We start from the raw sequence: 130,046 nt of genomic DNA, 5'->3' as shown, positions 1-130,046 counted from the left end.
CAGCATCTCTCTATCGGATGTCCCTCAATCCTGGAAACATTCCCTCGTACACCCCATCCACAAAACCGGTGATCCTTCAGATCCGTCAAATTTCCGGCCAATCTCTATCGTTCCCATTATATCCAAAATTGTAGAGAAAGCCGTACATCAACAGCTCTACAGTTACCTATCCAACAACCATCTCCTCTCCCCCACTCAGCACGGTTTTCGGCCTCGTCACTCGACTGAAACCGCGCTGATATCCATATCCGATCACATCCTATCCGCTACCGACCGTGGAGAGCTATCCCTTCTCTGCCTGCTGGATTTGAGCAAATGTTTTGATGTGATAGACCACGATAAATTATTGACTAAATTGCAGCTTCATGGTATTGATACAGCTTGGTTTTCGGCATATCTTCACGGCAACACCCAAAGTGTCAGCCTCACTGACGCTCTGGGTGGAAGAACTACTTCATCTCCGCTCCCCAACAGCATCGGTGTTTTCCAAGGCTCCGCCCTCGGCCCTCTTCTCTATTGCATTTTTGCCAACGACCTTAGCTTGTTCGCCGAGGATGCAGTCGTAGTTGAATATGCAGACGACACCCAAATTTTGGTCAGTGGAAAAAAGTCAGAAATTCATAACGTAGTATACCGGATGGAACAGACGCTAGCTTCTCTTGACCTCTGGTTCCGTGCCAACGGCTTAAAAGTCAATGCCGGGAAAACTCAGCTGATACTGCTGGGAAGCGCTCAAAATTTGCGCAATGCCCCAAATGTTACGGTAAAATTTCGTCATCACGTTATCATTTCCGTTTCGGAAGCACAAAATCTTGGCCTGACGTTCGATCGCAACCTCACCTGGAACTCTCACGTCTCTGCCGTCACCCGGCGCTGTTTCGGCATTCTCAGTGGCCTATCACATCTCAGGGGGCGCCTGCCTCCGTCAGTCATCTCCGTGCTGGTCAACGCCTTGGTTCTCTTGCAGCTTCGATACTGTATCACTGTCTATGGCAACGGTTCGAAGAACCTTGCACTCATTCAGAAGACTCTAAATTATGGGGCAAAAATCATTTACGGACGCAAAAAGTATGATCACGTGTCGGACCTGCTTGAGAGGCTGCGTTGGCTCAGCGCGAAAAACCTTGTGGTGCATGGCACACTGTGCATGGTGCACAAACTGCTGCGCTTCGGTGAGCCCGAGGTGTTAGCCGCCGGTTTGTCAACCGTGGCTGCCGCTAGGAGCTCACTAGGAGCGCAAGCTAGGGTGACCCGACAGGACCACTCACTATATGTGCTCCGATCTAGAACCGAAGCAGGCAAGAGGCGCTTCATCAGCCGTGGTCCGGTTCTTTACAACCGCCTGTCACCTGATTTGCTCGGGCTCCCGGTGCCTGTTTTTAAGCACCGCCTCAGGCGGCTGCTGACGGATCCAACCTGACTGAGTTGAGCCAGGGGGCGTCGAAGTCCAGTTCCTACCAACCTGGCACTCCCATGCCTACGTCACCACGAGGACGCCCGAGGGCATTTACATGTTGAAGATAGGGAAATTGCCATAGTTTAGAGCCGCCTGAAGGGCAGCCTTGAGATAAATGATCATGTAAATGTGTGCTACTATGATCATCATCATGTTATTTATCCAAATCCAGGGCCAATTAATGGATAACTTGTCACGTTTTCCAGTAGTGATGCGCTAACTTTCGTGGTTCTTGCAGCCAATAAGGGTGTTTCATAGTGTGATTCAGCCGCATTATCGACCTTAATGCCATAAACCGCCACGGAAAATACGATTTGCAGCTTCCTGGCGTGATAGCTGCCAGTAGGGCTCCGGAGTCATGAAGTCGGTCGGAATTGACAGTTCTGACCTGAGTCGTCGAGTCAGAGTCAGAGTCGATTTTAAAAGCTGGAATCTGAGTCAGTCACCGAAATTCGATCCCCTCCGCAGACCTTTCAGGGTTCCGTAGTCGGAGTTGTAGTCGGTCGGAGTCGACAGTTCTGACCTGAGTCGTCGAGTCAGAGTCAGAGTCGATTTTTAAAGCTGGAGTCTGAGTCAGTCACCGAAATTCGATCCCCTCCGCAGACCTTTCAGGGTTCCGTAGTCGGAGTTGTAGTCGATCGGAGTCGACAGTTCTGACCGGAGTCAGAGTCAGAGTCGATTTTGAAAGCCAGAGTCGGAGTCGGAGTCACCAAAAATCCATTGGCTCCGCAGACCTGCTAGGGCTGTGAAGTGTGGAGTCGGAGTCGGTCAGAGCCGACATTTGAAATCAAAGTCAGTTGATTTTTGAAAGTCTGAGTCAGAGTCGGAGTCATCAAGAAACCCATTGACGATCCGCAGTACCATGCAGTAAGGGCGCTGCCGATCGATGCCCTGAATTGCCTATGAATTGAATGAATAGATGACAATTAATTAGGTAGGTACCTTCTATTATTCATCCCCTGCCACTTGGAGGACTTACTTTCAATAGAAAAAAACGCATTATTGTTTGTTTGTTTATTTATTGACTTTTTAAGTATTTTATAGGGATACAGACACAAAACACAATGATAGCACCTCGCTGGTGCAAATCATTGCTAGATAGATGTTGAAATGTGTTGCCATTGAAGAATCTACTGATTTTCCTGGCGGCTCTCATTTTCAAGTAACTACTGGTCTTGTAAGATCTCTTGATTGCTCACCGTCTGGCGTCTTTCAAGGTTTTCTGAAAGCTAATCAAACGTTACCATGGCTGCTCTTGATTGCATGGCGCTTGCTGGTTCTGGGTTCTTAATTGGTGGTTCTTGCGTCTGATCCTGTTGCTTCATGTTCCATCACATCACATTAAACTTCTAATCTAATGGAACAGCCACTTTTACCTTTTATTTCACTATCAGTCGACTTGCATTTACCCCTGGCCTGCTCGCCCTTTTATTTCCACGCTAGAATCTACCAATTATTGAAAAAGCCTCGGATGAAGAAGCAAGAAAAGTATGTCAAGTTAAATAATTGAGACGGTCCTAGAACACCAGAAAAAAAAAAAATCCAAAAGCCTGTCCATCTCACTTCCCTCATTTCATAACAAAAACCAGGCAGCAAAACATGCGAAAGAGTCCTTAGCAACGCCCTAGCAACGTATTTGTCTGAAGTGCGCGATATGTCACATCTGGAAAATTTAGTAGGTACTTGATTATTCAACTAGAGTTGGACTATATAAGCTAGGCTTTTATATAAAAAATAAGTATTAGCTTATTGAATTTATAGCAACTGGTCGCTTAGCTTCGTAATAATGATTGACTACAGAAAAAGCTTGTTTGCGACATATTTGTAAAGAAACAGCGGAAATAGCTTCGACTCGTGCGCTTTTCTAGTACATTTTTGCTAGAAAACTTCGTCCAACCTTATGTTTTAGGGCCTTGGGTTGAGCTAACCATCTGGTGTGTATGTGTGCTGGTATTGTCTGTATCTATGTTTCTTGTATTATCTTGACTATGATGTATGCGAGTGTGATTGTGATGCTTGTCTCTCTTTATCTTGACTTTGAAACCACCGTTTTAATTTTTGACGAGAGGATGTAATAGCCGCTTTTAGTGGATTTCCTTAATACACGTCTGAGTCTGAGTCTGAGTCTTCAGTGTGGGGTCGTCACAGTCGGGTGTGGGACCCTTAGAGTTGCTGGCTCGAACCCTTCACAGGCCGACAGGGGCTCTCAGAGACCGACAAGGGGCTCTCAAGAGGTCTGCGGTGCCTTCCGGAGCCCTGTGGAGTCCTTAGAGCGCCCAGCAAGGTGCACTCAAACGCCAGTGGGGCCCTCAGAGTCGTCGGTGTGGGGCCCTCAGAGTCGTCGGTGTGGGGCCCTCAAAAGTCACCGGTGAGTGGCCGTCCGATGCGCAGGTCCCGTCTGAGGCCGTCAGAGGCTCCAGCGTTGAGCCCTCAGAGCCGCCGATATATGGCCTTAAGAAGCACTGGTTTCGGGACCTCATTCAGGGGCAGATTTGTATACGACTCAATCAATAGCAATCAATTCAATCACGATAAATTTGGGAAACCAATCAAATCAATCAAGTCAGAGCAGTTTTCGGGAATTGATTCAATCGACTCAAACGCGACAATGAAAGGAATCAATCAACTCAATCATAGATAACAGTAGAGTAGAACTACTGTTATCTATGTTCTACTGTTATCTATGACTCAATCAAACGACTCAAACCAAGATAAACATTAGGTTTTTTGCCCCACCAACTTGGAAAAGTGTCCATAGCAGTCTGGTGTACCTACCTACCTACCTACCTACCTACAGAAGAAACATAAAAATATTGTCATTTAAAATTATAAATTGCCATGCCATTCAAAGTTTCTATGTAATAAGGAAGGATACCTAGTGATGGACAGGTGGATCATGATATTGAGTTTCACCTAAAAGTTGTCAATTTAATTTTGGCCATATTCCAACTCAATTTACACTAAATATCAGATATTGCAGTTGAAAGTTAGCTGCTCGGATTTTGGCAGTGTTCGTGATTTGGCCATTTACCCTACACCATGTCTATTTTAATGGATAATATGCATCAATAACATATTAACCATAGGGAAATAGAAATAATAAATATCTTACCTGCATGTGACGGTTTCGGTTAGACAGAGACTGACGGGCAGCCTGAAAAAATCTTTCCACACAATGTGCATTTGAGAAGTGGGATGTTGTCAGATTGGGAAGGAAGAGATTTGAAGTATTTAGCGGTCCACGACTCTGGACGTGGCATGTCAATGTTAGGTACCTATGTGAAGAATTCAAAACATTTTATTGCAATACAATTTGAAACTGTTAGGACTGGGGGATAGGGATGAGGATTAAAAATATATTTAAAAGGAAATGGAGAGGACAGGGACTCTGGAACCACAGGATAAGATAAGGACAAAGGAAGCAGGAACAAAGAAAATTAAAACGCGAAGACGGCACGGTGCGACTGCGAATAAAAGAAAACGTTTTGCCAATAAGTATGCTAAGCTTTTATAAATCCTTATTCTACGTGTTTTGATTTTTTTTGGTAAGATGACGTCATTGATTATCATGTACTATGGTAGATCATCATAAAATAAATCGGTTGTACAACACCAATTTCGTTTTAATTATTATTTCATTTGAAATAAAACCACTTAATAATATTCGGTAAAATATTTTAAGGAAAATGAAATATATTAAATATGTTATGCTTAGGCTCTCAGGAGAAAAGGATCAACAAACGTTCTGCTGCAATTTAAACAACGCAGCAAATTAGCTATTAATTGGTATACGTAAACGTAATTAGCGAGACGAAAACGGCGCTTTTGTTTCAGTTATTTTTGTAGGGGTTTCAGATATTTATAGAGTTCAGTGGGTTGTTTCTGAGGAGATGTGGAGGACGCCGGTGAAAACAGGGCGCCGGAGGGCAAATTAGTCACGTGACATTTGGAACTTCTCCCCCTTTGTGGGCCTTCTAAAAGCTAAATGTCACGTGTGAATTTCACGAACCTTGATCAAATCGCCCCAGGCGCCCTGTTTTCACCGTCGTCCGATGTGGAGATGTGAATTATTAATTAATCACACTTTATTAGTATATAGGGCCTTGCACTTTATCATCTGGATTAAAAAAAAAAAACGTTTCCTGCTGAGTGCAGAAAGGTAGGTAGGTGCATCGCCAGGTTCTATCACCAGGATTGGAGCAGTTATGAGTTATTGCAGTTGAAAGTCAAAGTTGGCTGTTCATGTTTAGGCCCTGTTCTTTATTTGGCCATCTACCCCATATTGCAGTTGTGATGACAATTGACAAGCAGTTTTCAGTGTAGTTTTGTGATCTTTGATGTCATCAATTGGTGTCATTATTTTTCATCAACTAAAACTTATTTGAACTTTCCATTCAATCGACTCAATCATACGAGTCACTCTAATTTTCGGGAATCAAATCAGTCAACCAGTCGCTAAAGTCAAACGAGTCAGTCAACCAGTCATCTCGAAAAGTCAATCGACTCAACCCAATCAACTCAAAATACGTGTTGAAACAAATCAATCAATTCAATCGACTTGATTGGTATACAACCCTGTTCAGGGGTGCCGGTTGCACTCAGAGGTGACAGTGTGGGGCTCTCAGCTAGGCACCGGTGTGGGGCCTTCACAACCGCCGGTGAGGGCCCTCGCAGGCGCCGTTGTGGGGGCCTTCAACCATGGGTCATCGCAGGCGTGTGTGGAACCCTTAGAAGCTGCTGGTCCCTGATATGCCGGTAAGGGCCCTCAGAGGCCGGCAAGTAGCCCTCAGAGGTCGCCAATAGGCCCTGAGAAGCCGGCAAGGGCCATCAAAGGCCGGCAAGGGACACTAAAAAGCCGGTGTGGGGCTCTTATAGAGAGAAGTGTGGCTCTTCGGAGCACATAAGATGTTCTTCCGAGCCCTGTGGAGCCCTTCTGAATCGAAAGATGCCAGCGGGGACCCTCAGCCGCCAATTGGCGTCGCAAGGCCCCTCGGGCCCGAGGCCCCCTAATCCGATAGGAGCACGTGCCCCCTGCCCCCCGGGTGCAGATTGTAGCGTTCTGTTATTGTCGGGTTCTGTTAGTGTTCCGTTATTGGTGCCTGTCGGCCCAGTGTGGCCTGACCGTGCCCGGGGGCGATATGAGCGCGATCCCACTGACCCGGTCTGAGAGAATAAACCAGTCGGGCCCGAGCCGAGCCAGCGTGTGGAGTGCGTGCGGGAGCGAAGCGGAACATCACATTGGCGACGAGGCTTCGGACTCAGCCTCAGCAAGTATGGTGCATGGTGATCTGGGAACGTTCTCAGTTGATAAGGAGCCAATCGTAAGTTACTTGGACAGATTTGGATTTTACTGTGTTGCCAACGGAGTAACGGGAGAGGAGCAGAGGAAAGCTGTTTTTCTGTCGATCATTGGCCATGAAACGTACGATAAGCTCCGTGATCTACTACATCCTGTATCGGTGCAGGCTGCCTCATTATCAGAGATAACAGAGAAACTCAGAACATTTCTCACCGCAGCATGTGGAGATTGCAGAGAGGTACAAATTTTTCAAGTGTGTGCAACAACCAGGCCAGAGTGTTATAGATTACATGGCACAACTCAGGAGCAAGGCGAAAGATTGTAATTTTGGACTTTATCTGGAAACGGCACTCCGGGACCAGCTAGTCTGTGGTTTAAGCAATGAGAAATGTCAGCAGGATTTGCTTAGCAGGGCCGACCTCACCTTGACAACAGCTGTTCAGCATGCACGTGCTTCCGAGACGATTCTTCGGGAAGCCGGCTGTTTCGGCGAGGCTTCGGCGTCTGACGGCACCGGCGCCGTGCACCGCGCTTCGACGGGGAGCGGAATGAGTGGCGTCAGACATCGGCCCGCTCCAGGAGGTAGGAGCACCAATGCGGCCCCGAGATCAGCTTCGGTCAACAGTTCAGGCAAGTCCGCGGAGGAGTGCTGGAGATGCGGCAATAACCATCTCGGCGAGTGCCGTTTTCGTACTTATCGCTGCCGGGTTTGTCATCAGATAGGACATCTCGCCCGTAAATGCCGCCTGTCTGGCGGTTCTAGGGTGCATTTGCAGGATGCGGGAGCCGCTGACCGGGGACAAGGAGGTCGGGAAGAGGAGCAGGACATCAGCTACACGAACGTCGCCGACCAAGGTCTACCAGTATACATCGTGAACCGTGGCCAGGTCAGTCCGCCCCCCATCTGGTGCCCCGTCAGCATCGGAGGGCTAACCGTTAACATGGAATTGGACACCGGGGCGGGGGTTACGTTAATAGATGAATTAACGTATAAGCGGATGCGTGACCGCCCCAAGCTGACTGTGTGTCCCGTCAAACTGCGATCGTACACTGGGGAGCTGATTCCCGTGCTGGGCGAGTTTGTCACTGACGTCGTCTACCATGGTGCTTCTCACAATCTCACAGCCGGCTGCCGGTGATCGTCGTGAAGGGGTCGGCTCCATGTCTGCTGGGACGCAACTGGCTCGAGCGGATGAAGATCTGCTGGTCTGAAGTCCACAGATGCAGCCTGTCTTCGTCGCCATTGCAGCGACTCAAACGCAAGTACCCGACAGTGTTTAGCTCAGAGCTGGGTAAACTGAAAAATGTTAAAGTAAAGCTGGACATTGATGCAAACGTACCGCCAAAGTTTTGTAAAGCTCGTTCACTGCCGTTTGCTTACAAAGACAAGGTTGAAGCTCAGCTAGATGCTGACATTAAAAATGGAGTGTTGGTGCCCGTTCGTGACTCTCAGTGGGCCGCACCGATAGTGCCCGTGGTTCGTGCAGACGGTAAAATACGCGTCTGCGCTAACTTCAAGTGCACTGCTAATCGTGCTGTTCGGCTGGATAGATATCCTCTGCCCCGGATGGAAGATATGCTGGTAAAAATCGGGGCCAAACAAGTGTGGTCGAAAATTGATCTCGCGTCTGCGTACCAGCAATTAGAGATTCATGAGGACAGCCGTGAAATACTCACGATCAACACATCTCGTGGCCTTTTACAATACACTCGGCTTCCTTACGGGATTTCCTGCGCGGTGGGGGTTTTCCAACGAGAAATTGAGCGCATCTTGAGTGGCATTCCCAACTTGGTTGTCTACTTAGATGATGCTCTGATCGGCAGTAGCACGGAGGAGGAGCACTGGAACGTCTTGGAGCAGGTCTTCAGCCGTCTAGAAGCTGCCGGACTGAGGGTTCGAGAGAGCAAGTGTGAACTGTTCACCAGCAGCGTCCAGTACCTCGGTCACCGGATCAGCGGTCAAGGAATTCAACCACTTCTTGACAAGGTAAAGGCCATATCGGCTGCGCCTGCTCCGACGAACGCCACAGAGTTAAAGGCTTTTGTGGGGCTAGTTACTTACTACTCGAGGTTCATTGCGCACAGAGCTGAAATAATGTCCCCGCTGTATGATCTGCTTAGAAAAGACGCCGATTGGGTGTGGGGTCCTGAACATGACGCCAGTTTCAAGTCAGTCAAGAAACAACTTACGGACTCTGCCCTGCTGGTTCACTACGATCCACGCAAGCAGTTGGTTCTCACTTGTGACGCTTCAAGTAAGGGGATTTCTGCTATTTTGGCTCACCTGGAAGACGACGGGGTGGAAAGGCCGATTTCGTTCGCATCACGCAGACTATCACCGTCTGAAGCAAAGTACAGTCAAATAGAGCGAGAGGGTTTGGCTGTAATATTGGGCGTAACTCGACATCATCAGTACCTCTGTGGGCTTGCTAAGCCTTTCTTGTTAGTCACGGATCACAAGCCACTCATTAAGCTGTTCGGTGAGCACGAGTCGTTACCTGAAATGGCGTCCGCCCGAATTCGTCGCTGGGCTCTGAAGCTATCCAACTACAACTATCGTATTCAGTTTAAAGGCACGCATGAAATCGCTAATGCCGACTGTCTGAGTCGACTACCGTGTCCTGACGAGACTGTTCCCCGCCAGGAGGAGCTGGTTCTGCTGACCGAGCAGTGCATCCTGAACGCCGAGGCGGTGGCTGCGGAGACACGCAGAGATCCGGTCCTGTCGCAGGTTCTGCGCCTGGTGCAGCACGGCGGCTGGCCGGTGGAGTCTCCCGACTGGCTGAAGCCGTACGCAGCGCGTCGTCATGAGTTGTCCCAGACGGCGGGGGTACTTTTATGGGGGCATCGTGTTGTTATTCCCACAGTCGCCAGGAAGCGAGTTCTTGGAGAGCTCCATGTCGGCCACCCCGGCATCGTGAAGACAAAGGCTCTGGCTCGCAGCATAGTGTGGTGGCCGAAGATTGACGAGGACATCTCGACGGTCGTCCGCAGCTGTGCTCCGTGCCAGGAGAGTAGAGGAGCGCCGCCTCACTGTGAGTTGCACCAGTGGCCGTGGACCGGCAGGCCGTGGTCGAGAATTCACATCGATTTTGCAGAGCCGAAAAAAGGCAAATACGTTCTCGTGGTTATCGATAGTATGTCTAAATGGATTGAGGCTGAGGTAATGTACAGCACAGCCGCTCAGCCCACAATAGCGAAACTGCGCGCATTGTTCGCGAGGCACGGCCTGCCCGATGTTTGCTGTTCGGACAACCAGTCTACGTTTACTGGTGCCGACTTCCAAGATTTCATGAGAGAAAATGGCATTGTTCACATGACCATTGCTCCCCGTCACAGCAGAGGAAATGGGCTGGCGGAGAGGGCCGTCAAAGAGGTGAAACTGGCGCTGCAAAGGGAGGAAAAAGGGGGCAAATCATGGGAACATTGTCTAAGTCAATGGCTGTTTCGCTATCGCACAACGCCCCATTCAACTACATCAGTGTCGCCAGCTGAGTTAATGGTTGGACGCAAATTAAAGACCAGGCTTGACCTGCTGTACCCAAATCTCCACAGCACCGTTTTGAAAAGTCAGAATCGTCAGAAGCGCGACTTCGACAGAACTGCGACTGCTAGGCGTTTTGAGATCGGAGACCTGGTTTGTTTTACGAGGGTGAAGGGTCGAAGTCGGCTGCTAAGCATGGTGAGCGGATTTTATCAGATGCCGGTTCACTATGACCTTTGCAGGGCATATTTTAACAAATTTTTACTGCGTCCCAAAGTTGAGCAGAGGGCACGTGCTACCACTAAGGGCACTGGGCAAGGAACAGAGTAGGGCACTGAGGAGGGCAGAAAGTAGGGCACGGCAGGTTTCAGGGCATGGCACAGGACATTTTAGAGGGAAGGGTACAGTTCAGGGCACACAGCAGGGCACAAGTCAGGGAACCGGACAGGGCACAGGGCAGGGACGCAGTGGGTCAAATCAGCAGGGGCTATGTCCCAAGGCGAGGGGGTTGCGTCCCAGAATGGGACGCAGTAAGTGCCTTAAAATATGCCCTGGACCTTTGTCCTGGTCCTGGTACCCTGACGCACTCTTGGAGAGCCGAATCACAGCAAAATTCCATCCACGACTGTATCTACACGTATACGGCTTACGCTTTTCTGAAAACGTCTGCGTTTGGCCTTCTACGGGCCCGGCCGGCCGGCCGGCCGGCCCCGATTGGCGGTCCACCAGTGACGTCACCGGTAGTGTTAAGCTGATTGGCGAATAATACATGGGAAGAACCGGGACGACATCCCCTGGCAGTGGGGTTAAGACATATAGGCCGTTTTCACGACGGAACTTTCGCAATGGAACCTATTTGATACCTTGAGGCCTTAACATCCCCCCAACTGAAATAGTTTATGTTCAAAATAATTTTAGAAGTCTAAATCCGGGCATTTTTTTCCCTCAAATCAATTTTTTATTTACAAACAGCAATTTTCGGTGCTAGTTGCCCAACTTTCGACTATGAGGGAGCAAATCAGTCTGGCAACTAGATGCCCGGCTTCCGTTTCACCGGCCCGACGCTGCGCGCGCCCTGGTGGTGACCAGGCGCCACAAATCCGCCGCCGCCTTAGCAGTGACATTGACTTCCGTCTTCCGCCGTCTGCTGCGGTTCCAAAGTCAAGCCAGCGTGGAATTGGGAGAGCTCGGTCAGCCATAGACGCGTTTACATAAGGTTTGTTGCAAGTTTATATCTCCGTCCGTGATGTTGCAAAAGATGCCAATGGTGCTGAACAATTTACAAAATGATCCCCTCTAAATATCTGAAGACCACTGCATCGAAGTTATCGCCAAATTAACGAGCTAGAGTCTCGTCAAATATGCTATGTAAACCGGGTTCATGGTGGTGCACGGGCGCAACAAATCCGCCGCCGCCTTAGCAGTGACATTGACTTCCGCCGTCTGCTGCGGCTCCAAAGCCAAGCCAGCGCTCGGTCACCCGCAGCTGGCAGCTCAGTATATTTTTTATCATTGAACTAGCATTATATACATAGATATGCTTATTTCATAAACGTGCTTACGCTTTAGGCTTACGTGAGTAGTAAACCCTTAGATAAAATAAATTAATGTAATATTTAGTAGAAAAACAGCAAAGTAACGTGCCACTTTTTCGAGAGGTAGTAGAAGACCTACTACAAAGATCTCCTAAAATTCCTGAGGCATCAAAGGAAACTACTAAAATTCCTGAGGTATCATACAGGGTGTTTCACTAAAAGTGTCAAAAAGTAAAAGGTCATAATGCACATACCCAGTAAACATGACGACGTCGGCCCGACGTCGGGCCGAGGCTCGGCCCGACGTCGGCCAAACGTCGGTCCAACCTCGGCCCGACATCGGCTGGACGTCGGATATGCCCGCATGTTCCGACGTCCAGCCGAAGTCCAGCCGACGTCGGGCCGAGATCGTTTGCCGAGGTTGACGAGATCGTTTGTCGTTGGACCGACGGGGCCGACGTCGGCATGTTTATTGGGACAACGCGCCAAAAGTATCAACCGGCGGCGGGATTCGAGCCCCCCAGTCGCCGACGTCGGCATGTTTACTGGGACAACACGCCAAAAGCATCAGCCGGCGATGGGATTCGAACCCCGTGTCATACGAACGCGAGGTAAGTGCGCTAACCACTACACCACGCATCCAGCTAACGAATTTGGTTTGTTTTGTTGGGTTATGCCCTTTCGGTCTGACAAGACCATTTCAGAGCCGGAAGGATCATAGGATGGAGACATTGGTCTTCTTGGCGAGCACCCTGGGTCCAGTTCATAAAGAGTCCCTGGTCCCATTGCTGTTACGTGACACTTATTGGAAAGGGCGACCCCACAATGGATTCATATAGCCACTCTTACACACCTGCACCAACGTTTCCCAAAGTGTCCCTTTAATAAGTGGCACTTTGGCAAAGTTTGCCGACTGGCCTTTCTATATGAACTGGGCCCGGCCCTGGTGAGTTGCCGGGGCTGAGCCTGACCAAAGGATAGGCCGAGCAGTCCCCAAGCACTCACCGCACCCGGCTACGGGCGAGCTCGGCTTACGGGCAATCCCAAATGGGATAAAGTTTCCCGTCCAGTCCGGATCAGGGGGTTGCGGCGTGGAGGAAGATTTGAGTTTCCTGAGGATATTTTGAATACAGAATCTCTTTATGAAACATGAAACATGTATTTTATATTATTTTAACGGTCAAAACAGCGGCCGATGTCGGTCCGACGTCGGCCCGACGTCGGCTGGACTTCAGCAATTTATCTCGGTCCGACGTCGGCCCGACGTCGGCTGGGCCTCGGCTGGACGTCGGAACATGCGGGCATATCCGACATCCAGCCGACGTCGTGCCGAGGTTGGACCGACGTCGGACCGACGTCGGCATGCCGATGCCGAGTTGCCGACGTCACCCCGACGTCGGCCGACGTCGGGCCGACGTCGGCATGTTTACTGGGTAATAACAATGTTTTCTACGGAAATTTGCATACCATTTCATCCGCAATTGTTGGACATTTGAATATATAAAAACGATAGCACCGTCACTCAAACCTATTCCACGGACCACATATCCGCCCCTTCTTTTGATGCACCGTTTCGGCACGTGTCCGGAGGTGCCTCACAGCCCGTTTTCATCTTCAGCGTCCAGACTGTCGGCAAAGCCTTGAATGGTGCTCTTCAGCTCCCGAAGTGATGCGACTTGAGTCTTCCTCAGCTCTGCGAGAGCTACTGACCAAAACCAGAAGTAAAACGGTGACAGATCGGGGCTTTGCGCTGGCCAGAGGCGGGCGGCGAGGCAGCTGATTTTTCGGTGCAGGAACTTCTAATCCAGCCAGTTCCTGGTGGTTACAGCCATTATAGTGGCTGTTTTTGATAACTTGTAAGGCCTTGGCTATTTCTGATGTTGAAATTAGCTTCTTGTTATCTTCAAAGACCCTCAAAAAGACCCTGACCCTTTCAACGGTTTCCGCCGAGAGGTGGGGGACCCCGTCTTTTTTGGACTGCGACCGGCATCGAAGGAACCCTTTTAAACCTCTCAAGAAGCCCTTTGAACCTTTTATAATCTGGAACGTAGCGAGGTGAGAGAATAAAACGTTTCCTGAAAAGTCGGCATACGGTTTCAATGTTTCTGATGGCACCAAATGTAAGTGTAATTTACCCTTCCTGTTGCGGTGTAAATAACCTGTTCTTGATCTGCATAAGGAAAAAAACGACTAGTAACTTTGGCCTCCTGCCCTCGCTCCGTATGAGTGTAAAATATATCTTAAATGGACAAAGCATAAATGTCCAAAAATTTGCAACCAAGCCACGTGCGCAACCACGTGATTTGCATATTTTATATAACTTTAATAGGCATTTACTTTTTGACACTTTTAGTGAAACACCCTGTAGGACCAGACAGGCATCTATTAGGTACCCGCTATTCCGTCGTGAAAACGGCTATAGGGTATCAATCAGGTTGGTCACGTTATGTTGACCTTGCATAAAGAATACCGATTGTCGAATTATCTGGAATGTGATGTTACAGCAACGATTTGTTTTCATATTTATATTGTTATGTTGGTTTTGTCCTAATACTTACGTTTGTGTTCTGTTTGCACTTTGCTGCGCTGCAATGCTGATTCTTGTAGTACAAGATAACGTTGGACGGTGTGACGTCTTGAGATTTTAGCCAAGGGCGGATCTAGGGGGTCGTTTTGGGGGGGGTCACCAGTCGGCCGACATACCAGGTCTGGTGAATGAATTCTGACGACCGGGGGGGGGGGGTGGTAGGGAGCGAGTATGTCGAGATCAAAAAATGACATTTGATCTTCGTCGTTTATAAGATGAAGTTTTATCGTAAGTCACTCGGCTCAGTAGTTTTAGTTAGTGAAACCCACCTATATAGGAGCGTCGCCACGGATTTTTTACTGGGGGGGGGGGAGGCGGGTCGACCGACTTAAAAACCCAGAAGTAGATATAGTTACCTCACTTTTAGCCTAATGCATTAGTAAATAGTAGCATACAGTCACGATCTCTCTTATTGACCTGTGTATGAATCGGCGGCGCGAAGCGCCGCAAAAATTTGCAAAAAAAAAGTTGTCAAAACACAGCTCTAAAACACAAATATTACAACCTTTTTAGCATGCTAGTACAAGCCGGAGTTCCTTCACAGTACACATATGAATTCCGATTCAATTTGACACGGTTGGTGTTATTACAGTCACTGTTATTTCTCTCTTATTGATTGGTGTATAAATCGGCGGCGCGAAGCGCCGAGAAAATTTGCAAAAGAATGTGTCGAAACACAGCTCCAAAACACAAATTTTACCACCCTTTTAGCATTGCAGTACAAGCCGGAGTTCCTTTACAGCACACATATGAATTCTGATTCAATTTGACACGGTTGGTTTAGGTAATTACAGTCAAGATTTCGTATTGACCTGTACGTATGTACATAAATCGGCGGCGCGAAGCGCCGCGAAAAATTTGCAAAAACATTTGTCAAAACACAGAGGGGGCCTCCTCTCTACAGAGGACCACCGATCTCTACTGCGGGCCTCCTCTTTTCACAGGGCCTCTTAACTACAGAAGCTACAGGGCCTCCTCTCTACAGAGGGCTTCCTCTCTACTGAGGGTCTCTCCCTTTAAGAGGGCCTCCTTTACAGAGGGCCTCCTCTCTTCAAAGAGCCAGAGGACCTCATCTCTGCAAAGGGCCTCCTCTCTTCAGAGGGCCTCTTCTCTACAGAGGGCCTCCTTTCTTCAGAGGGCCTCTTCTCTACAGCGGGTCTCCACTCTTCAGAGGGCCTTCTGCATTCAGGCGGTCTCCTTTCCACAGAGGGCCTCCTCTCTACACAGGGCCTCCTCTCTACATAGAGCCTTCTCTCTACAGCAGGTCTCCTCTCTACAGAGGGCCTCCTCTTTAAAGGGGTCTCCTCTCTACAGGGGGCCTCCTCTCTACTGAGGGCCTCCTTTCTACAGAGGACCTCCTCTACAGAGGGCCTCCTACCTACTGAGGAGTCAGAGGGGCCCTAGCGGTCAGACACAGACACTAGCGGTTATTCACTGGAGGCCCCAGGAAGTAAGAAGGGCCCTAGCTGTCAGGCTGGTCAGAGGGCCCTGAATGTCCTGACGTGATTTTTGGGATTCCCGTGAATTTCTTTCGCCTCAGACGTGATTTTGACCTGCCAGGGCCCAGGGGCACTAAAAATAAAACAAACAAAATAAAAAATGAAAATAGGACATCACCAAAATTAAGTGACCGAAATCCGTTGAGTTTTTAATTTTGCGTATAGGTAGGGGCACCACGAATTAAATTCATGACCATCCCCTTGGAGTTTTCCTGGATCATCCCCTGGTGCTCGCACGGTTGAGACAAAAACGAGTAAGATTCTGGTCTTCAATACGCCTTTTCACGCAACACGATCCAGAAAAACAAAGGTATTAGCTCAGAAGTGTTTGACAGGTGATTTTGAGCATGCAAGACGGCGTCTATAGCGCATTTAGGTCTTCGGCTTTTGGGGGGGGTCAAATGACCCTCTCAGACCTTTTGGGGGGGGTCATGACCCCGTGGACCCCCCCCAGGATCCGCCAGTGATTTTAGCTGACGTATCTAGCATACGGATTACGAGCATACCTATGTAGATATACAAATAACAAAGTCATATGTTAATATACGTATCGCTACTTGGCCCAGGAGCCGAGTTAGAGGGGGAGGGGCAGGGCCTCGGCTAAGTAATTTTGACTACTGGGGCAAAAGTGTGTTAGCCGGCGCCCTGCTGGGGGAGGGGGTGTTTGAACATCCCCTCTCATTGCTAGTTTGCTCGCGGATATCTCAAAAACGGCGGAGCGTCGCCGTTTTCGGCACACCTTATCATCAACCAATGCTACACATTACCAATAAATGGTACCAACTACCAACAATGCTACACATCTTGTAAAAATTTCAGACCAAGGTCATTCAAGGCCAGGTCACTACAAGTGACCTCACCTCATAAAATGTTTCGGTGTATGCCATAGCTACACCGAGTGACCGATCGCTTTGACACTTTCAGCAATTGATACGGGCAAGAGCATGTACAAAATTCTCGGAATTTTCATATCGGTGGCCTAAGAACATGGGTCAATTTTGCGATCTCTCTAGGTATTTAAGTCAATGGGAGACAATTTCAAACCGCCTCTTTTGGACGAAAGTCATTCTAAACACTCTCAAGCATTGAATTACAAGTAGGTTTGACACACTGAACATGAAAATGGCACCCGTGACCCCTGTTTATACCCCTGAGGTCATCTCAGCCTCTCAGGTCACGAATGGTATCTAACAGTTTTTCGCGACTAACTTTTGAAAGAGGCATGCTAGAGCGACCCGCGATGAAAACGCCTTATGTGTTCAGCTCGACGATACGGATCCACTGATATGTAACATAACAATTTCTGGTTAGATCATGACCTTCACCTGAGGTCAAATTTTCAAGTTGACTTTTCATGTAAAATTAGAGTTCATTCGATGCGTCTTGACGAGAGGAACACGATGTCAGTAAAAGAAAGCTCGTGCAAGACTTGAGTCAAAAGTTATTGCAGGAAAAACTGTTCCCGAAAAATCGTCTTTTTTGGAAATTTTTGCCCCCTGCAGGCAAAACCGTTGACGTAAGTCAAATCTGAGAGAAATACTCAGAAAGAACACTAATATGGCTATCAAATGCGCTTTTCCGCGGCGCTGTAGCTCTGTTGGTTCCCGAGTTATGATCCGGCATCCTGCAAATTGTCGATATTCGACCTGAAAATCGGCGAAATTTGGTCTTCAATGATGACCCCCATGACATGAACTACGACCTGACCAAAACAGTTGCGGAAGTAATTTCCTCATTATTTTTGACGCTCTTTCGAACGAAGGGCAGCTTATGGATTATGGGGATTGGGGATGCAAAAAGATATGTTTGCCAATGCACGCCTATGTTTTCTTATGAAAATTGAGGGTGCACCTGCACACCATGCACCCCCTCTTCCTCCGCCTCTGATTTCTTGCCACCCTTGCCACAAACGTCTTCAACTGCTCCCGAGTGAAAGAATGTACCTACGTTAATATTGAGATATTCTCATTTTGTGGAGGTTGGGCAAAACCTAACCACTACTGGGGCATTCCTTGACTGTAGTTAACATGTTAGCCGAGGCCCTGGGGAGGGGTGTTGTTCAAACACCCACTCCCCCTAGCAGGGCGTGGAAATCCTAGGATCGCGGGTTAACCCGCGCCCCGTGGGGGGGGGGGGGCGAAACGGCCCCCCTGTCCTTTTCCGTCGATATCTCCTAAACGGCTAGACATATCGCCACCAAACTTTCAGGACCTCTCTGGGCATCAATTTTACACATTGTGACCAAAAAATTTTCTAGAGGCTATGATAGGTCGGCCACAAATGACGTCAGAATGACGTTATGTTCTGCCATTTTCGACCGAAAAAGACCTTCGCGAGAAGAGCTGTCAGGCCTACCTAGGTACAGCTTTGAAGATACAGAAAAATGATCAAGACATAAAAGGTGTAGAATTCACAGGGCTACAAAACTGCTATCTCGGATTTTTGAATTTTTGAGTTTTGACCCCAAAAAGTCAGAAAAGCATTTTTTATATATTAGGGGAAGTTGGGGCAATGCCGGAGTTGGGGCAAAGCCGAAATTCGAGATATTTCGAAAACCGTAAGACATGGATGCCACCTGTCAGTGATGCTCTGAAGCTTAAGGGACTACAATTATCGCATGTTTGTTACGACTTACGAGTCGTCATTCGGAATACTTCGGCTGTGAGGGCGCCAAGAGCGTTTTCAAGGTAAGCGTTCCTTGTACTACATGCGCCTTTGAAGCTGCATTTCTTTTTTTTATTCAGGGCTCCCTCCAACGGGCTCATATACTCCCATTTACAGGAGGGCTCCTCCTCCCGGCCCTCTCCCCCACCCCCCAGGCTACGGCTGAAGTGGGAGCCTACCCCACACCTGGTGACACAGCCGGGGACGACGCCCGCGGAACGGGTGGAACCGGGAATCGAACCCGAATCCGGCACCGCCCGCGCCGCGGGTCGACGCCTTAACCGACTGCGCCACCAAGCCGCACTGCGCCACCTTACTCATTATGCTACCGTTTGTCTGGCCAATTCGGTCAAGTAATCTTCAGCATGTCTTTGCGTAACTCGTAAGTGTGCTGCCTATTTGAAATTTATATGGCACGTTGAAAAGTTATGGGCCTGCAAATGAAAGTATGGCTGGCTGGGGTAGTGCCGAAAACGTGCAATTACGCACGTTAAAGCACGCTACGTGGACTTTACTGCTGTAGAATAGCAACGCGAATTTTTAGTCACACAAATTACACTTTCAACCGACACAACAGCCTGTTACCTATAAGGAATTATTTACCTGGCATTTTCTTATTACCTATATCACACAATTATAACTTCCAGTGTGCACCAAGCGTCCTCAAGCTCTTAAAACGCGTGTCAGCTTTGATAAATTCTGGATAAAGTTTGAGATAAAGTGGCAAAACATCAATGTCGGCATTCCCCGTAGATCATTTCTCCCATTTTCGGCTTTCCCCGCAGTCCGGGGCAACGCCGAAAAAGTCACTTCTTTGATATTTTTAGTTTGTGCGCTTAACGGTAGGGGAGAGTGGGGTGGGTTGTATCAGTTTTTACTCCGAGACCCATAACCTCGTAACTATCCGTGATAAACTCATTTTTTTCCATACTATCTCCTTCCTTGATTCTTCTGCTTTTTTTGTGCAAAGTAACTTTTCCGCTACCTCTACCAGTTTTTTTTCTACGGTCTGCCGAATAGAACAATGTTTTTGATACAACTTGCCCCATGGCTTGGGTGAGTTGTATCACATAGTGGGGTAATTTGTATCGCTATTTCACGTTTCAGGGAGTGTGCTTGCTACTGGTTTTAAACATAACAACAACATTAAATGGGGTTAATACAATGTATATGCTCAAAGGCTTCACTTTTATTAGACCAAACTTAGGTCAATCCGAACGAAACATCGAAACGAACGAAACATCAAGACGCAAAAGTGGCCCGTTAAGAGCAAAGAAGCCAACACATTGTGCCGAAATGGAACGAGTAGGTATTGACTAGCTACCTACAAACGCGAGCCAGGGCTTAGCTTTCGCGATCAAAAGCAACATACCCATACATACATACATACATACATACATACATCACATGTTACAACATACCCCACCCGGCTCTGATACAACATGTACCTCGCCGCCATCTTGGAAAAAACATCCTCGTGCTCAAAAACAGCGGAAAGCTGGAGAAATCCATTTTCACTCACGCAGCCTTAGAACCTATACCCTCACCACCGCTACGGAGATCTTTCAAATTCGTGCACATCTAAATGCCCAAAACACACATTTTCTTGCGGCTTATTTTTTAGAATGACATTAAAAAAAAAACATAAAATCGGCTCTCACCTCGAGACGCGTCCACCCAGCCACACGACAGAACAGGGAAAGATGGCACCCGGAAAACCTCGTCGGCTGGTCGTGTCACGAGCGCCATCCATTGGATAAGTTTGACACAATTAGCCCTGATACAACTTGGACATGATACAACTCTCCCCGCTCTCCCCTATGCGAATTCATCAAATGCGCCTGGTATGTTTGAGAGGCAAAAGACTGGCCTCTCGAATGACGCCAACAAGAATAGCTTATGTTGTCTACCTTGCGTGCTACGGGCGTCAGAAAAAAGTATTCGGCGTTTCCCCAACTTCCCCTAGCCAAAAATCCAAAAAGTTTTTTGAGTTTCGAAAAAATCGGAATATATGTGATAGTAGGTACCAACCGTCTTCTATCTACATACCAAATTTCAGATTGATATCTCGTTTTTTGGCCAAGTTAGGGCGAAAAAACTGTTCGAAAATGATGACGTCAAATTTTCAATTTTTGGCAATTCTAGACCACGTAGGGCAAAACAAAGACCACCATTAGACTCCCAGTGACGAGCTGCATCGAATCAATACCCGTTTTATGCAAAACTTGACCTGACATTGACCTGACCTTCACCAAAACGTGACCTACGCTGGCCCCAAAGGCTGCCTGACCCACATAATCGCATTTTTCATGTAAAATGGACCATAAAACATGTATCACACGACACTCTCATATTGTGACCCCCCAGTGACCTGACCTCTGTGACCTGACCTGGTATCAGTGACCTCGGATAGCAAAGTAGGTATGTGTTTGACGAACAATATACCATCGATGGTTTTCAATAACTTACCAATTTACTCGACTTTACAACACATTTCTTGAAATGCCTGTGAACGGTGAAAATCCGACCTTTGACCTGACCTGTGACGTCATCGGTTTGACCTAGGTCAATGAAATTTGGTCACAAGGTAGTTCCCCGGTGGGGCTATCGAACGCCGTTTGAATTTTGAAAATCGGCCGGTAAATTTCCGAGATCTTAGGGGGGCCGAAACGTCCCCCCCCCTACGGGTGGTAGGGTCCGCCGATAGCCCTACGGGGCGCGGGTTAATATGTATCCGATAGGTGAAAAGAGCGCTGAGCTGCCAGCACTGTCCACTGTGTGCCTTCTGTCTCCGGCAGCCGGCACGCCGGAAACTGGACCTGCTCGGTGGCGAATGTGTACGGCCGCGACGCGATGACGGTGCGCGTGCTGGTGCAGCGTCCGGCGCGCGCCGCGGCGCCCGCCGTGCTCGGCGTCGGCCGCCACTGGGTGCGGCTCGGCTGGAGTCTGCTGGACACGGGCGCAGCGCCGCTGTTCGGTGAGCGCGCGGACCCCGCCAATAGGGAGCACTGCTGTATATACCTACATACCCGCCGAGAGGTTCAGTCCTTGAGGGAAAGAATTAAACCCCGAACGCTGTCAACATATGATAAAAAGTGCTGCTATCCTTTTTAGGGCGACGGGAGGTGTTTGGAAGTAACTACATATTTTATCGATATCAAAGATCTGCTGCCAGTTATCGAATCTCGAACAACAGACTATTCGAGTCTTCTTCCCTCCCTCAGAAACTCTATTCCTGCATCGGTCCCACTCGGAGCACCGAATGGGACTGATGGGAGAAGCGTCTTCCTCCACGGAGTGTCAGAATGTGATGTCACAGCAAATCAGCATAGTTGCACATCGGGTGCCGATGTGTCACGTCGGTGTCTGTGACCGCCGCGTCTGTGGCGCGCTGTGACTCTGCATTGTGCGCCGTTGCAGCGCTGCACGTGCGATACGGAGAGCGGTCCGGGCGGGCGCGGCGTCTGTCCGTCTATCACCTGCGGCCAGAGGTGACCGTCGACCAGCTGAGCTGCGGCACAGAATACGCGCTGTCGGTGGCCGCCGAGAACCGCCTGGGCACCGGCCCGTTCAGCGAGACCATCCACATCGCCACCGAGGGCGGCAGTGAGTGAGGACACGCTGCTGTCGCCGCCGGGAGCTGTCCCGAGTCACACACGGACTGTGGCTGTACCGTCACACTCGGATTGTGCCTGCAGTCACACACAGATTGTGACGCACAGATGCAGTGTGCTGTCACACACTGCCCCGCTGCCTCCCCCTCCCTCCTCCGGCCTCAGATAGAAGTTCCGCCTGTTCCCCAGAGCCGGACCCGCTGCCCCCGGCCCCAGACTGAAGTAGCGGTCCGTCCGTTCCTCAGAGCCGGGCCCGCTACCGGCGGACGCGCTCTCGGCCAACGCCAGCTGCATCCTGGTACGGCTGCACGACTGGCCGGCCGAGTGCTCCGTCCGCCGGTTCGAGGCGCGCCTGCGGCCGGCCGGCGGCGGCGCGCGCTGGCGGCGCGAGGGCCCGTTCCCGGCCGACCTGGACGTGGCCGAGCTGTGCGGTCTGCTGCCGGCCACCGTCTACAAGCTGGTGGTGAGCGCCCACAGCGCGGCCGGCACCACAGAGTCCACCGCCCGGCTGGCCACGCACGCCTCAGACGGAGGTGAGCCCGCGGCCGCGGTCAGAGGGCGCAGCTTCCCGGTCCGGGCCGAGCACGGGCCGGCACAGAGGAGCGAAACCGGCGGCGCACCGCCCCGGGACGTGGGAACTGCTTGTTACTGGAGGCACGAACCACCTATAAACCACCTACGTATGCGCAATATGATAACCACCGAACGCAACTTATCTGCACACAATACATGCTACCTGTGTATGTGTACAATGTATGCTGCCTGTTGAGTATTTCCAGTAACCATTCGCTTCCCCTTTTCAGCAACGATATCTCAGCTGCTGCCGCCAGAGAAGTCGGTCGACGTAGAGTCGCCGCTGCTCGGGCACCCTCACGTGATCGCGCTCATCTGCTCGTCTGTGGTGTGCGCAGTGTGTCTCGTCATCTGCCTGACCGTGCTCGTCAGGAGGCGGTGACGCCGGGGCTCAGAGCCAGGAGCGTGACCTGTCGGAGGGGTTACCTGTGACCTCCCACCGGGGAGGGTCAGCTACCACCGGGGAGTGTCAGCTGTGACTGAGGAGGATCAGCTGTCACTGGGGAGGATAAGATGTCACCGGGGAGGATCAGCTGTCACCGGGGAGTGTTAGCTGCCACCGGGTAGTGTCAGCTGTGACTGAGGAGGATCAGCTGTCACTGGGGAGGATAAGATGTCACCGGGGAGGATCAGCTGTCACCGGAGAGTGTTAGCTGCCACCGGGGAGGGTCGGCTGTCACCGGGGAGTGTTAGCTGCCACTGGGGAGGATCAGCTGTCACTGGGGAGGATAAGCTGTTACCGGGGGGATCAGCTGTCACCGGGGGATCAGCTGTCACCGGGGAGGATCAGCTGTCACCGAGGAGTGTTAGCTGTCACTGGAGAAGATCAGCTGTCACCAGGGAGTGTTAGCTGCCACCGGGGAGGATCAGCTGTCACCGGGGAGTGTTAGCTGCCACCGGGCAGTGTTAGCTGCCACCGGGGAGGATAAGCTGTCGCTGGGGAGGGTCGGTTGTTACTGGGAAGGATCAGCTGTCACCGGGGAGTGTTAGCTGCCACCGGGGAGGGTCGGCTGTCACCGGGGAGGATCAGCTGCCACCGGGGAGTGTCAGCTGTCACTGGGGAGTGTCAGCTGTCACCGGGGAGTGTTAGCTGCCACCGGGGAGAGTCGGCTGTCACCGGGGAGTGTTAGCTGCCACTGGGGAGGATCAGCTGTCACTGGGGAGGATAAGCTGTCACCGGGGGGATCAGCTGTCACCGGGGGATCAGCTGTCACCGGGGAGGATCAGCTGTCACCGAGGAGTGTTAGCTGTCACCGGGGAGGGTCGGCTGTCACTGAGGAGGGTCGGCTGTCACTGGGGAGGATCAGCTGTCACTGGAAAAGATCAGCTGTCACTGGGGAGGATAAGCTGTCACCGGGGAGTGTTAGCTGCCACCGGGGAAGATCAGCTGTCACTGGGGAGGATAAGATGTCACCGGGGAGGATCAGCTGTCACCGGGGAGTGTTAGCTGTCACCGGGGAGGGTCAGCTGTCACTGGGGAGGATCAGCTGTCACCGGGGAGTGTTAGCTGCCACCGGGGAGGGTCGGCTGTCACTGGGGAGGGTCAGCTGTCACTGGGGATGATCAGCTGTCACTGGGGATGATCAGCTGTCACTGGGGAGGATCAGCTGTCACCGGGGAGTGTTTGCTGCCACCGGGGAGGATCAGCTGTCACCGGGGAGTGTTAGCTGCCACCGGGGAGGATCAGCTGTCCCTGGGGAGGGTCAGCTGTCACTGGGGATGATCAGCTGTCACTGGGGAGGATCAGCTGTCACCGGGGAGGATCAGCTGTCACCGGGGAGGATCAGCTGTCACCGAGGAGTGTTAGCTATCACCGGGGAGGGTCGGTTGTCACTGGGGAGGGTCGGTTGTTACTGGGAAGGATCAGCTGTCACCGGGGAGTGTTAGCTGCCACCGGGGAGGGTCGGCTGTCACCGGGGAGGATCAGCTGCCACCGGGGAGTGTCAGCTGTCACCGGGGAGTGTCAGCTGTCACCGGGGAGTGTTAGCTGCCACTGGAGAGTGTCGCGACCAAGATTCTTACAGATAGTCGCGACAATGCCCGGCAGAGGCGAAACCTGAGTTATCGGGCGTAGGATCAATTCACTGCCGCCGCGGAGGGGAATAATGTCGCTCTCTGACGGAAATGCCGTGCGCCGCCGCTCCCGCCATGGTAATATTGTGCTCCGCCGCTCTTCTGGGAGGGACACTGTCCGTGATGGGCGGGGGACTCTGCGGACCGCGTCCCGCCGCTCCCCGTGCTGGGAGCCGAGGCAGCCAGCCGGTCTGTGGTGGGAGGCGAATCTACCCGCCGGCCTGTGGTGGAAGCGGTGACAGTCTGCCGCTCCCCGCGGTAGGAGAGACTTACCGCTTCTCCCCATGCAGTGGTGGAAGGGCCAGGGGTGACAGTCGGCCGTTCCGAGGTAAAAGGGGAGACAGTCCGCCGCTCCCCGTTGTGGGAGGGGAGGTGTGTAGTGTGTACGGTCAGATTCGCTGTGCCCCTGAGGCCCGCCGTATGTACTAGTGTCTAGTGATTCGTGACAGGTCTGCGGCGGCGGACATTACGAGTGCTAGTAGATGAGCCAATGGAATGTGTTATGCCCCTCTGAGGAAATGGCAGATTTCGAGGAAAGTATCACTCAGAAAATTCCAGGCACTACGGTAAACTGTGTTATCTTACGCCCACGAGTACAGTCGTGTACAGGTTGATGGTCCGCTACTCTTTATCCACCGGGTTCCTATGGCTCAGCGTTGGCAGCAGCCGCCTGGTACCGGTAGGCTGTGCCGCATGACCCGAGAGTAAAGCGGCACAGCCTACCCACACTGTATGACACCGGCTCGGGTCGCCTGGTAGAGCGATTTGACCGGACGCTGCGTTACACCGGCTGGGGGAAGGGGGGGGGGGGTAAGGGTCAGGCCTGTCTATTTGGCTCGGCTCGGTGGATGAGGCGGGCTGGAGTGTGGTGTGGGGCGGGGGGGATGTGGGGAGGGAGTGAGCGGACCTGGGGCTGGGTGTGTGTGGTCACTTGTCGCATAGAACCGATCGTAATCCACCCTCCAAAAATTCGCTTTAGATATATTCACAAAACCCAGGGGGTTCAAACACCCATCTCCCAAGTGGGATGCGGTAGGACAGGTAAGGGTCCATACGGACTCCTCATGAATTGCATCAAAGAAAGAAAACAGACTTGTCACCAAATAATCTTTCTGAAAAGTGGACTAAGCGCATAGCCTCTGACACAGAAATAAACATCAAGCACGCGAAGCGTCTCGAACCGGGCCTCTCACTACCGGTCAGTTTGACAGTCTAGCACTCCTACGCTGAGCTATACCGGATGGTGGCCACGACCGGGGCAAAGTCTGGCCGGGCGGGCGGCGGTGCCGGGAGGTCGGCGGCAAAGTCAATGAATGTTTTTGTGGTTTCGGGTGCCGGTTGCTCTAGCTTGGTGGAATGATGGTGGATCATTGGCAAGACTTTCAACGTGGAGTCCCGGTTCGAGCCTCATCGGGGCTCCGGCTACTTTTCCGAGTTAGGATCTGGTTTGATTTTAGTGGTTGCGAGCCATTTATATGGGTTTATATCTACATGTCGATTGTCGATTGATTGATTGATTCATTCGTTCATTTAATACATGTCGACATTTAGCATACGAATTGACATCCAGGATCAATCCGATCAATCTACCATTTTCATAAGCGTATTGCCTAAATATCATGCATATATGCGGCACAAGACCTATGGTTGCCTCGATACCGTGCCAAATCACGTTTTGCATAATGCACATGTAAATTAGATTCGCTGGGTGTTCCGTGCATTGTGCTTAGCAAAAACAGGAATGTAATTGTTAAGCGACGCAAAATGTGCAAGGCAGCAACTAGCAAGTGACCACACACACCCGCCCAGCCCCCATGGTCCACCAACACGCCCCACACCACTCCCCAGCCCACGCCAACCACCGAGACGAGCCCCTCCCCCCGCGATGGTCTGACGCGACAGCTGGTCTACAAAGCGCTCCACCCGGCGACCCGAGCCGATGTCAAACGGCGTGGGTAGACTGTGCCGCTTCACTCTCGGGTCATGCGGCACAGCCTACCGGTACCAGGCGGCTGCTGCCAATGCTGAGCGCATAGGAACCCGGTGGATAAAGAGTAGGGGACCATCAACCTGTACACGACTGTACAATGTATAGAAAGACGTAAATGTAAACGAGTACAACTATAATGTTAACGATGTGCCGTGTAATAAACGATAGCATTGTGATGGCTGTTCACTGCTCGCATTAGATGGCAATGACTGTTGTATTACACTAACTAATACCAGCGCGACGATCCAAGGTGTCGAGGTGGGAATATGACCGCACCGCCGCCCGAGCCAGGAGGCACACAAAGTAATTTTGGGCACACCTTACCCGGAATCAGGGCACCCATGCCTCTGGATTGTTCCATTTTTACGGAATGGCAGTTTCAAGTTTCGAACCTGCCGCGAAAATGTTTCACATGTGGGATACTCGCCATATGGTAATGTGTGTGCTCATCTTGTGAGCAAGCGTGTTTGCGAGCGTAAACTTCTAGCTTTGTAAACTTCGCCAAAGGGCACACTTCTTCCAAAGAAATATGAAATTCGTATAGTATTACAACTGATTGGCGCAATAACAAGGTCCAGTTCCATATCACAGTAATTGATCGTCGACCCTACCGAAACCGTAACGTCGGCCCCGAGAAACCCTGGACAAGGTCCACCCGCTCCACTTCGCTCGCCTGTCGGTGGCAGAGGAGCCGCGGCCGGCGGTCACGGGCTCAGCTCCTGTCGGTGTCGGCCTCACGGCGCTCCTCAGCGCCGCCGAGGGCGTCCAGCGCGGCGCGAGCGTTGCGGTAGAGCGGCCGCAGCTCGGGACGCTCGCCGGCACCGTCCACCACGTGCCGCAGCAGCAGCCACACGCTGTCTCCGTCGGCGGCGGCCACGGTGGTCAGCAGGTGAAGAGCGGCGCGCTGCAGCTCCGCCGGCTGCCGGCCGCTCAGGTACGGCCGCGCCGCGCGCAGCAGCGCGCCCACCTCCAGCGGGTCCAGCCGCAGTCGCACGGCCACGTCGCCCAGCAGCTGCAGGCTGGACAGCTGCAGCTTCCTCGCCTGCGTGTGCGCGTAGCTGGCGGCCGGCCGCTGGGCGGCGCTGGTGGCCGCCTGCGCCTCCAGCCACGCCTGCAGCGGACCGAGCGGCCCGCCCGACACCCGGCGCCGCAGGAAGTCGCCAGCGCCGGCGACCAGCGCGTGCAGCGCCTGCAGGGCGTGCCGCAGCAGCAGCGGGTCGGCGGCGCGGCAGCAGCGCAGCAGCGGCTGCCAGCAGCGCGCCGCCAGCGGCAGCAGCTCGTCCTGCCAGCCGGCCAGCAGCTGCGCGCCCCCGGACAATGTCCTCAGCACGTCCACCTGCACAGCGATTACGTCACAGTCTAGGAAGTGGACGCTCTGCAGCACCACGTCGCGCACCAGTCGTACGTGCAGCGGCGGCTCGGCGGCGCTCTCCGGCTCCGGCTCCGCCGCTGGCGCCGGCTCCGAGTCCCGCTCGTCCCGGTAACGCTGAAAGCCCTCGGCGGGGTCCTCTGTGCTCTGGTCGGCTGCCGCCCGCGCCAGCTCGGCCCGCTGCCGCTGCAGGCGAGCGTGGTGCGCCAGCAGCCGCTCGGCCGGCGGCACCGGCGGCGGCTCGCAGGCCGCGGCGCCCGGCGGGAACCAGGCCAGCACGGCGTCCACAGTGGCGCGCAGCGCCGATAGGCAGGCGGCGCCGCACCGCTCGTAGTCGTCATCCAGCGCGCGCATCACGGCCCGCACCGTCTCCTCCAGGTGCGGCAGCGCCTCCGGGCCGGAGAAGCGCATCAGAGCGGCGGCCAGCAGCGGCGCCGCCTGGCGGCCGCGCCGCTCGGCCAGCCGCCGGCGCACGTGCACGGCCAGCCGGCGCACGTTGTCGGCCAGCAGCGCCGGCACGCCGCGCTCTCCAGCCATGGCCGCCAGCGTGGCGCGCGCCGCCTCGGAGACCATCGGCTCGCCGCCGCCGGCCGCCTCCAGGACCGGACACAGCGCCAGCACGGCCAGCGCCGCGTGCCGGCCGCCGGTGACGCGCGCCACGTGTGCCAGCGCCTCCAGGCCCAGACAGCGGCTCAGAGGCGGCTGGTCGGGATCCAGCAGCGCCAGCAGCGGCTCCAGCTCCAGCTGCTCCAGCAGGCCGAGCTGAGGGCTGGCACCGCGCGCCGCCAGCAGCGCCGGCTCCTGGCCGAGCAGCACCTGGCTCCAGAGGACGCGCTCCTCGGCGCCGCCCGTGTCCAGCAGCTCCAGCAGGGTGGCCACGTCGCCGTGGCACCCCAGCAGCCGGCACGACGAGCAGATGCGCCGCCAGATCTCCTCGTCGTCAAAGTGTCGGAAGCGTTTGAAGTCGGGCATGCGGCGGGGGTCCGCGTGCGGCACCACAGTGGCCATGTAGGGCACGAGCGGCGCGTCGGTGCGCAGCTCGACCAGCTGCACCAGGCAGCCGAGCAGGCGGCGCACGTGGCCGGCCGAGCCGGTCAGCTGTCTGACCCGCGGCCCCAGCAGATCCAGGTAGCCCTCCAGCAGCGACAGCTGCACCAGCGAGGCCGGCACCTCGTGGCGGCGCACCACCGACGGCAGCCGAGTCGTCAGCGCGTAGAACTCGTCCTCGACCAGTTCCAGCAGCGGCCGGGTCATGTGGGCCTGCAGCCGCGACAGGGCGGCGGCCGCCTCGGCGCGCTCCTCGGCCAGCGGATCGCTGCTGCCCAGTATCATCAGCTCCAGCAGCGGGCAGGCGCAGCTGGCCAGCGAGACGGCGCATTCCGTCAGCAGGCCCTCTGCCAGCCAGCGCACGGCGCGCCGCACACTCGGCTGGTGGTGGTGCGTCAGCGGCAGCAGCGAGCGCACCATCGGCTCCAGCCGCGCGGCCGTCGAGCGCAGCCAGGCGTCCGTGCGCGCCAGACTGGGCAGCCGCTGGTCCGCGTCCGGCGCAGGAGGCTGCTTGGCGTCTGCCGCCAGCGCGGCGTCAGACAGCACGTGGCGCACGAGGGCGGCCCAGACGCGCACGGCGCCGGCCACCACCCGGTGGCCCTGCTTCGGGTCGCCCGTGAAGACAGCGTGCAGCGCGCTCAGCACGCCCGGCAGCAGGGCGACGAACACGCGGCTGGAGCGGCGGCGCGCGGCGGCCGGCAGCCGCGGCCGCTCGGCGCCGGCGCAGGCCAGCAGGCCGTCCAGGGCGGCCAGCCGCAGCGGCCGGCTGCGCTCCGAGCGGACGGCGGCCGTCAGCTGGAAGACGGCGTGGCCCAGCGGCAGCCGGCCGCGCTCCGAGTAGACGGCGTCCAGCGCCGGGCCGGCGCAGCTCAGCAGCAGCGCCGTGCCGCAGCGTGCCGCCGCCAGCCGCAGCTCCTCGCTGGACGCCGGCCGCCCGCAGCCGCCGCCCAGCAGCACAAACAGGCGCGGCAGCAGGTCGGCGGCCAGGCCGGCACTGCTGGTACTGGTGCGGCCCAGCACGTCGGTCATCAGCTGCAGCGCCGCGATGGTCAGCTTCTCCTCCCTGCCGCGCAGCCGCAGCACAGTGTCCGCCGGAAACAGGATGTACTCCTGCAGCGCCTGGAGGGAGCCCACATCGTGCAGGTTCCGCTGGACGATGGCGCTCAGGTGCTCAACATTCTTCACTGTTGGCTCATCAATGATGCTGATGCACACTGGCTGAATTTGATGAAAGAGTGGACAGTCCTCCGGGTTCTGCTTCATTGCTCAAATCTATAACAAGGCATATGATATGTCAGTCATGGCAGCTCCCCAATCATCATAAAACACACCTGCAGTCACCAAGCAACGAAAATTCATAGTTCTAGAAATGACAATGGAGCTATACAATACATAGATGCTGAGCTGTCTGCTCCTTTGATTCCATTGGCCCTGATTCTACTCATGAATGCCATTGGCCCCACACTGCATGCTGTTAGGTCTGGTAGCTGTCATCTGTTTGCTGTAATTTTCTGTCCCCTCTAGCCCTATTGGTGGAATGCCAATCTCCAAGCACAATGAATGTGAGACCTCTTCATGTTTAGACTGATGTAAGGTCTTTTCATTTCATTTTCAATGCATGTCCCTTACACCAGGATTGAAACTTAAGTGGTGATGGTCACCACTCTCAGACAAGCAACAGATCCACCAAACATGATTGCCTTCTTTTCTTAGATTGCAAATGGAGACAGGCATGCAGGCATGCAGCTTATCAAATCTTGATATGATAGGGCCTATGATTAGAGCCCTTGTTATACGCAAACTGAAAAGTGTGGCACCCTGTACTGGATCTTCTCAGACTGTGGGTATGCACAAAAGTATGTACTGGACCTGTTCAGACAAACAGATGTGCTCACTGCACAGTGAACCTGGCACTGGATCAGACTGAAAAATGTGTACATTATAGTGCAATAAACCTAAGAGAATGGATTTAAGGCACAGCTGCAGTTGACACCAAGTGCCTTCACAGTCCTCAAATAGGAAATCCAAGAACAACTTTTCACACACATTTTCTCCAAAACCATACCTTTCCAGCACGCATGCGCATAATGATATAGATGCCCTAGCTCTGTTCTTTCCTAGGTTTGTTAGAATATAATTATGTGAATTCCACCAATGAGAAGCCAAGAGTTGCTAGCAGACTGGCAGCAAAGTTATGGAAAAAAACAATACTAAATGATGTAGAAACATGGTGTCAAAACCATCTTAACCTGTCAAGTAGTTACCTACTTGGGCTAAGTAACTGGTGTTGCCCTTGATCTCCCACTTCTCCTAGGCCCAATATGAAAGGCACCCGTTGGCCGTTACGAACCTACCTAGCCATAATTGGATTGACACAAACGTATCAATATGATGGAGGTCAGGGTCTGTGCAACAAGCTCTACTTGTGAACACTGAATGTAGTTAACCATTCATACATTCATACTAAGCTCACTTAAAAATGAAAAAAAAAACTTATAAAACTTGCCTGATCAGTCGGAACTGTTGACTCCGCCAACTGGCAGGGCCGTACAGAAAAACCACCGTTAATTTCAAATATGTATTGACATTGAAATTTTATCAATTCAATAAGTAATAGAAATGGATGCTGATCTACTCCATATTTTATTGTCGGGAAATCACCATCCCTGCTAAGCAGTAATCATCCAAGTAATCATCCACCTTTTTTTGGGCTCTGGTATTAACTGGATAATTCGCCAGCTGACGCCGTATGGTGGCGCTAGTGGAGCAGCACCATATGACGTCAGCAGAAAACACCGTGAGCAGCTATGAAATGGGAGCGAGCACCACGGAAATATCGAAAAGTGATGGACATGTACTGACTTTGGTCATTCAAGTACCACCAACACCATACAAAAACCATATAATATCATCAAGACTGATTCTGGAATCGATTCGTTCGGGTATTTAAAACACATCAAAAATGTTTGTTACCAAATTCTGAAACAGTATAAGGATATTCTTGTTCCTTACTTTTACCTTGTGGAGTACTTTTACAATACCTTTTACTTGCTTTCTAGTACGCCCATCACTATCTGAAAATCTGGATTGCAACGCTGTAGGAAAACTTTTTTTCATTTGTCATTTCTTCCACTTTTGAGCAGTGATAATTCATTTGGTTTTATACATTAAATAATAAAGACGGCTTCTAACTTTTTAGGGATCTGCGGTGGCCCAGAGAGCAAGATCAGATATTTCCTAGAAACTTGAGGCCACTATTTTCTTATATGCTAGATAATATACAAATATTGACATGTAAAGAATGATACGGGTGTATAATTCTGCAGAAATATACATTCAAAGTATTCAACATTTTTCATGAACCTTTTTAAAATCTTCCATAATGACTTCTTTCAATACAAGGTGGAAGCAATTTCAGTTAACAATAAAGCAGCACAAAGCAGTTCCTACCTTGAGCTGCGATGATCCATAACCAATCGGCACCTGCAATTTGATCTTCGAGATGTACCCTGCCTCTATTCCCTGACTTTCCCTTTTCGTTGTACCGGGTGAAGTGAATATTCTGTGAATATTCTTCTGACAGTCAGTTTTTAGTCCTACATTATGTTGTCAATCAGATTTAATTGGTTCAAAAACCGTCGTAGTCCGTCTCATTCGCAGTCTACATCTCCACATGCGCACCCATACATGCTCAAAATTTTCACTACGTATGTACTATGTACCCTGCAGCGTACCCTGATGAAAAATGTTTTGTTGAAATCAGAGACACTTCCCAAGGTAGGCCATAGTCCATGCCCCATGGCCATATATTTAAGTCAAAACAGATGAAACAGATAAACACAATTCTAATCATCAAGTCGACCAGCATCGACAATCTGCACATAAGTTCTAAACCTATTGCAAGACTACTTTGTATTCAAGCTTTGTATTGCAGAAGGGTGGAAGCTGCATGGAATTATGCGGCCGACAATTTCAGCGTGCATCCACGCTCGAAAGAGCAGGGTTAATTGTAACAATACCATAACAATAACGTAATTGTAGGTGTTGTGATTCGGTTGCCGCTTGTCTGTGCTGGCCATTGCGCGGGCGGTCCAGCGACGGAACTCGGCTTCGCCGCCGTGGCGCGCTGGCAGTTGCTTCTTCTTCTTCTGCATCCCACCGCCAACCCGCTCGGGGGGGGGGGGGGGCGGCGGCGCAGGCGGGTTGAGCGGCGGCTCGGTCCGCCCAACATCCTCGATGAAGGTGACGACCTTCGTCGCCGGGCCGCCGAGGACGTCGACCAGGCGAGGGTCGACACCCCAGCGGCGGCGGCGGGCCGCCTCATAGGCCGGACAATCGGTCAGTAGGTGCGCCGCGCTGTCGGGCTCCCCGCACGCGGGGCATTCGTCGTCGGCTGCCAGGCCAATCTTGTGGAGCGTGTCACGGGTCAGCGGTGATGTGCCGGTCCTCAGCTGGGACAGCGTCACCGACCCCCAGCGCGCCAGGGAGTCGTGGCCAGGCGTGGGGTCCGGGTGCGGGTGGGCAGCGGTTGTCCTCTGTCGCGACAGCTCCCGGACATGGCGCGTGACGGCGGCCTGCGCAGTGCGCACTCGACAGGTCGATCGGTGCGCTGTCTTGGTCGCCCGCCGTGGCCTCGCCAGCCAGGCGGTCGGCGGTTTCGTTGCCGTCCAGCCCGGCGTGGCCTGGCACCCACTGGAGCACCGTCTCGGTGCCGTTCTCGGCGAGGGTGCTCAGCAGCCTCCAGACCTCGGCGGCCAGGGCCATGGTCTGGTTAGCTGGGCCGCGGCCGAGTAGTTGGAGCCCAGACCTTGAGTCGGTGAGGAGGCGGACCGACTTGGTCGATGCCAACTCCCCGTCCTCCAGGCCGGCCACAGCCGCGAACGCCTCGCGCATGGCGGTCAGTTCTGCTCTTAGGCTGGAGCAGACCGCCCCTGCAGGAGCGCGCACGGTCTCTTCTCTGTTGAGGTGGTGGAACTGGATCAGCGCGCCTGCGCCGCCCTGTTCCGTCCTGCCGCGAGCCGAGCCGTCCGACCAGATAGTGACGTCCGGGTGCGGGAGGTCTGCAATGGCTCGCAGGGCAGCTTCCCTGCAGACTGCAGGCGGGTCCGACTGGCGGGTGGCCACGGGCAGGTCCACCCTGAAGGTGATGCCGCCGCGGTGGCCCAGCCATGGCGGGTCGCAGCTGTAGAACACCGAACCTGTAACACAATAGAATTGCAATTGTAACAAAGACCTGCATGGTCAGCACACATCTGCAGTGACTGTCATCCCAAGTTGGTATGAGTTGGAACAAAGTTGGGTCATGGTAGCAGACGTAGCACAAGCTGTCGTGATATGCCATACCGTAGGACTAGGTCGTAGGTTGTAAATTTTAGGTATGAGGCTATAGGTTGTAGGTCAGGTTAGGTAAGGTTTGGTTAGAAAGACCCATTCTCGTCATCGTGCATAGGGCAGCTTGTGCTACGTCTACCTTACCAATACCCAATTGAATTCCCAAAATTGATGGCAAACAGGCTTTTTGTATAACAAGTGTGGTTAATTGTTCTAATCCTCGCTGCAATGTGAGGGTAACTGCTTTTCTACAATCACAATATTTGAATTCATATAGGTAGGTGTTTACATGTTCAGAAAATGGTACAAAATATGACACAATTATAGCTGCAACTGGATAGTGGATACCAACCTCAACTGAAAATTTCTGCAGCCTTATAACCTAACACATGACTTAATTGCCAAAATGAATCCCTTAGTACAATAGCTTGACTCTAAAATAACAGAACTTTTGCATGCAGACCCTGGAAACTGGAGGGTTTATGAAAAGTAACAAAAATAAACATTCACTAATATCAATATTTTGTTATAAATTTCATATGTAGCATAAGCGCCAATACTGCCTTCATTTACAATTTTGCTACTGTTTTCCACTCACAAACGCTGCCCTCCGTGGACAGCAGCAGCAGCAGTGAAACGTCACCCGTGGTGTGACATCATCACCCATGACGTAATGGAAATCCAGTTGTTACCAAGGCCCCTTTTTTTACCTTTAGTGTTTTGATCGGTTCATTTTTGTAAACACCACGCCACAAATGTATTTGGGGCTGCTGAAATGGGAAAGAATCGTAAAAACACTGCAAGAACGCTACCTTTCTGAAATTACGTCATGAAGGAAAAAAATTGGAAGTGTCGTTCGAAAGAAGCATCATTTTGCTTCAACGAAATGTAATGTTACTAAAACAAATTCAATTTTATACTAGACAGCCTAATTTTGTCGGCCATGTTCTAGAAGTGCAACGCTTTTTGCAAATAGATTAGCATGGCTTGTCAGCTGGTTGGTCACGTCTTGGTCACGTCCAACGAGACGTCTATAACTCATTTGGGAAATATTTTAGCCTTTATATGAAACATCAAGTATGCAAAGACTGAAATGTAAGCAAGTTTAGATAAATTTCATAATTTTCTCCTATGCATGGCAACACTTTGACAGAAAGCTGCAATAATGGCTGGAGAAATAAAACTTGCAGTCAATTAGACCTTCAAAAATTTAGCTTTTTCCTGTTCATGAAACGGCTGTAATCAGCAAAGCATCTGATACCTACATTTTCCGGTAGCTCATTGGCGTATATCAGTTCGCATCTTGGATTTGATTGGAGAATCAGCTTAATCCACCTAGCGGGCACTGAAGGAAAATAGTTTCTGAACAGGACTGAAAACCGTGGTTTCCTTTCTTCACAGACCTACAAATTCATTCGATTCAATTTGTGTGTTGGAAAGATGGCGGGCCTCTGCCGAGTTGCTGGAGTTCTTCTGGGAAAGGGTCTCTCCCCGATATCGGTGAGTGACTTGATTTGATGTAAATCACTTTATTGAATCAGTTCCTTCATATAAAATTGCACCGATAATGCTACGCCAGTCCCGTGTACTCTGCTCGCCTTCGCTCTTGCCCATTACGTAACCTCGTGGATTATGAACATGTTATGTAATGGAGAGGCGACTCTGTACATTGTCTACTTGTGAGCTATTTCGCCTTGTGTACTGATGTAGATCATGTTTTTATCAAGACCAGCATATAAAAATTGATGCCTTTATCTGTTATAGGTAATGTAGGTAGGTACCTGACTTCTGTTTTGTACCTATGTGTTAGTGTTAATCGAATCAGGTATTGTTAAGGTTAATTCTAGAAGGTACTCAATGTATTGGATGGTATTAAGCATTAACTGTATGCTCACTGTTTTGAAAATAATAAATATAGCTTAAACTGATGAATTTATTAAAGAAAACATTCCTTCTTCAGCTTTAATTTTAAAAACATATTGATATGATGTTACTCATTAATGTTACTTGTCCGTGAAATCCTCCTTTTGTTCCATTATACGTTCAAATTTGAATGAAAACACCGTTTTGACTATAGCCATCTATTGATCTAGAAAGTGTCCATGTGATCATGTACCCTAAAAAGGTATGCTGTAAGCAAAGATGCAAAACCCAACTTAATCTAACATAATGTAAACCAACCTTGCTTAACCCAAACCTGCTTCAGGTGGTGGTTAAGCATAACTTACAAATATTGTGTTTCCAAGATATAGTAAGTTTCAATGTGTTGTGTCACTTTATGCTTAGACGCATGTGTTCTTTCCTTTTGTCTTTATTTTGTGAATTCCTGCAATTGTTGGAGAGAACTGAAGGCTTTTATAGCCTATTCATTTGCTTATTTAGGTTAAATATTTTTCAAGACATTAAGATATTAGTAATTTAATCATTCTCCTTATTCTAGTAGGTACCTCTTTCTCCACCTTGTTGTGATGAATGCTAACATTTGTGCTTGTGTTGATGCATCATTTAATGTTAAACTTGTACCTACATAGTAGAAGCTCACCAATTATCATTGATGACTCTAGAAAACTATAATTTAGTTAGAAAATCACTTAATAGCAAAACATTGCTGATATGAATACTAATAGTAGTCCAAACACCACTACACAAATACATTCTTGAAATGCCTATTGTTTGCTAACATTTGTCAACCTGATTTTGATTCACTGGTGATAAGCTGCACTACAAATACTTTAAGGTAGCAACTGAGCATGTTTTTTTCTTCGGTATGAAGCAGACATGCTGCTCCATTTTGATGTTTAATTTTGAATGCTCATCTTTTTTAGGGTTATTCCAGACCTTTAAACAATATGAACTGAAGGAAAGCTCATGCTCATGATATCTACCTACCTAACTCTGAGGAATTCAGTAAATTAGATAGTTCAAAAATACACTTCATCTTACTGTGCTTGTGAGAATGTGCTAACTTCATCAGTATGACTCTCCTGCATCCTAGTAATAAACACAACACATGCTGTGAAAATTTCTGCCACCATTGGAAATAAAAGTGAAGTTGACTTAGTAAGGAGGTCAGTGAAAAAAACCTTTGATTGTCTCTACTCTCTCATAGAAGCTTACTAGGCAATAGGGGTGAAATACATAACAGAGTAAAAACATATGATGCACAGGGAAACCACCGTCTTAAATACAGCAGGTTAGTACTTTTGGGAAGCCTAGAATTTATATCTGGCTGCAAAAGAGACAGTCTAGTAGAGTGACAGATACTTTCCAGTTTTCATTAATAGGCACAATTATAATATTTTATCAAAAGGAATGAAACAGCTAGGTCCTGTTGAATGGCTGACAGTATGGCAGGCCGTTTGACTGCCATTGACCAGGGATCATCAGGGCTGCAATGTTGACAGAAACCACACTGATTTAGGCTGAGACTCAGTTGGTGAATACACCAGGCCCCGACTCAGCTGACTGCTGGTACCAAAGGTAGTTGATGTTTCACGAATCTATGTATGTGTATGTGCCAGGCTGTGCCTGGTCTCTCTGACCCACGCCGGTGTTGCAGGGGTCCCTGGCTGGCCGGGCGGTGGCAGCGCCAAGAAGCTTCCACTTCACGATCGAGGGCCGCCAGACCAGCGGCAATGTGTCGCGCTCAGCTCAGGTGAGGGCCGGCGCCGCGCTGCCGGCCGCAGACGGTCTGGCTACGCCGCTCCCGCGGTAGGGAATGCTCCCGTGGCAGGGAATGTGCCGATCCAGGCGCCGCTGTGAGTGATAGTCAGTCAGTTCCTCTGAATCTGCTGCTGCGCGGGCTGGGCCCGCTGACGGCTGTCGCCCTGCTGTGCTGTACATACGCCGGTCTCAGCCGGTAGGTGTCTGTGTGTCGGGCAGATCTCGCCGTGTTGTGCTGTGCTGTGTTGTGCTGTACTGTGCTGTGCGCCCTGCTCAGCCGGTGGGTGTCTGTGTATGTCCGGCAGTGCCGTGCCGTGCTGTGATGTACTTTGCTGTGCTGTGATGTGATGTGCGCCCTGCTCAGCCGGTGGGTGTCTGTGTATGTCCGGCAGATCTCGCCGTGCTGTACTGTGCTGTGCTGTACTGTGCTGTGCTGTGATGTGATGTGCGCCCTGCTCAGCCGGTCGGTGTCTCTGTGTGTGTCCGGCAGATCTCGCGCGACTACCCGGTGGTGGACCACACGTACGACGCCGTGGTGGTGGGCGCCGGCGGCGCCGGGCTGCGCGCTGCCTTCGGACTCGTCGAGGAGGGCTTCCGCACGGCCGTCATCACCAAACTGTTCCCGACCCGGTCGCACACGGTGGCCGCTCAGGGCGGCATCAACGCCGCGCTGGGCAACATGGAGGATGACAACTGGCAGTGGCACATGTGAGTCCCCGGTGGCGTGGGGTTCCGGGCAGTGGCACATGTGAGTCCACGGTGGCGTGGGGTTCAGGGCAGTGGCACATGTGAGTCCCCGGTGGCGTGGGGTTCCGGGCAGTGGCACATGTGAGTCCCCGGTGGCGTGGGGTTCAGGGTCTGCTGGGACGATACAGGGAGGGGTGATAGGTACAGACCCTCCCTGGGACGATAGGGAGCAGGGAGCGACGCTAGGTCAGTCAGTGCTCTGTGGTTGCCAATTAGGAGTGTGTGGGTGCCAGTTAGGGTTATGTGGGTGTCGGTTGAGAGTACGGAGAGGTGTAGCTACGACTGTCCCAGGTCACCCATCGCTCCAACCAGTCCCAGGTCAATGACTGTGCTGTGACCCTTGACCTGGGGTCGCTGACGTTGCGGCGCCGCTGGCCGCAGGTACGACACGGTGAAGGGCTCCGACTGGCTGGGCGACCAGGACGCCATCCACTACATGACCCGCGAGGCGCCCAAGGCCGTCATCGAGCTGGAGCACTACGGCATGCCCTTCAGCCGCACCAACGAGGGCAAAATCTACCAGCGCGCCTTCGGCGGACAGTCGCTCAAGTTCGGAAAGGTGCGCCCCCGCCAAACCGCCGCTGGGCTGTGAGCTGTTTGCTACGTTCATATTGGTATCATCATTTTGGTATTTTGAGTCCGATAGTGATTTGCTTCGTCAGTGTAAGTCCAATGTTGCTCCAACATGCGCTTATGGATCATCTAGCATATGACGTTATCCGATAACCGGATCACGATCATTTGTTTACCACACGCCAAATCCAAAATGAACCGGGTTTCCATTCCAAACAGTATCATATAATGAAATTCCGCTGGTCTTCCCGGTTGCGTTTCGCTAGCATCAATCGACCTAAACATCGGCACTGGCCTCAGAATAATTAGCTCATGCGCTCATGGATAGCCTGGTTATCTATATTCGTGCCTTGCGTGACATTTCACGGTGCCAGCTCGGTCTGTGGGCGAGTGGCGGGCCCTGTTGGTGACCTCTGTCGGCGATTAGATGCCCGTGATCAGCTGACTGTGTGCCGGCGTCCACAGGGCGGCCAGGCACACCGCTGCTGCTGCGTGGCCGACCGGACGGGCCACTCGCTGCTGCACACCCTGTACGGCCAGTCGCTGCGCTACGACTGCAACTACTTCATCGAGTACTTCGCGCTCGACCTGCTGATGGAGGACGGCGAGTGCCGCGGCGTCATCGCGCTCTGCCTCGAGGACGGCTCGCTGCACCGGTTCCGCGCCAAGAACACGGTCAGTCGACGGCAGAGGCCGGCCCGGGGAGAGTACAGAGACTGATAGCGAGATTCCAGTGTAATATCTACCCTCTGCAGCCCGTCGACTCCATGGCCATTATGGCACCCACTGTAGGATCCCCGACCATTCAGGCCCAGGGTAGCATCCAGCTTGAGGTCGCTTCTACCTTTTTGATCGTTCTTATTGCTTATGTGATGCTTCATATTTATTTGATTATTTTGAGCTCTGTCTTTTTTTTTGCCGGCCAGTGTTTTGGAAGAGTTCTCCAGTTCATTTCGATATCATTCTTCAAAGTGGCTGTGTTTGAGGCTGTGCATATGACTGTCACGGTTTAAGCGCTTTTTTAGAGTCGTTACCTACAATACGATCCTCACGTCAGTGACGGTATGCCGGCTGGTATGTTGTCTGACTGGTACGGGCGCGCGCGGTCAGGTGCTGGCCACCGGCGGCTACGGACGCGCCTACTTCTCGTGTACCAGCGCGCACACGTCGACCGGCGACGGCTCTGCCATGGTCACCCGCGCCGGCCTGGCCAACCAGGACATGGAGTTTGTCCAGTTTCACCCCACTGGTGAGTTGTCGGGACCGAGAGACGGGAGAGTGTGCCCGGCTCCTGAAGGGAGTCTCAGCCGATACTCGAGCCGATGTAATGGAACCAGACTGGAATAGTTAGATCACCCGGCTGTCGAGTGTTACCCCACCCAGTCCTATAACGGTGCCACACAGACGGATCGGACGGTATTAAACGGAGACATGGGCAGGCACGAGCCGGCGCTCGGCGAATCACTGCTGTCACTCCGTCGGTGACACCTCCCGTCCCCCAGGCGACCTGTCAGTGACCCCACCCCGTCCGTCGGTGACCGCCCCCCCCCCTCCCCCGTCAGGTATTTACGGCGCCGGCTGCCTGATCACTGAGGGCTGCCGCGGCGAGGGCGGCTACCTCATCAACTCGGAGGGCGAGCGCTTCATGGAGCGCTACGCGCCCGTCGCCAAGGACCTGGCCTCGCGCGACGTCGTCTCGCGCAGCATGACCATCGAGATCCGCGAGGGCAGGTGAGGGCTGCGGCGGACCGGGCGGCCGACGGGGTCTGCCGGCGCGGGCAGACAGTCGGGGTGTGGGGGCCGGGGCCAGTGACGCGGCAGGCGCGCGGGCGCTGGCATCTGTCTCCTGGCGATGTTATGTAACGATACTTGGTCACTACAAAAACAAGCTGTCACCCAGTTTTTGTGGGGATGGGAGAGCTGGGAATGATACCTCTGCCAAATATGACGTGGTTCATCAGCGGGTAGTAGCGTCGTATCATGTACTGTTAAGTTCAAACCCCGAAACTGATCCCTGTTCGGAGTGAAGTGTGTCAATGGGCGCCTGTGTGACGGCTGTGCTGTGCGCGGCGGGCGGCAGGGGCGTGGGTCCGGAGAAGGACCACGTGTACCTGCAGCTGCACCACCTGCCGCCCGACCAGCTGGCCGCCCGGCTGCCCGGCATCTCCGAGACGGCCATGATCTTCGCCGGCGTGGACGTGACGCGCGAGCCGATCCCCGTGCTGCCGACGGTGCACTATAACATGGGCGGTGTGCCGACCAACTTCCGAGGACAGGTGAGCCGGCCCTGGACCGACTGTGGGGGACAGGTGAGCCGCAGTGGGGTCGACTGTCGGGGACAGGTGAGCCGCAGTGGGGTCGACTGTCGGGGACAGGTGAGCCGCAGTGGGGCCGACTGTCTGGGACAGGACGTGAGCCGCAGTGGGGCCGGCTGTCGGGGACAGGTGAGCCGCAATAGGACCGGCTATTTGCGGTCATGTGCCATTGAGCCGTCACCGGTGAGCGGCGGTCGCAGCTGGGACCGCGAGCAGGCCTCTGCCTGCCAGTGACCGTACTCTCGCCGGGCTGAACCGTGCTCCCGCCGCCTCTGACCGCCGTGTGTGACCGCTCCCCCCCCCCCCCCCCGCTCGTCCAGGTGATCCAGCACGTGAACGGCGAGGACCAGGTGGTGCCGGGCCTGTTCGCCGCCGGAGAGGCCGGCTGCGCCTCCGTGCACGGCGCCAACCGGCTGGGCGCCAACTCGCTGCTGGACCTGGTGGTGTTCGGCCGCGCCTGCGCGCACGCCATCGCCGCCGACCACCGGCCCGGCGACGCCATCGGGCCCGTCAGTGAGGTGAGCGCGTGCCGCCGGGCCCCGCCGGCCCCCGCGGCCGCCCTCCCCAGCCGCCGGTATTTATAGGCGGGCGCCGTTGGACGTGTGCCCGCCGCCCGCGCGCCCAGCTGTTACACAACCGGCTGGCGGCGGTCGATCGGCGCCGCCCGCCCCGTTACGTAACGGACAAGGTCGCCGTCACCGGGGCGTGTGTTGCCCGTCTCAGCTGCGGGCGCGTTATGCGCTGATAAGCGCGATCAAAAGCCGATTTGTTTATTTATGCAATGTCGTTATTAATATTTTAACATGGCCCACGGTTTTCATTTTGCGATTATTTAGTCGAAACGGGATCATCGATTTTGACGATAGCGGGTTTCACTGCCAAGTTTTTGTTGTCCAGCTGGGCGATTTGTGCCTGCCATGTATAATGTAGAGTGGTAGACCTACCTACCCCGCTAGTGTCCTTGACAATCGGCTGGATCGTGATTCCGGTGGGGCAATCCCCGCTGCCTCAGTACCGGATCCTACTGCCTCAGTACCGGATCCTACTGCCTCAGTACCGTCCCGCTGCCTCAGTACAATCCCACTGTCTCAGTACCGTCCCACTGCCTCAGTACCTTCCCACTGCCTCAGTACCGTCCCGCTGCCTCAGTACTGTCCCACTGCCTCAGTACCGTCCCACTGCCTCGGTATGATCCCACCCTTCAGTACGATGCTACTGTCTCATTACGATCCCACTGTGTTAGTTCCAACTCCCTCAGTACGATCCCACTGAACCAGTACCGTCTCACTGTTTCAGTAGGTACGATCTCGCTCCTTCAGGTGTTTCTAGCTCTCGCGTCTGGCTCTGTCCCACCTCCTGACCTGTTCAGCTGTCTCTGATGACCGGGTACGTCAGCCTCAGCACTCAGCAGCTATGTGTGTGTACCGTCCGTCGCGCAGCCGACCCCGCCGTCCTCCTTGCTAACCCCCGTGTCTCTCCGTGTGTGGGTGTGGGGACGACTCGCCGGCCAGAACGCCGGCGAGTCGTCTGTATCGCTGCTCTGACCCCGTGTCTCTATGTGTGTGTGCGGTCAGAACGCCGGCGAGTTGTCCTTACCGCCTCTCTGACCCCCGTGTCTCTGTGTGCGGTCAGAACGCCGGCGAGTCGTCGGTGGCCAACCTGGACACACTGCGCCACGCCGACGGCACCACGCCCACGGCCAACCTGCGCATGCAGATGCAGAAGACGATGCAGAACCACGCGGCCGTGTTCCGCACCGGCGAGGTGCTCCAGGAGGGCTGCAACAAGATGGCCGAGGTGTACGAGAACATGGAGGATCTCAAGGTGGGTGTGCCGCGCACGGGCGGACGCCGGGGGACGGCGGGCTGACGGGCGGCGCGGGCCGACGAACGGACAGGCGGGGTAGGCTGCTGCAGCGGCGGGACGGGCCGCCGGAGGTAACGGCTGGCGTCCCTTCGAACTGGACGCCAATGCGTGTCAACTAGCGGTGCTTGTAACACATCTGACCGCGCGGTGCCGTCCGCAGCTGTCGGACCGCGGCCTGGTCTGGAACACGGACCTGGTCGAGACGCTGGAGCTGCAGAACTGCATGCTGAACGCCATGCAGACCATCTTCTCGGCCGAAGCGCGCAAGGAGTCTCGCGGCGCTCACGCGCGCGAGGACTTCCAGCACCGTATCGACGAGCTGGACTACAGCAAGCCGCTGGAGGGCCAGCAGGAGGTGCCGCTGGAGCAGCACTGGAGGAAGCACACGCTCAGCAAGGTGGACATCGCCACCGGAGAGGTGGGTGACCGGGCGACGACCGGGGCAGCACGGTGCTGAACAAACTCTCTGGGCCATTCACACTCCAGCAACTAAAGGATATTTTGGATCTTTTTATCTTCCTATCCCCACGACCCTAGTTTTTTGCTTTTGAATCAGAATGGCATAGATCTTGATGACTTATTCTATGAGTGAATAATGGTCAAGTTACGGCGAATAAGCCACAATATCAGCTCTGGGATCGCCGTTGGGATTCGTTCCCGTCCAGTTATCAAATCATGCTGAATACAATACATCAGTTCAATAGCCATTTAGATTCCCCATCGAATTGGACATATCTATGACTTCCCGTCATTACATAGCATTGATAAGCATGGCGTCCGGATGTTATATTATCTGCAGTGTGACAATGGGCGCTGTCTGACCGCTGCAGTGTGACAATGGGCGCTGTCTGACCGCTGCAGTGTGACAATGGACGCTGTCTGACCGCTGCAGTGTGACAATGGGCGCTGTCTGACCGCTGCAGTGTGACAATGGGCGCTGTCTGACCGCTGCAGTGTGACAATGGGCGCTGTCTGACCGCTGCAGTGTGACAATGGGCGCTGTCTGACCGCTGCAGTGTGACAATGGGCGCTGTCTGACCGCTGCAGTGTGACAATGGGCGCTGTCTGACCGCTGCAGTGTGACAATGGGCGCTGTCTGACCGCTGCAGTGTGACCATGGGCGCTGTCTGACCGCTGCAGTGTGACAATGGACGCTGTCTGACCGCTGCAGTGTGACAATTGGCGCTGTCTGACCGCTGCAGTGTGACAATGGGTGCTGTCTGACCGCTGCAGTGTGACAATGGACGCTGTTTGACCGCTGCAGTGTGACAATGGGCGCTGTTTGACCGGGCGACATACCCGCCCGCTGGTGAGCGCTGCTGACGGCGTGCTCTGTTCCAGGTGGAGCTGACGTACCGGCCCGTCATCGACCACACGCTGGACGACCGGGAGTGCGCCACCGTGCCGCCGGCCATCCGCTCCTACTAGACGTACGCCTGCCGCGCGGCCGACCGGCCCGGTCTGCCGCACAGGCCGGGCGGCGGCGCACCGACGGCGCCGGTATTTATGTCAGAGACCATATTGATGTGTTGCGTGTGTAAATAGATGACGTCTGTGAAGTTGGGTGAGTGAAAGTGCGATGTGGCTGTTCAGTTGAGACGACTGGCTGGCGCCCAGTCGCACACACGGTGGTATGGCACTTCAGTAGCGACGTTATGGGCTCATTTCAGGTGTGATGTGATATTGTAGATCGGTGAATACATGCTTTAATGCCATCCAACCACACTCGCTGTTTGGTCGGAGCCGACCTTCCCCTCGAACATCGGCGGGTTCTTTATGAGTGTGTGATTACCGGTAAGGGTGCGGTAGGGGACAGGATAGATTGGTGGGACTATTGACGGGAGGCTGATTTGGATATCGGTGGCTGGGTGAAGACAACGGATGACGGGGCGATGCTGTTGAGGGCATGGGAATCTGCTGTCGGATTCTCGTCGTACGTACCAGCACGTACCATCGTAACTACCCGGTAGTCCTGACTGGGTCCCGCCATCCCCGGAAGTTCTTGCATTATGTAGGTACAGCCAGGTAGTGGCGCAGGCGCAACTCAGGCCGGTACCTGTTTGTATAGGTATACATCTCGGGCTGGCCAAACTAGAATCCTTAACCAAATTTTTAGATGTCTGTTTTCTTTTCTTGGGTTTGGTTCTTTTCGTAAAATGAGGCCATTTGAGACTTGCAATGACATTAGGGTAAGGGTAAATCTGGGCGGCCGGCGTGGTACACTCGGGGGCAGATTGATGTTCCACCACTCCCTACCCATCGGGCTCCCATGGCTCAGCACCATGGCTGCTGCCAGTGTTACCTGCCCTCAGCACTGCTCAGCACTGCCTGTCAGTGCCAGTGCCGCCAGTGCTGCCACTGGCAGCAGCCAGTGATGAGCCATGGGAGCCCGATAGGTAGGGAGTGGTGGAACATCAAACTGCCCCCGAGTGTACCCTGCCAGGGCTAAGCATGTTTCGAGGGACAGGCTACCCAGAAGACCCAGCCTCGCGTGAGCAGCTACCTGCAGCCAACGGGTTTTGGCGCTCGGTTCTCATAGTGTGAAAAAAAATGCCGAGTTTGCTTGCTAGGAGTTCCGCAAAAATAAAGCACGCCGCCGAGGCCATGCTCTCATTGGAGCTGCTGGATGAGAGTCATTAATTCAATCAATGTGAGTCAGATGTTAGCGACCGCAGAGCCCGAACAGAGCCGGATTTTACTGGGGCGTGGAGCCTGAGGGAGAAGAATTTGTGCGTCCCGAGGATAGATAAGAGTGGCTGCAGCCTGCAAGAATACCAAAACATCGTCTTTCATGTCATCTTCATAAAAAGAACTGAGGTAAAATAATTCTCAAATTATACAGGATTTTTTAAAAGGAAAATGGCATATTGCAACCATTTTCAGTGCAACTTTCAGTAAGAAAATGCTAAGGCCATTTGTAAACCGTAAAGGTGGAGGCAGACTTAGGCAGGCAGACCATATTTTAAATTGATCTTTTCACCTAACTACATCACTTAAATCATGCTCAGAAAACACAATGCAAAAAAAACATAGTTACCTAGCATACGGTGAAATAAAATCACATTTTTCATGACTACAGCATACCGATAAATGCGTTGTCGCTTTCATCTATCAAATTTGCAGTAAAATAAGCTGCGCCATTATCTGACGTACGCGCGCAGAAAATGCCTACCAAAGCAAAGCGGCAAAATTCAATTTTGATTTCAAAACAAACCGGTGACCTGCCGTGTTCGGAGTGTGCGATAATTCAGTTTATTTCGAAATTCTATACCTACCACGCGATTTGATGAGAGTCACTTGGTGAGTTAATTATTTGAGTCTTTTTTCAATCTGTCTTCGCCTGATGTGCTCTACCATCACTGCCTGTTGTGTGACAGACTGGAAAACATCCATACAATCCATGTCCATACACTACGCCGGACGCCCGTGAGACCCCAAGCGATTTTGCGCTGAAATTTTGCATGATTTGCACTGAAAATTGAAAACAAGGCCTACACTCACTCGGTGCACGATGCACCGGTGGCTGTAAATCAAAATCGCAGAGTTACAATGCATGGTCAAACAGTGATTGGCAAATATGGTGGATTGAAAGACCCGCCTACACTGTGGACTGGAGGACCTGCCAATAAATGTAAGCAGCACCGTGGTTTTAAAATGCCATTATTTTTATTATTTTGTTAATCGTTTTTCCAATTTTGGTTAACATTATTTTAAAATTAAATATATTTTTTATTGTTGGTAATTAAATTAAATCTTTAAAATTTTCTTTCAAAACACCGATCCATTTATAGAATGGCTAGCTGATTGTGACGCCCAGAACATGCAGAAAAGTCTTTTTCCTATCGTCACTTTTGAGTGGACTTGACGAATTTATTCAAATTGAGTTAATTCGTTGTGGAAAATCAGTAGGCAGAACTATGGTCATGGACTCATGAGTACCCAAATATAGGAACGTTCCCATTTTTGGGAACGGAGTTCCCAAATATGGGAACGGGCGTTCCCATTTATGGGAACGGGCGTTCCCATTTATGGGAACGGAAGGTAATTTTTCGGCCGTTCGCCCACTAAAACTCATTAGTGCATCACGTCTCAAAAAAGTGCACGCTAATTTAAGTATCTACTAAGTCTCTATAAAATTATCTTTAATCTGACCGTTGCACAAGGAAATTGACCGTCGAATGATATTTTCAAGGATTTTTTGAAATGACGGGATGGTGAAAACATGGGTTATACTACATTTAACTTGCAATTTTAAGGAAAATGAAGCGTTTTTTACATTTTGAGGTCAATTATAATAATTTTCGCCTGGTTATGAAGTTTCATACTAGCGACACCAGATGCTGACATATGCAAGCGAACACGCGGACAGTCCCGAGGAAATATTGGTGACATTTGGTGTCGGGGCGCACGACCGCATGGAACATCAGTGATTTTACCGAACTACTGTTGTAAACTCAGTTTCAGTGGTTTAAAATTATTCAGCTGTATTATATCATCCCAGATAGACATATTTTATCTGGATGCTAGCTGTTTAGAGTTGTTTTATAAGGAGCGTCATGAGCGTGGTTTTTGTCTTCCGTGTTTCTAAGCGTGATCGTTTTGGGGGAATTTCTCTTATATAGGTCGCTCTGTGTGGCTTATTTATAATTTTTATGCTGACTTCGATCATTCCTCGTGCCCATCCTACCAGGCCTTTTGCCACTTACACTCATCAAGAAAGGAAAAAACTAGATTTTCATTGGGACTAGGTGTTTTGAGGGTGTAACATATTCAGCGTTCCCATTTTTGGATACTTCCTTGTGCTCGTCAACTATCGGTGATAAACAGACAGGTGCTTGACATGTCTCCACCCTCGGCGCGGACGGTGGATATAGGTATGGAAGACCTTGTTGAACATTGCTGAGCGTGGTGAATTACGTAATCCTGCAGAGGGGGGCGTGCCCGCTGCGAGATCGACGGGAATAAAAGCGCAGAAGACCGGGCGAAACATGCGACGGTCTTGCCGGAAAGGTCATCTGATGATTGTTGCGTTAACAATAATTTGCGGCGTTGGACGTGATGCTTGTTAATGAAAAGAGCCCCTGAAAGGCGTCGATGAAATCGTTCCCAATTTTGGGTACGCCGTTCCCATAATAAGGAACGCTTGCAGCGCCAGTGTACGAGAGCGTTCCCAAATTTGGGCTCGCGGCCCGGATGATGGACTGCTTTAGAAATAGGGGAACGATTTGAAACTACGATGGGCCTTACAATATCAAACTCTTTCCCAACAATATTGAGACAAATATCAGGTGGTTCACGATCGTTTTATATTTTTTGGACGTCATTTAACGGTTCTTTTTCTTGTTTTAAATAATGCCTACATGGCGTTCCCATATTTGGGTTTATCGTTCCCAAACATGGGAACGAAAATGCGTTCCCGAAAATGGGTACGCTTGACCATAGTTCCGCCTACTGAAATGGAAGCCTTTTCTCTCCGATAAGTGGATGCGATACCACAAGTACTGGCACATTATACCATTTTTCACTCATAGTAGCGAGGGTTGCATTTATGCCCATATACAGTCAGCAAAAGTATTTATTGACCGATCAATTGCTGGATCTTCGCTTCGTAGTTTCCCCAACTGAGCTGGCGCCGTATGGTGGCGTTAGCAGAGCATGTTATGTATCAATGCCAGATACAAATAACTTAATATCTATCTTTTAATTTTTTGAGTGGCATTCTATGTTTTCATGTCCACCGCCTACCGTGTATATCAATAAATAACGTTATCGTACGTCGCCACTCGCCAGCTGGCCAGACAGCTGATTTTATCCAGTTGTTAGTAAGGCCCCAAAATATTTTGTTCTTTACAAATTTTTACTCAGGCACCTGAAATCTTCTAAATTGTCTAGCCTTTGTGATAAAACTGCTATTATTACACCTAAAATACACTGAAATAGCAGAGTAACAAAATTTATCAGCTTTCACATTTCGTAGGCCAAACTGATTTTACTGTTGCTTGTTGTAAAAGCTGGCTGGTTCTCTGGAACGATTTTATTCTCCGGAATGATCAAAAGCAACAATTCCAACATTGTGTGCACATCTACCGATCACATCTACCGTCTACCGATCAAGGCTATATCAACCAGACAGATCGTCCCGGGCCCTTGGACGCTCTCCCATGTTTGGGCGTCTGAATAAGCTTTTTCTTTCCACGGAAACCCAATACATCAATACTCAATAAGCTTAGCGCGCTAGCGTCGTGTCGTGAAACAAGGCGGGAAAGTTTCGGGGTCACAAAATCGCGGGAGCGGTGTGTTTGAGGCGGGCGGGAGTCAGCGACGGCCGGGCAGCGAGGGCCGCTTGTCTGCTCACTGCTGGCACGCCGCGGAGTGGAGACAGCCGATTCGGTGCACGTGCTGGACCTAGCGGCCTCAGGGGCCTGCCCCCATCTGCCGGTGCACCGAAACGGCGTCCTCTCGGTCCTCCGCGGGGTTAGGGAGCGGCGGCGTGCTCCCGAAGAGCGGCTTGAATAGTGACTCAGACCAGTTGTCGCGCCGTCGATGCGAGGCCGCACAATGAACCGCCCTGATCAGCGAGCGGGTGGTTGAGGGCAGGGTGGCCGCTTGGTTTGCCAGGTCGTCCGCGCTCTCATTCCCTCGATACCGCAGTGGGCAGGGAGAGGGACCCACTGCACTATTACCTACTTAACGACGCTCGGCGATGTTCAACAAGGTCTTCTATACCTATCTCCACGCTGAGGGTTGAGGCCTCACCTAGGTAGCCGCTCCGTTGTCACCTAGATGGCCGCTCCATTATTCTGAAACCAGTTTTTCGATTTTACCTAGATAGGTAGTTTGGTGCAAAAGGCCTCAGGTCAGGGAACCGGACAGGGCACAGGGCAGGGACGCAGTGGGTCAAATCAGCAGGGGCTACGTCCCAAGGCGAGGGGGCTGCGTCCCAAAATGGGACGCAGTAAGTGCCTTAAAATATGCACTGACACTCACAAACACTGAAATACAAGCAACTTTGTCACACTGAACATGAAAGTGGTGTCCGTGATCCCTGTTTATGCCCCTGAGGTCATCTCAGGTCATGAATGGTATCCATCAGTTTTCGCGAATAACTTTTGATAGAGGCACGCTAGAGCGATGAAAACGCCTTAGATGTGTTCAGCTCGACGATACGGATCGACTGATATGCAACATGACCATTAAGGATCAGGTCATGACCTTGACCTGAGGTCAAATTTTCAAGTTGACCTTTCACGGCCAATTATAGTTTATCCGATGCGTCTTGACGAGAGGAACACGATGCCGGTAACAGCAAGCTCTTGCAAGGCTTGGGTCAGAAGAAATTGCAGAAGAAAACTCCGAAAAAATCGGCTATTTTGGCAGTGTTTGCCCCCGCAGGCAAAACCGTTGACCCTAGGTCATATTTGAAAGGGACGCTATTTAATTGCGTCCCAGAAAAGCTATTTCTGGCACCTAAAAGCTGACTCGCCCCAAAATTGGTCCGCAGCACCTATTTGGTGGATACCAGCACCAATCATGGAAAATGACCTTAATTAGCTGTTTCTGGCACCTATTCATCGGTACGCCTTACTCTTTTTCCTGAATCTGGCACCTAAATGCTGAGCGTAGCACCAATCTAGTAGAAAAATGAACTACTGGCTGGTAGAATCATGTTGTTCTGGTATAATGACCCCTGGAGTCTAGCCTAAAGGTTGCCAGTGCAGCTACACTCTAAGACAGCCCCTAGTGATCTCAGCATTGTATATGACGTTTAAGTAAGCAAATAATATTAATTTGTTTGAAAAAACAATGTCATTTAAATATTAAAAGTATTTATTTGTAATGCTTAAAGGGAAACATTTTTGTGAGTAATTGTCTCGATTTTGACCATTAAAACGGGTATTGTATTTTTGACGTCATCAAATAGCTCCAAAAAAGAAATGTAATGTTTTCATTCCGTTCAAGGCCGCTGAAGAAACGCGGGATCTTGCGTGGGACATTGCAGGGACATTTACCGGGGTTACATGAGCAAGTAAATGCGTATCAGGAACGGATTTTCCTATTCGCTCACCATTGTAGTCCGTTTGTAATGCGTATTAACTCTGCTCATGTAACCCCGAGCATTGTCCGTTGTTTGCCGCGCAGAGTTGTGCCGTGGTTGTGCCTTTTTCATCCGTTTCTTACGTATGGCATATGTGTGCATGAAGCTTTGATTTTGTTTTTGGTTATTGTGTGGCCGGTCAGTCAAACGCCCCTGTAGAAACCGGATGCTGCCTTTGATCGAGATGGAGTCAGACGATGATTGCAGAAAGCTAATAATATTGAAAAGAGGGCCGGTTGCGTGGCATGTCTGTTCAGAGTTGACATTTTGCTTTACTCCAGTTTATGACCTGAGAGCCTGGCTGGAAGTGACGGATCCAAACTTTTCACGTTAAAATGGCTGAGGGTGCAATAATCTCTAGTCTCTACATAGCGGGCTGGTATAGGAGCGTCTTGCTACGCTGCACCATAGCTGGCTAGTGATTCTCTGTTGGCTAGAAATGGCATTAATCATTATCTCCACTGGCGAAAATGGCACTTGACATCACCGAATGCAACGTTCATGTTGTTAGGATACGTAAAATCAGGAAGATTACGCGAATTAGGTAGGCAAACGTGGAATAAAATAGGTGCTGGATGTTTTGGTTTTGGTGCTGAATCAGCAAACAGCAAATACGGAGTTCAACTAGACGATCTGGCAACTTTAGGCTGTGTGGAAGCAATTAGGTGCCAGATTCAGATATTAGGGTCGAATAAGCATTTTGGGGCTGATCAGCAATTAGGTGCCAGAAACAGCTTTTTAGGGACCAGAAACAAATATTCCCCATTTGAAAGCATTGCTCAGAAAGAGCGTTAATAGGGCTATCGAATGCGCTTTTCCGCGGCGCTGTAGCTCTATTGGTTCCCGAGTTATGCGTTGGCTTCTGGGAAATTGTCCACATTCGACCTGAAAATCGGCGAAATTTTGCCTTCCATGACCTCTGGTGACCTGACCTTTGACCTGACAAAAAGGAACGTAAGTATTTTCATTATTTTTAGCGCTCTTTCGAACGCCGCCTATCACTACGTGACCCAGGAGCCGAGTTAGAAGGGGGGGGGGGGGGGGTCAAGCATACCTCCCAGTAGGGCGTGGAAATCCAGAACCCCCAGCGGGGCGCGGGCTAAAGGATAACCGCGGTGATGACCATGCTCTTGACCCTTACCTGCCAATGGACACATTTCCTATTGTGGGAATCTACTTCTCCAGTGAGGTTACATTGCTTAGTAAAATAATCTATTCTTGACATTGCCTACTTTCACTTTGATATGTTAATATGATTTTTTTTATCATCACTTATTTTGTCACAGGTGCTGCACTGCTGGATGAAGATGGAAGGGAGCACAGTCACTCAGCCAGCATGTGGTATGTACCAACCAAACTGGCATGCAATCACTGAGCTTCAGAGGCGTGTTTATGTGTTGGCCGTATTTGCAACAGACATGTGCATGGATCCGAGTGCTGGATCTACGATCTCAGTGGATATCGCAGTAATCCACAGACTAGGATCCATGATCCCACCGGATCCGGCGTGAAAAATTTATCCTGGATCTATGATCTCATAGGATCTGACGATAAATCAAGAACGTGGATCTGTGATCTGAGTAGATCCCGCCACGCAAACATTTGGAACTAGGTTTACAAGTGTTTCTAAGCCAATTAGTGCCACAAAGCTATGGAGTATGACGTGCAATCACATAAAATTACTAAAACAGAATGTTTGTGAGCTGCAACAAGTGATTTTTTTCTGTGTTGACGAAAATAAGCAACGACTATGATCTCAATGGATCCCAAGCTAAAAATTAGACTCGGATCTATGATCCCTACGGATCTCTCGACAAATCAAAGAGCTGGATCTATGATCCCGTCGGATCCTAGATCAGGATCCGTGGGATCAGATCCCAGATCCATTTTCTCGGATCCATGCACATTGCACAATGCACATGTCATATTTGCAATATTGCAAATTCTGAGACAACTGGGCCTGGCCATTGCCAGCAGCAGCGGGGTGGTCGGCTTATTGCCAGTAACGGTGGTGTACAGTGTCCCAGGATTGGCTGAATATTTGTTCCGTCACATGCTATTATGCTCAATTCTTAGCCCGCGCAGAGGAGTGTTTGGACATCCCCCTGCGATTTTCCCCAGATAACTCAGACAGCTGCGCTCCCGCCACTGTTTTTGGTACACCTATGCATGCATCTTTTCCGCACATGTGAAAATTTCTGACCCAGATCGCTCAAGGTGAAGCCACCAGGTCACATCAAGTGACTGATATTGGTGATCTAAGGTCAGATCAATTTTGCGACCTCTCCATTATATAAGTCAATGGGAGAATTGAAAGGTTCCTCTTGTGAACGAACGTCATTCTAAAAACTCTCAAACACTGAATTACAATTTAACATGACACACTGAACCGGAAAATGGCACCCGTGACCCCTCCTTATGTCCCTGAGGTCATCTCGGGTCATGACTGGTAGGCATCTAACTGTTTTTCGCATATACGTAACTCTTGATAGTTGATAGTAACTTTTGATATAGGTACGTAACTCTTAATAACTCTAGTTTTTTGCATCCACGTAACTCTTGATAGAGGCATGCTAGAGCGATGAAAACGCCTTAGATGTGTTCAGTTCGACGATACGGATTGATTGATACCCGAGATGATCTTTTTCGGTCCGGTCATGACCTTGACCTGAGTTCAAATGGCCAAGCTGACCTTTCAAGGTCAAATAATAGTTTATTCGATGCGTCTTGACGAGAGAAACACGATACCGTTAAAAGAAACTCGTGCAAGGTTCAACCCGCGCCCCGCAGCCCCGTTTCCGTTGATATCTCCTAAACGACTGCAGATGTCGTCACCAAACTTTCAGGACCCCTCCGGGCATCAATTTTACGCAAAGTGACCAATTTTTTCCAGAGGCAATGATAGGAATGATGACGTCAGAATGACGTCAGAATGACGTCAGAATGACGTCATGTTCTGCCATTTTCTACCCAAAAAAAGTTTCGCGGGAAGAGCTGCCTGGCCCACAGCTGTGAAGATAGAGAAAAATGTTCATGACATAAAAGGTGTAGAATAAACCGGGCTATAAAATGCTATCTCGGATTTTTGAAATTTTTGGATTTTGAGCCAAAATAATCAAAAAAGTACCTATTGTTGGATGTATTTGCCGAAAAATCCAAAAAGTTGTTCGAATTTCGGGAAAAACTCTTAAGTCGTAAGATATATGTGATAGTCCCTACCATTTTCTATCCACATAGGTACCAAATTTGAGATTTATACCTCTATTTTTAGCCAAGTTATAGCGAGAACACTTCAAAATTGATGACGTCAAATTTTCCAGCTTAATTTTTTTAGCAATTCTAGACCACATGGCGTAAAACAAAGACCACCATTAGACTCCCCGTGGCGAGCTGCATTGAATCGGTACCCATTTCATGCAGAAATATCAACTTTGAAATTTGACCTAATTTGACCTGACTTCCACCTGACCTTCACCAGAACATAACCTAAACTGGCCTCAAATGTTGCCTGACCCACATAATCGCATTTGTCAAGTAAAATGGACCCTAAAACGTGTATCACACGACACTTCCGTATTGTGACCTGCAGTGACCTGACATCTGTGTCCTGTGACCTGACCTGTTATCATTGACCTCAAATAGCAAAATATGTGTTTTACGGACAATTCTTCCATCGATGATTTTCAATAGCATGCCTTTTACTCGATTTTACAACACATTTTCTGAAATGCCTGTAAATGGTGAAAATTCGACATTTGACCTGACCTGTGACGTCATCGGTTGGAATGAGGTAAATGAAAATTGGGTCACAAGGTAGTTCCGTGGTAGGGCTATCCAACGCCGTTTGAATTTTGAAAATCGGCCGGTAACTTTCCTAGATCTAAGAGGGGGGTGCCGAAACGCCCCCCCCCCCTAGCCATACGGGGCGCGAGTTAAGGCAGAAGCTATTGCAGAAAAAAAAACTTCCGCAAAAATGGTCTATTTTGGCCGTTTTAGCCCCCTCCAGGCAATACCGTTGACCGTAGGTCAGACCTGATATAAACATTCAGAAAGACCGTGAATAGGGCTATGGAATGCGCTTTTCCGGGGCGCTGCAGCTCTATTGGTTTCCGAGTTATGTGCCGGTTTGTTGAAAATTGGCGACATTGGACATGAAAATTGGCGAAATTTGGCCTTCAGTGACCTCTGGTGACCTAACTATAAAAAAGACAAAAAGTAATTTCGTCATGTTTTTTGACGCTCTTTCGGGCGCTGACTAACCCGTAGGTATTAGCGTGGCCCAGGAGTAGCAAAAAAAGTGAATGCCTCATTTTCCGTAAAAACAACATTCTATCAGGAAAGGAGCAGCTTTATTAATTGTGTCAGCTTATGAGACCTGACCAGTGACTACCGTAAGCATTAATCACATTCAGAAATGTAATGGAGTTTTATGCTCTACTAAAAAGTTGCAGATTCCAAAATGTGTAAAGGTCCGTTCCTGCCACGATGTCTCTTGATCGGCTCCGGTTGCTTAGCGCTGCCTAACTTGGAGCTCAAGTTTGCGTGATAAAAGTAAGCGATAAATTAAATGGCACTGTTCAGGATCTACCCAGCAGTCGGCGCGGACACATCTCAGCTTCACCACAGAGTCGCGACACCTCTGAGTGCGTGTATTGTACGGGCGCCTCCTATATCCGGTAACCGGCCGATGGTCGTGACAACAGCGGCGCGCGACGCCGCTCGGGAGACGGTATGAACATGCTATGGAGAAGAGTACAAGAGTATCATGGCTGCTGGGCGGTGGCCCGTCGCCGCGGGTCGGCGATACACACGACCTCGTCTCTCGGGTCCTGTATTGCTCACGGGATGATTAAGCCGCTGCAGCGGCAGGCGCGGTGTCACACGTGGACCACTAGCGCTCCCTGTCCGCCACTGCGTGACCTCCAGCGGCGGCGGCCTAGCGGGCGGCCTTGACCACGCTGCCGCCGGGGATGTTGTCCAGCACGAGCTGCTCCATGTCGAGCTCCTGCAGCTGGCTGCCGATCACCCACATCAGCGGCCGCTCGATGGCGTCGATCACGATGTTCTTGAAGAGGTTGGGGAAGCTGTTGACGCCCAGCTCGAAGGCGTAGTCGAGGCTGCCGGCGCCCTCGGAGCGCAGCGTCAGCGTGCCCAGGTCGATGTCCAGGTCCTCGATGCGCGGCTTCTGCGAGAGGTTGAGCGGCTGCGCCAGCCGGGCCCGCAGCTTCAGGCTGTCCACGCTGAACCGGATGAAGCCGTTACGCTCCAGGAATCCGAAGGCGCTCACCCGCCAGTGGTACCTGCAGCCAAGGGCGGCGTCAGCGATCCTATTTCACTCTTGTACAATATATTGTCATGTATGCACGCTGCCTCGTTACAGGCGGTCTCTCCGTCTCTCGTCGTTATAAGTCAGTTCTTACCCCTGCGGTCAGTTCTTAATTCTCCCCCATTCCCCCACACCAACCCGGTCGTAGCCCCCTGGTCGCACTGACCTGCCGGTGATGCGCTGCGTGCCCAGCGCCACGGTGGTTTTGGCCGTGTACTCCTGCATGCCGACGGAGATCTCGCCGGTCCGGTGAACGGTGCTCAGTCCCGTCAGAGAGCCCTCGGTCAGCGTGATCTGCGCGCCCACCGGGCGACACTCGTCAGTGACGCCCCACACTCGGAGCAGGGGTGGAGACGAAACCCCAGCCGCCCCGACTCGAACAGTCGACGGTCACTGACTCATCGGCCCGTGATATTAGATCGCGATGTTAGCTGGCTGAACCATTATGATGCTAATATCTCAACCTAAGCCGGCGACGAAAGTCCGACAACCAACTCGGTCACTGCCACTCGAGACATACCTGCACTCCCATGGAGTTTGACCTCTCGACAGAGGGCAGCTCGAGCGGGTCGTAGCCCTCGTCGCGGATCATCTTGCGCACCTGGAGGACGGCCACGTCGAGCACGGGGATGGAGTCGGAGAAGAGGATCTCCTCGTTCAGAGCTCTGGGAAGCAGAGGGCCCCGGGCCGGTCAGCGCATGGTCGTGGAGCACGGGCGTGCTCGCCAGTGACGGTGTTCTGATTGATGCTCACTGCTCAAGAATTGTTTTATGTAAACTTATTTGAAATTCCCTTGTATATTCCTCAGCAAGGAGTTACGTTCTTCAGAAATGTCAATAGGAGATATGTCCTTTTTAGGGCAACATGATTGGTGCGTTATATTTGTCCATTGTTGTCAATTGCTTATGAGTTATGCCTATGTGAACTTTAAAAAATTATGATTATTCGATAAATGATTCTGTCCGGCGTCCGCGGGGCACACCTAAGCTGCTCGTTGACGTTCTTGGCCAGCGCTTCGTTGACCTTGTCCAGAGTGAGCGGCTTGATGGCGTCGAAGAGGAAGGTGCCCATCATGTTGACGGCGCCCTGGATGATGTAGCCCAGGCCGCCCAGGTTGTGGAAGACCACGTCGATGTCGCCGAAGCCGACGTCCGTGGTGACATCGTTGAGCTGTGGAGAGGGGTTCAGTGTGAGAGACCGGGTACTGGATCCGAGCGTCACTGTACCCTACAGCGCCAACAGCGGCCCGCAGCGGCGTGGAGAGGCGAGTGAGGATTGCCTGGCTAAAGATGGTCATGTCGAGTTACCTGGACGGTGCCGTTGGTGCTGACTTCCAGGATGCCCTTGCCCTCGGCTTTGATGTCCTCCAGGGTGATGTTGAAGTCGCCGTTGTAGTTGGACCAGAAGTAGTACAGCTTGTACTTTCCCAGCGCGGTCAGCGACTTGAAGAAAATCTCGTATCGGAACTGAAACGACAGGCAACTTACTTTAGTACTAGTGCTTTTACGCATTTTCGGGCTCCCATCTGCACAGGCGATAATAGTTTTGCCAACGGGTGGGTAATGGAGGCAAGACAGCAGCAAACATTGTGCATTCCTGTTGACACGTGACGGGCCGCCGGTCGGCCGACTCTGGGGCACCCACCTCCTGCGCGGAGAGGTCGACCTTGACGTCGCGCAGTTCGAAGTACTTGAGTCCGGTGAGGATCATGTCCTGCAGGTTGACGTCTGCGCCGGCCACTGTCTGGTCGATCTTGGCTGGCACCGACAGTGGGTCGGGGACCAGAGAGCCTGCCGAACACACAGTGGGTCAGGAAAGAGCTACCCTGCCGGACCCAGTGGGTCGGGGACCAGCGAGCCTGCCGGACACCCAGTGGGTCAGGAAGGAGCTACCCTGCCGGACCCAGCGTGTCAGGAAGGAGCTACCCTGCCGGACACACAGCGGGGTCAGGAAGGAGCTACCCTGCCGGACTCGGCGGGTCGGGGACCAGCGAGCCTGCCGGACACACGTCGGTGTCATGAAGGAGCTGTCTTACCGGACACGGCGAGGTTAGGGTTCAGGAACCACACAGCGGGTCATCGGCGGGCCAGCCGCCCTGTCGGCCACCAGGTCCTTGACGTCTGGCTAGCAATTTACTGGGGTATCACCCTCTGACTTCTAATCAGCAGATCACCGGCCTGTGATCACCAGCGGACGGATACTCTCATTGCCCGCATGGGTTGGACCCGGTCTCCCGTGAACCCCGGGATCTGTGCTCACAGCCTCACCTGGCAGACCCCGCGGGTCGTCCTTCTTAAAGTGCCCGATGACCTCTCTGATGACATCCTCCACTTTGATTTCGGCCTCTCGCCGTATTCTGGACGCATCCTCTTCCTTTGTGGGAGTGACTGAAAGCGCCAGACCGGACAGTACGTCAGCTGTTATTGCTTTAGCTGCTGTCTTCTACTAATTTCATCATATTAAAAATTTACATCAAAATGTATTTGCATCAATTAATATTTCACCGCTTTGTTGAAAAACTAAAGCATCAAAGTAAGAAGCGGAGCAGCTGTTGGACCTCTGACCGCATACAGGCACAGACGTATGCCAGACAGCCCGGCCGGCGATGCGGCGGACTCACAGGAGAGCTCGAAGCTGTTGAGCTCCGTCATCTCGGCGAGCCACTCGGGCAGGAAGGGCATGCCGCTGCTGAGGGCGAGCAGGCAGCAGCCGAGCAGCGCCGGCGCCAGCAGGCGCGCCATGGTGCCGCCGTCGGTCACTCGCCGTCACACCTGCGGCAGACGGGAGCACCGGGAGGGTCAGCGAGGGCTGAGCGTCACCGCGGGCTGTATTCGACTGTGTCAGACGCTGAGGTCAGGTCAGATAATGACGGCCTCTGGTCAGCGCCAGCCGCCCTGCATCCTGTCACCGCGAGTCTTGGGTCGATTGTCTGGTACCCGACCCAGGGCCCTGGGTATGTGCCTACTGGTTGTCTTTGTGCGCCGTGTCCTGCTCTGTTCCAGTGCTCGTTGTTCGCTGGTCCAGCGGTCAGTGGTCAGCGTCCGCTGGTCCGGTGGTCAGTGGTCGGTGTCCGCTGGTCCACTAATCAGTGTCCGCTGGTCCGGTAGTTAGTGCTCTGTGCCCGCTGGTCCAGTGTTCTGTGCCCGCTGGTCCGTTAGTCCGTGTTCGCTGATCCAGTGGTCAGTGGTCGGTGTCCGCTGGTCTGGTGGTCAGTGGTCGGTGCCCGCTGTTCAGTGTTCCAGTGCTCGGTGTCTGCGTCTCTCCACGTGATGACCTCGCTCCAGTGTAAACAGAGCGGCCGCTGCGCCAGTCTCTGCTGGGGTCTGTGTTCCGCGCGCGCAGGGCGCCGCGCCGGCAGGTCAACGTTGGACCGATCAGGACGCGACACGGTCGGGGGAGGGACCCAGAGCACAACCGGGGAGCCATGCGCCGCACGGTGACGGGCAGATGTTTCCTTTTTTCTGCTGCGCTCTGATGCATGCCATCTAGAGCAGAGCCGTTTGCTACGCAGTTCCGTGAGAGTCGCCTGTAAATTGCGCCGTATTGTGGCGGCTGGTATCGGCTGCCGCGGGGCCAGGCGTACCCAGACAACCTTGTCCCCCCTCCCTGCCCTCTGACGTGACCCCCGATCGCCGGCCACTGAGATCGAAGCGCGGCCCTCTTGACCCCTCACTGGCCATTGGCGCCCGCGCTCGGCCGAGGGGGAGGAGCTCCCGACTCCGGCGACCCCTGACCCGTACCGGGGGGCCGGGCCGCGCCGCCCCCTCCGACCAGCGTCTTTGTGGGCCTCGGAGTCCGTCTGAGTGTTTGTTTGACTCCACGGCGCCACGTGGTGTCCCTGCGCCGTCAGCGCGGCGGACCTCAGCTATGACCTGCGAGAACTGCTTGTGGCGCGAAACTCCCAGAAACATCTGGTTCATACATTTAACAAAGGGTGTTCCGGATATTGCTGTAACAATAAATTGTTTGAGAATATACGGAGTCTTGTCCGTCTCTCCAAGATTATCATGCATTTTTTATTTTTCCTCTTTTATAACAGAAAAGACTTTTAAATTGAAGATGTTTTGCCATTTCTCGAGATGGACGGAAGCTGCTGAAGTGCCACATGGTGGATAGGTAGCGGAACACGCAGTTATCGTGCGCAAGGGACCTGGACTATGTGTGTACATAAAGCTGGCCGTCCAATGAGGTCGTTGACCCGCCTCGGTCTCTGGGTCCCATTTTAGATACGGAGCGGGCGGTACATGCTCGTACACTGGTCACCGGTCGCCTCTCGGCGTTTTAGGACAATCCTGGTGACCGGATGGTAACAGCGTGACGCGGCGCCCGAGACAGACGGTCGGCTCGATAGCGCCTCTCCACGGGCACCTGCTCGTGACGCTTCAGCTCAAATGTCAAGAAGACTGACAATGTTTCCGTTAGAAGGCACAGTTTGAGTCTCCTTGGCCCCTGCTAGTCCGTTCCTTAAGTTTTATACGCTTCCTTCGTTTATTAAGTCTTCAAAACATTTCAAAGCTTTCTGGCATTTCTTAATTGTTCGGTGGTGCGAATTTAGTTTATGTTTTCTCTTGATAATTATCCATGGACCACTATATCCATAGACTACTAGATATATAGTGGTCTATGTCTTATCATATATCATACTAGAACGCCGTAATTCCCACAGAGCATTAATTCCTAAAATCCTTCGTTTTTTTTTTATTCCTGTTACCAGACCGAACTCCGTCATTGACACGGAGGCCATGACGTCTGTCTGGCTGCGAATCTGCGTTTTGTTTACCGACACTGGAATGTCAGCTTCAAACAGCCGACTGTCAGCTGTGAGATGAAAAACATCTCACGCTGTCCAGACGGCGAGTGAAAACATCTGAGGCTGTCCAGTGTCCAGTGAGGAGCTGGACCATCGGAATGGCCCAGTCACAGTGAGCCTTCAACTGGACCAATAGAATTGCCCAATGCGCAGCAAGTGTATACCTATTGTGGCCAATGAAACGGCTCCCGCTCGGTGCACAGCCAGGGATCAGTTTGGTCTCTACTTTGAATTATCTGGGACCGCCTATGACCGCGACCCCCGACTCCGACCCGAGGGTCCCAGGGCCGACTCCGACCCCAGGGTCGGGTTCGGGGGTCTTGTACGTATACAAGTCCGAGACACTCTTACGCTCCGGTAGGGTCTTTGTGAAGGCAGGTCACCAGCCTTATCACGGTGGCGCGCAGCCTTTGTGATGCGCTGGTTCGCTGGGCTTTCAACGAGCAACTGGGCCGGTGCTCTCAGGGCGCTTAGATCAATCATTTTATTACTCCTACGTATGGTTCGAAAGGAGCACACTGGTGCTCACGCAATCTTGTTGTTTTAATTTTCCACTTCATTTTGTTGTACATATGAGATGTAAGAATGTAAGAAAATTCACAATTCTTCTTGGAATTCGTCAGACATTCCATGTCATGTCATTCTGTGTCATGTCATGTGTGTCGCCGTGTCATTTGTAACCGGTCAGTCATATGCGTCATAAACCGCCCATTGCCTTATGCCACACTTATAATGTCATCACGAATGCCGTCAGTCAGGCCAATAAGCGGAGGTGTCCGGCTGCAGGGGATAGACTGGCGCCGCTCTGCGCTCCCTATCCGTCGGTACTCACGTGTTCTCCCTCACGGCCCTCCTGGGAGCAGTCGGGTCGGCGGGCTCTCCGGCACGTTCGGCGTCTCTCCCTGCGTCACCTCCGTCCGGCCGGCGGTCGCTCTTTGTCTCGCGGCGCCCTCTGTCACCTGCCTGGGCTGCCTCTCTGTGACAGTAGACCTCTCGCTGGTGGTGCCCTGCCTTCGGTCCGCTCGGTGTGGTCCACCGGGTCGGTCGGTGGCCGGAATTCACTGCCCGCCCTGCGTCGTGCCCTGCGTCGTGCCCTGCGCCGTGCCCGCGGCTACACTGCTGCTGCGGTCGACCAGCGCCGCTGTCTGCCGGTCGCCGGGGCCAGCTCGCGCCCGCCGCCCGCCGCCCGCCGGGCCGGGCCGACCAAAGGTCCCCGTGACGTGTCTGTCGCCGCCTGTTTATCAGGGAGCGGGGGACGCGCTGACCCGGCCGCACGACGACCTCGCGCGCCGAGGACGACCTGCCGGTCTCCCTGAGCTCAGAAATCCACCCGATCTCGGCAAAAGAACTGCGAGGTAACAGTAACCAATCTAAAACCTGGCATTTTGTTCCGCATTGCTGTGCTGATGAAACGTTTGAACATTATCTTTAGCTGAAAAATTCATGCATTTTTATCATACCTTTCTTGAGGAATTCAAAACAGATTATTTCCGCACGCGGCACGTTGACATGCATTAGTCATATTATTGGCTAATCGCCTATCAAATATCGGGTTCAGATGACGTTTCTAGCGCTTTATCACTTGCGTTTCATTTCATCAGTAGATCTACGGGCTCGATCAAGCGGTTCAGATATTGATAGTCTGCGGCGACAACTTATCGAGGCCGCCTCGCTCGATCAAGAGGCAATGCTGTTTGGCTTTGTGGTGTTATCTCGCACCGGACTACCGCTCAGGGTTCAGGCTGCCGCGGCCGGGACAGAGTCCGTACTCCGTCCCGCGGACCATGCCGGTACGTCAGGGTCCGTCCCGCCGGTACGTCAGGGTCCGTCCCGCCGGTACCCCAGAATGTGGCCCGTCCTTACCCAAGGACGGACGGGACAGGCGATAGGGTCCGTCTGCAGTCTGTCCCCCCGGTACCTCAGGGTCCGTCCCCCGGTACACCAGGGTCCGTCCTGTGGACCATGCCGGTACCCCAGGGTCCGTCCCGCCGGCATCCCTTACCCAAGGACGGACGGGACAGGGTCCGTCTGTGGTCCGTTCCGCCGGGACCTCACGGTCCGACGGACGGGGCAGTCTGTCTGTTTCGGACCATGCCGGTACTTCGGGGTCCATCCCGCCGGTACATCAGGCTCCGTAACACCAGTAACTGGGTCCGTAACGCCAGTACCTGGGCCCTTTCTTGGCCCGCCCGCCGGGACCGCGTCACTGCCACTGCGGTACACGTCCCTGTTGTGTGGCAGGGCGTGTTCCGCTGCCACTGCCTCTGGCGCCAGCTGAGGAGATGTCCCTCGGTGTGCAGTAGCTGTCCGAGTAGGTGCGCGTTGGTGGCCAGCTGTGCCGGGGAGCCGTGGCTGCGGACGGCCAGTGCAGGGTCCACACTCCTCACACTGCCCTGTCTGGGTGAGATGGTGAGCTGACATCCAGTGCAGGGTCCGGCCGGTCTCTGAGGCCGCGCTGACCCGGTGCCCGGTCTGTGCCAGTTCGGGGCCTCCGGACGCCGGACGGTCGGGACACAGAGGACCGTGACGTTACGTTGACATCAGTGACATTGTTTACCCGGCGTGAGAGGTAACGCAGCGACGACTGGACCGCAGAGCTCTGCCACCCGTACTGCAAAAGCATTCATTCTGGCTGCAACAAAAACCCCTGGCTGTGGCTGCAGTAAAACATCACTTCATTATATGCTGCAAAATATCACTCCCGAGAGATTGATGAATGAGTTACACATCATGATTAGATTCCTGCCGGAGAGCAAAATGATATTCCCCTTCATGCGATTCATTCTTGCTAACACGGTCGAAAATGGCTTTTATAGTCTCGAATCACATTATCATGCTAAGCTCTACGGTCGAGCACCGCGAAATACATACAATGCCTACTTATACTACTTATAGATGTATGCAGTATGTGTCAGTGTATGCTAATATGTAATGTGTAGGACGTAGGTACCTATATCAGGGTGTGGTATTCAACCCACATATCAGTTGACTTCAAGCCTCGATCTATCGATCGTTAAAGCAACATGACGTTTAATGAGGCATCGTGTCTTACAAAAGTTCCATCTGCCTTATTTTGATAATGACCTGTGGTCGAAATCATCAATAATTAGTTCATCCTCATATCATGTGGTATTTCATTGTAAGGAGGCCATTCAAAAAGCGTTTTTCTCATGCAACTAGTCAGTGGCGGCGGAAGGTAATTTTGGATGGGGGTGCAAAGTTTTCTCGAGGGGCCCCTCTGGAAGTTTGAGCCCCCCTTCATTTTTTTAGTGATTATTATTGATTTATGGAAAACGAAGATTTTGGAAAACTATCCCCATACACACAAGTTCTGCAAAATGTTTGAAATTGCAGTGTACGAGGGGGTATCGAAAAGTTCTGATCATCACCACGAATGAGATGTGATAGAAATTGGATTTTTTTACATGATGTTCATTACTCCTTTACAAGTCACCACACACGACCGCAAACTTATTGCATCGTTTCTTGAGCTGCCTCAGGCGGTCATTGTAGGACCTTCGCACTGTCCCGTAAATCACTGCTCCATCTCATCAAAGACGTCATTTCTGTCCTTAAATCACCGGCCATACTGTGGATTCTTCTTCTCCCGTAACAATCAAGAGTCAGTTAATACCCGGTCAGGCGAATTTCTTAGATGCGGTAGGATTTAATGTCCACATCATGTTCTTTCTTCAATCGCAGCTCAGGACGAATGGGCGGGAGCGCTGTCGATGCGGATAAAGCATCTTTCTTGGGCTTTTTTTGCGGCGATTCTGCTTGCGGCCATCTCGCAACTTCTTCAAAAGTGTGCAGTGGTGCTTGCTTATCATTATCCGACCATCATCAAGACAGTCGGTAATGACTATCCTACGCCAGATCCAGAACACTGATAGCATTGACCTTCCATATCGGCTTCTGCATCTTCGCCTTTTAACCCGCGCCCTGCTGGGGGGGGGGGGTGTTTGAACACCCCCCCTAAGGTTTTTCGCGAATATCTCAAAAACGGCGGCGCGGAGCGCCGCCGTTTTTGGTATACCTTATCATACATCAATTCTACACATGTTGTAAAAATTTCAGACCAAGGTCGTTCAAGGTCAGGTCACCAGGTCACTTGAGGTGACCTCACCTCATAAAAAGTTTCAATGTCTGTCATAGCTACACCGAGTGACCGATTGCTTTGAAACTTTCAGCGATTGCTAAGAGCAATAGCATGTACAAAATGTATATCTCAGAATTTTGATATCGATGACCTAAGGTCAGGTCAATTTTGCGACCTCCCCATTATAAGTCAATGGGAGAAAATTCAAATGCGCCTCTTTTGGACGAAAGACATTATAAACACTCCCAAACACTGAATTACAAGTGGTTTAGACACACTGAACATGAAAATGGTGTCCGTGACCCCTGTTTATGCCCTGAGGTCATCTTAGGTCACGAATAGTATCTAACAGTTTTTCGCAAATAACTTTTGATAGAGGCATGCTAGAGCGATGAAAACGCCTTAGATGTGTTCAGCTCGACGATACGGATCGACTGATATGCAACATGACCCTTTCCGGTCAGGTCATGACCTTGACCTGAGGTCAAATTTTCAAGTTGACTTTTCAAGGTCAAATTATAGTTCATTCGATGCGTCTTGACGAGAGGAACACGATGCCGGTACAAGTAAGCTCGTACAAGGCTTGAGTCAAAAGTTATTGCAGAAAAACTGTTTCCGAAAAAATCGGCTATTTTTGCAGTTTTTGCCCCCTGCAGGCAAAACCGTTGACGTTAGGTCAAATCTGAGATAATTACTCAGAAAGGGCGTTAATAGGGCTATCGAATGCGCTTTTCCGCGCCGCTGTAGCTCTATTGGTTCCCGAGTTATACGTTGGCTTCTTGGAAATTGTCGACATTCGACCTTGAAATCGGCGAAATTTTGCCTTCAATGACCTCTGGTGACCTGACCTTTGACCTGACCAAAAAATTGACCGAAGTGATTTCCTCATTATTTTTGACGCGCTTTCGAACGCCGCCTTCCGCGTGTCGCTACGTGGCCCAGGAGCCGAGTTAGAAGGGGGGGTTTTCAAACACCCCCCCCCAGCAGGGCGTGGAAATCCAGGACCCCCAGCCGGGCGCGGGTTAACCCGGCAGTTGCTGGGGTATTTCGCCACCCACCGTTTGCTGGGGGGGGGGGCGTTAAACGCCCCCAGCCGATAACTCGAGAACCAATAGGCGCAGCGAAACGCACGAGGCGGCAAACGAAAGAACGCGACGAGACGCTTCAAATGAGTACTTTAAAGTTGAATTTTGAGGTCACAGGTCGGGTCAAGGTCAGGTCAAACACCTGAAATCGGGCTTTCAGTAGCATTGACTTCAGGACTTCGCAATGGGCGCCTCTCGTCACAAACTCTGTCAAAACGGTGCACAATCCATCATATAAGGCCTACAAGAGTGCCAGCTCCATGTAGGGGTCAGTCAAGCATAGGTCAGGGTCAAGGTCAGGTCAACCGGGTAGGCACATATCCCCGAAAATCAAAACTGATATTCGCAGCCTGTGACACATGTTTTATGGGTAATTTTGGGCGTAGAACACGATGGTGACATTCATTTTATCATATGTGTACGTGTTTGGCTCAAAAAGTTCAATTTAAGAAATTCATGTATCATGGTCGTGAAGTAGTCACGAGAAATTGTCAAGATTCAGTTCAAGATTTAGGAAAATGCGGAACGATAATCAATAATCGAAGATAGCCATTTGATTGTTCATGGTATTGGCAGTCTAATGGCGTTTACGGCATGTCTGTATGTCTATTCTGTGATTTTATATGATTTTTTGAACATATGCCGTTTTTGGTCGAAAACTCAGAAATCATGACGTCACTAAAACCTCGATATCTCAAAAATTTTCCGACCGATTTTTTTTAAACTTAGTCACAATAAACTTCAATCAATTCCCTACAGGTACCCAAAATTTGGCGCGCCTGCGGCGCGCCGTTTTTATGCTGTGGCCCGGCGAAAAAAGTGGGGGCGTTTAACGCCCCCCCTTGTGGTTTTTCGCGAATATCTCAAAAACGGCGGCGCGGAGCGCCGCCGTTTTTGGTACACCTTATCATACATCAATTCTACACATGTTGTGAAAATTTCAGACCAAGGTCATTCAAGGTCAGGTCACCAGGTCACTTGAAGTGACCTCACCTCATAAAAACTTTCAATGTCTGTCATAGCTACACCGAGTGACCGATCGCTTTGAAACTTTCAGCGATTGCTAAGAGCAATAGCATGTACAAAATGTATATCTCAGAATTTTGATATCGATGACCTAAGGTCAGGTCAATTTTGCGACCTCCCCATTATAAGTCAATGGGAGAAAATTGAAATGCGCCTCTTTTGGATGAAAGACATTATAAACACTCCCAAACACCGATTTACAAGTGGTTTAGACACACTGAACTTGAAAATGGTGTCCGTGACCCTTGTTTATGCCCTGAGGTCATCTTAGGTCACGAATGGTATCTAACAGTTTTTCGCAAATAACTTTTGATAGAGGCATGCTAGAGCGATGAAAACGCCTTAGATGTGTTCAGCTCGACGATACGGATCGACTGATATGCAACATGACCCTTTCCGGTCAGGTCATGACCTTGACCTGAGGTCAAATTTTCAAGTTGACCTTTCAAGGTCAAGTCATAGTTCATTCGATGCGTCTTGACGAGAGGAACACGATGCCGGTAAAACTAAGCTCGTACAAGGCTTGGGTCAAAAGTTATTGCAGAAAAACTGTTTTCGAAAAAATCGGCTATTTTTGCAGTTTTTGCCCCCTGCAGGCAAAACCGTTGACGTTAGGTCAAATCTGAGAGAATTACTCAGAAAGGGCGTTAATAGGGCTATCGAATGCGCTTTTCCGCGGCGCTGTAGCTCTATTGGTTCCCGAGTTATGCGTTGGCTTCTTGGAAATTTTCGACATTCGACCTGGAAATCGGCGAAATTTTGCCTTCAATGACCTCTGGTGACCTGACCTTTGACCTGACCAAAAAATTGACCGAAGTGATTTCGTCATTATTTTTTACGCTCTTTCGAACGCCGCCTTCCGCGTATCGCTACGTGGCCCAGGAGCCGAGTTACAAGGGGGGGGGTGTTCAAACACCCCCCCCCCCCCCAGCAGGGCGTGGAAATCCAGGACCCCCAGCAGGGCGCGGGTTAAGAAGGACAGATGTGCCGTGCTTAAACTTCTTGATCATCTTTTTGTCTCTAGATCATGCACATAGACCCAGCATTCGTCACAAGTCATCAAATTATCGAAGATGTCTTCAATTTCCTAAAAAAGGCCTAGTTTTGATTTCGAAGGGCCAAGACGCATTTTTCTCTTGAACAAAGTAGACACACGAACTTCTAAGCGGGCTGACTCCTTTATCGTCTGTAGTTCTTCGCTGATAATATTTTCAGGCACTGCCAGCATTGCGACCTTTCTGTTGCACAATCATCTGAAAGGTCACACGACGATCTGTAAGGATGAGGTCCTCCACTTCCATCACAGTCACCACCTTGTCAGTCACTGGTAGCCACTCACTTCTTGACTCCCCTGCAAGAGCCATGCAACCAAGTTGAAAATTATTTCTTCATTTTCGGTAAGTGCATGAGATGGGCTTTCCTCGCCATAAACTGATTTCACGTTCTTGATGTATTTTCTCAATGTGATACCGTTTCAAATGCATTAGTCGGATGACGGTTCGGTCCTCAATGGGCCCAATACTCATCTTTTTTACTTCTAAATCTCTCCTACATAAGATAAAACCACTTCTCAGGATTCTCTTTGCGGGAACATTGTTCTTAAGAACCAAATATAATACCAACCAAAAATCATCAAAATCGGTCTACATCTTCTATGTGATGATCAGAACTTTCCGATACCCCCTCGTACCTACCTATCTCAAATAATGAAAGCATAAAAAAGCAAATGCAGCTAGTTTTTTTCGGCTAATCTTTTAGTCTACCCACCACCCGCAGCGTCTCAAACCACTTTTCTGGATCCGCAGTGGACCATTGAGGGCCCTACGAGACCGTTCCAAGAATTGACCGTGTTTAGAAGCCCCTTGGAAACCGACCACATAGAGACTCCTCCAGAGACCTACATGACTCCCCAGACTGAATGAGCCCTCCGATCAGGGTCGGTCCCTTAAAAGTTGCTGAAAGGTTTCAGAAGGCAGTATAGGCTCGAAAGTCTTTTGAGGGCTCTCAGAAACCGGTATCGGACCCCAAAAAAGCCTGTATGGAGGCCCTCCAAAGCCGGGATGGAGGCCTAGTTGAAGGCGTCCCCCACTGGAGGTGGCGAACAGCTGGCTGCTCTGACCGCAGCGGACACGGCTGAGGGGGGGGGGGGGGCGGCGCGTCACTTCCTTGTTACCGTCGGGTCGCGGCGGATTAATTCAGCAGGGGTCTGGTAGGAGACGAGGACGGGAGCAGAGACAGATGGCACGGGCGGGGCATTGGCAGAACAGGGACAGGAGCAGAAATGGGGCGCGGGGAGAGCAGGGACAGGGCACGAGCGGGGCACTGGCGGGAGGAGCAGGGGCAGGAGCAGGGACAGAGGGCACGGGCGGGACACTGGCGGGAGGAGCAGGGACAGGAGCAGGGACAGGAGCAGAGACAGAGGGTACGAGCGGGACATTGACAGAACAGGGGAGGAGCAGGCTCAGAGGGAGAGGAGGCGGCGCGGGCAACGTGGGTGTTTTGAGGAAGCCACCGCAGGTCAGCACCCGAGCGGTGGGAGTCTGGTCTGAACCGCTCACAGCTCGACCGATTCATAGGCTTGCCGGTTGTCCGGGGCTGAAGTGGTCCGCCGCATGGGCTGAACTGATGCGTTTGCTTTAACCACTCGTCATTCATATTTCACTGCTGCTTTTCTTGTTCGCTCTCACTGCTTTCGTTCATTTTTGTCCAGATAATTTTGTTTGTTTTTTTAACGCACGCCTCAGATAGTTTAAATGTCGACACATTGCTATTCTTTGAATCCAGAGCACGGCGAGTTCGGACCACTAAGAGGTCGAGTGCAGCCTATCGCTTCGTTCCGTGTATGTACTAAGCAGTAAGGATCAGAGCAGAGCTGACCACTGACCAGGACTAGACGTCTGGTGACATGGTCTACCATCTTGTTGCCGGGACAGCCTTATGGTGACATGGTCTGCCGTCAGGTGGACGGGTCAGCCGTCTGGTGACATGGTCAGACGTCTGGTGACATGGTCAGACGTCTGGTGACAAGGTCTGCCGTCTGGTGGACGGGTCAGCCGTATGGTGTTCAGGTCAGCCATCTGGTGACGTCTGGTGACATGGTCTACCATCTGGTGGACGGGTCAGACGTCTGGTGACATGGTCAGACGTCTGGTGACAAGGTCAGACGTCTGGTGACAAGGTCTGCCGTCTGGTGGACGGGTCAGACGTCTGGTGACATGGTCAGATGTCTGGTGACAAGGTCTGCCGTCTGGTGGCCGGGTCAGACGCCTGGTATTCGGGACAGCCGTATGGTGTTCAGGTCGGCCGTCTGGTGGCTGGGTCGATGGTCTGCTGGTGGTGCCGGGTCCGCCGTCTGGTGGCCGGGTCCGCCGTCTGGGGGCCGGGACTATGGTCTGGTGGTGGCCGGGTCCGCTGTCTGGTGGCCGGGTCAGACGGCAGTGAAGGGTGATCTTGGACAGCCCCGTCTCCTGCCAGCCGTCAGTGAAGGGTGATCTCGGACAGCCCCGTCTCCTGCCAGCCGTCCTGAGGTGCGGTCGCATGGCTCGGTCATGGATGATATAACACTGGATTGGTGTCTCGTGGAAATTAACATTGGGATCCGCGACATTGGGATCAGGCCTGCCATCTAGCGAGAGAATTATCGTAAGTTAGGAGCAAGCCGAGTGAACGCCATCTCTCAGCATTATGACACACGTGGGTGTGGTGGGTTAGTTGGCTCGAAGTGCATATTCCCACGAGTTGGAGGTAATCTTACTTGACTTGAGACGATAAAAATGTCTTAAATGCTTGAAAGCCAAAAATGTCAAGCAGCATTTAGGTAATAACGAAAATAAAATGCGTAAGACGGTGTGTATTGAAACGCCCGGTCCCATCGGCTTGTGTAGCAAGAACGGTCGCGTTACTTTACATTGAATCGTATTTCGACGTAATTCGCGGAGTAAATCAACTTAAAGTTCATTCAGCCATTTATGTAGTGAATCACCGTATTATCATCACAGCAATCTCACCCCCATCCCCCACTTCAACCCTCATTCACAGCCATCCATTGACCTAAATACATTTCCCATACAAATCCCGCGCAGTATCCCAGCGGGCTCCTTCACCGGACAGTAACAGACGTAAACTGTAACATTCTCCCCCCGGTGAAATGACAATTTCACTCAATCCGTTCCGATAGAACACAGTGGCATGTGCTGACCGGCATCCTTGTAGGAGTCTCCTCAATCCTGAGGCCTAGCCGCACTCCAAACGATGCAGCCTCTGTACAGGCCGCGTTGATGTAGTGCCGTCTGCCCTTCGCAGGGTCGCGACTCGTGTCAGTCCATCTCTGCCTGGATGAAGCTCAACTATCCTTCCCATTGGCCAGAGTGATCGGGACTGATACGGATTTTCTCTGATGATTACCAGATCTCCGATAGCTGGATTGCTTCTTTCTTCTCGGGGAGGAATCCGCAGCTCTCGCAAATATTCTGTGTGCCACCTTTTCCATAAATGAGCGAGAACCTCACGACAATGTATCCAGCGCTTCCTGAGCACTCGGCTCTGGCTCTCAGGCTCAATCAAACCCGGGACATCGGGCTCGTCCAGTGCAGGGACTTGTAGAAAGTCCCTTGGAGACAGTGACCGAAGGTCATCAATGTCCTCACTCAACGCCGATAGCGGTCTTGCATTTATTGCACCTTCTATGCGGCACAGCAGAGTTTGCAGATCTTCAAATGAGAGCATACTCTTATGAAGCGTTCTGCGCAGAGCCTCTTTCGTTGTGCGCACGAGTCGCTCATAAAAACCTCCCCACCATGGAGCTCGGGGTGCGTTGAATTTCCAGGTTACTCCGGAATGAGCGAGGTGTGCTGCTGCGCCCTTGAAGTTTGTTGCGTTGTCACTTGTCACCGTTTTCGGCATTCCTCTTCGTGCGGCGAATCGATCGAAAGCTTGTAAGAAGTCCCTTGTAGAGAGGCCTTTAACCAGCTCTATGTGAACGGCTCTCACTACCGCACACGTAAAAATGACAAAGTATGTCTTGACGATGTTGCCGCCGTCTTTGGCGAAGATAGGTCCTCCGAGGTCCACTCCGAGCTGTGAGAAGGGGGTTCCGCTAGACGCTCTCTCTCTTGGAAGGGGAGCTGTTTCTTGCGTGAACGGCTCTGCATGGAAAATACGGCACCTTGGGCATGCTCGTATAACCTTGCGAATCGTTTGTCGGCCTTTTGGTATCCAAAACCTGTCACGGATGGAGTACATCGTTTGCTGCACTCCCGCATGACATAGTTCCACGTGTCGCTCTTGGATCAGCAGCCGAACGTAGTGATCATCATTCGGCAGCAGGATCGGATGTTTTTCGTCTTCGTTCAACTTCGATTCTTGTAGTCGTCCCCTCGCCCGGAGGATTCCGTTCTCCAGATATGGGTTTAGCTCGTAGATGTGTGATGTCCGAGGTACGGCCTGATCTGCTATCAATACTTCCCGTTCTGGTCCGTATGCTGTTTTCTGTGTTTCCAGTATCCACAGTTCTTCTGCTCGGTTGAGCTCTTCTGCAGTCAGATCGCCCGTTGTCGACGGCTCCGTCTTCCGGGTATTGGCCAGGAATCGCAGCATCCAAGCTGTCACCCGGTGCAGCCGTTTACGCGAACTGTAGTTCTCTGCAGACATAAGTGATCCGACACCTGGTTCCTGGCTCGCGGAGGAACACATGGTGATCACGGGCCCACTTTTCCGCTCCTCCGCTCTGCACTCGCTGGGTTCGTAGGCACGCTGAGGAGGCCATTCTTCCCTTTCTTCTCGGAGCCAGCTGGGTCCCTCTTGCCAGAAAGGCTCGCCAAGCTTGTCTGCGGATGCTCCTCTGGACGGTAGATCGGCTGGGTTACACTCGCCTGGGCAATGCCTCCACTTTGCTGGTGGAAACATTTGCTGGACCTCAGTTACCCGGTTGCTGACAAACGCCCCCCAGCGGCCAGGATCACTTCGGATCCAGGCCAGCGCCACAGCAGAATCAGTCCATAGAAGGACGTCCTGAGGTTTGGAGGGCAGTGATTCAATCACGTAAGCCGTTAGTCTCGATCCAAGAACGGCGGCCATGAGCTCCAGGCGTGGGATAGCCATGGGCTTACTTGGCGAAAGCCGACTTTTGCTCATGATCAAGCGCGTTTCAGGGCTGGTCTTACCGCATGTCCGGAGATATACTGCTGCAGCATAAGCAGTCTTGCTAGCGTCGCAGAACGTGTGGATGGTGAACTTTTCCACGTTGTTCGAAACGTACGGTCTGGGAATGCGAAGTGCCTCGAGAGACCGAAGACCATTCAGCCACTCGAGCCAACTCCGCCTTGACGAGAGCGGCAGATCTTCATCCCAGGCTGTACCGAGGGTCCACAGCTCCTTCAGCAGCATCTTGCAACGCATGGTGAACGCTGAAATAAGACCCAGAGGGTCGTAGACACGAGCTGATAATCTCAACACGTTCCGTTTTGTAGGCCGTAGCTGCATCCCCAAATCATATAGATCTTTGCTCTGAAAGATGAGCTGATCCTCGTGCGGTACCCATCTCACTCCCAACACTTTTGTCGGCTCTCCGTCACTGGTCGTTAGAAGGATACCTGGCTCACTTGCTCGTTTTGCCGTGTCCGAGCTTCCTGCCACATCGATGCTTCGGTTTGACCTCCATTTTGTTAGGTTCATCTTTGCCGTCGAAAATACTTCCTTTGCTTCTTGGGCGAAGACCTTTGCTTCTGATTCGGTTGCCATGCTGGTCAGCAGGTCATCGCAGTAGACGTCACGTTTTAGTCGATCAGCCGTGTCCCTCAGTTCATCGGGCTGTCCTTCAAGATGTCGTCTTATGACAGCCTGTAGGAGGAATGGAGATGATGCTACACCGAACACCACCCGCGTCATCCTATAGGTGGTCACTTCCCCGTCCGGCGTTCGCCAGAGAAATCTGGTGAGATCACGATCTTGATGATGGAGTGCCAGCTGAAGGAACGCCTTCTCAATATCTGCTGACACCGCCACCATGTTCAGTCTGAAGCGAATGAGGATGCCGGTGAGGTCTGCTATCATGTTGGGTCCCGGCAAAAGCATGTCGTTTAAAGACCTAGGACTTCCTGCTGATGCATCGAAAACGATGCGGATCTTGTCACCTTTGTATACAGCATGGTGCGAGAGATAGTGCACCGGTCCGTCGGGAACCACCGGGGCGGGTTCAGCAAAACCCATCTCTATGTACTGTCGAATGGCTTGATCATACTCCTGCCGCCTGCCAGAGCGGTCGAGAGATGTCTCACATCGTTCCAGTCGTCGGTGTGCGACGTCTTTGTTTGTAGGGAGCTCATCGAAATCCGTTTTAGCGGGCCAGCGAACTTGGTATCGTCCATCTGCGTCCCGTGTGCATGTTCGTTCGAAATGTTCGACGGCCTTGTTTTTGTCGGCTTGCGTCTCACTCACTTTCGATGGGAATGTCGGTGGTTCTATGCCGATGGTTTCCAGCGCCCACAACTGCTCGATGTCCTCTCGGAGAGTTCCAGTGTGAAGAAACAAGACCTGCCCATTCGCAGCTGTTCCATCGGCAGCAGCACGTCCTCCTAGAACCCATCCAAATATGGTTTCCCACGCCATCGGGCCACGCTCTCCGGTCTTCACCTGCCCATTCACGACATCTTGATAGTGATCCATACCGATCAGTATGTCGATATCTCCTGATTGCCACCTAGACGGACAGTCAGCTAGGGTCAGGTGCTTCAGATGTGGATAGTCGTTCAAGTCCACTGACTTGACGTTGACGGGGCCACATATTTGCTCAGTTTCCGCCGCTGTCAGAGTCACAGACTTGGTCGGGTCACTGCAGTTCATCAGTTTGATGGAAACAGAGTTCATCGTTTTGTGGGTTATGCGATCACCACCGAATGTTGAGATCGTTCTGCGCTGGGTTCCAAGCCGCTGACATTTCAAATCCCGAGAGAGAGATGTTGATATAAATGACTGGTTTGAACCAGTATCAAGGATAATTCTTACGTTCCTTTTGCCAGCGGGTCCGACTGCCACCGCTCTAGCTGTTTGGAAAAGAACTTGTTCCTTCTCTTCAACCTGGGACTGAGCAGTCACGATGGGTGCAGCTTCCTCTTCGGTGCACAGCAGGCGGTGATGTCGCTTTCCGCACCTTTCGCAGCATTTCACGTTGTTACATGTTCGTGCAATGTGATGAGGACCTAAGCAGATGAAGCAAGCTCCGACAGCGAGAAGCCGACGGCGCCGCTCGTCCACCGAGAGTGCTTCTGCCTTTCTGCATTGTGCCGTCTCATGCCCGAGCGTGCAGAACGCGCATTTTTGCGCTCTTGTCGATACCTGAAGGGCCGCTGCAGAAGGCAGCATGGTCGTCGTTGGCTGTGTCGAAGTTTTCCAGCTGCGCTTCTGGATAGCCTCCTTTTCCGTTGCGCGCAGTCCGTGCAGGGTTTGTCCACTGGCCGTTAGATATTGTTCGGCAGCGCTGGATATTTCTTCTAGTGTTTTATGGCCGTTTCGTTTCAAGAACAGCTCGAGTTCCCTTGGGCAGCTCGATAGAAACTGTTCAATTAGGGTCAACTGTTTGAGACCATCGAAAGATGTCGGAAACTCACTCAGGGACATCCATTTATCCAAGTATGTCGACAAACGTGTTATGTACTGCTCCGGTGTCTCGTCTTCTTCCGGAGGCGATTCCCGCAGACGTCTGCGAAAACCGTCAGCAGTAAGACCATACCGCTTTAGCAGTGCTTCCTTGAGGATCTCATAGTCATCAGCCTCGTCTGCACTCAAACGATGATAGACTTCCAGAGCCTTTCCAGTGAGCAGAGCGCTCAATGATACCGCCCAATCCTCTCTGTTCCAGTTGTTAGACTGGGCGATTCTTTCAAATCTTGTCAGGTATATGTCCATGTCACCATTTTCTTCAAATGGAGGGAGCTTTGGAAGCTTCTTACTCGTTCTTGTACCATTGCTAGCCATCGAACCATCCAAAAGTCGCAGCTTTTCTATTTCAAACTGTCTTTCCTTCTCTCTTTCCTCACGCTCTAGTTCCTTTTCTTCACGCTCCCTTTCCCTTGTTAGCTTTCTTTCTTCCCGCTCCTGATCCTTCTCATATTGCTTCGATGCGAATTCTAGAGCTTCCAGTCCGGATAAGCCTTGTCTTGTCGCTAATTCTACGTATTTATCCATTTCGGTTTGCCCAGTGTCCTGTCACGGTCGCCAAATATGTAGCAAGAACGGTCGCGTTACTTTACATTGAATCGTATTTCGACGTAATTCGCGGAGTAAATCAACTTAAAGGGACCCTCCCACCTTCAAAAAAGTTAATGAATTGGCATGAAAGTGATGTCGCTCGGTTCAGAAAGAGCAAAAACGAATATCTACCAAATTTCATCGAAAAATATTCACCGGTTTTCAAGATATTAGACTTTTACTTTTGTTTACTTTTTGGGATCTCCGCTGTTCCTAGCGACTTTATTTGAAAGTGCGGCATTTGTTGCGCGCAAAGCAGCATATACCACCGCGTGCTACAAAACGTTTTAGTCAAACATTTAACGGACGTTCGAAAGCCTGATGACGTCATCAGTTTCCCGTAATGGTTAAGAGATAGGGACCACGCTGGTCCCACCCTGCAAGTAAAGGGAAGAAATTTCTTGAACACCATAAAGCTGCGGGGGTTGCGACCAGGATAAATGGTGGTTTCTGAGCCTGGCCGCAAACTTGGCTATCTCAACTCAAAACTAATGTTAAGGTGGGAGGGTCCCTTTAAAGTTCATTCAGCCATTTATGTAGTGAATCACCGTATTATCATCACAGCAATCTCACCCCCATCCCCCACTTCAACCCTCATTCACAGCCATCCATTGACCTAAATACATTTCCCATACAAATCCCGCGCAGTATCCCAGCGGGCTCCTTCACCGGACAGTAACAGACGTAAACTGTAACAGCTTGTACGACCTTTTCAATGGTCATTTACTCACAATGGTACAGCAATTTGACAATATGCCATACATATTTGGTAGGCTTATTCCTTCTTCTCCGAATTTCGCTCGATTTTTTTTTCCATCTCAGTTAATTGTTACGGCACGTGCCACGTGCCAACTTAGGGGTGTCGAAATTGTTCCACATAAAGTAACTCCGCAATGGCTGGGCCCATTACAGTAAAACTTCGTTAGTAGTTAGGCACCCAGTGGCCAATGCATTTCCATGTGTCACTATGAGGGTGCTACTGCACGTGCGCACGTGCGGGGACGGGGTGCCGCTTCCATATCTCAAGAACGGCTGGGCGGATAACACTCAAACTTTGTACACAAATGTCACATCGATGCTCGCACTGCATTGATCAGTGCTTACATTACTGCAGAGTCGTAAAGAAAACGAGGAACTGAGATGCGTGGTGTTTTAGTTTATGCCTTTCTGTTCCAGCAGCTGATTGATCCGCAACAGGAGATCCTTGTTTGTGAAGGCTTCGTCTCCCTTTTCCACCCCTTGTTTAAAATAGGTAACATTAACAATGTACGTAAGAAGAAGATCACACATCAAAGTTGTTTTAGGCGGCTATCTTAGGCCAGGGCTGCGGAGTTGTAGTCAGAGCCAGCGGTTCAGTTCCGACTCGGAGTCGGTTGATTTTTAAAAGCTATAGTCGGAGTATGAGTCGAACGTCACCGAAAAGTCATCGAATCCACAGACTTACCAGGGCTGCAGAGTCGGAGTCAGAGTCGGAGTCTGTGTGAATCGACAGTTCTGCCCGGAGGAGTCGGAGTCGATATTTGGATACCGGAATCGGAGTTGGAGCCAAAGTCACTGAAATTTCATCGACTACGCAGCACTGGTTGGGTCCTTTTCAAAGAGTGTCTTGAATGGCATATTGAGCGGCAATGACGTTAGCAATTCCGTTCAACTTTTTCATTAGACTTGTAGATAGTACTTTACGTTCGTTTTGTTTTTTGATCGGGCAATTTGTTTGATTTAGGCCAAGTAAAGACTCATGTGAAAAATAGCGAAAACGACACGTGCTGGCGAAGTCTCCAATAACCCCCTGTTTCACGATTTAATGAGGAAATAACATGGAACTGCTTATCTTATTACTGACGCTGCACATAATTCTATTAATTTCTTCGCTTTTACTGACATATATAGACGTAACCTTTTGAAAAATTGCACAACAAGCCCGCTACTACACCACACTCCCGTGTGTCACAATGCTAATCAGCGGCGTTCACTCGGCTTGCTCCTAACTTACGATAATTCTCCCGCTAGATGGCAGGCCTGAGCTCAATGTCGCCAAAAACTGCGAAGACACCAATCCATTATTATCTCATCCATGGCTCGGTGGTCGGCACTTGTTCTGGGAACCTGCGGCTCTGGGACGGGGGAGTAGGGACGGCCGGCGGGCTGTGTGTGTGCGTGTGTCGGCGGGGCGGGAGGGAAGTCTCGCTTCGGCCGACGACCATGGCTGCTCAGTAGCAAAGAAACTCGCCGAACTTCAATGAAAGGAAATTGGAATTAAAACAAAATTACACCTATTAAAAAAGTTCTGTGTGAACTTGAAGGTTGCACGATAAAACTTAGTTTTATATGGAGGAGTAGGATGTGCGATTTATTTAGGCATTGCGTTTTAATCCACCAATCTCCGAAAGTAAGACTCGAGTCCGTAATAGTTTTGCCTGTATCATACCTAAGTTAAACTTTTTGATGTCTGTATTTTTGTATGTTGCCCCCCCCACATCTGGCAAAAAATAATAATATTGACTAGGTGATACCTACATACAAATCAATAGCTGTAAACCCTTCAAAGGTTTCTATTCTTGAGTCACAGGCTTCTGCTTGTGAAGATAAATTTGTGCCAGGTTTAATCGGGCTTGTCCACCACCTACATATCACTGGATGCGTGTTTCCGAGATTCGGGAGCGTTCCTTTCGACGCTCGCGGCTCAATTTTTCCGCCCGACGCGCTGGACAGGTACAGAGTCGGACCGCATCCAATCAGTGTGATGGGATTTGTAACTCATCTTACTCCGCTAAGCTCTACTCTATAAACAGCGGTGTGTTGTGTGATCCTGCGGCTGCGCCTCGGGACGTGGGCTTTGGACCGATCCGCTTAACGTTTGGACCTAAATACGCACGGCATTGATCTTCATAAGCCTTCTGCGAATACGACTTGCATCAAATGAAAGCGCATTGGGGTTAGAGGTCACCGTGACTGAAACTATAATAAAAACCGTTTGATGGGCACGGGACACTTTGATATACAAATCACCCGATTCAACCCGGCATTGTCCGATGGGGGACAGAACGATATATGTACAGCGGTCCTGGTACGGTTCACAGGGGACCACCGTCTGACTATGATGTGGTCAGTGTGGCCAAATTGGTTTAACGTTAGGGGGAGGATGTATAAAAAAGTCGTATGAGGATGTCACTATTAAAAAAAAATCGTCTTCAGCCTCATTTTAGGTGCAGTTTTTACAAGTAATGTGGAAAAACTATACCTGACGTCAAGCTCTGGGGAAAGTAAAAAAAAAAACTCCTAACATTGTCATTAAAGATGTAAAAAAAACAACATTGCTAGCGCGACAGCACGAGTATGACGGTGCGAATCGTACATAGGAACATTTTTAATCTGTATTCCTACACTAGGTATGCTTTCACAACAAAAACGTCGTGATGATGTAATTTTAAAATTTCTGAGGATGTCATTATACTTTTCATTGGGGGTGACTTTCCCCGCAACATCACCAATTTGGCCACACTGGATGTGGTTCACAGGGGACCACCGTCTGACTATGGTACGGTTCACAGGGGACCACCGTCTGACTATGGTGTGGTTCACAGGGGACCACCGTCTGACTATGGTACGGTTCACAGGGGACCACCGTCTGACTATGGTGTGGTTCCCAGGGGACCACCGTCTGACTATGGTACGGTTCACAGGGGACCACCGTCTGACTATGGTGTGGTTCACAGGGGACCACCGTCTGACTATGATGTGGTTCCCAGGGGACCACCGTCTGACTATGGTACGGTTCACAGGGGACCACCGTCTGACTATGGTACGGTTCCCAGGGGACCACCGTCTGACTATGGTGTGGTTCCCAGGGGACCACCGTCTGACTATGGTACGGTTCCCAGGGGACCACCGTCTGACTATGGTGTGGTTCACAATGGACCACCGTCTGACTATGGTACGGTTCACAGGGGACCACCGTCTGACTATGGTGTGGTTCCCAGGGGACCACCGTCTGACTAAAGTGTGGTTCACAGGGACCACCGTCTGACTATGATGTGGTTCTCAGGGACCACCGTCTGACTAAAGTGTGGTTCACAGGGGACCACCGTCTGACGGCGGAGGAGATGGACAGCCAGCGGCAGCAGAGTGTCGCCTACGAGTACCTCTGCCGGCTGGAGGAGGCCAAACGGTAACTACCACCCCACTAGCACCTCACTACCACCCCACCCCACTACCACCCCCCTACCACCTCACTCCACTCCCGCTGTATGGGCTGTATGGGTCCTGTGCCAAACGGTAACTACCACCTCACCCCACTCCCGCTGTATGTAGCTACACTGTGCCAAACTGTACCTATCACCCAACTACCAGCCCACCCCACTTCCGCTGTATGGGCGTACACTGTGCCAAACGGTAACTACTAACTACCACCCCACCCTACTCCCGCTGTATGTGGCTACACTGTGCCAAACGGTACCTATCACCGCACCCAGCCTGTATGTGGCTACATACCGACTGTACATACCTACCACCGCGGGGGAGGCCGAATGGTATCTATCACCCCGCTAGAATTCCGGGTGTAACACTACTGGGGGTTGGGGAACTCAGCGGTGCCTTCACCCTGGTCTGCACTCCACACACACACATATCCCGCGCACCGACGGGGGTCTGCGCCAACTTCGCACCGACGGGGGGGGGGGGCGGATGACCGCCCTCCCTGAGATCTCGAGAACGAAGCAAGATAGCGACAAGCGGTAAACGGCATCGGATGCGCACGGCCAAGATCTACAATTTTTACTAAGGTCATTTTCAGGTCAGGTCAAAGATGACGTCACAGGGGTCGAAAAAGTCAAAATGGCGGCGCTAGATATGGAGAGAGTTTTTCTCGAATAATTTTCGAATTAGTTAAGATAGGAACAAACTAAGGGCATCATCGTGATCCTCTCGTCAATCCGCATCGAATGATATATATGTTGACCTCGAAAGGTCAAGGTCAAAGGTTGACCTCAGGTCACGTGACCTCGAGGTCATCATGTATATCATTCGATGCGTCTTGACGAGCTGAACACAATGAGACCATCCATGCGTCTGTATCTTGTTCCTGTACGGAGTTATTGGCCAAAAACCTTTGGTGACATTTGATGACGTCACATAACCTCACAGCTGCCCAACAGCAAAACAGACCTCAAGGTAGTGAAGGTTGATCGTATATGAAGTCATGTATGGTATATGGGGCCATTCCGACCCGTTTTAGTGGTAAAAACAGGGAGTTGATTTTTCCCCCATTGACTTATAGGTCAGGGGCGCCGCCACGGATTTTTGACTGGGGGGGACGGACTGACCGACTGAAAACCCAAAAGTAGGCATTCTTACCGTGGCTTTTTCGGTCCGATGCATTCAAAGTTTAAAGCAAATATGCCACTTTTAGCATTGGGTTTTGAATTGAACTGAAGTTACAGTTTTGTAGCCTGAGCTGAGACGAGAACAAATCAGGAGCTTTTATGGCTCAACGATCACCCTAGCCAAAGATATCGGCATCGATTTTAGGTTTGAAGACTGAAGTCATTCCCATAATTACACTTTGTCCTTCCCTTACCGTGGAATCCATTCCCTTACGGAAAAATGCCAGCCATGCAATCAGCATTCAGCTGGTTTGAACTTCGTAATCACCTATAGGTAATGCATATTGCATACCCGCGTGGGGGAGGAGGCGTTGTATAGTTACAATCTCTCTGTCTGGCTTGTGCATTAATCGGCGCGAAGCGCCGCGAAAATTGGCAATAAAACATCAGGCAAAACTGCTCTAAAATACGAATTTTGCAGCCCGTTTAACAAGCTTGATACCAGAAAACCTTAGGTCAGGTCACCAAGTCAAGTAGTCAAGTCGCCTCAAAGTTTTGTGGTCTTGTCAACGGTATAGCTTATTTCTTAGAAGCTGAAAATTTAGTGTAGTGTGACTGCAGAACTGTGGGGTCGGAGCCGGAATCAGTCGGAGTTGACAGTTTTGGCCAGAGTCGGAGTTGAAGTCTTCGAAATTGTTCAGATTTTGACTCCGAGGTCGGATTGGTTTAAAGTCATGTTCTTGACTGGTTAGACGAATTATATTATGCCCGTTTTCGGCCAGTCGTGTTATACGACACACGTTGATCACGATATCAAAAATCGGCAGTTCCGCGATTACAGGTCGGATAAGAGCTGGAGATTTTGTTGGCCGAGGTGGCAGGGGTCAGACCAATGCATGTAGGCCCATACCCTACATACTGAGTAGCTAAACCTCCTGGACCCTCTCAGATTCGGCACCGTTCCATCGCTTCCATCCTCAGGACAGTCAAATCCTTCTCCTCCACGCCGCGATCCCCTGCTCCGGGCTGGACGGGCAACTCTATCCCATCGGGAATGACTCCACTGGAGCTATAGTCCGTTGCCGGGTACAGTGAGTGCCAGTGGGCTGGGCTGCCTGTTCAATTGGTCGAGTTCAGCCCAGACCAATTTCTCCCACTAATTCTGTCATCCTTCCGGCTCTGAAATGGTGTCATTGGACCGAAGGGCCTAGTCAAATTTCGAGTAGGAAAACAACCAGTAAAACGCCTTTTGGGGCGACCAACAAAGCGAGCGAGGGGGTGGGTCTTGCACGTACGAAATTGCGAGGGGGTACCTCCAAGAAACTTGTGCACTGCACCCTACTAACCGGCTTCTAACGATGTGCCAAATTTGAGCGCAATCGGCATAGCCGTTCTCGAGATCTGTAAGCGCCAAGCGGCACCCTGCACGTGCGCACGTGCAAAATGGGTCCCAACTGACTTTTGCACGGCACCCTAATAACCGGTCCCTAGCCATGTTTCAACTTTCAGCACAATCGGTTCAGCCGTTCTCGAGATCTGGAATCGACCCCTGCACGTGCGCACGTGCAGCAGCACCCCAACTGTGGCACATGGTCATGGATATGCATTGCCTGGTGGGTGCCTACCTACCTACCTACATGCCAACTTTCAGCGCAATCGGCCCAGTATGTTACCGAGATACCTATTGCAATTGTTACAAAACTGGCACCTCTTCGTTTTTCACGTGGCGGGTGCATAATGGGTCACATACATGCATCGAGAATAGTTCAATACTTGTTAATAGGAATGAAGCTACCCTACAAAAATTACCGCATGTAAATCAGTCAAGTGGTTCCTGAGACTTAAGTCTCGCAAAAGCGTGACCACGGCCGGCCGGCCGCTCATACTCAGAAATTTCCCCGAAAGACTATACGCTCGCTTCGCTCGCTCCGTAATGAGTTTGGGGGGGACGTCCCCCTTCCATTCTGAGAGTGGGGGGACGCGTCCCCCCCGTCCCCCCCGGTGGCGGCGCCCATGCTTATAATGGGGAGGTCGCGAAATTGACCTGACCTTAGGTCACCGATATCAAAATTCCGAGATATACAAATTGTAGCTACTAATGACCTAATAATATCCTGCGACTTTCAAAGGCCTCCGACATCTACTGTAGCTCTGGCACGGTGACAAAGTTGCAAAAAAGTGACTTGAGGTTGGGTCATTCAAAGTGACCTTGTGACCTGACCTTAAAAGGTAGGAGGTTCAAACTTGCACACCATGTGTAAAATTGATGAGGTTATAGTCATACCAAATTTCGCGGCGCTACGCGCCGCGGTTTTCCCGCCATTCGCGAAAAACCTCAGGGGGGGGCGGATATCCGCCCCCCCGTCGGTGCGAGGGATATATTCCGGGTGTAATACGGTCGCGGAGACCAAACCGTAATTGATATCATCTGCACAATGGACGGTTTCTTCGTATCTCCGCAGTCGCCTCGGCAGGATCTCCCTGCTATGTCCATATATGGGCTGTGGTGGCGGGTCCCCGTGTCGGCCTCCTGATTGACCAGCATGTGATGTATCCCTGCGTCTGGATGGAGGCAGTGCTGGGGAGGAGCTGTGTAGGTGTGTGGGGCCTCGGTATATGACCGTGTGTCCGCCGCTGTGTGTCAGCTGGATGGAAGCGGTGCTGGGGGAGCCGCTGCCGCCCACCACTGAGCTGAGCAGGGGTTGTATGTGTGGGGTCTCGGTTCAGGTCTGTGTGTTTGTGCCCCTCAGCTGGATGGAGGCGGTGCTGGGGGAGCCGCTGCCGCCCACCACTGAGCTCGAGGAGTCGCTGCGCCACGGCGTGCATCTGGCGCGCCTAGCGCTGCGGCTGCGGCCGGACGGTGCGCGGCGCGTCTACGACCCGGACCTGGCGCGCTACGCGGCGCGCGGCCTCCAGTTCCGGCACACCGACAACATCAACCTGTGGACGCAGACCATGCGAGACATGGGCCTGCCGCAGGTGCGTGCGGAGCAGCCGCCGGCCGGCCGGGTGGGACCTCCACCCCTCACCGCCGCGCTGTGCCCAGCATCCAGGCAGATGCCGTTTTACGCAGCGCACGAATTGCATGGATTGCAAAGTGGAAATGAACTCGCTTGCGGTGCAAGTGTGATTCAGGGTAATTGGTCAATATAGTGTTTGTAGGCTGTCGTCTTTCCTTCTGTCTGAGAGGTCGCTGGCGGACCAATAATGCCAGAGGCTCTCGCCACCGCCTCGGCTCATGACCACGCTGAACCCCCTCAGCTCTCAGTGTGGTCTCTCACCCTGCTATAACCACCACCCTGCTGTGCGCGCAGACTTTTATCCCGACCACCACCGACGTGTACGAGAAGAAGAACATGCCCAAGGTGATCTACTGCATCCACGCGCTGAGCCTGTTCGCCTTCAAGCTGGGCCGCGCGCCGCAGATGCTGGACCTGCTCGGCAAGGCGGTGTTCACCGGTGAGTGGCGGTGGGACCCGGCCGGACCTGGGTGGGACCCGACTGGGACACACCGGGACCCGGCCGGACCTGGTTGGGACCCGACTGGGACACGGCGGGACCCGGCCGGACCGGTCCGCGGCGGGGACCCGGTGCACCATGGCCATGGGATGTCTGCTAAGGCTTGCACGTGACTATTGACCCGCTATACCAATTTACCAAGTATTTAACGTTCTGTCTTGAATTGCTCATCAGACTTTCCTACTCAGGCGGAGTTTTCGTTGTACCTCTGAGCTGCAGCTTCTTTCGATTTGGGTAAGAGCACCTCACCTGACCGGCGTTGACCTCTTGAATAGTATCTGCAGGGGTGATGTAGCCTGCGTGACCTCTGTGCCGGGTGCCGAGGTGAGCTGACCTCTGTTTGCTGTTGTGCGGAGCTGACATCTCTGTGCTGTGTACGGAAGTGACCTCTCTGTGATTGTGTCTGCAGAGGCGGAGATTGACGCCATGTCGGCCGAGCTGCGCAAGTACGGTCTCAGCCTACCGACGTTCGGTAAGATCGGCGGCATCCTGGCCAGCGAGATGCCGGTCGACAAGGCCGCCCTGCACGCCGCCGTCATCGTCATCAACGAGGCCGTCGACCGACAGGTGGGCGGCCGGCCAGGGCGGGCGGCGCTCCTCGGGTGGACCGGGATACAGGGTATAGGGCGGGGAACTTAACTGGTAGTGTCAAACGCTATCACACTACTGACCTAACCTCCCCTCCGCTCCGCTGTCTGCTGGTCGATAATAGACACCAGTACACCACAGTGACCCCTCCCGTCCCCCTGTTCAGGCACCGGCCGAGACTCTGGCGGGCCTGCAGAACCTGCACGCCTGACTGACCCCTCCCGTCCCCCTCCTCAGGTACCGGCCGAGACTCTGGCGGGCCTGCAGAACCTGCACGCCCACCTGCGGGACGTCTCGGCGGAGAACGCCCACCTCTACCAGGAGCGACTCTGGGACGCCAAGAGGGCCAAGGTGGAGGCTGCTCAGAACAGGGTACGTAACACAGGCCGTAACCAGGCTGCCCAGAGCGGGGTTCGTAACTCATGCCGTGACCAGGCTGCCCAGAACGGGGTACGTAACACAGGCCGTAACCAGGCTGCCCAGGACAGGGTACGTAACATAGGCCGTAACACAGACCGTCCAGAACAGGGTACGTAACACAGATCGCCCAGAATAGAGTACGTGCGTTCACTCGGCAGTCAGTGGGGCTCATAAAGCGGCCGGACCGGAGCTGCGCCCGGTTATTGGACAGGTGCTGTATGTGACGGCGTCCCCGTTGTGTGAGTGTTAACTCGCCGAACTGTAGAGTACGTACTGCGTAATACACTGACGAACTCTCCCCACCCCTCCCTCTATTCCCCGCCAGTCGCCGGCTTAGACGGGACCGTGCATGACTGTACAGCCCTCAGCAGACTGCGTGGTAGGTATTCTTTTTTTTTCGACAAAACCGATAATAACTCATAGGCTATGTCAACAGTCGGTCGGAACTCACAGCAAATAGATGCGCCATGCTCCAGTCCTTCGATTGGGCCTATCACTAAACAAAGTATAAGGCTTGTGTGGCAACAAAATGCAAAAGTTTGTTTTGGGGGCAAATATAAACTTTTGGGTTTTGTTGCTAAACTGGATGGAAAATGAATACGATGATAATGCCAATCTAAGGTGCGGTGTCTAGCGCGTCCTGCTGTTACGATTTTCGAGTGACCGATAGCATAGTATTCGCGTTATTCTCGGTTTTGTCGAAAAAAGAATACCTACCACGCAGTTTGCAGAGGGCTGTACATACATACATATGACTACCCACTCCGTCCGTTCACCGGCAGTCCCTCTCTGAGACGGTGGAGTGTGAATGTTTGTGGACCGTGCGGCGGGACGCTGACAGACTGCTCCCCCTGCTCGCCGGCAGTCTCTGAGGTGTGGATGTAAACTGACGTACCCTCTCCCCTGCTCGCCGACAGTCTCTGTATGAGGTGTGGATGTAAACTGACGGACCGCTCCCCTGCTCGCCGGCAGTCTCTGAGGTGTGGATGTAAACTGACGTACCCCTCCCTCTCCCCTGCTCGCCGCCAGTCGCTCTCTGAGACGTTCGAGGCGGACGTGTACGACGAGCTGCTGACCCAGGCCGAGATCCAGGGACACGTGGCGGCGGCCAACCGGTCGGCGGCGCTGGGCCGGCTGCACTCGGCTGTGTCGGCCGCGGACAGCGGCCGACTGCTGGCGGCGCTCTGCAGCCCCGCCCTGGGCCTGCAGGTCAGTGGGGGTACGGTACGGCCCCGACCTGGGCCTCCAGGTCAGTGGGGTACGGTACAGTACGGCACACACTGCTGGCGGCGCTCTGCAGCCCCGCCCTGGGCCTGCAGGTCAGTGGGGTACAGTACGGCACACACTGCTGGCGGCGCTCTGCAGCCCCGCCCTGGGCCTGCAGGTCAGTGGGGTACGGTACAGTACGGCACACACTGCTGGCGGCGCTCTGCAGCCCCGCCCTGGGCCTGCAGGTCAGTGGGGTACGGTACAGTACGGCACACACTGCTGGCGGCGCTCTGCAGCCCCGCCCTGGGCCTGCAGGTCAGTGGGGTACGGTACAGTACGGCACACACTGCTGGCGGCGCTCTGCAGCCCCGCCCTGGGCCTGCAGGTCAGTGGGGTACGGTACAGTACGGCACACACTGCTGGCGGCGCTCTGCAGCCCCGCCCTGGGCCTGCAGGTCAGTGGGGTACGGTACAGTACGGCACACACTGCTGGCGGCGCTCTGCAGCCCCACACTGGGCCTCCAGGTCAGTGGAGTACGGTACGGCCCCGCCCTGGGCCTGCTGGTCAATGGGGGGTACGGTACGGCCCTGTCTGGGCGTGCTGGTCAGTTGGGGTACGGCCCGGCCCTGTCTGGGCCTCCAGGTCAGTGGGGGTACGGTACGGTACGGCACACACTGCTGGCGGCGCTCTGCAGCCCCGCCCTGGGCCTGCAGGTCAGTGGGGTACGGTACGGCACACACTGCTGGCGGCGCTCTGCAGCCCCGCCCTGGGCCTGCAGGTCAGTGGGGTACGGTACGGCACACACTGCTGGCGGCGCTCTGCTGCCCCGTGCTGGGCCTGCAGGTCAGTGGGGGTACGGTACGGCCCTGTCTGGGCCTCCAGGTCAGTTATTGGCCGCGGGCGCGCCGGTGCGTTAGGTACTAGGTACGCAGTACGCACCCAGTACCGCTCGCACAGCGGTAAACACATGACACACGCCGTAATACACGTCGCTCGTAGTGACCGGTAGTCGATATAAGTCAGACACACCAGGTGATGCAGTCTTGTGTGCCATTAGGGTGTGTCGAACTGTGACCTGAGCCCGTCTGCGTTAATGCCCCCAGGGCGTGTCGCCGGACGGAGCGGCCGCCTGTCTGTCGGACTGTGACCCGTGTGATGCCCCCAGGGCGTGTCGCCGGGCTGTCGGACTGTGACCCGTGTGATGCCCCCAGGGCGTGTCGCCGGACCTGTGTCGGACTGTGACCCGTGTGGTACCCCCAGGGCGGGGACCGCCTGTCTGTCGGACTGTGACCCGTGTGATGCCCCCAGGGCGTGTCGCCTGTCTGTTGGACTGTGACCCGCGTGCTGCCCTCAGGGCGTGTCGCCGGACGGGGCCGCCGGCTACCTGGACGGTCTGCGGCGGGCCACCAACGGCCACCCGCTCTCGGCGGAGGAGGTACAGACAGTTATCAGTCGCGTGAACCAGCTCTCCAGCCAGCGGCACAGAGGTGAGTCGCCGCTCCGGGCGTACTGTAACGGGGCCGCCTCCGTAGACACGGACAGTCAGGACACAGGGATGCATACATACCTACGTGCATGCATTCATACGTTGGCCCGTTATCGCACCAATGTGTTAACGGCGTGTGAAGTTGCGACATAATTAAAGTCATGATACTCCGTGGCTTTGTGAGCGGCTCCGTGGTTTCAATCCGCATTTATTCGCGTGCCTGCGCGGGTTTCATGCCATTAGGATCTATGATTCTTACATGGCTCATTACAGCTTCAGTATTGACGTTTGTGAATAATGAACGGGTATACCGCTTTAATGGAAATATGCAAATGAAGCACAACTACAATGGTCGAAAGTGCGCTACTGAATGGTGATGGAGAGCCAAATCTCCAGTAATCTCCCCACCGTTCCGCCTCTGTCGTCACACGCTATACGGCTGTGTTGGAACTGTGCTGCGGAGCCACTCAGCTCAGCCGGCAGCCCAGTTACGATCATCCGTCAGCCGGCCACACCATTTAATCTGGCCGGATCGGCGGCCATTGCCGGCGGTGCGCGGTCGCTCGCTCACCCTCCCCGTCTTTCTGGCGGCACTCGGTCGGCGTGCTGTCCCGGGCGGACCATCTGTCTCCGGGAGGGCGCTAACGACAGGTCGCCGGCCACGATGGTAAAAAAGGCACCATTAGTGCCGCTCGCTCGATACACCTGAAGCTGGGCTCCGGGAAGAGTCCGATCGGATGTCCGGTGCACTGTGGGCTGTGTTTGACCGGGCGGATCACGGCCAGAAGCTGACCGCCGGCAGCCGACGCTCGGTGTACTACATATGTCTGGCTCACGGTCGGAAGCTGACCTCCTGCAGCCGGTGCCCTGTATTATCGGCCAGGCCAGGGCGGCTCATGGCCGTGAGCTGACGGCTTGCTGCCGTCGCTCGGTGTCCGATACTCGTTTTAGTGACTGTGGCGGGCTCACGGCTGGTAGCTGACCGCCTGCAGCCGCCGCTCGGTGTCCGAGCTGACGGTGGTGAGTTCTGAGCGGCGCCGGCCGACCGCCGCGCTGCCGGCTCCGGCCGCCGCGGCCGCCGGTCAGCCACCGGCCCAGCGCGCCAGCCGCGGCAGGTGCGCCCGCAGAGCGGCCCGGTAGCGCGGGTGGCCGAGCGCGTACACCAGCGGGTTGTACGTGCACGCCGTCTTGGCGACCAGCGCCGGCAGCGCGGAGACGAGCGGCGTCAGCGGCGCGGTCCGGCCGCTGGCGCCCAGCGCCGCCACGGCGCAGTAGGGCGTCCAGCAGAGCGCCCACACGCCGACGTTGGCCAGCGCCACCTTGGCGATGCGCACCTCGAGCGAGCGGCGCTGCTCGGCGCCACTGCCGCTGCGCAGCGTCGTCACGCTCATCCGGCGCGCCTGCTCGCGCAGCAGCCGCTCGTGCTCGCGCACCGCGCGGATGATGTGGAAGTAGAAGTAGCAGATGGTCGCCAGCGGCACGACGAAGAAGGAGGTGACGCATGTCCAGATGTAGGCCACGTTGGCCGGACTGCGGTCCAGGTAGTCGAAGGTGCACGAGTTGAGGATACCCTCGGGCACGTAGGCGCCGACGCCGAGCAGCGGCAGCGCCGTGAAGGTCAGTGTGTAGACCCAGAGGGCGGCGATGACGGCGGCGGCGCGGCCGGCTGTCAGCGGCGTCGCGCCCGGCGACAGCACGATGACGCGGTAGCGGTCCCAGCTGATGGCTGTCAGGCTGAGGATGCTGCCCAGCCCGCCGATGGCGCCCAGCAGGCCGTAGGCGCGGCAGGCGAGCGGGCCCAGCCGCCAGGCGCCGCCCGACAGCGCGTTGTAGACAAACAGCGGGTGGTTGGTGGTCATGATGAGGTCGGCGATGGTCATGTTGACGATCAGCATGTTAGACGGCGTGCGCAGCCTCCGGTCGCGCAGGAACAGGTAGAGCGCCGTCAGGTTGGCCGTCAGGGAGACGACGCCTGCCGACAGAGGGTGGCCCGTCACACACCAGAGTCACGCCGTCACCTTCGCGGAGGTCGTAACCCCCATCCGTAAACCGTGCAAGCGGCGCATAATCTTCCTACAAAGTCGAGCGGCTCCTGGCATCCACATTCTACGGTTCACTGGATAGCTCCAGGAATGTAATGTCCGGTGCGGGTGCCCGGCAAATACTCACAGACGGGAGCGCAGACTATGTTATACTCACAGACGAGGGCGCAGACTCCCCTATACTCACAGACGAGGGCGCAGTCTTCCATATACTCACGGACGGGAGCGCACTGCGCAGACTTCTCTATACTATTTACTCACAGACGGGAGTGCATACTCCCCCATACTCACAGACGGGAGTGCAGACTCCCGTATACTCACAGACGAGGGCGCAGACTCCCCTATACTCACAGACGAGGGCGCAGACGATGTTATACTCACAGACCATGGCGCAGACGATGCCGAGACCGTAGTTCCAGAGCGGCTCGACGGGTGGAAACTGGTGCCAGTGGACGGGCACCAGGGGCCGCAGGTCGGCCGGTACCAGGTCGATGAGACGCGCCGCCTCTCCGGACATCTGGAGACGGAGACGGACGGGCGGGACGCTCAGACGACCGGCGGCGGCCCGTGCCGGCTCCGGCCCACCAGTAGTGGTTCTGTCCCGGCCCACCAGTGGTGGTTCTGTCCCGGCCCACCAGGAGTGGTTCTGTCCCGGCCCACCACAAGTGGTTCTGTCTCGGCCTACCAGGAGTGGTTCTGTCCCGGCCCACCAGAAGTGGTTCTGTCCCGGTCCACCAGAAGTGGTTCCGTCCCGGTCCACCAGAAGTGGTTCTGTCCCGGCCCACCAGGAGGGGTTCTGTCCCGGCCCACCAGGAGTGGTTCTGTCCCGGCCCACCAGTGGTGGTTCTGCTCCGGCCCACCAGGAGGGGTTCTGTCCCGGCCCACCAGGAGTGGTTCTGTCCCGGCCCACCAGTGGTGGTTCTGCTCCGGCCAACCAGGAGGGGTTCTGTCCTGGCCCACCAGGAGTGGTTCTGTCCCGGCCCACCAGGAGTGGTTCTGTCCCGGCCCACCAGAAGTGGTTCTGTCCCGGCCCACCAGAAGTGGTTCTGTCCCGGCCCACCAGGAGTGGTTCTGTCCCGGCCCACCAGAAGTGGTTCTGTCCCGGCCCACCAGGATTGGTTCTGTCCCGGCCCACCAGTTGTGGTTCTGTCCCGGCCCACCAGTGGTGGTTCTGTCCCGGCCCACCAGAAGTGGTTCTGTCCCGGCCCACCAGTGGTGGTTCTGTCCCGGCCCACCACAAGTGGTTCTGTCCCGGCCCACCAGTGGTGGTTCTGTCCCGGCCCACCAGAAGTGGTTCTGTCCCGGCCCACCAGAAGTGGTTCTGTCCCGGCCCACCAGGAGTGGTTCTGTCCCGGCCCACCAGGAGTGGTTCTGTCCCGGCCCACCAGGAGTGGTTCTGTCCCGGCCCACCAGGAGTGGTTCTGTCCCGGCCCACCAGATGTGGTTCTGTCCCGGTCCAGATCCTACGGTACTCGGTAACCAACTAATCCACATCTGAGACGCCCGCCGACGCATCACCCTGGAGACAGCTCCGCTGCCGGTCCGTTTTTTTTTTACCACAGCTTCTCAGTGACTGGTGTGACTGACAATCCGGGAACCTCCCCGCGTAGCTGGTCGGATTTTTTACCCGTGACGTAATGGAAAGTCGGATCGTGTGACACTCATTACCGCCGCTACTAGCAGCGTGGTGGCCGGTGTCAGAGCATTGGCATCGCGGCTGGCTGGCGTGGGACATCTCTCTGAATTACATCATATTTTCACCGCTGTTACGGAACGGTATCAGACTCCAAAACTGTATCGTTGTGATATCGGACGAGCGGTTTAGGTATCTATAGAAAAAAATGATGCAGTGAAAACTTGCTCTGGATTTTCATCCAGTCATTTAAAGGTATTCGAAAGTAATATAATTTCATGGTGGGGACAAAATCATTTAGGTACATTTAGTTCTGACGGATAAAATGACAACGTGTGACTCTGTAAGGCTAGAATCTCGCACTAAAAATCTGACCACGCCAAAGGTGTTGGGTAAAGGTTTGCTTATGACCTGACCCGCCTATAAATATGTAGTTTTGAACTTGCCTCTGCCACACTGCTGCAGAAGTGTCGATCAAAGTTGTTTGGTGACGGTCGTGCTGAAGACCTGGCGCACTGAACCCTGCGGATCTGATCGGCTGTTCGCTGACCCACTGAGCCCGGTAGGTTAGACCTGAGCCCAGCGTGGCCGGGCGGGGTGGCGGCTACCGACAGCCGCTGTCGGCCGACGAGTCCCTACCCCCCACTCCGAGTCGGCCAGTCCGCGAGCGGGTCCCTGCAGTCAGTGGCCGACGATTCTGCGGTGCGGCGCGCGCCGGTCCGGCCGACTCCCACGTACCGAGGGAGAGGAGCGTAATACGCCGGGAACACGCGGCGCAGGGGCTCACTCTCTTCCCTAGCTGTAGAGCGTAATGTCATGAACACGTGCTCAATCCTTTCCCGCATGTCAGTAGTTCTTTCGTTCTTCTAAATAATTGATACGGACCGAAACATTTTCGGCACATTTATTCGGCTCGTGTTAACCCAACCGGCCGGCGTTGTCGGCACAGTCCTGTCTGGTGTGCGAGCTCTGCTGTCCGGTGACCCTCTGCCGCTGTTATGTGTGGCCCTGTGGCGCTGTTCGGTGCGGTCCTGTGTTGTGTTGTCCGGTGACTGTCGGCTGTCCGCTGTCCGCTGACCGTGTAACGGCTCTCCGTCAGAGGAGGAGCTGGTGGCGGCCGTGAACGCCTGTCTGGTCTGAGTACTGTGGTGCTCTGCTGTCACTGTGACCCTGTGGTGTGACTGCTGTGACCCTGTGCTGTCTGGTCTGAGTGCTGTGGTGCTCTGCTGTCCGGTGACCCTGTGCTGTGACTGTGACGGTGACTGCGGGACCCTGTGGTTCTCCGCTGACGGTGTGCCGTCGCTCTCCGTCAGAGGAGGAGCTGGTGGCGGCCGTGAACGCCTGTCTGGCGGCTCCGGACGCCAGCGCCGGCCGGCTACTGGCGCTGTTGGACCAGCTGCGGCCGCCGGACGCCGGCGCGCTGCCCCACTGGGCGGCGCCGCTCTTCCTGCGCGAGATGGCGGCCGTGCGGCAGGAGCAGGCGGCCGACCTGAGCGTGGCGGCCGTCCGCGGCGCGCTGGGCCTCCTACCGGCCGTGGCGCGGGTGAACGCGGCGCTGGCCGCCGGAGAGCCGGCCGGCCTGTGGCGCGCCCTCGCAGACCCGGCCGTCTACATCCTGGTACGTGGCTGGGGCTGGGTGCCGCGCGGGGTGCTGGGACTGGGTGCCGCGCAGCGGGGAGCTGTGTAGTGTGTGCAGTAACTTACTATGGTAAGGGTTGCTGCTACTTTCTGCTGTCCTCTGTCGTTGACTGTCAGCGGTCACCGCAAGCTACCTACTGAACCTCCAACACGTAATGGGAGCATGGGCCGTGATCAGACGGCCGCATGGAGCTGCGACAGGGTGATAGGGACTCTTTAAAAGACTGCTGGTGACGAAGGAAACCTTGTTTACCGGTCGTTGTTACCCAGTGCCCCTCTCTCTCTGCCCCTCTCCCCTGGTATATCCTCCCTGCACCCCGCGTGCGGTCCGTCCCGCTGACTGCCGTGTCCGGCGCGCAGGACCTGGACGAGAGCTGCAGCCGGCGCTACCTGTCGGCGCTGACGGCTGTCAGTCGCGCGGTGCGCGCCGAGACCCCCGACTGCCCGTTCGTCACTCACGCGCTGCTGCAGCGTACCGTCGACGACGTGAACGCCGACGTACAGGAGGAGCAGGACAGTGAGTGTAGCTGCAGGACTGTGAGGGGAGGGGAGGAGCAGGACAGTGAGTGTAACTGCAGGACTGTGAGGGGAGGGCAGGAGCAGGACAGTGAGTTAAGCTGCAGGGCTGTGAGGGAAGGGCAGGACAGTGAGTATGACTGCACGGCTGTGAGGGGAGGGCAGGACAGTGAGTATGACTGCAGGGCTGTGAGGGGAAGGCAAGACAGTGAGTGTAACTGCAGGGCTGTGAGGGGAGGGCAGGACAGTGGGTTCGGAGGGCAGGACAGTGGGTGGGGAGGGGCACTGCAGGACAGAACGGTGAGAACAGGGGCTGCAGGGCAGTGAGTGGGGAAGGGAACAGTGGAGACGAAGAGAGGGTGGACGGTTAGGAAGAAGAGAATGCAGAGGGTGGGAAAGAAGAGAGTGCAGAGTTGCACCGGAGGAGCTGGATAGTAGATGAGGGGAAGCGGGACTCACGGGCGAGAGCGTGCCAGTGAGGCGCTGGAAAGAGAGCGGACCATAGAAAGAGACATGTAACTTCTAAACTGTGAGGAGGCTGAGCGAACTGGCAAAGGGAGAGAGGATGCGGCTGTCGCGGTGCTCAGCGGACCCCGGGCCGGTCGTTGAGAGCCGGCCGTGGACAGGGCGCGGCCGGCGCCTGTGGCCGGCGCTGTGTGCCCCTCTGTGGACGCCGGTGACACCCCCCCCCCCGTCCCGTCCCCCTCGTGCAGAGGTGGAGCTGATTGAGCGGGTGAACCGGGCCGTGCTCGCCGAGGACGACGGGGCGCTGCTGACCGCGCTCACCAACCCCATCCTGGGCTACAGCAGCGTCAGCGAGCACAACGTGCGCCACTGTCTGCAGCTGCTGCAGGTAACCACACAGTGTAACCAGTAATCACCGCCGTAACCAGCGCCCTACAACGTGCGCCACTGTCTGCAGCTGCTGCAGGTAACCAGCCGACTGTACCCAGTAATCACCGCCGTAACCAGTTACACACTATAACCAGTAGCCACACACTGTAACCAGTAGCCACACACTGTAACCAGTAACCACCGCCGCAACCACCGCCTCACAGCCAGCGCCACTGTCTGCAGCTGCTGCAGGTAACCAGCCAGCGCTTATCCAGTCCCGGCCAAACAGTCCTTGTCAAGGCAATATATACCCGTCCTGGCAAGGCAATACACTGGCATTGAAGGTGGCGAGTTATTGTCTTTAACGTATACCCGTTGAGTCTGACCCCGAATTTTATTGTCACCGCTTTATATTCACGTTTCCCCTTCCTCCGTCTCCCTCGCCCCCAGGAGGTGCAGCAGGAGCAGGACGGCGGCGACGGCGACGGTCTCCTGTGGTTGGAGCACGTGGACCAGGCCGTCCGCAACGCCCTCGTCGACCACGAGCTGGCCGAGCGGGGTGAGGGACGCGCGCGGGAGGCGGTGGTCCCACATACCGGTGGGCCGGGGCGCGCCGCCTGTAGGACGCGGGGCAGGGGCGGAGGAGCGGTCCCACACACCAGTGGGCCGGCGTGTGTGATGCGGGGGGAGCACTGTGTCAGATGCGGGGGGAGCACTGTGTCAGATGCGAGGAGGAGCGGTGTGTCAGACGTAGAAAAATGCTTCTGAACTTGACTTCAACCTATTGTTCGTACATTAATTTAGACGTAAGTTGTGGCGTAAATTCTCTTCATAAATCGGTCGTGAACAGAACAAACGACTGGCAATTTGCCGCAATCGGGACTCGCCCAGAACTGACCCGATCCTTTGGCAGCGTCCGCGGCGCTGTGTGGCTCGTATCCCCGCCACACTACTGACCCGAGCTGCACACAGGCACTGACCCGATCCTCACCGTTCCGTGCTTCTATCCTCAGGAAACAGAAATCCTTCTCCTCCACGCCGCAACCCCCTCCGGGCTGGACAGGCAACTATATCTCATGCGGGCTGCTCCCTTGGAGCGGCACCGCTGCTCCCGAGGGAGCGCACCCCGTAGCCGGGTGCAGTGAGTGCCTTGGGGCTGGGTGGCCTGTCCTCTGGACGGGCTCAGCCCCGGCGACTCACTAGGGTGCCTGCCCAGACCAATGTCTCCCCCTAATTCCTATCATCCTTCCGGCTCTGCAATGGTCTTGTCGACCGAAAGGGCCTAACCCAACAAAACAAACAATGACCCGATCCTTTGGCAGCGTGCGCGGCGCTGTGCGAGCTGAACGGCCCGGCGCCGGCCGGCGGCCTGTCGGCGGGGCGCCTGGTGGCGCTGCTCTCGCTGCCCTGCCTGGGACTACACGATGTATCGCCGGGCCTGGCGGAGCACTACCTGGCCGCGCTGAGACGGCACCGCGCCGCCGGTCAGCACACACAGGTCAGTCGAGTGTCGGGGAACGGATACGGGTCAGTCGAGTGTCGGGGAACGGATACGGGTCAGTCGAGTGTCGGGGAACGGATACAGGTCAGTGGAGTGTCGGGACACAGACACAGGTCAGTGGAGTGTCGGGACACAGACACGGGTCAGTCGAGTGTCGGGGAACGAATACGGGTCAGTCGAGTGTCGTGGAATGGATACAGGTCAGTGGAGTGTCGGGAGATCAGCCTCAGACCGTCCCCGGAGGACGTCAGGTCCCCCGGAGGTCAGCTGATTTCGTCCCCGGAAGATGTCGTCCCTTCGATCGTAGATGAATGAATAAAACTGAAACCTGTCTGCACCGTCTGTACTGTCTGTGACTGTCTGTAACGGGGTATTGTCCGTCCGCAGGGTTCGTCGGGCGCGTGGGTTCGCCACTCGGCTCGTGGACAGCCACAGTACCGTCCGCCCCGGCCCTCTGTAACCGTCTGTACCGTTCCCAGGGTTCTGCCGACACGTGGGTGCGCCACTCGGTGGGCGGCGCGGTGGAGGCCTACCTGGACCTGAGCGGCGGCCGGGTGAGCTGGCAGCCGCCCGACGGCCACCAGATGGGCGGCCACTGGCTCGACCAGACCACACTGCAGGTCAGTACTGACCCGACACTGCACTGGCAGGGCGGCCACTGGCTCGACCAGACCACACTGCAGGTGAGGCTGCAGGACATTGCACTGGCAGGTGAGCGCTCTGCCGGACACTGCACTGGCAGGGCGGCGGCTGCAGATCAGCCACTCTGACGGATGACGCCTAATAAGGAAAATTGTCATGAGGGTCTGTCAATGCTGAATGACTCGCCTTTGTCCCTAGATCGTGATTTTATGTGACTGGCCGTCATAAAACATCAGTTGCGATTTTTCGAATATTGGATTCATCAGTAAAACCGGAGGGGAGGGATGTAAGGAGTAGGAAGTTTCGGCAGTAGTCCCTACCGCCAGGAGCTGGTAACTGGGTGTTTTTTTCTGCAGCCAGTGTCACCACCACCAGTCTGTGGTGTTTCTACAGGCACTGGTGACGGAGTGGTATTGTACCGACAGGAACTGGTGACTGAGGCGGCGCTCGGCGAGGCCGGCAGACAGTGCCCGGAGCGGTAGGGATTGCTGACGGGCTGGTGTACCGGCAGGAACTGGTGACTGAGGCGGCGCTCGGCGAGGCCGGCAGACAGTGTCTGTACCGGTAGGTATTGCTGACGGGGTGGTATACCGGCAGGCACTGGTGACGGAGGCGGCTGTAGGAGAGGCCGGCAGACAGTGCCACTCTGTGGTGTATTGGCAGACAGTTTCACCAGTCCGTGTTATACCGGCAGGAACTGGTGACGGAGGCTGCACTCGGCGAGGCCGGCAGACAGTGCCCTGAGCGGTGGCTGGTCCCGCTGCAGGCGGCCGCCAGGGGTCTGCTGCTGCGCCGCCGGCTCCTCCAGAGGCGCCTGTTCCTCAGCCGGCACACGGACCAGATCGTCCGCATTCAGGTGTGTGCGCCGTGCCGACCGGACCGCGACGGCGTCTACCGTGCAGTCAGCTGTGCCCGCTGGGCTGTGCTCTGATCTTCATGGGACTGCTCGCGCCTCCGCCTGGCAGGCTTGTATTATGTGTGTCCCCGTACAGTTCCGCCGCCCAGCAGGCCTCTGTGTGTCTGGCTGTGTCTGAGAGTGCGGGCATGTTTGTGTGTCTGTTCAGTCCCCTCCCCTTCCTGTAGGTATGGTGTCGCGGTGTGTATGTAACAGACCCCCCCCCCCCTCGGCAGGCCTGGTGTCGTGGTGTGTATGTAACAGACCCCTCCCCCCCCCCTCGGCAGGCCTGGTGGCGCGGCGTGCGCCAGCGGCGGCGCTTCCTGCTGCAGCGCGCCGCGCGGATGAAGGAGCGCGTCGACCAGCTGCGCCGGGAGGTGGACGAGCTGAGGGAGCGACGCGAGTGGGAGGAGGGCGTCCTCGCCCGGTACAGGCCGCACGTGAGTCACAGATCAATCAGTACGGGCTTCACGTGAGTCACACAGTACAGGACTCACGTGAGTCACACAGTACAGGCCGCACGTGAGTCACAGATCAATCAGTACAGGCCCCACGTGGGCCACACAGTGCAGGCCGCACGTGAGTCACACAGTACAGGCCCCACGTGAGTCACAGATCAATCAGTACAGGCCCCACGTGGGTCACACGAGCCCCACCGGACGCTGTCGGCGGGGTTGGAGGTCTGTTATACGGGGGACAGGATGGGTTGGAGGTCTGTTATACGGGGGACAGGATGGGCGGCCGCTGCTGACCGACTGACTGACGGTGACGGAAGCGCTCCCCACCCGTGTGTGGAGGTCCGCGGGGGCAGGGGCGGTGAGCGGTGGGCGGTGGTCGGGCTGACGGTGTGTGTAATTGGTGCTGCCCGTCCACAGGAGGAGCTGGTAGTGCGGCTGCAGCGCTGGTGGCGCCGGCACCACCTGCGCCAAGAGTTCCAGCAGCTGGCCGGCCGGGCGTCGCCGTCGGTGCCGCTGCTGAGGAAGTTTGTCCACCTGCTGGATGTGCGCGGCGCCGACTTCAAGGAGGAGGTCCAGCTGCAGGTCAGTTACACAACGCCGGCAGGTAAAGGTGCAGCTCAGTGCACCGCGGATAGGCACGATGTACACTTTGTATCAGTCAGTGTACTGTTAGCGGGTGCAGGGCGGATGCCTGATATCACCAATCCTCAATGTAAGCCAGCCTGTATCTCACGTCCCACACACTGTAACCGTCCATGGTACACCCACACCTGCGTCCACTCGAGGACAAACCTATGTGACGTACTGAACAACCACGTCTGTGTCTCTGGCCTGCTGAGCAGAAGCTGAAGGCGGATGTGGCGCAGATGATCCGCAAGAACCAGATGCTGGAGCGAGATCTGGACACGCTGGATGTGAAGATCGGCCTGCTGGTCAGAAACCGCATCAGCCTGCAGGTGCGTGACCGTAAGCCGCACCAGGCGACAGGTCCCAGCGACTCTAGAGCTCTGGTGGAAAAATAATCATTTGCAGTACAGCTTAATTCTTTGGCACCATTTTTTTCGGGCATGCTGGAGTTTGATTTGCGTGTGACCCTCAATCTTAATTATTGACTCCACTTTTACAATCAATAACCTAATGTTTTTATGACTAAGATATTATCCAACTGCTTCGAGACGCTGGTGTTGACGGCACTCTTTCAACAGGAGGTGCTGATGCACAGTAAATCGATGGATGCCACCAACAAGACGGGTACGCTCCCCAACAAACTGGGCACAATGTCCCGTGGCCAGGGTCTGAAGGTAAGCTATGGCGCCCCTTCCTACGCAGTTAGGGACTGAGTTGAAATACCCTCCCCTAAACCCCGGCCCGTCTCTGGACCAGGGATAAGCCAAACCTCCCGCCCCCGTTCTCGCCTCGCCGTTGACGGTCGCGGTCGCCGTTGCCGGCAGGCGCTGAGCCGCGAGAGCCGCGCGCGGCTGTCGCTGTACCAGCAGCTGTTTTACGAGCTGCAGACGCGACCCGAGTACCTGGCGCGCCTGGTGTTCGCGCTGCCGCCCGGCCAGTCGGGACGCTTCCTCGAGTCGGTGGTGCCCAGCGTCTTCAACTACGGCGCCAACGACCGCGACGAGTTCCTGCTCGTCAAACTGTTCCGCATCGCGCTCCAGGAGGAGGTCAGGTCAGTCCGCAGGGGTCACACAGGTCAGGTCAGTCCGCAGGGGTCACACAGGAGGTCAGGTCAGTCCGTAGGGGTCACACAGGTCAGGTCAGTCCGTAGGGGTCACACAGGTCAGGTCAGTCCGTAGGGGTCACACAGGTCAGGTCAGTCCGCAGGAGTCACACAGGTCAGGTCAGGTCAGGCCGCAGGGGTCACACAGGTCAGGTCAGGTCAGTCCGCAGGGGTCACACAGGTCAGGTCAGTCCGTAGGGGTCACACAGGTCAGGTTAGCTCAGTCCGCAGGGGTCACACAGGTCAGGTCAGTCCGTAGGGGTCACACAGGTCAGGTTAGCTCAGTCCGCAGGGGTCACACAGGTCAGGTCAGTCCGTAGGGGTCACACAGGTCAGGTTAGCTCAGTCCGCAGGGGTCACACAGGTCAGGTCAGTCCGTAGGGGTCACACAGGTCAGGTTAGCTCAGTCCGCAGGGGTCACACAGGTCAGGTCAGTCCGTAGGGGTCACACAGGTCAGGTTAGCTCAGTCCGCAGGGGTCACACAGGTCAGGTCAGTCCGTAGGGGTCACACAGGTCAGGTTAGCTCAGTCCGCAGGGGTCACACAGGTCAGGTCAGTCCGTAGGGGTCACACAGGTCAGGTTAGCTCAGTCCGCAGGGGTCACACAGGTCAGGTCAGTCGGCAGGGGTCAGACAGGTCAGGTCAGCTCAGTCCGCAGGGGTCACATCGGGGGTCAGGTCAGTCCGCAGGGGTCACATCGGAGGGTCAGGTCAGTCCGGAGGGGTCACACAGGTCAGGTCAGTCCGCAGGGGTCACACAGGTCAGGTCAGTCTGGAGGAGTCACACATGACCACAGGCGGTCAGTTTAGTCAGACGGAGTTCACGTCATTAAACAAATTTTCTTAAGAAGTACTAGGTCGTGCATAAGAACATTCTTACGAAAATGATCGACACAAATACGGCCCTAGATGCAAAAGCATTAAGTTCTCATTTCAGTCCTTTCAGTGTGTTAGGTCAAATGAAATGTCATCCCGAGAGAGTTCTGACCCGAGTCGCGGCGGGTGTACTGACTGGGCGGCGTCTGCTGTGATTGCTGTCAGGTCTCGGGTGGACCGTCTGTCGGACGTGGTGACCGGTAATCCGATGGTGGTTCGGCTGATCGTGCAGTACAGCCGGCGCCACCCGCTGCGGCCCGTGCTGGGCCCGCTGGTGGAGCGGGTGCTCACGGACCGCAGCCTGCTCATCAACACCAGTCCCGTGGAGATCTACCGGCACTGGGTGAACCAGCAGGAGGCGCAGACCGGCCAGCCCTGGTGAGTGGGGAGTGGGGACCACAGACCGGCCAGCCCTGGTGAGTGGGGACCGGCACTGGTACAGACCGGACCGGGCAGACCTAGTGTGTGGGGACCACAGACCGGCCAGCCCTGGTGAGTGGGGACCGACACTGGGTGAACCAGCAGGAGGCGCAGACCGGCCAGCCCTGGTGAGTGCGGACCACAGACCGGCCAGCCCTGGTGAGTGGGGACCACAGACCGGCCAGCCCTGGTGAGTGGGGACCGACACTGGGTGAACCAGCAGGAGGCGCAGACCGGCCAGCCCTGGTGAGTGGGGACCACAGACCGGCCAGCCCTGGTGAGTGGGGACCACAGACCGGCCAGCCCTGGTGAGTGAGGACAGAGACTGGTACAGACCGGACCGGCCCTGGCGAGTGCGGACCGGCACTGGGTCAGACGGACCGGACCGGGCAGCCCTGGTGAGTTGAGTCCGGTGATGTTAAGGTGATGACTTGTTCATTCTTAGAGCCTCGGCGTTCGACGCAGAGCATCCGCTGATGAATAAGAGAGCGTTAAAACCTACCGAACAGCTCAGTCGACGCAGTCGGTGATCCATAGATAGGATCCTGACTCGCCCGTTCAGAGCGCACATTTCCGGCCAACAGTCGAGTGCGAGCTGCCTCCGCAGCACGTACGGCTCCCTCGGACTCCCCCCCCCCTCCCCCTGATCACCTGCCCCTGGAGGACGCCGTCCCCTGCATTCTCCCGCTGTCTGACGCACTGCCCTCCTCTGCCCCCTCCCCAGCGGTCTGCCGTACTCGGTGACCCAGGAGGAGGCCCTCCAGCACCCCGAGGTCAGCCGCCGGCTCAGCCGTGCCATCCACTGCCTCAAGGAGGCCTCCAACATATTCCTGGACGAGATCTTCAACGCGGTCGACCAGCTGCCCTACTGCCTGCTCTACTCGGCCCGGGTGCTGCGCCAGGCGCTGCACGACAAGTTCCCAGAGGCGCCCGAGAAGGACGTGCTCAAGGTCAGTGCCGGGCTCCGTGACGATCCGCCGTGTCCGGTCACCCCACCGATTCCGGAGTTCGGTGGTCGCTGAGTCCACCGGTTGCTGGCATCCCTACTTGTCTTGGGCCCTCAACAAGTCTGGTCTTCTACCGGTCGTTGGCCCCACCGGTCCCTTACCCGCCTAACGGTCTCAGGCCCTTCCCTTCCCGTCCGAACCCCACCGGTCCCCGGCCGACGTCTACCGTTCCGCGCCGCTGACCCACTGTCTCGGCCGCCAGGTGGTCGGTAACCTGGTCTACTACCGGTACATCAACTCCGCCATCGTGGCGCCGGACGCGTTCGACATCGTCTCGCTGCCCGCCGACCAGGCCATGACGCCCGACCAGCGCCGCAACCTCGGCAGCATCGCCAAGATCCTGCAGTTCGCCGCCAGCAAGAAGGGCTTCGGCGACGAGGCCGGCCACCTGCAGGCGCTCAACCCGTTCATCGTCAGCGCCCACGAGCGCTTCAAGGAGTTTGTGCGCGCGTGCTGCGCGGTGCCCGAGCCCGAGCAGCACTACGGCCGCAACGAGTTCACCGAGGCGACGCTGATGGCTCGGCCGGTGGTGTACGTATCGGCGCAGGAGCTGTGCGACACCCACCGGCTGCTGCTGGAGCACGAGGCGGCCGTGGCGCCGGCGCGCGACGACCCGCTCCACCAGCTGCTCGAGGAGCTCGGCGACCGGCCCAGCCTGGAGGGCGTGCTGGGCGCCGACGAGGCCGGCCACCCGCACCCGGAGCGTGTCGAGGTGCGCCTGGAGCTGCATCCGCGCGCCGAGACCATCGACGACCACGGCATGTCGGCTGACCGGGTGTTCGTGCAGGCCAAGCAGCTGCTGGTGGACGTGATGCGCTGCACCGAGGACGCCGACGTGGCGGCGTGCGCGCGCTGCGAGCCCACCGAGCTGATGGAGCGCGCGTACCGCGCCGTGCTGCAGCAGCGCGGCGCGGCCGAGCGGCGCCGCCACGGACACCAGCTGCTGTCGCGTAGCGGCTCCTTCCTGGCGCAGCCGTGCGCCTCGCTGGAAGAGGCCAAGGACGCGCTGCTGGAGCGGCTGCGGCTGCTGGAGGGCGCCGGCCGCGCGCACCGCGCCGACGACTACCGGCCGCTGCGCGAGGCCGTGGCCGCCGACATCGTACACCAGCGCCGACACCGGCAGCAGCGCCGCCACGAGCTGGTCAAGCTGCGCCGCACCGCCGACTCGCTGGAGAAGAAGCGCGCCTTCTACCAGGAGCAGGCGGCCTACTTCAGCCAGTACCTGAACACGTGTCTGCAGGCGATGGCGGCCGGCCAGCGCACCAAGCGGGCGGCCGCGCCGCGCCGCTACTCGGCCGCCCGGCTCAAGGAGAAGGGTGTGCTCATCAGCATCGAGGGCATGCAGCCGGCAGAGGTCAGTGGGGGGGGGGGGGGGACACTGGGCAGGGTATGTATCGAGCCAGACTCAGGCCTCTGGGTGGCCTGTACCTCTTGTTTCTTATGTATGTTATACTGTTGAAGAGCTTCCATCGCCTTTGGTTGTACGTCAAGTGTTCCCATGAATTCCCGTAGGAAAAACCCAGTCTGGAACCCGCGCCAGTACATTGTTATCATTTACCGGCGTGTTCAGCTGAATGGGGGCGGGGTCCAGTTTTAAGATCTAGCCGCTGATATAATGGGGTTTCGGTGCGTCCTCCACTGAAAGGGGTGGTATCATGGGTCTTGTGCAGTTCGCAGCTGTGGGGGTGTCTCGCCGCTGGTATAATGTGATCGTGTAACCGTTTTCAGCTGAAAGGGGTGCAGTTCGAGAAATCTCGCCGCTGGTATAATGTGGTGTATAATTGTTTTCAGCTGAAGGGTGTCCAGTTCGAGATCTCGCCGCTGGCCGCCGAGAGCACGTTCCAGGTGAACGCCAAACTGCTCGGCGTGCAGCTGGAGCGGGTCGAGATCAGCCTACAGGTGAGCCTTCGTCCGCGCCCGTCATATCAGCGCAGTTTGACGGCGCCTGTCAGGAGGCATACACTTACGGGCGAGACCGCATACCTGCTCTCAATCTCTGTCACGTCCATATATCGACACCTTTTTTTAAACCCCACATCTGCTCTCCCGTGAATTTCCGGGAGGCACGAAAGATCTCCTTTTAAAAGTGTCCAATCGTCCGATCCTGATCAAATATGTGTGTTCGTAGGCCTGTTCTGATATTGCTTTATCTGCCAAGACAGACAAACTTGAGAAAAATCGAGTGACTTTTTTGAAGGTCTCTAACCAACTTGTCTGAAATTCACCGGAGAACAAATGTGGGGTTTAAAAAAAGGTGTCGATATCTGCCGTCCTTTACAAACGGGCGCTGTGTGTTGCTGTTCACTGGGCCAGGCCGAGGGCCGTGTGGGCGGGAACGGCGCACCATACGACCGTACGGCCGTACGGCTGCACGGCCAAACAGCCCAAACGGCTGTTTGGCCGTACCTCCATAATGAGATATACCGAGTGTCGTCTTTGCTGGGCAAAAAAGCAGGCATAAATAAACAACGGCGGGTTTTCAGAATTACTGAATCAGAATACTCTGAAATACTGAAATAATACAGTTAAGTTTTTTTTTTTTTTTGTCTGCGGTCACCTCCCGGTCATACTGGCAGCGCTGGAGCTGCTGCCGTGAGACGGCGTGTCACCACCTCCCCCCTCGCCACCCCCCACAGGAGCTGCTGCAGCTGCAGTACGACGGCGTCTCCGTCATGGACATGTTCGGCAGGGTGAGGATCAACGTCAACCTCCTCATCTTCCTCCTCAACAGCAAGTTCTACGGCAAGACCAAGAAGTGAGGCGCGGCGCCCGAGGGCCGGCGTGTGCCGCGACACCCGGTCGGGTCTGTGGGCCCTCCGTGCCTGTGTCACACGCCGTGACGTCAGACTCGGAGCCGCCGTCACACGCTGCCCACGGGGGCTGGTGCACTGTACAGTGTACATATCTTTGGGCTCGGAAGCAGCTCCAGTCTTCAGCTTCCTCTATCCACTAGCGTTAGACCGCTAGTGAGCGGGCGGCGGCGGGGCGGTGTGCGGGTCGCGGATCCCGGGGCAGGGTCCGCTCCAAACCCGGGCCGCCCGGCCGTCACCCAGCAGGGTAGCCACGAGCGGAACGAAATGGTGCTAATGGGACCACACGTAGGTCGTAGGTGCTTTATAGAATATGGCGTGTACGGCATTGTACGCGCCCGGCGGCTGCCTTTATGGGGTGTTATTTTACGACGATGGGTCCGTGTCACCACCGTCCGACCGTCCAGCCATTGGCGTCGTGTAGCAGCTGACAATCAGAGGCCGGGGAAATGTGTGCAGCTGAGGGGGCGGCAGCGCAGGTGTGTGTGTGTCTGTGTGTGACGTGTCACTGCGGCGAGTTTGACGCACTGACAGTAACTGATACAGCCGGGGGCGGACCCGCCGCCGGCGCCGAACGGTGGTACCGTCCGCCGGGGCACACGACTATTAATAAACAAAGCGTAATCTGTATTAAACACAAACAAATGAGATGCGATGGCGCGGGGTGGACGGGGCGGCGGCGGCCTACACTTCGTCCTCGTTGAGCAGCATGTTGGGAATGCCGTCTGTAACGGGGAACTTGCGGCCGGTCTCTGGGCACACCAGACTGCCGTTCATCACCTCCACCTGCCGTCCGAGGTCACACAGGGTCAGAGGGCGGGTCAGGGGTCACTGGACAGGACACACGTCACACAGGGTCAGAGGGCGGGTCAGGGGTCACTGGACGGGTTACATAGGGCCAGAGGGCGGGTCAGGGGTCGCTGGACGGGTCACCCAGGGTCAGAGGGCGGTCAGGGGTCACTGGGCAGGTCACACAGGGTCAGAGGTCACTGGACGGGTCACATAGGGTAAGGGGTCACTGGACAGGACACAGGGTCAGGGGTCACTGGACGGGTCACATAGGGTCAGAGGCCGTCAGAGCGCGTCGCCGGAGACTCTGGGACGGCACGGGGCGCCGGCGGCCGGTCACAGCGGATGGGGTCGCGGCGTCCGTACCAAGTCGCCGTGGAGATGCAGATTATGGTCTCAATTGCCACCGAGCGTTTCGGGGGGGGGGGGGGATGGGACGTGTCGAACCGTGGCTGCGAGGTACGGGGGCGTCACACAATCGCCAGCTCAGTATGCTTCACGGGAGTTTGGGGGTCGTAAATTTAAAGTCTTAACATCGAGCCGTTTCAAAGGATGAAAAGAAACGCGAGGCCATTAAGAAACAGATAAAGTTCAGTAGGTCTATGTCGACAGAACGTTCGCATGCTCGAGACAATCGTTTGTACCAGATGAAAAAAAACACCATGCATAGGTACATCTCGCAAAGTTTTCTAGGGGCGTGAGGTTGGTTTACCTCGAGGAGAACGTGGTGGGCTTTCTTCAGGAACTCCTCGTTCGTCTCAAAGTCCTGGTCCACCGCGCCGGGCAGGTCCCCTTTGTGACCGACCTGAAACGAATACTCGTTCAAAACCTGCCAACGTTACTAATGGAAGATGGCTTAGAAGTACGGGATTTTATGTGTAGCATAGGTAACATAGCATATGTAGATTCATGTTATCTATGGGTGTAGGCCTTGGTGATGGAGCAGGCGGTCTGTTGGGTGGCGTGGCATGCGGGAACTATTCTCTCCCAGGAGTAATTGCCCGGGTTACTTAGAGGCAAGACTAAGAGACGGGCAAAGTGCAAATCAACAGAGAATAACCAACATCGAGTTGTGGGAACTGGGCATCAACGAGGGATCATGAAGGGAGTTGTGTAAAGCAATGGAAAATTGTAAGCATTTTTGCGGCGAGCCACCTGTGGCTACACTTTTTATATGCTTATGCCTCTGCAATCATTATGCTGATTGTTTGGAATCGTTTTACTACTGTTGGTGATTGCGGGTGACTGCCATGAATGTGTCACAAAGTCGTCAAAGTTGGTACACTGCTAGACACTAGTTAAAAGGGTGACTGGCATCCCACATGTCAGCTGGGGGAATTATGTCACACTTGCACATGTACAACTGCCTAAAGCTCTTGCTAGGTATTTAGGTATTCCCCTTAAAAAGTTCCAATAGGGGTTTACCTCCTCAGCTGTTTTGCATAGCACATCCCAGTCCACTTTTGGAATGATTTTTGCAATGAAATCTGGGTTGAAGTCCACTTCTTGTACCTTGATGTCTTCTGGCTGTTGAAAGAAAAAAACAGGGCTGAACAATGAACATGAAAGGTCACACTGATCACCAATCTGAGCAGAGGTCTGTGCTGCAACACAATAATTAAAAAAGTAGCTTGATTATTAGAATGATTGACAAACAGAGCCAGAGCCTATGCAAGGCAGGGCTCATTATGTGGGCCCAGACCCCTCCTGTCTGAGAAATGAGCATGCATTTCTAGGTAGGAACCCATTAGAATTCAGGCGCCATACTGTAACAAATGAGCTATGAGACAGGCTTCTCCTGTTTAAAACAAACACACATTTTAATGCATACACAAGTTTAATGGTCAAGAGTTCAGACTTAAGAATAGCTGGTATCATACTCAAGGACAGAAGAGTACATACTGCATTATACTTAGGTTCACATAGTGTGATATTTATAGCTTCAAATACATTTGTACATTCTATTCTATAGGTAGGTACTAGGAACATATAGTTAACCTCTCCTGAAGATTCTGGATTGTTTCAAATCACAATCAGAAATCAGAAACCATAAAACTTTTGGCAGAAAAACTTTTGTTATCCACTAATGACACATGGTCAGCATGTACTCATCAATCATTCACCTAGTTAAAAGCTGATTCTGAATTGCTCTCTATCTAACACATAAGCCTTGCTGTCTTCGCAGCATTCAGCTGCAGTTCCCCAGAACAAGAACACCCCTCGCAGCTGGCATTAATAAACAGAGCCATTATGGCACATACATAGACAATAGACATGCTTTATGGCTGGTCGAACACAAATGCTCAATGGTTAGTCTCGCATTAATCCTTACCGAATTGATGGAAATGATAAGAGGATAGCCGGTTACCACATTCTTCAGACATTTTGACGTTAGCATGTTGTGAGTCAACAGCTTCATGATTGCAAATCCTTGTTGATGATGAATCAATTTGCTTAGAATTTCAAGCGCACAGTCTAATTCTATTAACTTGAAACAGGGTACCAAGATTACAGGCAATCATCCAACAGAAAACCGAGAAAACCGCATGAAGCACAGCCAACAGAGCAACACGCGTGCGCGGCGTGAGCAAGGTTGGCGGGGAGTCCGTACCTCTGTTCCTCTGTTCTATGCCAACCCCTTCTATCTCTATCCAATTCGTAGTTGCCATGACAACCGCAACTAAGCCGTTAGAAGTTCTTAATTCTTTCAAAAGAAGGTATTTTTAAAAGAGCTTGCCCACAAAAAGCAACGAAATGACCTTTTTGTAATCAACCATATCAAGTTGTCCTAATAAGTCTCACTTCACAAAGTAGATACGTCAGATCACAAGGCAAAAAGGAACTTGCGTAACGACCTAACCGAACAGATTTCGACGGCATCGATGCATCGATGATCGCGTAACGTTTTTTGATGACGTAGATAAATTGGTGATGGAAGTTTTTGTTTCTAATCAACTTTTAATGACGATTTTACATCCTATTTGCTATTTCAAACAAATTTTTGGGTAATATATCATGGTAAAATTAGTCTAATTGTGCATATTAGTTAAAAGCTTCTTAATATACATCAGCTTTTTCAGAAATGCTTTTTGTTTGATATTGAAACAAGAGCGCAGGAATCGTATAGCAACCACAAGCAGCACCCCAAGCGGGGGAGAGAATTGAGAAGAGGGGGAGCTGTGATACAAAGCGCTTGAATTATCAAGAAATATCAGTACTTTTGCTTAGGTGTATCGCCATATAAAATTATCTCATTTGAGCATTTATTGTCGCTAAAGCAAAATTTACAGTGAATGCGTATGGATGATTCAGCAGCGATCTAGTCAAAGACCAAAGTGTTGATGCCTTTTTATTGTCCAGATTTTCTGTTGCTATATTTCAGTTTGTTATATTACTTAGGTCAAGATGTATATCAAGAACTGCATCTTAATTCTTATCATATGGACAACATCATCATTTGGACGCATCCATGAGCTACAATTGGAGGTGTGTTGCAAAGTGCAAAGTTGAAGTCAGTTGGGCAAACTAGTCTTCTGTAATCAAAAAATGGAGGCAACAAAAATTGCTTCGGTATTTATTTACTTTAGGACCGGCAGCCATTACTTTTGTTGCGAACCCCAAGTGATAGTAAGAAGCATATCGCATGACATAATTTGACCTTTTTATTTCATAGCTGATAGTCATTCATGGCACAAATAAGTTAAAATGCACCAATACAATATTTACCGTCACCGCCGTAGATCCCACCGACTGCGTACTCCACCGGCCACGCACTGCGCTCCAAGGTTTAGTGAATACATATTAACGATGCTATTCAACTGTGAGGAAAGTGACGTCATGAAATTTTTCGTCGTGAAGCAGCGGCAGTGCCGAAGGCAATGCCTTAGGAGAGATTACAGGCAATGGTAGGTCAAATATTTTTAGGTTAAGTGGTTGTGTATTTGGCTTCAGGCCGAAGGCCTGAAGCCTAATGCACAATCACTTAACCTAAAAATATTTGACCTACCATTGCTTGCAATCTATTCATGCGAGCAACTTTTTCCTTATCCCCGGGTAGGCGAATATCAGTAGGTCAGGTTAGGTAAGGTTAGGTTATGTTCTGATAATTTTTTCCGTGTTTAATTTGCTATCCTACCCCATATCACCCAATTTTTAACCATTTAAATTTTGCCAATATGTATTTTTTTTTGGTATTATGACGTCATTTTCATTGAATTAAACATGCACATATTTTTCCTTTTCGCAAATGGCAGCGGTGCAAACACGTTGTTTATATCGTAATCGCCGCATTCGTATAATTTCGTCGGTGTACGGTACGTGACGCGGGGTGAGATGGCTGGATTTTATCAAGTTTTTGTGTGACTTTTTGCAGTTTTAGTGACATGTAAGCATCATTTCTTGATTTAGGATGTCAAATAATGGAAGATTGTCAAAAATTTCCCTTTGAAAAAGTGTGCCGGTCCTAAAGTAAATATTTACCATTGCTTCTTTATGACCATATTTGGGCATAAATGTTGACTGTTTCTTAACCCCCGCCCCGTAGGGGGGGGGGCCGAAACGGCCCCCCCCTGTCCTTTTCGGTCGATGTCTCCTAAACGGCTGGAGATATCGCCACCAAACTTTCAGGACCCCTCCGGGCATCAATTTTACACATTGTGACCAAAAATTTTTCCAGAGGCTATGATAGGTTGGCCACAAATGACGTCAGAGTGACGTCATGTTCTGTCATTTTCGACCGAAAAAGACCTTCGCGAGAAGACCTGTCAGGACTACAGCTTTGAAGATACAGAAAAATGATCAAAACATAAAAGGTGTAGAATTGGCAGGGCTACAAAACTGCTATCTCGAATTTTTGAAATTTTTGAGTTTTGACCCCCAAAAATCAAAAAAGCATTTTTTTGGATATATTCGCCAAAAAATCCAAAAAGTTTTTTGAGTTTCGAAAAAAACCGGAATAAATGTGATAGTGCCTACCGTCTTCTATCTACATACCAAATTTCAGATCGATACCTCGTTTTTTGGCCAAGTTATAGCGAAAAAAACTGTTCAAAATGATGACGTCAAATTTTCAAACTCAATTTTTGGCAATTCTAGAACTCGTAGAGCAAAACGAAGACCACCATCAGACTCCCCGTGACGAGCTGCATCGAATCGATAGGTACCCATTTTATGCAAAAATATCAACTTTGAAATTTGACCTAATTTGACCTGACCTTGACCTGACCTTCACAAAAACATGACCTAGGCTGGCCCCAAAGGCTGCCTAACCCACATAATCGCATTTGTCATGTAAAATGGACCATAAAACATGTATCACACGACACATTCATATTGTGACCCCGGTGACCTGACCTCGCTGTGACCTGACCTGGTATCAGTGACCTCAGATAGCAAAGTATGTGTTTGACGAACAATGTACCATCGATGGTTTTCAATAAATTACCAATTTACTCGCTTTCACAGCACATTTCTTGAATTGCCTGTGAACGGTGAAAATCTGACCTTTGACCTGACCTGTGACGTCATCGGTTTGACCTAGGTCAATGAAATTTGGTCACAAGGTAGTTCCCGGGTGGGGCTATCGAACGCCGTTTGAATTTTGAAAATCGGCCGGTAACTTTCCGAGATCTTAGGGGGGGGGGGGCCGATACGGCCCCCCCCCCCTACGGGTGGTAGGGTCCGCCGGTAGCCCTACGGGGCGCGGGTTAATCACCAATCATCTAGAAATAAGCCAGTGTTTCGAGAAAGAACGGTATTAGTAAGCCTGGTGTCCCAGGAAGATGCCATATTGGGACAACAGATATATAAACCAAAACAAACCTAACCTGACCTGATCTAACCTTACCTACAACCCTACAACCTACAAACCTGCAACATACCCTACAAACCTACAAACCCTCAACCTACAACGGCCTACAACGGTATATTGCATCTTCCTGGGACGCCAGGCTTACCTACTTATACCAGAGGAACATGCATAATGTTGAACAGAAATGTTGGAACTCTTTACTGAGCACAAGAATATTGTTTTAATCATAGTAATCTGACTTTTGAGGGGTAGTAAAAGACATAAGGGTAGTATTTTGATTCTGGAAGTCTAGTTTGCCCAACTGAAGCTGGCATTCTTGACAAGACCTTGGCGCGGAGGCACTCAGGTGATGTGCGGTTATGATTGACTGGTGCAGTGCAGATTTTGCATGGAGTGGTGTTGCCCTAATGTAGTACTGAGTTACATACCTCTGCTGAAGTCCCCAATTCAGATACCCACCAGACAATAAGTAATTCTCTTCTAATTAGTATTCTCATTTGTATTCTCCTAGAGAAACCTGTGCTGAGCAAGGAAAAATGTAGCACCGAGTTACTGATCAATTGTGTTCAGCTCAAGCTAGCTAATCATATTCTTATCTTTAGTCCTTAAATGAAATATACGACTTTCCTCAAATTACTTTTCTTGCTGCAGTTTTATATTTTTTGCATAAAATTATCAGAAAGGAAGTCATGAATATTTTAAAAAGGAATTTGAAGTATTTTCATATAGGAAGAACTATTTGCCATCTTTGGTGGAGGCTAGATACTAGATAGTGCTGGCAACTGAAGCTTATTATGTGTCGACCTACAATATTACCCACCAATTTTAAAACAAATGCATGCGGATTGGTTGATAATTAGAATCTGCCACAGGTGGCTGCATTCTTGGCATCCTTTCATAAGGGAAAATTCCTGTGTAAAGGAATAATCTTGGAATGAGAAATGTGATGATCAATGGGCCATAAAAATTCCTCATGTGCTAGTCCCAATTCAAGCTATAAAATTCCTATTTCAGTTCAAACGCCATGATTAAGTGGTATATTTCTTTTAACTCTCCTAACCATAAGCTCCTTACATGTTGTCAGCTGTTGTGCAGACCTGTTGTCAGCTGGTGCAAAATATTATGCAGCTAAGTGACATTATGAGAGACTTCATAACTTTTGGTGGAAGCCAAATGTCCTAGGAAAGCTAAATAAACTAGGTTGGGTAAAGTAAGGTTAGTAGGTTATCCTGTGCCTGGATGGGGGTCTCAGCCGACTTTACCTGAGTGTGTGTGTGGGGGGGGGAGGCATATTTGGCCACATCCACTTATCTCTCATACTGCAAGACGTGGCAAATCTTGAGGGATTTTACACCAAAACCCAAGCCCCACCTTGGGACACTTATCATAAGCTGAGAGGTCACCAGTTGGCCTGAACCTTGAAATTGGGCACCAGTCGCTGTGTCTCGTGATGGCGCATATGCTCGCTTTTTTGCGAAGCTCTAGCTCAGCTAGGAACGAGAAGGGTAAAGGGGTGGGGTCTCATCCCAAGGCCGTATGTATAGAGAGTATCATCCGTCCGTGTCCGTGTCTTATCCGAGGCTGCAAGGTCGGTGATTGGATAGCATCATTGCCAGTTGTGACATCAGCTGAGCTGATGCAGTCATACTGCCAAACACAGCATGAAAGGAGTGTCGGAGAAGACCAACCCATCCCCGCACGAGTATTCCGCTGCCCCAAACCACTCACAGGCGATGATTAATAGATGTTCTTTTTTCAGAATGACTACCGCCGCTTCTTTCCGCTGAGCACCTTTGGCTTCCTAACTGGAGGTGATCTCACCGTCAACATCTCTTCGTTCCAAGTTGATGATTTATCCGGAGTGGTAAGTCGCTCAGCAGGCGATCGTGAGTTTTGGCTGTAGAGATGTTCGTATGCCTGTCCCGGAGATGTACTCAGACGGTGTTGTTTCCGTTGTGGTCGGCTTCTGTCTGATTCGCCGCGCTGCCGTCCGCGGCCCTGACGGCTGTGTGCTCTCTGTGTGTGTCCGGCAGTACGGGTTCACCCTGGACCGGACCATGAGTGACGCCGTCAACCCCTACCTGGACGGCCACATGAGCCACTGCACGCTGTCGTCGCCCATCACCGGCCAGGACACGAGCGCCGCCATCATCTACTTTACCTTCGACCTCAAACAGAAGCGGTCAGTATCGAGCTCAAACAAACCTAAACAGAAATAATCAGTACCAAGCTCAATCAAACCCAAACAGAAATAATCAGTACCGAGCTCAAACAAACCCAAACAGAAATAATCAGTACCGAGCTCATACAAATCCAAACAGAAATAATCAGTACCGAGCTCAAACAAACCCAAACAGAAATAATCAGTACCGAGCTCAAACAAACCCAAACAGAAATAATCAGTACCGAGCTCATACAAATCCAAACAGAAATAATCAGTACCGAGCTCAAACAAACCCAAACAGAAATAATCAGTACCGAGCTCATACAAATCCAAACAGAAATAATCAGTACCGAGCTCAAACAAACCCAAACAGAAATAATCAGTACCGAGCTCATACAAATCCAAACAGAAATAATCAGTACCGAGCTCAAACAAACCCAAACAGAAATAATCAGTACCGAGCTCATACAAATCCAAACAGAAATAATCAGTACCGAGCTCAAACAAACCCAAACAGAAATAATCAGTACCGAGCTCATACAAATCCAAACAGAAACAATCAGTACCGAGCTCATACAAATCCAAACAGAAATAATCAGTACCGAGCTCAAACAAACCCTAACATAAATGGTCAGTACATGACTCAAACAAGCCTAAACAGCTGAAGCGGTCAGAACCGGCCTCCAACAAACCCAAACAGAAACAGTCAGTACCGAGCTCAAACAAACCTAAACAAAAATCGTCAGTACCGAGCTCAAACAAACCCAAACAGAAACGGTCAGGCCCCCAAACAAACTGAAACAGAAGCACAGTGCAAACAGAACAAAGACAGTCAGTGCACGGCTCACTGAAACAGAAACGGTCGGCGGAGCACCGGGAACGGCTAGTGCTCACGTGCTCACTTACTGCCATCGGTTGTTCTTGGCAATCATTGAGATTAGGCAGACTAATTGTCCGGCGCTCTTACGCTTATCTGCCTCATCGTCCGCGCCGAGCGGCGAGCTGCGTGCAGCAGCGGGCTGACCTTTTCCACTCGCCCCTCCACTCTCTAGTATTTGGTCTCTGGGTATGTGCCGACGCCGACGCCCTTCCTGTTTTAGCTCGCAGTGTCTGACCTCCCCCTCCTGCTAGCCCTGTTCTATCAGTGTCCTGCTGACCTGCAGTCGCATTGTGTGACCTGCAGCCGCAGTGTGTGACCTGCAGTCGCAGTGTGTGACCTGCCCTCTCCGTTACATCTCACAGTGTCCTGCTGAACTGCAGTCGCAGTGTGACCGACATTGTCATCGAGACAGACTCGTCGCGCGCCTCGGATGACGAGGCCCGCAGCAAGCGCGACTCACTACTGGGCGCTCTGGCCGGCTCGGCGCTCTACAAACAGCGCCACCGGCGCCTGGCCGCCGCCGCGCCCACCGCCGCCGCCGGTACGTGTGGCTGGGCGACCCGTGTACCGCCGGTATGTGTGGCTGTGTGTCCCGTGTACCGCCGGTACGTGTGGCTGTGTGTCCCGTGTACCGCTGTGACTGTGTGACTCGTGTACCACAGCGGGGCTGTGTAACCCGTGTACCGCTGTGGCTGGGTGACCCGTGTACCATGTGGCTGGGGGACCCGTGTACCTTGTGACTGGGTGACCCGTGTACCATGTGACTGGGTGACCCGTGTACCACGGCTATGGCTGTGTAACCCGTGTTCCGCTGTGGCTGTGTGACATGTGTACCGCTGTGGTTAGGTGACCCGTGTACCATGTGGCTGGGTGACCCGTGCACCGCTGTGGCTGGGTGACCCACGTACTGCTGGGACTGGGTGACCCGTGTGTGCAGCTGTGTGCCGCTGACGCCGCACGGTCCTTTCAAAGTGCGTATGGAGTATCGTGTGACTTTTTGTTGTTTGTGTTGCAAACTGTGCCTGTGTCTGTGTGTTCTGCTTGTGACCAGTTTGTGCCGGCAGCCCCGGAGCCGGCCGCTATGTCGGCAGCGCTCTGACCTGTGTCGGTGTGTATCACTGTGTGTGAGTGTCCCGGTACACTCTGTGACGGTCCCGCGGTGCCGGCAGCGGTGTGAGCTGTGTATCCGTGTCTGTGTGTGTGTACCGGTACACTCTGTGACGGTCCCGCGGTACCGACAGCGGTGTAACCTTTGTCTCTGCGTGGCAGGCAGCTCTGTGAGTGTCCCGGTACACTCTGTGACGGTCCCGCGATGCCGGCAGCCCCGGAGCCGGCGGCCGCGATGCCGGGCCAGCAGCGGTGCGCCTCGTTCGCGCCCATTCTGCTGCAGCAGCGCACCGACAACGCCACCGGCCAGCCCGTCTTCAGCACCGCCGTGAGTTCGGACGGGACCCCGCGGCGACTCTGGGGGCGGGCGGCGGGGTGGGGGGGGTGGGGCCGGGACCGCCGCGTATGGGTGTCGGTGTGGACTGTGTGGTGAGGGCTCGATGGATTTTAACACAAAGGAACAATGATTAATGTACAAGAGTTTAATTGTCGGTGACGAGCAAATTGGTATCAGAAAATGGGTTCGTACGCTGAGCGTAAAAAGGAGGTGTCGTTGGGGGTCCCTGCTGAGAACTCACCGTCTCCACGTGATTGGTGTTTCAGTTTGTGATCCGCGTGCTGTCCCACGGCGGCGAGGGTCTGTACAACCTGTTCTTCCACAACTGCCAGAACTACGGCAGCCAGAAGGTGGAGGCCAGCATGACGGTAAGTGCCGCTCTGGGGCCGACAGGACGGTGAGTGCCTCTCTGCGGGCCGGCAGGACGGTGAGTGCCGCTCTGCGGGCCGGCAGGACGGGGAGTGCCGCTCTGCGGGCCGCAGGACGGTGAGTGCCGCTCTGCGGGCCGGCAGGACGGAAAGTGCCGCTCTGCGGGCCGGCAGGACGCTGAGTGCCGCTCTGCGGGCCAGCATGACGGTGAGTGCCGGTCTGCGGGCCGGCGGGACGGGGAGTGCCGCTCTGCGGGCCGGCAGGACGGCGAGTGCCGCTCTGGGGCCGACAGGACGGTGAGTGCCGCTCTGCGGGCCGACAGGACGGTGAGTGCCGCTCTGCGGGCCGGCGGGACGGAGGGTGTGGGCGGTGTGGCTCTGCAGGCCGGAGGGACGGGGGGTGTGGGCGGTGTGGCTCTGCAGGCCGGAGGGACGGGGAGTGTGCGGCAGGACAGAGTGGCGGCTGGCGTCGGTCACAGGCCGGGCCGAGTCGGTGCCGAGTGGCGGCTGGCGGCTCAGCTCAGCCGCTGGGTGGTGTGGGATGGATAATTGTACGCTCTGAGTGCCGCGGTCGAGTCACCCACCTCTGCCCAACCCTGTGTCTGTGACTGTGTGCGTGCCACTCCCCTCTGATCACAACACGTCTGTGTGTGCTGCCCCACCGGGCCCCCGTCTGACTGTGCGGCCGCCACTCCCCTCTGGCTGCTGTGTCTGTGTGTGTGCTGGCCCCCGTCTGACTGTGTCTACTTCACTCCCCTCTGGCCGCTGTGTCTCTGTGTGCTGGCCCCCGTCTGACTGTGTGGCCGCCACTCCCCTCTGGCCTCTGTGTCTGTGTGTTGGCCCCCGTCTGACTGTGTGGCCGCCACTCCCCTCTGGCCGCTGTGTCTGTGTGTGCTGGCCCTCGTCTGACTGTGTGTGATGGCCCCCGTCTGACTGTGTGGCCGCCACTCCCCTCTGGCCGCTGTGTCTGTGTGTGCTGGCGCTCGTCTGACTGTGTGTGATGGCCTCCGTCTGACTGTGCGGCCACCACTCCCCTCTGACTGCTGTGCCTGTGTGTGCTGGCCCTCGTCTGACTGTGCGGCCGCCACTCCCCTCTGGCCGCTGTATGTGTGTGCTGGCCCCCGTCTGACTGTGTGGCCGCCACTGACCGCTGTGTCTCTGTGTGCTGGCCCCGGTCTGACTGTGCGTGGCCGCCCGACAGGTGGAGATGATCGAGCGCAACATGGACAGCTACCTGTCGGCCGGAGAGATGCCGCTGCCGGCGCTCTACTTCATGATGGCCGTCCTCTTCTTCATATCGTCCTGCTTCTGGATCTTCATACTTAGGAAGAGCAAGTGGGTGGCGCGGCACACAGCGTCGGGCTTCTTTAAACATAACGGAACTAAGCCGTTGGTTGTGACGGGGATGGACCGCGCACTGGGCGCCTAATCCGTCCAAACAGTGACCCCCCTTCGGCCTCACAGACTGGCCCTCCCTGTCCCTTGTCTGCCACACAGACTGGCCCTCCCCGTCCCTAGGCTGACACACAGACTGACCCCTGCCCTCTTTGGCCGACAGCCAGGCGGGCGTGTAAGTATAAGACGCACCTCGTGACATAGACTGCCCCGCTGCCCTGGTGTGCCACATGGACTGACTCCCTCCCCTGCTCTGGTGTGTCGACAGCCGGGCGGACGTGTACAAGACGCACTACGTGATGGCCGTGCTGGGTCTGATGAAGGCGCTCTCGCTGCTCTTCCACGGCATCAACTACCACGTCATCGAGGTCAACGGGTTCCACATCGAGGCGTGGGCCATCCTGTTCTACATCACCCACCTGTGAGTAGACCCGCCTCCACCACATCCCCCCGTAGAGCAGTTCCCTCCCCCCCCCCCCACACCCGTGAGCGCACGGGTCCCCTGTGTGTTGAGAGCAGACTCTGCCCCCCCCCCCCCCCCCACAGAGAGCAGCTCCACCCACCCACCCGCAGATCCAGGGCATGGCGCCCGTGGACTCCGGCCTCTAGGCTAGCCGTTCAATGTGATCGTGGCATTTGATATGTCATTCACCTGTGTATGTCCGTAAATATCAGCGTATTTGTGAATCAGACGTGCTAAATGGGATGACAATAAAGTGTGGTCTCCGGATGGTGGATAGTCATTATTGGTAGAAACTGTAAGACAGCAGACTGATTCACACCCCCCCCCCCCTCTTCTCCTGTTGGTAACTACCTGGATGGACCGTCGCGCTGACACGGCTGACCCCCCCCCCCCCTCCCTGCGGCGGCCGGCAGGATGAAGGGGGCGCTGCTGTTCGTCACCATTATCATGTTGGGCACCGGCTGGACGTTCATCAAACACGTGCTGGCCGACCGCGACAAAAAGCTCTTCATGATCGTGATTCCGCTGCAGGTGGGTCCCGGCGCTACCGGCGGGGCGACTCGGCCGGCCGCGCGCACCCTGTCTGTGCCCGTGAGCCGGTGTGGACAGTGGACCGTGTCTGTCCCCGTGAGCCGGTGTGGACCCTGTCTGCCCCCGTGAGCCGGTGTGGACCCTGTCTCTCAGCCCGTGGGCCGGTGTGGACCCTGTCTGCCCCCGTGAGCCGGTGTGGACCCTGTCTCTCAGCCCGTGGGCCAGTGTGGACCCTGTCTGTCCCCGTGGGCCGGTGTGGACCCTGTCTGTCCCCGTGAGCCGGTGTGGACCCTGTCTCACCCCGTGAGCCGGTGTGGACCCTGTCTCTCAGCCCGTGAGCCGGTGTGGACCCTGTCTGTCACCCCGTGAGCCGGTGTGGACCCTGTCTGCCCCCGTGAGCCGGTGTGGACCCTGTCTGCCCCCGTGAGCCGGTGTGGACCCTGTCTGTCACCCCGTGAGCCGGTGTGGACCCTGTCTGGCCCCCGTGAGCCGGTGTGGACCCTGTCTGCCCCCGTGAGCCGGTGTGGACCCTGTCTGTCAGCCCGTGAGCCGGTGTGGACCCTGTCTGTCCCCGTGAGCCGGTGTGGACCCTGTCTCACCCCGTGAGCCGGTGTGGACCCTGTCTCTCAGCCCGTGAGCCGGTGTGGACCCTGTCTGTCACCCCGTGAGCCGGTGTGGACCCTGTCTGCCCCCGTGAGCCGGTGTGGACCCTGTCTGTCACCCCGTGAGCCGGTGTGGACCCTGTCTGCCCCCGTGAGCCGGTGTGGACCCTGTCTCTCAGCCCGTGGGCCGGTGTGGACCCTGTCTGCCCCCGTGAGCCGGTGTGGACCCTGTCTGTCCCCGTGAGCCGGTGTGGACTCGGTCTGTCACCCCGTGGGCCGGTGTGGACCCTGTCTGCCCCCTCCCCCGTGAGCTGGTGTGGACCCTGTCTGCCCCCGTGAGCCGGTGTGGACCCTGTCTGTCACCCCGTGAGCCGGTGTGGACCCTGTCTGCCCCCGTGAGCCGGTGTGGACCCTGTCTGTCCCCGTGAGCCGGTGTGGACCCGGTCTGTCACCCCGCCGTGAGCCGGTGTGGACCCTGTCTGTCCCCGTGAGCCGGTGTGGACCCTGTCTGCCCCCGTGAGCCGGTGTGGACCCTGTCTCTTAGCCCGTGAGCCGATGTGGACCCTGTCTCTCAGCCCGTGAGCCGGTGTGGACCCTGTCTGTCACCCCGTGAGCCGGTGTGGACCCTGTCTGCCCCCGTGAGCCGGTGTGGACCCTGTCTGCCCCCGTGAGCCGGTGTGGACCCTGTCTGCCCCCGTGAGCCGGTGTGGACCCTGTCTGTCAGCCCGTGGGCCGGTGTGGACCGGTTGTCTTGAATGAGTCAGTGTTCGCGTGTCCTTACCTGTCTGTGGGTGGTTGTTGGCGGCAACGGGCGGTGCCTCGTCCCCTGTGAGCCGGTGTGGACGTGTTCCCGCCTCTGTCGGTCGGTGCTGACAGTTGCGGTCGGTGCTCCCTCTCACAGCTGTTCTCCGTGAGCTGTCGCTGATGTTCTCGGTCGTTGCTGTCGCGGACAGCTGCTGGCGGTCTGTTCTCTGTGACCCGGTGCTGACAGTTACGTTTGTTGCTCGCCGCCGACAGCTGCTGGCGAACGTGGCGCAGATCATCCTGGAGGAGAGCGAGGAGGGCGAGTCGGTGCACACCACGTGGCGCGAGATGCTCTACCTGCTCGACCTGATCTGCTGCGGCGCCATCCTCTTCCCGGTGGTCTGGTCAGTGGCGGCGGCGGCTCCCCGGGGACGGACCGGCGGCTCGGCTCTATCGCCATTCAACTTTAGAGAAAGAGACTAAAATCTAGCTGATCTCATGGCTGGCAAAATTAAATTTTGTCGGTTGTCTATTTTGTGGGCGAATGCTAGGTGATTTATATTTTATCTACTGCTTTTTCATTTGGTATTTTCTACCTGATCTACTCTCCTTTCTAGCGATATTTTATCTTTTTTTCAAATTAACAGGCCCCATGCCCAGTGTTTTTATTGAATTGAGCAGTTGGAATGTTGGTAATTACGTTGTGCAAGTTTTCCAGTCTTTCCCCGTATGCTGTGTTTTTCACGTTCACTGTGATCGTAGCGCCAGGTCACACTCTGACCTGAGCTGACCTGACCTGGGTACCGACACTACGCCTCAGGTCGATCCGGCATCTCCAGGACGCCTCCGAGACGGACGGCAAGGCCGCAATGAACCTCAAGAAGCTGAAGCTGTTCCGGCATTTTTACATCATGATCGTGTGCTACATCTACTTCACACGCATCGTCGTCTACCTGCTGCAGGTACTGGGCCGACGCGACGGTAGGGCGGTATGGACGGTATGGCGGAATGGGCGGACGGGACCTTATTTGCACTCTGTGCAGAAATGGATGGTTGTATTCGATTGAATTCAAAAGACTTCTTTAAGATTTCTTAAAGCTTTTTAAAGACTTAAAGGAAATGTTAGGGCTATCAAAAACAGTATACGTTTCACTTTGCCTGTATTAAAAAGTGGTGTCCCGTTGTGTACGATGATAGTGGTCCGATGTCCCAAATGAACCCTCACTCCCCCGGCAGATCATGATGCTATTCTAGTTACTGTTATAACCCCGCTCCGATTGGTAATGGTGCCGTTCTATTTATAATCCCGCTCGCTGCCAGGTAATGGTGCTGTCCCAACAGACCACTCGCTATCCTATTGGCAAATAATGGTGCCGTTCCGGTATCACATTCCGCACACCTGCTGCAGATAATGTTCCAGTACGCCTTGCTGGTAATGATGCCGTTCCATTCATTCCCCCGTCCCCCGGACGATAATGGTGCCGTTCCAGTACGCCCGGCAGATAATCAGGTGCCGTTCCATAAACTTCCCCGTTCCTCCGCGGCAGATAATGGTACCGTTCCAGTACGCCTGGCTGGTAATAGTGCCGTTCCATTAACTCCGCCGTTTCTCTGCGGCAGATAACGGTGCCGTTCCATTAAGTCCTCCGTTTCTCTGCGGCAGATAATGGTGCCGTTCCAGGTACGCCTGGCTGGTAATAGTGCCGTTCCATTAACTCCGCCGTTCCTCTGCGGCAGATAATGGTGCCGTTCCAGTACGCGCCTGGCTGGTAATGGTGCCGTTCCATTACCTCTGCCGTTCCTCTGCGGCAGATAATGGTGCCGTTCCATTAAGTCCTCCGTTCCTCTGCGGCAGATAATGGTACCGTTCCAGTACGCCTGGCTGGTAATGGTGCCGTTCCATTAACTCCCCCGTTCCTCTGCGGCAGATAATGGTGCCGTTCCAGTACGCCTGGCTGGACGACATGTTCAGAGAGATGGCCACCTACGTGTTCTTCGCCGTCACGGCCTACAAGTTCCGGCCGGCCGACAGCAACCCCTACTTCCAGGTACGGTCAATAATTACCCACCAAACCCTACTCCGGGGTACGGTCAATAATTACCCGCCAAACCACTACTTCCAGGTACGGTCACCCGCTACCCGTCAAACCCTATTTCCAGGTACTGCAGTCAATACCACTAGTTACTCGCTAACCCCCCCCCCCCCCCCCACACACACACACTTCTTGGGGCGGTCACCCCATCTCACCAACGGAAGGAAGCTTTTAGGCATCGAAAATCTGTATGACGTCTATGATATTGATTAGTGTTATGGTCGGCTCAGAGATCCATAGTATCGTTGCCGCCGTGTACAACTGCCCTTTTTCGAATTAATGAAATGCGGCGTTAATTGTCCTCTTCAACAATCAGCAGTGTACGGCTGGAGGCTGAAAGGCTCCATGCAGCTGTGCTTCTTGTCGCCTTGGGTGAAAAGTTTATGTACAATTAACAATGGTATGCATTTGCTCTCTCATGCATGCGATGACGAATATGTGCACCGCGCAGCATTGATTTACATTCGTCCTAGCGCGATCTGGAAGCACTTTATTGCCGCGAGCGTCATCATAATGTTTTGATAAATGAGCAGCTGAGCTACAGTTGAATGCAGTGGTGCGAGTGATTGCAATGTCTCGGAGAATTGCGGTCCGACTTCGACTTATCTCTGACACACCATAAGCCCGGCCCGGTATAGATAGATGTGTTACCGAGCGCCGGTGGTATGGTCTGACCGAGCTCCCACCGCCGCCGCTGCTGGGAGTCAGACTGCAGTAATTGTGCGGTGGTAGCTGGCACCTGGCACCGCTGCTGCGGGGAGGCGGACCGCAGTTATTGTGCCGTGGAAGCTGGCACCGCTGCTAGGAGGCGGACCGCAGTAATTGTGCCGTGGTAGCTTGTACCGCTGCTGGGAGGCGGACCGCAGTAATTGTGCGGTGGTAGCTTGTACCGCTGCTGGGAGGCGGACCGCAGTAATTGTGCGGTGGTAGCTGGCACCGCGGCAGTGTGGTCCGGCTGACTGTTGTGCTGTAGTAGTAGCCTCGTCAATGAGGCCCGTCTGCTGACCCCGTCCCGTGAGGTGCCGCTGTTTGACTGTTGTGTGGTCTGACGGTGTGCTGTATCATGTAGTCCTCTGCTGATCCATTCCTCCCGTTCCCTGGCAGGTGCCGCTGTCTGTTGTCTGTTGTATATACTGACCAGGGCTGCGGAGTCAATGGATTTTCGGCGACTCCGACTCCGACTCCGACTCCGGCTTTCAAAAACCAGCTCCGACTCCGACTCCGACTCCGGGCAGAATTGTCGACTCCGACCGACTCCAACTCCCGACTCCGACTCCGCAGACCTAGCAGGGCTGCGGAGTCGACAGATTTTCGGTGACTCCGACTCCGACTCCGGCTCGGGTTTCTAAAATCGACTCCGACTTCGACTCCGACTCCGGTCACAACTGTCGACTCCGACCGACTCCGACTCCGACTCCGACTCCGCAGCCCTATTACTGACTGCTGTGCTGTATCATGTAGTCCTCTGCTGATCCATTCCTCCCGTTCCCCGCCAGGTGCCGCTGTCTGTTGTATGTAGTATGCACTGATTGCTGTGCTGTATCATGTAGTCCCTCTGCTGATCTGTTTCTCCCGTTCCCTGGCAGGTGCCGCTGTCGGATGACGAACTGGAGCTCGATGACGTGTGAGTATCTGCCCGACGCCGGCCGCCCGTCCGTAACAGGCGCTCAGACATATCACTGTTTGTGTTCGTACGACTTCACCTTAAACATGTGAGGGGATTAATGATCATAGAAATTTGCCTGAAGAGGCCAACAACATGCAATTTGCATCACTTCGGTGTCACTTCATTTTATATTTTGTATTATTTACTTCGTTTTACTTCATTTTACTATAAACTTTTTTATAAGAGTTGGGATATTTGGAATATGCCGCTGCTCCTTGCTATATGCGTATTCCGATCACTGTGTCGTTACCGTCGTCTGTCGTGTTGCAGTCTGACCGAGTCGGGCGTGACGGAGGAACCGTGTCGTTACCCGTGTCGTTACTGAGTCGTTACCTGTGTCGTTACCTTTGTGTTGCAGTCTGACCGAGTCGGGCGTGACGGAGGGACTGTGTCGTTAGTCGTTACCTGTGTCGTTACCTTTGTGTTGCAGTCTGACCGAGTCGGGCGTGACGGAGGAACCGTGTCGTTACCCGTGTCGTTACTGAGTCGTCTGTCGTGTTGCAGTCTGACCGAGTCCGGCGTGACGGAGGGACTGAGCCGGGTGCGGAACCGCGCCGACGCCTCCGACGCCGCTGTCGACTCGGAGGAGGCCACCACGCTGTCCAAACGGGAGAGCAGCCACGACTACGACTGAGTGCCTCCGGAGCCCCGTCCTCTGGAGACCGGGCGAGGGAGCCGGCCCGTACCTCCGGCTGTGTGGGGGAGGTCCCAGGCCTCCCACTGAGCGCCCGAACCTCCGGCTGGGGGAGGGAGACCCGGGCCTCCGGAGAGCAGCCACGACTACGGCTGAGCGCGTCCGTATATCCGGCTGTGTAACTGATTGCCCGGATCCCCGGAGACTGTGACTGAATGCCCGGACCCCCGGATCATGTGTTAGGGGGTGTCCAGACCTCCGGAGACTGTGTCCAGACCTCCGGAGACTGTGTCCGGACCCCCGGAGACTGTGACTGAATGCCCGGACCCCCGGAGACTGTGACTGAATGCCCGGACCCCCGGAGACTGTGTTAGGGGGTGTCCAGACCTCCGGAGACTGTGTCCGGACCTCCGGAGACTGTGTCCGGACCTCCGGAGACTGGTGGAGCGCCGGAGGCTCCGGAGAGTGTGTGTCTGGCCGTCCAGATACAGTGTGGCCGTACCCAGATCATTGGGGGACTATTAGCGAACCGGTGCGACCGCCTCGGAGGCCCCGAGTGGGCTGATCTGTAGCTATCGGGCTGTCTGCGTATGTCGAGCGGGCAGAGTCGGCTGTCAGAGGCCGGTGCGGCTGTCTAGCCCTCTGGTTATCACTGGCAGATTCGGCTGTCTGTAGCCATTCCGCTCTCTGGGTATCCGGAGCAGAGTGGGCTGTTGGTGGCCGGTCCAGTCACCCCGCTCTCTGGGTTTGTCGGGCAGAGTGGGCTGTCTTGGCCACCCCGCTCCCTGGGTATCCGGAGCACGCTCTCTGGATATCCCGGGCAGAGTGGGCTGTCTGCAGCCACCCCGCTGTCTGGGTATCCGGAGCACGCTCTCTGGGTATCCGGAGCAGGGTGGGCTGTAAGTCTGTAGTCACCCCGCTCTATGGGTTTGGCGGGCAGAGTGGGCTGTCTTAGCCACCCCGCTCCCTGGGTATCCGGAGCACGCTCTCTGGATATCCCGGGCAGAGTGGGCTGTCTGCAGCCACCCCGCTGTCTGGGTATCCGGAGCACGCTCTCTGGGTATCCGGAGCAGGGTGGGCTGTAAGTCTGTAGTCACCCCGCTCTATGGGTTTGGCGGGCAGAGTGGGCTGTCTTAGCCACCCCGCTCCCTGGGTATCCGGAGCAGAGTGGGCTGTCGGCGGCCGGTCCAGTCATCGCGCTCTCTGGGTTTGGCGCACAGTTACTCGCCGGTACCAGTGTCCCGGCTGGGCAGTCCGTAGCCGCCCCATTGCTTTATCTGTTTATGCCCGGCTGAGACGACAGTCGCAGTTTGTTCGGTAGGTGAGGTCTGCGGTACCCGTGACCCGGCTAGGCCACCCCGCTGGGCTCAGACGACAGTCACAGTGTGTTCGGGAGGTGAAGGGACGGGTGGGACGCGAATCAGTGGCGCGATCTCGGCGGTTTGGGTGTATCTATGTGTGTGTATCCTGACACGTGTGTGCTCAGGACGTGTTGGCGGGTCGGGGTGCGCCTGTCGCCGGCGGGAAGAAGGCAGGTACCAGCCATGTACAGACGGTTGTGTATGATTATATTCCTGGTGATCTGCGCCGCGTTCCACGTTATTTATGTACGCATTCAGCGGTATGTATAGTCAAATTTCCGAGTCGCTCTTCGAAGGGTAGGTGCCAGAGCTGTGGCGGCGGATAGGCGCCGGTCTGCGATGTATCGATATGTGTGGGCTCAGCGTGCGGGCTCGGGTGGTATAACTAATGCGCTGCGGCGCTGCGAGTCAAATATACACCGGCCAGCCTGCCCAGACAGTGTGTTTTCCCAGGTTGCAGGGCGCGTGAATCAAAACTGCCATTAAATGTCTAAATCGGGAATATTTGAATGGGATCTATATTTGAAAGGAATTGTTGTCTTCTCACGTCCAGTATTGCAAGCAAATGGAAGAATGTGGGACACAAACATACGCTCGCGCGCTCAAATACAACCACAAGACCTTATTCTCCGTGGTATGAACTCTCTGGACTGTTGGCGAACACCGGGGTAGGTACCGGGCCCGACACCTGGTCTCGCGTCTGTCCAGTGCCCGTCACGTTAACGGGCTGAATGAGTGAGTGGTCATCACCCAGCCAGAGTGTGTCACTGCCGCCTGACTGGGACCTGAACTCGAGTGGCTGTGGCTATAGGGTGACTCTGACCAGCCGCGATATTTCACTCCCAGCAGGTGTCGATGGCGTGCCTGCACCCTGACCGGCTGCGTTCCGCGGGGCCCGGCGTCCTATGTACAGTCTGTCTTAAAAGTACCGCGCAAAGTGGCGGTGGATCCGTCAAGCCTGACCGAGAAAGGGCCTGTTTTAATTTAAAAGTCACTGACCAATTGACCTAGGGAATGGACAAGGATGTCAATTGCTTCGGTGACCCAAATTTAGCAGGCCCTTGCTCAATCAGGCTCGATGGATCCACCGTCACTTTGCGCGGTACTTTTAAGACAGACTGTACTTCCGTCCCGGGTGGCCTGGTGAGGTCTGTGCAGACAGCGGCACTGTCTGTAGGTGAGCGACTGCGGGTACTGTGGCCGTTCTGTGTCCGGCTGTGGGTCCTGTATCCCGTCTGTGTCTGGCTGTGGGTCCTGTGGGTCCCGCGTGTTGGTGTCCGGCCGTGGGTCCTGTATCCCGTCTGAAGGTGTCCGGCCGTGGGTCCTGTATCCCGTCTGTTGGTGTCCGGCTGTGGGTTCTGTGGGTCCTGCATCCCGTCTGTTGGTGTCCGGCTGTGGGTCCTGTATCCCTTCTGTAGGTGTCCAGTTTTGGGTCCTGTGGGTCCTGTATCCCGTCTGTTGGTGTCCGGCTGTGGGTCCTGGGCCGACTCCATCCGTGCCGTCGGCGGGAGGGCGCCGGGCGGCCTCCGTCTGCCTACATTCAGCAAACTTGTTAGCGCCGTGGTTCACGGCAGGGAGATAATCGCTAAACAAGCCAGCCGTAGCTTTTTAGAAGTGACACTATAACCACGTCGGGACGCGGGACCGGACACCAGCAGCGTTTGTCCATCGCGTTAGACGCGGCGCCGCGCCAGCCCCGCCGGGCGAGGGCCACTTTACGTGAATACCTGCACGCATCGATAGGCCTCCGGAGGTCGCGGGACTGCGCCGAGATGAAGGTCGGCATCCAAACGCAATTACCAGCCAAATCAAACGCTGAAAAACGTGGTCAGAATCGCGTCAAGTTTCCGCCCAAGTCTGTGGCGAGCGCACCCTAAAAGTGGACAGGAGCGGATGCCAAAAGACTCCGCCGATCCTGTCAAAACTTTGGAGAACACCCGTCTCCGTCATATCTAAAGTAATACAAAACGGGAGACGTGAGACACTAGGTAATGTTTCGGGAACATAAACAGGTACACTATCTCACATATGTGAAGCTGTCAGATCCGAGTGATTCAAGAGCAGGTCACTTGTCAGAACAAGTGACTTCATCTCAAGAAAAAGTAAACGTTCACCATAGCTTCACCGACAGAATAATTGTTTTAAAACTTTCAGCGATTGCGACTGCTCCCCTACCTGTACAGATCGCTC

General features: G+C 53.8%; 7 protein-coding genes across 7 annotated transcripts; 4 read left to right on the top strand and 3 right to left on the bottom strand.

Annotated features, from left to right (window-relative positions):
* The first annotated feature begins 21,208 nt into the window (after nt 1–21,208).
* LOC122393276 (Down syndrome cell adhesion molecule-like protein Dscam2) lies at nt 21,209–23,093 on the top strand. Its single transcript, XM_043389157.1, has 4 exons — nt 21,209–21,501; nt 21,945–22,130; nt 22,384–22,671; nt 22,942–23,093. Exons 1-4 carry the CDS (start codon nt 21,378–21,380, stop codon nt 23,091–23,093), a joined length of 750 nt encoding a protein of 249 aa, XP_043245092.1. The 5' UTR covers nt 21,209–21,377.
* A 3,797-nt stretch (nt 23,094–26,890) lies between these two features.
* Nucleotides 26,891–31,890, bottom strand: LOC122393274 (TELO2-interacting protein 1 homolog). Its single transcript, XM_043389154.1, has 2 exons — nt 31,697–31,890; nt 26,891–30,462 (listed from the first exon to the last, which is right to left on the bottom strand). Exon 2 carries the CDS (start codon nt 30,451–30,453, stop codon nt 27,487–27,489), a length of 2,967 nt encoding a protein of 988 aa, XP_043245089.1. The 5' UTR covers nt 30,454–30,462; nt 31,697–31,890; the 3' UTR covers nt 26,891–27,486.
* A 3,883-nt stretch (nt 31,891–35,773) lies between these two features.
* Nucleotides 35,774–45,410, top strand: LOC122393273 (succinate dehydrogenase [ubiquinone] flavoprotein subunit, mitochondrial-like). Its single transcript, XM_043389153.1, has 12 exons — nt 35,774–36,021; nt 38,081–38,176; nt 38,675–38,892; nt 39,313–39,490; nt 39,970–40,179; nt 40,615–40,753; nt 41,067–41,235; nt 41,585–41,780; nt 42,140–42,337; nt 43,452–43,643; nt 43,846–44,103; nt 45,027–45,410. The coding sequence occupies exons 1-12, from the start codon at nt 35,962–35,964 to the stop codon at nt 45,111–45,113; spliced, it is 2,001 nt and encodes a 666-aa protein (XP_043245088.1). The 5' UTR covers nt 35,774–35,961; the 3' UTR covers nt 45,114–45,410.
* Nucleotides 45,411–46,905: 1,495 nt separating this feature from the next.
* LOC122393275 (ras GTPase-activating-like protein IQGAP1) lies at nt 46,906–107,541 on the top strand. Its single transcript, XM_043389156.1, has 26 exons — nt 46,906–46,985; nt 53,067–53,121; nt 81,447–81,537; nt 85,441–85,669; nt 86,005–86,149; nt 86,619–86,776; nt 87,035–87,169; nt 88,247–88,426; nt 89,782–89,914; nt 94,902–95,206; nt 95,587–95,743; nt 96,456–96,595; nt 97,027–97,135; nt 97,899–98,074; nt 98,557–98,697; nt 99,414–99,575; nt 99,902–100,054; nt 100,490–100,654; nt 100,915–101,028; nt 101,278–101,373; nt 101,524–101,750; nt 102,842–103,054; nt 103,821–104,046; nt 104,306–105,457; nt 105,895–106,002; nt 106,740–107,541. The coding sequence occupies exons 2-26, from the start codon at nt 53,088–53,090 to the stop codon at nt 106,860–106,862; spliced, it is 4,872 nt and encodes a 1,623-aa protein (XP_043245091.1). The 5' UTR covers nt 46,906–46,985; nt 53,067–53,087; the 3' UTR covers nt 106,863–107,541.
* LOC122393270 lies at nt 56,415–63,348 on the bottom strand. Its single transcript, XM_043389150.1, has 9 exons — nt 62,749–63,348; nt 59,727–59,877; nt 59,374–59,493; nt 58,751–58,896; nt 58,414–58,572; nt 58,089–58,276; nt 57,627–57,771; nt 57,273–57,400; nt 56,415–57,080 (listed from the first exon to the last, which is right to left on the bottom strand). The coding sequence occupies exons 2-9, from the start codon at nt 59,845–59,847 to the stop codon at nt 56,717–56,719; spliced, it is 1,371 nt and encodes a 456-aa protein (XP_043245085.1). The 5' UTR covers nt 59,848–59,877; nt 62,749–63,348; the 3' UTR covers nt 56,415–56,716.
* On the bottom strand, nt 107,520–110,554 carry LOC122393271 (multifunctional methyltransferase subunit TRM112-like protein). The gene is made up of 4 exons (XM_043389151.1): nt 110,035–110,554; nt 109,128–109,229; nt 108,415–108,507; nt 107,520–107,699 (listed from the first exon to the last, which is right to left on the bottom strand). The coding sequence occupies exons 1-4, from the start codon at nt 110,119–110,121 to the stop codon at nt 107,598–107,600; spliced, it is 384 nt and encodes a 127-aa protein (XP_043245086.1). The 5' UTR covers nt 110,122–110,554; the 3' UTR covers nt 107,520–107,597.
* A 280-nt stretch (nt 110,555–110,834) lies between these two features.
* On the top strand, nt 110,835–128,291 carry LOC122393280 (protein GPR107-like). Its single transcript, XM_043389173.1, has 14 exons — nt 110,835–111,188; nt 115,271–115,375; nt 115,545–115,693; nt 116,918–117,096; nt 117,878–117,990; nt 118,266–118,367; nt 119,569–119,702; nt 120,031–120,183; nt 120,639–120,756; nt 122,376–122,506; nt 122,923–123,064; nt 124,031–124,150; nt 125,782–125,819; nt 126,366–128,291. The coding sequence occupies exons 1-14, from the start codon at nt 111,108–111,110 to the stop codon at nt 126,493–126,495; spliced, it is 1,695 nt and encodes a 564-aa protein (XP_043245108.1). The 5' UTR covers nt 110,835–111,107; the 3' UTR covers nt 126,496–128,291.
* The last annotated feature ends 1,755 nt before the right edge of the window (nt 128,292–130,046 follow it).

The sequence above is a fragment of the Amphibalanus amphitrite genome, unplaced genomic scaffold, assembly GCF_019059575.1.
Source record: "Amphibalanus amphitrite isolate SeventyFive unplaced genomic scaffold, NRLGWU_Aamphi_draft 000527F_arrow, whole genome shotgun sequence".
Taxonomy (NCBI): domain Eukaryota; kingdom Metazoa; phylum Arthropoda; class Thecostraca; order Balanomorpha; family Balanidae; genus Amphibalanus; species Amphibalanus amphitrite.
This window is presented reverse-complemented; position numbering and strand designations above follow the sequence as displayed.

What these genes read in the sequence shown, in the direction of transcription:
- LOC122393276 (XM_043389157.1), top strand. Translation starts at nt 21,378, where the DNA reads ATGACGGTGCGCGTGCTGGTGCAGCGTCCGGCGCGCGCCGCGGCGCCC. An exon ending in CATCGCCACCGAGGGCGGCA is followed by an intron (nt 22,131 to 22,383) that starts GTGAGTGAGGAC and finishes TCCGTTCCTCAG; the next exon opens with AGCCGGGCCCGCTACCGGCG. An exon ending in CACGCACGCCTCAGACGGAG is followed by an intron (nt 22,672 to 22,941) that starts GTGAGCCCGCGG and finishes TCCCCTTTTCAG; the next exon opens with CAACGATATCTCAGCTGCTG.
- LOC122393273 (XM_043389153.1), top strand. Translation starts at nt 35,962, where the DNA reads ATGGCGGGCCTCTGCCGAGTTGCTGGAGTTCTTCTGGGAAAGGGTCTC. An exon ending in GACAACTGGCAGTGGCACAT is followed by an intron (nt 38,893 to 39,312) that starts GTGAGTCCCCGG and finishes CGCTGGCCGCAG; the next exon opens with GTACGACACGGTGAAGGGCT. An exon ending in CCATCGGGCCCGTCAGTGAG is followed by an intron (nt 42,338 to 43,451) that starts GTGAGCGCGTGC and finishes GTGTGCGGTCAG; the next exon opens with AACGCCGGCGAGTCGTCGGT.
- LOC122393280 (XM_043389173.1), top strand. Translation starts at nt 111,108, where the DNA reads ATGTATATCAAGAACTGCATCTTAATTCTTATCATATGGACAACATCA. An exon ending in TTCATACTTAGGAAGAGCAA is followed by an intron (nt 119,703 to 120,030) that starts GTGGGTGGCGCG and finishes GTGTGTCGACAG; the next exon opens with CCGGGCGGACGTGTACAAGA. An exon ending in GAACTGGAGCTCGATGACGT is followed by an intron (nt 125,820 to 126,365) that starts GTGAGTATCTGC and finishes GTCGTGTTGCAG; the next exon opens with TCTGACCGAGTCCGGCGTGA.
- LOC122393275 (XM_043389156.1), top strand. Translation starts at nt 53,088, where the DNA reads ATGGAAGGGAGCACAGTCACTCAGCCAGCATGTG. An exon ending in TGGAGGCTGCTCAGAACAGG is followed by an intron (nt 87,170 to 88,246) that starts GTACGTAACACA and finishes GCTCGCCGCCAG; the next exon opens with TCGCTCTCTGAGACGTTCGA. An exon ending in GAAACCGCATCAGCCTGCAG is followed by an intron (nt 101,029 to 101,277) that starts GTGCGTGACCGT and finishes CTCTTTCAACAG; the next exon opens with GAGGTGCTGATGCACAGTAA.
- LOC122393271 (XM_043389151.1), bottom strand. Translation starts at nt 110,121, where the DNA reads ATGAAGCTGTTGACTCACAACATGCTAACGTCAAAATGTCTGAAGAAT. An exon ending in TATGCAAAACAGCTGAGGAG is followed by an intron (nt 108,508 to 109,127) that starts GTAAACCCCTAT and finishes TATTCGTTTCAG; the next exon opens with GTCGGTCACAAAGGGGACCT. An exon ending in CCCACCACGTTCTCCTCGAG is followed by an intron (nt 107,700 to 108,414) that starts GTAAACCAACCT and finishes CTCGGACGGCAG; the next exon opens with GTGGAGGTGATGAACGGCAG.
- LOC122393270 (XM_043389150.1), bottom strand. Translation starts at nt 59,847, where the DNA reads ATGGCGCGCCTGCTGGCGCCGGCGCTGCTCGGCTGCTGCCTGCTCGCC. An exon ending in GCACCAACGGCACCGTCCAG is followed by an intron (nt 58,277 to 58,413) that starts GTAACTCGACAT and finishes CCCTCTCCACAG; the next exon opens with CTCAACGATGTCACCACGGA. An exon ending in CAAACTCCATGGGAGTGCAG is followed by an intron (nt 57,401 to 57,626) that starts GTATGTCTCGAG and finishes GTGGGCGCGCAG; the next exon opens with ATCACGCTGACCGAGGGCTC.
- LOC122393274 (XM_043389154.1), bottom strand. Translation starts at nt 30,453, where the DNA reads ATGAAGCAGAACCCGGAGGACTGTCCACTCTTTCATCAAATTCAGCCA.